The sequence below is a fragment of the Grampus griseus genome (assembly GCF_964374135.1).
Source record: "Grampus griseus genome assembly, chromosome: 1".
NCBI classification, from domain to species: Eukaryota; Metazoa; Chordata; class Mammalia; order Artiodactyla; family Delphinidae; genus Grampus; species Grampus griseus.
The window spans coordinates 56,908,140-57,052,318 of record NC_139017.1 but is presented as its reverse complement, the minus strand read 5'-3'; the positions used below and the strand labels follow the sequence as shown (position 1 = coordinate 57,052,318).

Here is a 144,179-nt window from a genome sequence, read left to right as displayed (position 1 = left end):
TCACTATTCTAAAAGTAAAGCCCTAAGAGTTAGGTGGGCTATAAGAGCAGATGGATAGAGTTATATGTATGGTTGTTTAATATACCCACATTTTTATATAATGGTGGATAAAGACTGGGAATGGGGAGCTAAATTATTAATCAAGCACTTATTATTATGCTATATCTATCCCATGAAGCCTCAGAAATAACTCTGATGTCCAATGTATTCTGTGAGATCTCAGTTCTATATAATCATGACAAGGGCCTCTCACGTACACACACACCAGCTGCCTAGCTCCTGAAATTTTACAGATTTCCAAAAGCAACGGGAGCCCAGGCCAGTAGACTATAAAAGGGACCTGTCATAGAGTCAAGAATGCCAACTATAATCCCACTTTTTGTTCCATTTCAAGAGAAAACAAACTATATTAGCAAGGACACCCAATCGATAAGCAGAAGCCCAGACAAATAATAAGACACTCCATGACTTGGAATGTTGCCAGCACAAGCCTGATGCTATGAACAATGGATGGAGTAACCCAGGGAAACCAATTGCATAATTGAGTTCACACAATACCTCACCTACTTTTATTCTCTTTTGCCCTCCGCAAAAAGCAGTACTCTGAACCCAAATTCATATGACTCCACAGGAAGATGTGAGGTAGAAGTGTGAAAAGTATCCTATTTTTTATTACTTAGAACTTGGGAGAAAGAAACAGACTTGAATATCCCAAATTTCCAACCAAAGACTCCAATATTTTGCATTTTTGCAGCACCTTTATACCAAAATCCTCAAACCACTTCTGCTTGTCTGATATTAGCATCTCAGGGAAGCAGCCAGGAGTTTGCTGAAGCATTTTAAAGAGCACTTAATAGTCAAAGCTGTTTTGAATTTTGAAAAATGAGGGAAAACACAAATAAAACTATTTTTCATTCTGGGTCAAACCCTCTATTGGCAATCTGAAATTTCTCTTAAAATTCAAGGTTTCCCAAAATCAATGCGGTATCCTAAATTGGATCCTAAAACAGAAAAAAGGACATTAGTGGATGAATTGGTGAAATCCAAAGAGTCCATAGTTCAATCATTAGTATAATACCAATGCTAATTTCTAAGTGCTAATTTCTAAATGTACCATGGTTACATTAGATGTGGACACTAGGGGAAACTGAGTGAAAGATATGTAAGATCCCTGTATTTTCTTTGTAACTTGCCTGTAGATCTAAAATTATTCCAGAGTTTATTCAAATATTTATTTTTAAATTAGCAAAAAAATAGTAAGTCAAGATTTCTTTGCCAAAGAACCTCTGGTGAGTGAAAGGGGTGGGGATTACTATTCTCTCTCCGCATTGAAAAATATACTAAAAGGACAAAAATCTCCAGTTTTTTACTAGAGATCAACCAAAAGATGGTGGCCAACTCCATTTCTGCTCAAGGTAACATGTTGGGAAGCTAAAGGGAACTGGGAGCTCCAGGATGTAGGCTCTCCAGTCTGTAAAACAGAGATAATGACCTCTCTCTCAAGTGTCTCAAATGGGGAATCAAGGGCGCAAAAGAGGTAGAGCACATGACCTGTGTCAGGAGCTAGGTGAGTGGCATTGTCCTTTGCTCCATCTCAGGACATCCCCACTGGCAGCTCCTGTCAGCCCTTCAGGGAAACCTTACAGGTGGTCCCTCTGGGTGGAAGGATGGCTCCTCTGTCTTGGCAGGAGGGCTCCCCATGTTCATGGCCTCAGAGGACCTGCTGGATGTCTTAGCTCCTGGACAGTGAGTTGTGGTCTCTCAGCCCCACCTCTAGAAGCAGCTTATACTCTGCTGGGCTCCTGTCAAACTCTCTGGGGGCAGCTCTGTCCTCACACCACTTTTTAAAGAACAGCCCACCCACCACTCTGTGGGGATAGGGAGACAGAAAAAACTACCACTTACTTAACTGATTTACTTTTCAGTAAGAGTGAGAAGGGAAAAAATGAGTCACGAGCCAAGGCCGGGGGCTCAGCACTTGCCCCACAGAGTGGCACTGTGCAGGCCACAAGGTGGGTCATTTCTAGAGCAATCTCTGCTCCCCTTGGCTTGGCCCAACTTTTAATATGTTGCACTGACTCACTGTCTTTTACTTCAAGGAAATTCTTAAATTAACTAGACCTTGACACTGTATGACAGTGTAGAGCCCATTCCTTCTTCCCGGCATTGTCCAGTCTTGTGGATAGAGAATATTTTGGTAAAAGTCCCAAGTTTTTTGTCCTATCTCCATAGGTTGTGAATTTTCTTGAGTAATCTCTATTCCAAATATTCTGCCTTATTGATCCTAGACACCACCCAAATGTCCCAGAAACTGAAAATGTTTTAATATTATTCTCTCCCTGACGGCCTCATCTACCTAAAGGTAGATGTTCTGCCAGCCCCTGGGCTTTCTTCAGAAGTGGTCAGGGTACCCATCAGGTGTGTGGGTGCCATCAAGGACGCTTCTCATGCTTTTGGCCACTTAGCATCTGAATCCTTCCTTTGTTTGGGGAGTCCCTCTCCCTGTGAAGCAGAGCTGGTCTCCCACTGTGGAGCTGTCAACGACAGATATTTGCTTACTGGCCTCCCTTGCAGCAGATGGGCTAGCCTTGAACTAGACTCTACCAATCAAATGAACCTAGTTCAGACTTTAAATTGGAAACTAGTTACACAGAAGAGCAGGAGTCACCCAGAATCCATTCTGGTGTGGGGATGGCTCCACCCAGCTTACTGACATAGCAGTGGTGGCAGATTCAGAGCAGTTTCCAGCACTTACTGTCAGTGTGGCAGGGGTACAAGCTGCAGTGTCTGTGCTTAGCAGGAGCTGCCCTGGGTCTTCACCAGACCAGTTCTCCAGCACAATTTGGATATTTCCCCTGGCCGAGTAGCCCCAGAGCCTGTCCTTTTGACCTTTCTGGAAATTCTACAAACCAGAGCCTACTTCATGGGTCAGCAACCTGTGTGGTCACACGGGGCCCCAGGCTCAGCATGATCCTGTGCTTAGTTAAATGGTCTGCTGCCCATCTTCCAATCCTTCAAAGTTTTCACCAAGAAGCCTCACATTTTCATTTTGCACTGGGCCCTGCAAATTAAGTAGCTGAGCCTGCTGTGAGCTAGCTAATATACTTTAGGTTAAGGGGTTCTTAACCTTTTGTGTGCCATGGAGCCCTTTGGAGGTCTGATGAAGCCTATGAAGTATATAAGGAACGTTTTGAAATGCACAAAATGAAACACGTAGGAAGCCAGTTATATTAAAATATAGTTAAATTTTTTAAACAAATATATGATAGCATAATATGTGTGATTTTTTTATTAGTACATTAAATAAATCTAGTGGCAGGTCTAGTAACTGCTGTTGCCCAGAAGTAGTATTCTGGAACGCCTGCAACAACTGAAATGTCACTTGAAAATACCTACGACTTTTTTTTTTAAAGATTTTTTAAAATATATTTTTATTTATTTAGTTAGTTTTGGCTGCATTGGGTCTTTGTTGCTGCGCATGGGCTTTCTCTAGTTGCAGCGAGAGGGGGCTACTCTTCGTTGCAGTGTACAGGCTTCTCATTGCGGTGGCTTCTCTTGTTGCGGACACGGGCTCTAGGTGCGGAGGCTTCAGTAGTTGTGGCACATGGGCTCAGCTGTTGTGGCTCATGGGCTTAGTTGCTCTGCAGCATGTGGGATCTTCCCGGTCCAGGGCTCGAACCCGTGTCCCCTGCACTGGCAGGCGGATTATTAACCACTGTGCCACCAGGGAAGGCCCCCTATTACTTACAAAGGTGATAAGGTCACAGGTATCTGATTTGTTGTCTATATTCATAACTTAAAGAAATGCTACATTCAGTGATTTTTTTAAAGTGATCCATCCAAGTCACAGTGTCTTTATTTTTTAATTAAAATTTAATTGTAAAACTTAATTAATTAGGGCTTCCCTGGTGGCGCAGTGGTTGAGAGTCCGCCTGCCGATGCAGAGGACACGGGTTCATGCCCCAGTCTGGGAAGATCCCACATGCCGCGGAGCGGCTGGGCCCGTGAGCCGTGGCCACTGAGCCAGCGCGTCCGGAGCCTGTGCTCCTCAGTGGGAGAGGCCGCAACAGTGAGAGGCCCGTGTACCGCAAAAAAAAAACCCACAAAAACTTAATTAAAATTTAATTTAAATAAATTCCTTTTCTGCTTCAACTAGCCAAAGCTGTTATTTTGTTGCTTACAAAGAGAAGCCTGTAGGATACAGGTACCTGATGTGACCCAGGCCCCAGGACGAATCCTGAGTATGCCAGGGCTCTCCACAGAAAACAAGCAAACACAACAGTCACAGTGGTCCGAGGTGAGTCAAAGGCGTATCCAACATAGCTCTGCCTCAGCTGTTAGGATCTCAGAAGAGAAAGTGTCAATGGTGACAGTCCAGGATGCTGTCTGTGAAACATGTGACAAGCCCTATGTGTGTGGTATAAACCAAGAGATCTAGATGTCTGAGCAAGTGGAGGTAGGTCCCTTCCAGCTGGGAAGGTCAGCTATTAGTAAGAGTTCTACCTTATGAGAAGGGAGATGAAACACATAACAGTATAATCATTGCGCCAATGTCCACAGCAAGTTAACAGAATGTTGAAGAATCTCCTTCCTCAATTTCCCAAATCCTAATCCAGAATTCTTTGTTCTAGCCGCATTACCTCTCAGGTATTTCAACATGAGTTTGTTTTTTTACAGATCTCAAAGGAAATATGATAAAAACATACCTCCTTGGGTACTATTCTCTTGTTCCCCTTCCACTCCTCCTTTTGGGACAGGGGACTCAAAAGCCCTTCGACACAAAGGGAATATCTATCCTTTGGACACACTTGAGAAACCTGTGTTTGTTCAGAAAGTGGAAAACAATCCATTTGCAGATATCTTGAATTTTCCAAAGTAGTTTTATATCCATTATTATACTTGAGCTCTGGGCATATATCATTACCCCTGTTTTATAGATGAGGAAACCAAGGGTCAGAGAGGTTGCGACTTGCTCAAGGTCACAGAGCAAGAAAGAAAACCCAGGTTTCTTTCTTCTTAGTCCAGTGCCCTTTCCTCTGCCCACAACTCTCCTACGAGCAGATCATAACAAAAGGGGAGGCCGTCTCTGAAAGGGAAGTGCAATCATGCAGATCGTCAAAAAACCAAGACACCCACACCCCAAATTCTGGGCAACAGGTGTCAGCTAGGAGAGGAGAGGCTCAAAAAAGAAAACAGATCACCAAATCCTCTGGCCCTGAACAGGCTTCAGTTTGAGTCCCCAACATGGGACAGAATTCCTTTGGCCAGTGCCCAGCACACAGAGTCCTTCCCATTCCTGCCTGGGACTTAGGCTCATAACAACAGCAACAGCAGGAAAAGGGCTTCATGAATATAAAAATAAACAAACTTTCTATTTTTAGCAGGGCTGCAGCTGTGAGAGCTTCTTTATTTGCTTTTTAGCTGCAGCATTCTGAGGGAGGAGAGGCAAGCCGGGAGGGGGTGGGAGACGAGGACAAGTAGGGACAGTCACACTGGGAGCCAAATTTTCCATTGCTGAACCTGATTACACACAGGTCACAGAAACCCACGTCCAGCCTGGAAGTCTGTGGAGTCTGCAGGTCTGGAAAAACTGGAGAGCGACAACCAGGAAGCCAGCCGGTGACTGGGCTCTCCTCTGGCCATATATAGAAATAAATCATCTTTTGCCTAAATGGTTTTTAGAGCTACTGAAAACCGTGTTGTAGTGACTCCACCCGAGGAGTGGAAGACAAGCTTGTGAGTAGAGACCTTTCAACTCTTAACTTAGGTTGTAGCGAGAACCTATGTGAATCTCGCAGAAACTCAGATCCAGCAACTTCCAGGCTTAAACCCGGCTGGGGTCCGGAATTCCCAATAAGCCTGCAGCATTTTTCTCCTGCCCAGCCCTCACTGATAGCACTCAATATCAAGATCTTGAGAAAGGACAACCCTAATGTTGGAGGTGGGGAGAAACAGGAGCTGTGGTTCCTCCTTTCTGTTTGCCTGAGACAGGATTGGACATTATGAGAAGGGAGTTCCAAGGCCACCACAGAGGAGGGACCTTTCCTTATACATGTCACAGTGGCTTTAGGAAACGTATGCACCTGATCTGATCTCAGAAGTACCTCTTTAGCCGTGCAAATACCTTTGGCTGTGCCATACCCTGACCCCATGGCATCTTTAATTACATTCTTTTCCCCTCTTGTGGCCCTTTTCACTCATGGTCGCAACTATATTTTCAGTCCTCCTGAGCAGACAGAATTGCAGACCCCAAAGCAGTACTGAGGAAGGAAAGAACCCAATGCTTTGGGTGCTTACAAGGAAATAAGTGCCCAAGCAAGGGTACCATGCTCTTCCATGCTGGGAGAGAGTCTCTACAACTTCCTGGATGTTGCCTTATGGCTGGCAGTCTTCATTCACTGGCAAATGTGTACCGAGCACTCCACTGTACCGTCGCTTGCAGTCCAGTGTGGGGAAGAAATAAACAGACGATGTCATCACTGTGGGGCAGGCTCTATGATGGGTAAGCACAGAGTCCTGTGGGAACACAGAGGACTGGCTTCTACCGCAGTCCTGGAGAGTCAAGATCTTTTCCGAGGAGATGGTGCCTCAGCTAGCACCCAGGCAGGTAGAGATTGGGTAGGGCAAGAGTTTCTCCTCGAACACTCCCTATGAAAGGGTAGTTCTCAAATAATAACATGGTAAGAGGACATAGCAAGGCTAAAATATATGAGAGCTTAACCCCAGCACCTCAGAAATAGTCCCTCCCAATAACATTTATCATTTTACTCAATAACACTACTAAGCAAACCAATTGCTGGCTAATTACAAGAAAAAAGACAGTATCATAATCTATTTGACTGTGAATTTTGACAGCTAACAATGTAAGCCCTGGAATCTTGAGGTTGGAAGGGATCAAATGGGCTACTGAATCCTCTCACCACATATAAAAATCCCTTCTACAGTATCCCTGCCAGATGGTCACCCAGGCTCTGCTCAAATTGCTCCAGTAATGGAGAGCTCTCCACGGATCAAGGCAACTAGTTATTAATAGTTAGTTTTAAAAGCAGGAGCTGGAGTGTGTAGTGGCCTCCTACCCAGCTGAAGTTCAGTCTCCCAGTCTTTCCACACTCCAATAAATCCTACAGAAGGCCACCAGATTAACTTTGAAAGTGGTCAGTCCATTGTTCAAAACCTGCAGTGACTCCACCTACTGACATACAAATTCTAACCTCCTTCTAAAAGACTAGAAGAGCCCATATCAAAATGTAACATTGGTTATATTTGGTCATGAGGTTTATGGATGATATTTTGTTTTTCTCCTTCATACTTTTGAGTTTTTCCCTAGTTTTCTGTGAAACAGAGAGAGAGAGAATAAGAAAGGTAATAAAATAATTAATGTTATTTACAAAAAAGTCCTACTGTGTTTATTCATTCATGTTGTACCCAATTTAGAAATCTTTCACTCTCTTTCCCAGTCTTTAAATTCTTCTGCACCTCCTAGATTCTGGCCAACCCACCTCTATGCTTCCTTCAGTGCTCCAGCCCTTACTGCCCTTAAACCCAAAGTATAAAATTGAGCACTTTATTATAAGCAGTTTTCTACTATCTGTTAATTATCTCATGAGATGTGGTAGGTTCCACATCAGACTGTAAATTCGTTAAGGACCATAGCATAGTGCCTACCTAGCGCGAGGCAGAGGCTATTATAGATTCTGCATGAATATTTGCTAGTGGATAGATGGATGGATGAAATTCCACTGGGTGTATTTATTAGCTCAGTTGGTTAGAGCACAGTTCAAATGATCAGAGCACAGCTCTAATAAGTTTTGTATGTCATCGGATCCTATGCTTCTCAAACTAGGGTGCCCACAACCCTGGAAGAATATGGCAAAGAAAGTCAAGTGTATATGAAGCCACAAGATATTAAATAATGCCTTCCTAAAGCAAAAATGTCCTCCTTTGGGGGAATACTCTGGTGGAAAAGTACGAGAAGCACTTTTGCAGCCCATCCCTTTCCAAGTGCAGGAATTCCATCCAAGGCTGACATCCAGATACTGCTTGAGTTCATCAGTTTAGGCTTTGCTTCTAGATACTTTCAGATGCCAATAGGTCTATACCCCACCAAGAGATGTTCCTGGAAGGTATCATTCATCCTGCATAAAACAATGCAGAGATCACTGGTCTAGGAGCCAGAACACCTTGGTTCCAGCCCAGTTATGCAACTACTGTGGGCTACCAGCCTCTTCAAGCCCCAGTCTCTCATCTACTCTGCCCTCCCAACAAACGTTGGGTTAAATTAAATAATACACTTGAAATGTCTTTGTAAACTGAAATTTATGTGCAAGCTTCAGGTATTATTATTGTTGCCCTTATCATCCCAGAATCAGTGAACTTGATTGTGTCCCATGGGCACAGAGGCTGCTTCCCAAACCTGTCCTGTTGACTAAGGTGGGTAGCAGTGGAGCTCTGAATTCAGAAAGTTGTAGGTGGAAACCTGACTCTAGTGTAAGCTTCACCAGACTAGAGTCTCATTCATTTTTATATATCTCATGTTTTGCATAATATTTAGAATATATATATTTTATATATATATATATATATATATATACACATATATGCTGAATGAATGAGTTTCTGTTTATTGGGATTTCTGCCTTCCATCATCTACCTGATCTTTGGCAAAATTAACAATTTTCCAAATCCCATTCTCCTTATCTCTTAGATAAGTATAATAGTATCTCATAGTGTTAAAAATGCATAAAATATTTTTATGCATTTATTTTTATGCATAAAAATGCATAAGCTGCCTGGCACATAGGAAGCAATAAGTCAACCGCAGTTAAAACAGAGGGAGAGGGTGAGTGTATTTCTGTAACTTGGTAAATGAAGGCTAAACTGTTATTTTATGGTTTGGTCAGCCCTTCCTTTTACCTGTTATGAAAGCGCCAGCCTAGGGAAAGGAAGGTTGCTTGCAGCAAGGATGATGTTCTGAGTCACTGAACTAGTTAAGGAAGCAAATTTCAAAGGCACAGTTACTTTGTGGGCCCTCAGGGCAAAAGGAATAAACAATTCCAGTCTTCACAAAAACTTCTTCCAGAATGAATATGCCTGGGCAGGGCAAGCTGGGGTTTTCCAGAGGTCTCTCTGACAAAGTGACAAGAAATGTTTTACCTAGGCCATGGCAATGCCATATGAAACCCACACGATGGGCTCACTCAATAAATTGATCAGTAAACCGAGACCAGGAGACAAGGGGAGCCAAAAAGAGAGGCGAAATGAGAGTTCTGTGGAGCCCTCCTCCCACCCTGAGACCCCTGCCAGAAAAATGGAATACTGAGGCCCTTTGTTTACATGTGCGCTAAGCCAGTGATGAACCCCAACAAAGAGCGCTCCGTCGTGCAGTGCTGCCAGTTCCAGAGACAGTGCTGGAAAAAGAGCTTTCGAGACACAGCCCCAGGAGGCTGGGAGGCAGAAACGCAAAATGAAAACTGAGCCCCTTCATGCCCCAGAGGTAGAAACAAAGGGCCTTCCGAGCTATCACCACCCCTCACCAGCCCCACTGCTGGAAGGGGTGCTCCATCTCTAGAACTTACAGAAGCGCTCAAGAAAGCATAAAGCACGTGGAGCAGAGGGGCACAGGTGTGTGGGGAGACATGGTGACTATCAGAGGAGACATTGAAGAGTTTCCTGAACTTCCCCCAATGTCAAGATTTGGAGCTACAGTTGTAAAAGTAATATTTCCCTGGCATCTTGGATGCAGCATTGAAGACATTTTGGATGCTGCATGGAAAAGAGCTCCCAAGAAAAGTATATTGTCACTGCTCTTTTTAGAGGAGCTTTCATAATTAGAGTAATTTATGTCAGAATTAGACAGTTTAGGGAACAGAGATTTAATTGCAAGAGATAAATATAATAACTGGTATGAAAACAGGCTCTCAAAATCTGTTTAGAAATCCAAAGCCAAAATGAAAAAGCAATGCATTTGAAAAGGGCTGTAAGGGGTGGGCAGGAGTGAGGGGTGGGTGGAGGCGGGGAGAGGAAATGCTTTCTCAGAATAGTTATAATTTAGCTGGAAAACTCACTGTTTTTTGGATAACCTGCTAAAACTGAACACGAATGAGACTAAAAATAAAAGATAGCATCTGCAGCAAATACTTGGCTAAGGTAAAAAGAACAAGGTTTTGCTACCTTCATGAGGCAAAGGCCATGGAGACTGTAGAATTAGGGATGCCCACTGGCTCAAAACCAGGCCAGGGCTCTTGTCCACAAAGACCCCATGTGCACGTGGTGAAAGGGCCCGTCGGGCCACCCTGACTCCCAACCACGTGGAGTCCATCTCAGCTTCCTGCAGCACTCCTTTACGGCTCTGCCATTCACCCGTCTGTCCAGACCCCTCTGGAATCCATTTATGTTGCCAGCTTGTGCCGCCTCCGGGAGATAAGCCATCCCATAAATTCACTACCTGCTGCGCAGTGTAGTATTTCCACTGACTTCTCCTGAACTTGCCTCCCTCGTGGTTCCGCAGTGCTGCTGCGTTTCAGGATCTGGTGCACAAGTCTGTGCTCATCTCATCCACACCATTTATAAGCTGACCATTTCCTCCTAACAGCCTGCATCTTGTCAACAGCTCTTCTCACTTCCAGTGGGTGCCTTAAGGATCCAGGCTGCTGTTCAGGTACTTTCTGAAGTACCCGTGTACACTTTTAGACCCTCGCCCAAGTGTTGCAGCCAAGAACATACCACCGGTTAAGGTGAGAGTAAGATAATATTCTCAATTTAATATTTTCCCTCCCTGAAGAATAGGCCCATTTGGGCGCAGCACTGTCCTGGTGCACACACATTATATTCGACATGGCTTCTGGACTCAGAGCATTTGCAAACTGATGGGACAGTGTCTTCAGGCAGCACAAGGCCAATAGTGAAAGTTAACCTGTCTGATACGGGGCACTTTCAAGAAAGAAAAGCTAGTGTGGCAGTCCTGGCCTTCATAGCAGGCTAAGGTTCTATGCTAAATACCCCCTTGATTTTCACAACCCTCTGAGAGGCAAGCAACACCTTTTGTCCCCAATATATTGATGTGAAACCAGAGCTCAGCAGGTGCTAGAGTTAGTAGGGGGAAGTCACTCAAATCTCCAGTCTCAGTTCACAAACATGCTTATTTCGGCTTCTTTTTTTTTCTTAATTAGATGTTAATGCTCTGTTTCACTCCATTTAGAGCCCACTAACCTCTTGACCACTCTCAAATATCTCTACTAAAAATATGAAAAATAATGAGGATTAAGCAAAATGTAACAGCGCCATGGTGGCCTGGGGCCATGCATGAGGTCATCAGACTTGGGATTATCACTGCCTAGAGAATAAAATAGTAGGTGGATGCTCTAACATGCTTTTTTGTAAGGGATGGGATGCGTCATCCGCCCCGAGTGAGAACATCCTGGCCAGTCGCCCACTCCTGTACTTCTACCATAATTGCATCTTCCTAGCAATGCCAGTTCCTCAACAGACTTGGCAGCCTTGGCAAACCAATGTGAGCGAATCCGCCATCTTGCCCACTGCCTTCTCTGCCACAGAAGCTGTTGGCCTTCCTCACTTACTGAGGCATCACAGAGACACCACCTCATGGAGAGGCCCGAGATTTTCTTCCCACCATCGACAGGCATGTCCATCAAGCCCTAAGCTCAAATCAACTGCCTCAGTTTCTCTTGTTTAATTTCTTCCCGTTCTCTCTGAAAAGCAACCCTAAAAATTGTCATGTAGGCCAGAGCCAATCTGTAATGTTGCTCTAGATTTCCAGGAAGGCATCTTCTGTAGCCCTTCCTCAATAGGCCTCATTCCAGGCCTGAACATGACCCTTGCTCCAATGTGGAATTCCTTAACAGAAGGTGACTTCCTCCTCTACTTGATGATATAGTAGTAAAAGGATGGATTGAGGGGTTGGAAACAGACTCAAATCTGGGTTCCACCATTTATGAGTTATGTGACTGGGAGGAAGTTACTTAGCTACTCTGAACCTCAGTCTCCTCATCTGTAAAACGAGGATGATACTACGTCTCATAGCTGTGTTGTGAAAGGCTGAATGATATGTTATGGGCAAAGCTCCTGGCACAGTGTCAAGTGTCCTTAGCATGAAAGGAAATCTCCACTCCCAAATCCTCAGGCCAGCATTCAAGGCCTCACTTTGCCCCCTGCCCCTACCCCATCCCTTGCTCAGGGCTCTGTTAGACTCTGGCTTTAAACTCCGAGAGTGTCAGAGGAACCAACTCTATGTAGGTAGACAGTTGTAAGCTCAAAATGTGGTTACAGATTGAGCGTCTCCCATCTTGGTTAGCACATCGACTAAGGGAAGCCCCTCATCTGGACACTTCTAAGCAATCTCCTCAGCCCAATCTTCCAATCTCTGCTGGCCCTACCTGACCACCTGTTAGCCCACCTGCTTCTGGGACCCACCTTTCCCCTCTTGTTCAAATCCAGACTAAGTTTTCTCCACCTGGGTTTCTGGGAAGAAGGTCTCATCTAATTTCCTTCCATTGGAGGAAAACTTCCTTTTCTCTCTTTCCTTAATCATCTTTGGCATTTCTGACTGGAGGGCTGGGTTTCTCTTTGGTCTTTCAACTCAGAGCCATTTGGTTTCTCCATCTCTAACAGAAACAGATCTCTTAGTCCTCAGTCGAAACAGTTGGCTGCACTAGTCATTTTAACACCCACACGCAGAGGCCAAAGGACACCAGCACTCAAGCACAGGAGCTGGTGGGCAAGACACGGCTCAGCACCTGGCACCTGGACACCTGGCAAAAATAGTCAAGAGGGCAGCATCTCAGGTCCACGTCATGGGAGGACCTCTGAAGAGGCCCCTAGACACTCCAGGGCCAGGTTCTGTCGTCAACCCACCCTCCCCCCACACACACAGTACCTGGGAGACACTGAGCTCCCTGCCATGGGTAATCAGAAGCTTTGTGTCTGGAGTCCTCCATCCCACACTGGTGCAGCTCTTTCATTTCCTAGCTTTCCAGGTGCTGGACTCCAGACCCACCAGCTCTGAATAAAAAGTGGATAGAGGGCAACTGAGGATGAGAGGGGAAGCACCTTTGAGAACTTTGTGAAGGCAGTTTTCCCCTCCATCTCTGCTTCTGACAGCTCCTGCTGGAGCACACCGTTTCTTATTGCCTTTGGTAAGCAGTGCAGAGACTTTTCCAAGGTGTTGCGTGCACCCCACCAAACACACCGTGCTGACCAGGGGAGCCCATCACGTCCTTTGTCCAGATAAGGCACTGGAGCCTTCACCCATTCTGCCCCATGGCCTCCCTCTCCAACACCTCCCACCCCCTTTCCAAGAAGGCTGCTTCATTAGGAAGGGCTGGGCTATTTTCACTTAAGCCCACTTTTCCCCGAATTAGGTCTCAGATCCCTGGGAACTTTGGTGCCTCCGTGAAAGCGACTGGGACTGGTTCCGCAGGCTCCTGAGCAGCTGTGTCCTGCAGGAGGCGTGTTCCGGGACCGACAGGGCACCGACACTTAAGGGCGGGGCAGGGAGGGGGTAACTGGCGGGAAGTCGGGGTGGGAGGGAGGGCGAGTCTGGGCCGTGTGCGCCCAAGTCCAAGGGCAGCCGTCCTCCGCGGGCCCCAGGGTGGCGAGTTTGGGCCGAGCCCAGGGAGCGGGAGAAGGAGCGAGTCTGATTCAGGAAGTCGAGCCTCTGACATCAGGGGCAGGACGGAGTTGGAGTGAAACCTCAAAAATGCGAGGCGTCGGCCAGCGGGAGGGCAGGGAACACAGAGGGCGCCTTTCTCAAAGCCGGAGGCAGGTACGCGCAGCGCAGGGCGGCCCCCGCTGACCCTCCACCTGGGCCTGGCCCGCGCGGGACCCGCAGGGGCTTCCAGCGAGACACCAGGACCTCGTCCCTGCGCCCGATCGCTGGTGCACGGGCAGCACCCGGTGGACCCCCGAGCGACCACGCCTGCAGGAATCCCTCCAGTGGACTCAAGGGTGAGTCTCAAGATTTTTTGTGGTTGTTGTGTGTGTGTGTTTTAAAACACTTTTTGAGCGGCCCTCCGTTTGCAAGGGGGCTTCCCACTCCCTCCTTTCTTCAGAAGATTGAGACTAGCCCCCTAGATAAGTGAAATTTAAGGATTGTTTCCAAACAGCCTCTTGCCCCTTCGCAACTTCACTTGCAGCGTCCCCCTGCTTTGCGAGGATTCCTGGCAGCCTTACTTCTGCTTCTGGGCTGAGTCCACATGGGTTCCTAGTGGGGTTTGGGGTGGAGTTCTCCGACTCCCGTTGACAACAGCTGCCGGCAGGAGCGGCTTGAAAGGGACAGAGGGACATTCAGTTTGCTAACAAAAAAAGTCAAGACCTGAGACCCTCCAAAAATCACCCCAGGCTCAGAGGTTTCTAAATTATCCTAGGTGAAGCCAAATTTTCAAGGGGTCTAAGAAACTGGCCACCGCGAAAATATGGCCTGGAGCCAGGGCTGGAATGGGAACCTGTCTGCTCTTCCCCGAGCCTCTGGGGGGATCTGCCTTGACACAGACCGCTTGCTAACTTCTTTACCTCTCTCAACAGTCCCACACCCAGTCCCTCACCCTGCCCATGAACGTAAAATGGAGGACACAATGAGTTTCCCTAGTATTTTAAAGAGTTTCACAGGAATACATTATAGTAGAGTTAAACTATGGACATTAGCTAGTGGGAACACCAGCCCTGCCTAACCGAAAGGGAAACTGAAGCAGACAGGCACTGCCCTAATTTCTTAGGGAACAGTGGCAGCCCACATGCTAGCTGCCTTGCAGGACTGCTCCACAGAATCTGCTGAATGAGGAAGGGTGGTACACTTGAGCATCTGAGAAGCACTTTCCTTCCAAAGCCGTTGCCTTTCATTCACTCAGCTGAAGGTCATAAGAACCTGCACCTAATCTGAAGGGACCCTCATTCTGAAGTCCTGTTGGATAACGGGAGAGCCTTGAGTTACAAGGAACAGGACTGGAAGACAGCACTGACGCTAGGTTGTTCCTAACCTCTGTACAAATGGTTTGCAAGTTCCGCCTAGAGAATTCAGCAAGGATGTCACCATCAACCTCCTGGTCTGATGTGTCTACCTTTCGCCTGTGCTGGGCTGGGGAGGCAGCTGTATTAAAAAAATCTGATCAAGTCCTTCACTTCATCTGAAATTCTGGCTCCCCATCCCCACCCCAGATACAATTTTAGGAAAGAAATGTATTGCAAAACAAATGTTTCTCCAGCCTTCAAACTTTGTTAATATTTAGCCTGTGGAATAAAGAAAGGATCTTTTCTGTCCTCTTCTCTGAAGACTAACCCCAAGAGAGTAATGAACACTCGACAAGCACAGTCACTGATTTCATCAAACAGGGACGTACCTCCATCCCATCCATTCATTCAACAGTTACTGCACCCACTGTGTGCCAGGCAGTATGCCGGGACCCTGGAGTCCAATTATCATGATACAGTTTCTGCATTTGAGGACATGAAATCTGGTAAATGAGACAGAGGAACAAACTACAGCTCAGAATAATACACATCATCATAGCAATAGCTATGGGACACCAAAACAATCCAAAGGAGGGAGTGAATAAATCCCCCAGGAATTATCTGCAGAAATGACGGAGGAGCAGGTTTTGAAAATGATTAGGCATTCCCAGGAAAAGGGTATTCCAGACAGAGGAAAGAGTATCTGCAAATTCAATGGCAGGTTGGGGGAATTGCAAGTAATGGGGATTACACTACTGTACAAAGAATGGTGAGCTCTTTCCTGTAGCAGTGGGAAGTCATTTTTTCAACAGGGAAACAGTATGGTCAGATTTGTGTTTGGAGAGAGAACTGATGGCCAGATGGAGGCGGACTTGGAGAGATGAGAACAGAGATAAGGAAGACCTCAACTAAGATCATGGCAGAGGGAACTGAGAAAAGGGCATGGACTTTAGTGGTGTTTAGGAAGTAGAGTCAAAGGTACCTGGTGACCAAGTGAACGTGGCAAAGGAGGAATGAGTGGAACAGAGGATTATAAGGTGTTGAGCTGGGGATGGGGAGATGCACCGTGATGCTTGTAATGGAAACCACATGAACTAGGGGAGGCGTGGACTTGGGAAGCAGATTTTTGAAGAAAACGATGAACGTGTTAGACACATTTAAGTTGGATGTACTCAGGGGATGTCCAGGTGGAGATATATGGGAGGCAGCGGGCACACAAGTCTGGAGCCCAAGGAGAGGCAGAGGCTGCTCCAACGTAACTATCTCAGATGCTGTACAGAAAAGCAGTGTCGAAGGAAGCTAAAGAGGCCTGATTACACTGTCAGTGAGACCATTTGACCCTGAAGAGTCTTGGATTTGTCAGTAATGGCCTACAGGTATTATTTTCATACCACACAGTGACTTCCAGATGACTCTCTCTAGACTCCCAAGGTTTTCCCCAGATGCCTTGCACGGTGATACCTAAAGTGTTGGCGAGAACCCTAAAATGGCACACAGGTGGTACAGATGCATTTAACCGAACAAGTAAATCCCCAAGAATCACTCCCCCGTGTGAGACATGAATACTTTAGTTGAATTGTAAAATCTGCAGAGACACCTCCGGAACTCATACCCCAAATCTAGTCATGGCACCTGTGTGGGAGAGTCCTACCTTCATTAAAAGAAGAAGGACAACTTTCTCAGACTAATTCTAAACCGCTATAGAGTGGTCCTTTAGGGCTGGCTGCCAATGCCCAGATCAGGATCTTATGTGTCCTGGTGTGGAAGAAAAAAAACCTTGAACTTGGAACTAGACAGACATGGGTTCAATTCTTGCCTTGACCACTTACTAGCTGCCCTTGAACAAGTCTTTGAATCTTTCAGCTTCATTTCCCTTATATTTAAAATGGAGATAATTATATCTCACCAGGGCAATAGTCAGAATCAGAATCAAATTGAAAAAGAAAGTACATTTAATGTGCTACATAAATTGTAAGGCTCTATAAAAATGTAAGGGGTTTTTACTAGTAGTACTAGTCTTTCCTCTTGAAGTTACCAAATCAGATGGACTGTGTAGGTACAGGATCTGGGCAGCGTCTTAGGCCCAGACTTGCAGCTTTTTAAATGCATGAAATATTTTAAGGCAGTAATTATAAAAGTCTCCTTCCATCAGAGCAATGACATGCATCTATTCTGGCCACTTCTCTTTTAACTCCTTACCTAATGTGGTCAGAGACCAAAGAAGCAAATGCTCTCCTAAAGCGTATGCAGGTTGCGTGGTGCACAAGGGCTCCTGGGAGCTCATGGGGCTGAAAGCAGTCAAGATTCCACTTGCTAAGCCACAGACCCACCCCCTTTGCAGCCAAGTCCACCCAGAGGGGACACTTTTTTCCTAATCCTCACCAATGTGCTAGTTGAACCAGTAGTGGCCCTGAATCTGAGCATCTTTTGATGGCTTAGATATCTCTGTGTCTTCTCCCAGCCAGAGAAGCCTGACATATTCCAACCCAGGGAAGCTCAAGTTTTACGCCAACATCCAAACTTTCAAGTAAACAGACTCCCTGTAGGGGCTGGTTGTTGAATGAAGAAAAGGAAATAACCACAGACACAGAGACTTCAGATGGAAAGATACTTTAGAGATGAGCCAGCCCCTCTCCCTCTCACTCCACAGATGAGCAACCCAAGGTTCAGGGAGGGAAGTGTGTGCCCGGGTCAACAGCTGGTTAATGGAGGGACCAGAATCCAAGTTCAGGAATAGCGAACACTCTCTGGACTGTCTATCACCTGGACCTTCTGTGCCTCACACACAGGGACACACGCAGGCGCTCAAGTGCTGGCAGAGAGGAAAAGCGAGAAGATTCCACTTGAAGGCTGAATCTTCCCTGAGTGGTCTCTGGGGATAACCCAGAGCAGACCTTCAGGAGATGTGGGCAGATCTCCCCCTTTAAAACAATCTCCATACCACTGCCATCCCTTCTGTTTCCTCGATGTCAATCCTTAAACTGTTCTCAAGAATTCCCAGAGATCCCTCAAGAAGGAAAACAGCATTGGGTGCCTTAATGAACTAAAGCCTGTTTAGGGTTTCATGCAACTTATCATGAAGACTGTTTCCAGACCAGTGGGTGGGTCAGCAGTACACATCAAATATGACATTCAACTGACCATTCTATAAGAAAGGCTCTAAGCGAATCATAGGAGCTCGTGAGACTTATCACAGGCACAGTAAGAGATAAAACCGTGACAGATAGACTTGCCCTCTCCAAGCAGCAAAAGGAAAATCTACAGCAAATTTTTGGATGGGCAATCCCCAGGGCCATCGACCAGCTCAGGTTTCTGACATTTCTCCCACATCAGCCCGGGCCATCTGAACAGAGCACCACCTGGGGACGTCGTGGCCCCTTAGTGGAGACCGGGCAAGGGTAGCCGAGTTCCAAAATGAACTTCACACAAACACAAGATTCCTTTCTTAGGGCAGCTCCCAAGGGGCTTATGGCAGTGTCCGAACCAAATCCTGGCCCTGGGAAGAGACCTCCTCCCACGTCTGTAAGCAAACTGCTCCATGGAATTTGTTGCTAAGAAATGAAGGAAAACCGAATCATAGCCGTGTTTCTTGGTCAAAATTGAAGATTGTGTTTGTAAGTCATTGCAGACTTGCCCTTGCTCTTAACTGTCTATAACTCCTTCCTGTTAGGTTGTTTTTCAGTAGACTTTTATTCTCCGCAGATACAATCCTAATTTCAAGCCGGACAGGCTTAAGGAAAGCCCATCAGCAATTTCTTTTCGTTTTCCAGGCAAGTCATAAGAGAAAACTGGCAGAAGAGAAGGGGGAAAAAAATGCAATAGCAATAAGGATAGTTGTATATTATAGTTCTTTTAGTCTTCAAATTGTCCTGAGAAGGAAAAGCTGGGGGTACACAGGTTTAGAGATGTGTATGGAGGCTGGGGGTTGGGGATGGAGAAAGAGGCAGGGGAAACTGGGACATTCAATTAGCTTTACTCTTAATGGGAACAGAATGGCACACGGTGCACATGCTGGGTCTTAACCTAAATGACGTGTGACTGCGGCCACCTTAAATAAGAGAAGAGAAAAGCTGCGTGCGAGTCCGGAGCCTGCTTTTCCCACCCCAACCTGAGGAAGATCCTGAGGCTGTGCCCTTTCTACGCTTATAATCTTAGGTTCCTATGCAGCTCCACCAATGGGACAAGGTGCCGGCTTTCAAAAGCCCTTCTGCTGTAAAAGTCCCACCGTAGCCTGACATTCCAGAGAGCCACTCAGGCACACGAGCCCGAAATCACCCAGGAACTAACGCTGGGGTCAAAGTGACCTTCCCAGTGATCAGGGACCGGGAGCAAACAAATGTCCATCCAACTTTTCTTACTCCCATGAATCTGTAGTGTGCACACTAGGCTCTCCGTAGCTATTTGCTGAATAGTGGTGCTAAGAATTTGAGGCACACAAAAATGACAGCCACTGCTGCCTCCCAGCCACCCACCGGGTTGCTTTACGAGCACATCACAGTGGTTTACTCAACATCATGCTGGGGAGAAGCAGCAAGGCTGGAAGAGAACACACCACTCTCAGGGCCAGCCCTGCAGACCTACCCCATCTGTCAAACTCCTTTCTTGTAAGTGACTGGTGGCTCCCACCTTCCCCTCCCTCACTCCGCCTTCCGTTCCTGACCTGAAACATCCCCCTGCTCCTGCCCAAGGCCCACAGTCGGCTGAATAGCAGTGGCCAGTGCAACCTGGCCATGGCCTAGATTAAAACCTCCAGACTCATTACGTGGGTGACCCACCCCATCCCATAATGAGACCTCCCCTGGGAGAGGGGAGCACATTGGCACAGCACACCACCCAGACATGACCTGCTTGCTCAGAGCTCTCCTGGTTTCCAAATTAGAAACTCAGACCCTGCCCTGTGGGATATTTGGCCCGAAGCCTTCTCTGGTTCAGGAAAACAGCAATGATGCGCCGGGTGCCTCAGGGCGCTTGCTGATTTCCAACTACTGTGTTCTTTGTAGTTTTGCACCAAGACATTATTGACCCCTCTGAGGAAAGAGCTGATTTTTACTGTGTTTTCAATGGATGGACGGCACAGGTTTCCACGGCTGGATGTGGAAAGAATATCTCATTTCCAGACAGAGATACTACATTTCCCCCTCCCTGTCTGGGACAAGAGGAAGGGATACAGTCACAGAGCCTGTGACACACAGGGAAGAAGGTCTGATGCTCCTGACTGACATTTTCCAGGAATAAGTCTTCAGTGGTTTAAAAAATATTATTCCTTCAATAAGGAATACTTCAACCACTGAGGTATGTGGTCATTTGACATTTGGTATTGGAGTGAATGAATAAATACACACTAAAAAGATAATCAGTGATGTTATACTTCTCAAACCATTAATAATGGAAACTACACCATTCTTTTCCATTTAACCATCAATCAGCTTTCAAGAAATTTTGTGTTATCTCCTCCCACTTTTTTTATTGAGGTGAAATTCACATTACATAAAATTAACCATTTTACTGTGAAAAATTCAGTGGCATCTAGTACATTCATGATGCTGTAGAACCACCACCTCTATCTACTTCCAAAATACTTTCATCGTTGCAAAATAAACCCCCACGCCCAGTAAGCAGTTACCTCCTATTGCTCCCTCTTCCCAGCCCGTGGCAACTACCAATCTGCATTTATGGATTTATCTATTCTGATATTTCTTATAAATGGAACCATACAATGTATGCCCTTTTGTGTCTGGCTTCTTTCATTTAGCATAATGTTTTCAAGGTTCATTCATGTTTTAGCATTTATTGGTGCTTTGTGCTTTTTCATGGCTGAATAATATTCCATCGTGTGTATGTACCACCATTTGTTTACCTATTCATCTGTTGACAGACACTTGGGTTGTTTCTACCTTTTGGCTATTGTGAATAGTGCTGCTGTGAACATGCAGGTACAAGGGTTTGTCTGAGTACCTATTTTCAATTGTTTTGGGTAGATACCCAGCAGTGGAATTGCTGGATCATAGGGTAACTCTATGTTTAACTTTTTGAGGAACGACCAAACTGTTTTCTCTTCTCCCACATTTTAATCAACATATTTATAAATTCACTTTCCTTTCTTGAGGATAAAGTGCATAGTAAGTGGCATGCTTTCCCACGCCTGGTCCCTTATTTCTTGCCTTTAATCTTATGCTTTAAGAAAAGATATTAAACCTGGCTTCTTGTGGTCCTAGAGAGGCAGAGTTATTTGGATGCTTGAGATAGATAATATTTGGGTAAACTATAAATCCTTCTTGGTGTAGCTGAGTAGTAAGCAACAGATAACACCAGCAACATTTATGGAGGACCTTATGTGTGCCGGGCACTGCATTAAGAAAGTCACATACTTCTCACTTAACCCTCATGACAGTTCAACTACGATACCTATTTTACAGAAGAGGAAAACTAAGGTTTCTACCAAGAGCAAAGTTCTCTTCCTCTGGCTCCGGAGTATTATCTGTAAGCCTCTCCTACAAAGAAATTCTGCAGCTGCCACCAATGATGAATCAGAAGCTGTTCAATATCTTGGGAGCTTACAGTCTACTTTGGTGGATGGATAAAGAGGCAATTATAATACAGTGTCATCAATGTTATGATAGGTGTCACAACAGGGAGGAAGTGCACTTAGCCCGGCTCTAGGTGACAGACTTAACAGAGGAGACAAAAATCTAAGTCAAAGTTGTTATTTCATTTATAAATAAATGAGCCTTTGTGCCCCTTGGTAAGGCTTGACCCTCCCCCATCCTCCCTTTGGCAACACCACCTCATCATTCCCAGAGCCCAGCGTCTGGCACACAGTAGCTGCTCATTAAACACAGGTTAATGTGCTTCTGCCGATGGAACTTCCAGCCCCTGTCACACTGTTACGGAACTCCAATGCCTGGAACTCAACTCATACGCTTTCTCAAAAAAGCTGTGGCCCAGGCACGAGGGGAAGGAAATTAGAAAAAGCCTAGAAGGGCTTCTGTTGTTCTCTCTACATCTGAACACGCTTGCGTACACGAGAAGACAGGAGAAGAGGGGGAAGAAGGGTGGGGAGACGGGGGGGACTGTGAAGACATCTCCCCACACCCAGGTGAGGAGTCTGCAGAGGTGCCTGGGATCCTGAAGCAGAACTGGAATGAACTGCTAAACCACTTTACCAAACTGTACGTTCTCCATTTCCTCTCAAGGTTGTGTTGTTACTTCAAGACTCCTAGCTCATGGCTATCCGGTATCTGGGGCAATTCACCTCACCAGCAGGGATAAGAATCAGTAGCCTCAGAGAAAGGTCTAGACTCTCCCCAGTTGCTAATCCTCACTCCTCTTTCTCAGGGGTCTTCAGTGAGACTGGTTCACGTTCAGCACCTCTCTACAAAAGGAGAACTGTAAAAACTCTTAGGAGCCCTGCTGGCCTTGCTTTAGAAGGCAGGAGCTGTCCCAGCGTGGCTCTGGCTGCATTTTATTCATACACATTTCTTAAATGTCTTTGTGTGTGCCAGACACTATACTGGAGGCCGTGGGGAATTTAAAAAACAAAGACAGGCACAGATCCCACCTGCAGGGGCCTACTGCCTATGCCTAGGAACCTGCCAGCCCTTAGCCGTAGTCCTGCCCCCTCATCCAGAGGTGGAAGAAACAGCCTCCCCCCTGGGATTAGAGTCTATCCTGGGATCTCTGCTTGCTGGTGCCACCCTCTCTTCACCCACCACCCAGGCTCTGTGTGGTGTGACTCTCAGCATCCCTGACACCTGCTTCATCCCTGCTCAGCCAGCTCCCCAGGCTCTGAGCAACTTACCTAAGCCATAAGCTGCTGCTTTGGGTTCCTACCCCAACTGTGAAAGCAAGGCCTTCTTGTTCTGCACAGGCCCCAGTCCTGGTCCCCATTCACCGCTGTAACCCTACCCTGTTAGAGCACCCGTGACCTGGTCCTGCAGAGGCCAATGCAAAGCTTGTGGAGATATGAGGGCTCAGTCTCCCAGGAATGAAAATGTGGGCACCCCGGCCTGCAGGAGGTAATATACAGCCTCACAAAGGCACTCTCAACTCTGGGTCTTTTCCATCCCATAACCATTCAGTCAGTTCACTAATCAAATGGACAAGCATTTATTGAGCATCTACTATGTGCCAACAATGAACTAGGCATGGGGGATTCCTAGAGGAAAAAACTCTCAAACAGTCTATAGTCAAGTGGGAAAGCAGACATGAACAGCATCTTACCATAAGAATACAATAGTAAGACAGCACAAGTATCCAACAGTATCTTTCACCCGTTGTCAAGGAGGTAATGTAGGAGAGAGGGACAGAAATGTTCAACCATGATGATCTCTATGTAACCCATGATTGCAGAAAAAGCCCCAGGCCACTAAATTTTCCTTTCTCTTACCCTATCTGGTGGGGGCAGTACAGTACACAGGTCAATCTCTGCTGCAGTTCTATAGGCCAGAGCATTCCTCACTGGCTCTGCCTGAGATAACCAAAGCGTCTTGCCATGCTACACACAGCAGTCGTCAATCACTGTGGTCCCTTCTGCATCCTTGAGCTCCCCACCGCTGGATCATAGCAGGGCTCACGAGCTCAACACCCACGAGGCCTGACAGATAAAGCTAACATTTATGGAACACTTACTCTGTGCCATGTGCTGCTTTAACGACATGATACAGATGATTTAACTCATCTGATTTCCATAACAATTCAATGACAGAATCTCTTCTGATTCTTCTTTTATATTTGAGGAAACTGAGGCACAGAGGGGTAAAGGGACTTTCCAAGGTCAGACAGCTAGTGAATGCGGGAGGGGCAACCTTTGACCCAAGCTGATCCGCCCGAAAGAGTAACACAGGCGGTGCGGGAATAAGGGCAGGACCAGCTGTGCTGGAAGCTGTGGTTCAAACAACCTCTCTTCACTGGTCACATCTAACTCAGGGGCTTCCAGCTTGCAACCTGTGGTCTAGGTTTGCCCTTCTTGCACAAAAATCTCATTTGATTTCTACCAACCTTGGGCTAAATGTTACCAGTATTATTACATGGGTAGGCTAAGTGTGTGTGTGTATGTATGTATGAGAGAGCGATCCCTTTGAACTTGTGCCAACTGGAACCGGCTTTGGTTACCTTTGTAGCCCCAGATTTGAATTCAGGATTATCACCAAATTTAAGAACATACAAAGGAATAAAGCATGTTTGGAGTTGAGAGGGAAGGAGGCAGAAAACTCACTATCCACTCAAATTTTCTTACACAATAATCTGCTTGGTTAAACATGGTTAAACATGAAAAACATCCCCTGAAGGTCCTTGGCCCAGCGTATCATCAGTTACGCCCTGCCCTGTCCCTGAACATTCAAGTCATAATAAGTAAGAAGGTAAGGAGGGAGAGAAGGTCTCCCAGTAGCAGCCCTTCTCCTCAGGCTACTGGAATGCCATGGATTAGAGCAGTTGGCTGGGAGAGGGCCAAGCAGGAGTGAGCTGCTTGTTGCCATGGTAACAATGGGAGATTCGAAGTCCCCAGATCTTGGCCCAGTACCTAGGCCACTTTGATTGGATTCCTTCTCTGAGCCAGCTGTGCTTCCTTGAGCAGTCTGGAATCTCTTCATTCTCATCCTCACTGCATTTGATTGTTCCATTCTCCCTGCAGGTGCCAAGTCAAATCACAGCCTCCTTGAAGCCTTGCCTAGATTCCTCCATGGAATTAACAGCTTCCTCTGTGCTGCTCCCATAACCATTTGTTGGCATAAGTGTCCCCTGGGACACTTAACTAGTCATGCTTCATAGTTCCCCTGTGCTCATCCATTTCCCAAACAAAAAATAAATTCCTTGACTTCACAGTCTACATCTTTAGTTCAGTGTGGAATCCCTTACCCAGGTAGTTGGCAGGTTTCTACATCTTGTTAGGCAGCATTAGCTGGGAGAGCCCTAGAAAAGAGAGAAGTTCCTTGCGCACATAGTAGGTTCTCAACTAATGTGCACTGAATTGAACTGTGCGCTGCTGTGCTGCAGAGAGGGGAGAGGGCGGTTCCTGGCCTCCTTGGACTCAATTGTGTCAACAACCCAGGTTCAGGGAAGGAAGAAAAAAGCCAGCAAAGAGTTCCTCCCTCTGGAAAATAAACAGGGAGAGCTTTTTGCAGTAATGACAGTGAGACAGTGAGATGCTGAATGCCACACACACGTTCTCTACTCAGTCGGCTTGGCATCTGAAAATTACCAGATGGAATGCTATCAATTCATGACACCAAAATATGTTAGGAACACAGCCAATTGGGGCTTTCCAAAAACGTGGCGATAACCTCACTTTCAAGTGAAATAATCATAATATTCAATATGGCACCCCGTGAGGCAAAGGTCCATATCCATTTGAGGCCAGTGATCTTTGGAAGTCAGGTCTCACTGCTGTCATCTCTGTTTCTTGGCACTGACAGCCTCACTGGAGATTCAAAGGTAGCTAGTCCCCAGAAGAGGCCTGCAGAGTGTGCTTGCAGTCTGGAATGCCCCAGAATATCTGGCATCTGAGCACACTCTGAGCCCAAGCTGAATGAATTCTCCAAACCCAGAATACTGAAATTCCAATTGGTAGATTTTTTCTTTTCCTGAGTATCTTCTATCTGGCCACAATGCTGGGTGAGAACCCAGAAACCAGGGTAGCAGAGTGGAATGAGCACTGCATATTTAGGGGTAGAACTGCCCCATCTTCCACGATCAGCTGTGAGACCTTGGGCAACTCATTTAATTTCAGTGAGCCTCAGTTTCCTCGTCTCTAAGTATGGTCATTCATTAATTCAGCAAATACTTTCCAAGAACAAAACAGGTCCCTGGATGCCCTACTGGGAATGGAAGAAAGATGATTAAATAAAATGAACCTAAAGTGGGTTGAGAGCTATGGTAATAGTATAGGGACAGTGATGGGGCACAGGACAGGGGCTCTAAACATAATGAGGTCTCAGAAAGTTTCCCAAGGGGGATGATATTTCAGCAGAGACTAAATGCATAGAGACCAGGAGTCGGATTGGGATGGGATTGGGAGAGAGTTGGGGGTTTCAGATAAAGAAGCTTCCCTGAGGCCCTAAAGCAGGAGGGACCACAAATCTCAGGGAGTCTGAGAAATGGAAGGCTTTGTAAACTGGAGAAGTGACTGGTTGCCATTGTTTGCTCCTCTCTTGCTGCTTTTTAGGAGTGAGTGGAGTAAGGAGAGTATCACTCTGGGAAATGGGAAAACTAGGACCCAGTCTGCCCTTGGCCACTGACCAGCTTTGCAATTTTAAACAAATTTTGAACACCCATTTCTGTTCTTTAGTTTATTCATCTGTGAAATAGGGCAAGAAATCCCTTCTCTCCTCACATTACAGTGGATTTGATGAAGAAATGTTTGCAGAAGCTGTTAAAAAATTAAAACGAGTTATTAAGTGCAGGGTCTTTGCTAGGACTTTCCCCAATCATAAATAAACGCAAGCCCATTTAGACTGCAGAAGTCATTGCATCAGGGTTTTTTTCCCCCTGCCTCCCTTCCCAAGGGATCAGGAGATAAATAGCAGGTTCCTTCTGATTGGTTTGGTCATATGTCATTTCAGTTCATAATCCGATTTTGTCTAAGGGAGAAAGTATGCTATTAATAAAAGGGTTTTTTTTTTTAATTGTAATATTTGTGATTACTGAGCCTGGCTAGTTAGGGCAGACTGCCCATGAGCCCAGGGTGGGGCTTAATCCTGCTCTGGCCAAGGCATACTTCGAATTACAAGAGGGATCAGGTAAGAGAATGTAGCCTCTGAAACATTGACGCTGCTACCTGTCTTCTGCTCACCAACTTTCAGGGCTTCCCTGGGGCCCATTACTGTACAGCAAAGCTATGTTGAGCCTTCCCAGCCCCCTGAAATCTCACCAGCCTTGCCGGTACCACCTAATTTCCCACTCTTCCTCAGGAGGTTTCTTCACTGCCTTCCCAGTCTCAAACTCTGTATGTGCTGGCCTCTGGACCTCTACTCTTGCTTTCCCATCCTACCCAGCTCAGCCCAGCTTCCCTTCTCCCACCCAAATGTCCAACCCTCCATGTGATAACACCCAGCACGGCGGGGGGGGGGGGGGGGGGGGGCGGGGGGGGCGGCACCCAACCTCCATCTCCTCCAGGCGGCCTCTCCCTTAAAACTTAAGCCAGGCTTCCCTGGTAGCGCAGTGGCTAAGAATCCGCCTGCCAAGCAGGGGACACAGGTTCGAGCCCTGGTCCAGGAAGATCCCACATGCCGCAGAGCAACCAAGCCTGTGTGCCACAACTACTGACCCTGTGCTCTAGAGCCCGCGAGCCACAACTACTGAGCCCACGAGCCACAACTACTGAAGTCCATGCGCCTAGAGCCCATGCTCCGCAACAAGAGAAGCCACTGCAATGAGAAGCCCGTGCACCGCAACGAAGAGTAGCCCCCGCTCGCCGCAACTAGAGAAAGCCCGTGCTCAGCAACGAAGACCCAACGCAGCCAAAAATAAATTAAAATAAATTAAAAAAACAAAAAGCTAAGCCAACACCGATCCCTCTCCTTTCTAACCGTGCATGATTTTGGCACTTCCTGATATTTACCTTAGCCTTTAATTGCTTGTATTATTTTTGAAAATTAAACTGTGAAGAGCATTATCAGTCTATAAAGAATCTCATGTATGTATTATTTGACTTTTACAACAACACTGGATGGTGAGTGGAGTCCGTGGGATTATTATCTTCCCATCTGAGATGGGGAACCTGAGGCTTGGAGATTCGGGGACCTGCACTGTCACCTGTCAGGACTTACTGTGTTCTAAGTTTCATTAAGAAACTCTCCTAGGATGGGAACCAGATCATAACCTTCTTTGTTTCCCTCAGCACCATGTTGATCACACAGCAGATAGTTATTAACTAACATTTCTTGAAGTGAAATCTATAAGCAACTACTGGAAAAATAATCGGAATGGCATATTTCATTGATGCACATCATTGCTATTAGTACTATTAGCCTCTTCGTGTATAAAGAACAGTATGCTTGCAGCATTATTTTTATTATAGTGACCCAGTAAACAACCTAAGGGAGGCTCTCACGTGTTCTATACAAATGTCCCCACCCCTGCCCCCGGGGGTCCATCAGAGGGCAGCCACTCATGCAGGCTCTGCCCCTCTGTTCACACCAAGCAGCATGGCCCCACTGCCTCCTGGCAAAGGATGGAATGTGCTCATCAGAACTTGCCTGGCAGGGTTGACATGCTGGGCTAGCCCTTGGAAATCTGGAGTCATTTGGGCACATGGAAGATGCAGGTTGCCCAGAACCGCTGCAGAGCCAGGTGCAAGAACCTCGAAGGTTGGGGTGGGGTAAGGGTGGGGTCCATCCATCCATTCTGGGTTGGAGGTAGGAAGACCTCCCAGCGTGGGAGCCAATTTTCTAAGCATTTCAGGCCACTGTGACTACCTGGCAGAACTGAGGAGTGTTGTTTGTTGCCATGTCCCTACATCCACCTGGTATAATACCCGTTATGACTCTCAGTTTCGTACAGTTCCTGACAGCCTAGGAGCACATTCCCAGGCACTGTTGCTTTGACACAAGGACCCTCCCTGCCAGGCAGGTACTCACTTCCAGTTGGTTGTTGACTTTGGAAAGTACCTGCATACAGTCAGACCTTCAGAACTGTACCAAAGGACTGAGAGGAAAGCCAAGCCCCTCCCAGCCCTGCCCCTGATGCCCTTCGGTAGAGGCAAGAATGCTATCTGTCATTTTCTTGTGTCTCTTCCCAGATTTCCCCCATTTTGGAGATGAAGAAGCTGAGGCCCAAAGCAACTGAATGACCTTCCCGAGGACGCATACTGAGTAAGTCACTGGTGAGAATTTGAACTGGCTTCTCACACCACTATGAACTTCCCCTGCACTCCAGGCTATATTTTAGCCAAGAATTCAGCTCATGAAAATCTACAAGTGTGTAAACAAATAAAACCAGATAAATGTCAAAGCCAGAACTGGAGGCCTGGAGCTCCATAGGCTGTCCACTGAGAAGCAGAGCTGCCTGCCCCTCTCAGGGCACTCCAAGCCCCTTCTCTGGCTGCTCCAAGCCAACTCCCATCTCCAGGACTCTCTCCTGCCTTCCACCGAGCAGGGGCAGGACCATACATCCTGACCGTTTTGCTCTATCAAAGTGTTCCCACCCAATGTCCTATTTCTTCAAGACCCTGATACTTTGAGGGTTGGTCTGATAACAATATGTGTGTGTGTGTGTGTGTGTGTGTGTGTGTGTGTGTGTGTGTGTGTACATATATACATATATATGTATGTACACACACACACACATTCTGGGATGCTAAGGAAAGATAAAACTTAAGGCTGGTACAGAGCCTGCAGGTGGTCCAGACCTGAGGCCACAGGTAGAGAGCTGGGAGACAAGATCAGAATTCCCTGGCCTTTCCCACCATCCCCCCACCTCCCAGTGGCCCCATGTGCTTTCCAGAGAGTCTTTCATAAAGCTTTGATGCCTCCAGGCAAGAATGGAGCAGGGGTGGTAGATGGGGAGGAGTGATGGGGTGGGGCTGAGGGAAGAGCGTGTGTGTGTGTGTGTGTGTGTGTGTGTGTGTGTGTGTGTGTGTGTGTGTGTGTGTGTGTGTGTGTGTGTGTGTGTGTGGGTGTGTGGGTGTGTGGGTGTGTACGCGTGCGTACACTTTGGTATCTATGGGGAATTCCCCTAGCCCACAGTCTCCAGCAGTTTCTTCCATCCATACTCCCAAATCACTCATGGGCAATACCTGCAGCCTCCTTTGGGAAGGTCATTTCAGGGGTGGAGAGGAAGATAAGATATTTGGGGGCAAAGGCAGGCAAGTTGAGGGCATCAGGGATGAGGTGAAGCCAGTGGCAGTTGCAGAATTTCTCTAGAACAGGGTCTTACAGGTAACAGTCTATTTGCACAGAAGCACCTAAAGCTGCATTTGATGAGACTGAGCAAGTATCATCTGTATCAAAGAAATAGGGTACTGGGGCTTCCCTGGTGGCGCAGTGGTTGAGAGTCCACCTGCTGATGCAGGGGACGCGGGTTCGTGCCCCGGTCCGGGAAGATCCCACATGCCGCGGAGTGGCTGGGCCCGTGAGCCATGGCCGCTGAGCCTGCGCGTCCGGAGCCTGTGCTCCGCGACGGGAGAGGCCACAGCAGTGAGAGGCCCGCGTACCGCAAAAAAAGAAATAGGGTACTGAGGCAAAAAGGGGGTGCTACTTGCCTGAGTGGGGGCTCGATAAATATTTTAGCACACTCATATATGTCCTCTGCATTCACCAACAGTTATTTATCAAAACTGTAAAAAAAAACATCTACATGCAACGTTAGGGATACAGATGTAAACGCATACACACAGAAAGTGGAGGTTCATTCTCCAGCAACATCAACTCTGTGCTACCCGCCCTCTGGATGGAGCCTGTGACCCGAAGTCTCATGAACCTGAAATATTCCACACTGTGCATTCCGCAGGGGTGAGTTATGATTGGAATGAGAATATTTTTGCTCACTCCATGATTTGGCCTTTATATTTTAAGCCTTAATATTGCAGTAAGGTAGCTTTCGGCGTTTAATTGCCCTGAGCCTTTGTTAACATTAAATGAAGGGAGGAAATGGAAAGGAAAATAAAACTGTATCTGTATTGCTTTTGAGTTGCATAATTGTATATTTTTGCCACCCCATTGGTTTTCAACTATTCCAGCCCATAAACCTCTCCCCTGCCACCACTGAGGAAAATAAGTCAGTCATTCGGTTATCACTGCAAAGTTTGCCAAATTCTCAGTTCTCTTCTCTAATATTAAAGCGAATGATACACCTTTAAATTGAGTCTATTTTTTAATTACCACCTGTGGGAGGCCCTGAATCACACAAGTGCTTGGTCATCTTCTTGCTTTTTTAAAAAACACACCTTCCTTCTAAGCAGATATGACATTGGAAGACTTAAACATCAATTATTGGAGTCAGCCACGAACTGTCCCCTTTATTTGGGGACCAGAGAAGGCACCATCCCTCCCCAACTGCTTCTAACTCGAAGATGACCTCAGAGCCTCAACTCACACTTTCCAAAAGTAAAACTTGCCTCAGTGCTTTACCACACCTATGAAAATTGGCTCCAAAATCTTTTACCAAATAGTTTCGAAGAGTGAAAATAAGAACAGTATAACCCAGGTATGTCGCTGTAACCATGACTACAGCTTTTATTAGCACTAATACCAGGATGTGGTCAGACTGGATATATACAGCCGGCAAACACAAGCCTGAGTGGTGTCAGAGTGTGTGCCTGCAAACTTTCCAAATTGAAAATGTAGCCCTTAATGACTATGATTCATAAAGGACCTGGGGCGGGTGGAGGTGGGGATGGTGGCAGTGGGTCAGAGGAGAAGGTTTAGGGCAGAGGGCTGCATCGGTAAGAGAAGTCAGCGTTCTAATTTTAGCTGTAATTCAGCTTTAACACGATCCTCTAATATGCCACTGCTTGCATTTAGATTGCAATTTTCTCTTCTTGATGTTTTCTCACAGGTCTTGTCTGTTCTTCACAACAATCTTGAGAGATAACTGAGATGGCTAATAGCCTCACTTCTCAAATGAGAAAAGGGCTCAGGAAGCTTAACTGATTTGCCCAAGGTCAGAGGCTTGGAGGACAACTGAACCGGGACTAGAACTGGGTCCTCTTAATATTCTTTCCACTGCACCCCTCTGCCAGCCTTTTGTATTCTGCTTGGGACATTATGATATGCATTAATTCCTCTTGCAAACATCCCTCATCCTTATTATTTATCTAATTAGCCAGAGACCAGGATCAATCCATTAAACCGGAGGTGACAACTGGAAAGTAAGGCTTGCCTTTTGTCTTTTGTCCTCATCTCTTTTTCAAGCCCCCTGCGTGGTTCTCCCCTTCATGGATGACAGCACAAAGAATAGGTAATGTCGTCCCTATTCTGGAGGGAGGGTGTGGTCCAGGGGCTACAGGCTTAATATGCCTCCAGGGACCAGGTAGGTGTCAGGACTGGGTGAAGCCGGCAGGGTGGGGACTGGGGTACAGGTTGGGGGAACATCGGTCCTTCTAAAGCTCCAGCAGATTATAGCTATGTGGGAGGTTAGTGTGACCAAATTTTAGGACTCGCTAAAGATTGAGAATTTTATATGAAATCAGAGAAGAAGAAAAAAAGGGAAAATAGAAGTGCCTATGGGTTGGATATAGCTCCTGGGCTGCCAGTGAGTACCCTAAGGAGTTTTATGCCTTTGGGTCCCCAGCACCCAGTGTCATACGTGACATATTGCCCTTCTCTTCTTGTATTTTTGGTCCTATTAAAATGTGAGCTCCTTGAGGTCACAGAAGGTGTTTTAGTCCATCAAGAGTATATCCATAGGGTGTGGCACACGTGGCAGGCTATCAAATGCTTGACAGATGAATGATTGGTGAATACCCCTCCGTCCTAGAAGAGAGAATTCCTCAGCGTCTGTCCAGAGAATGGCAGCTCTAGAGCATAGCAGTTACAGCAGGGTCTTTTGCACTTTAGTAGCTCTATGGCCTTGGGCAAATTACCTAGTCTCTGATAGGCTTGGTTTCCTCATCTGTATAATGGGGATTAAAAGACCCGCCTCCTGAATTGCTGAAGGAGGCAATGTCTGTAGAGCCTTGATTACACATGCAGAGTTGCGCACTTAGTAAGAACACAACAAATGGTGGCTTTTGGATTCAACAGATCATTCCCTGTTCCTGTGAAAGGTGATAAGATATTATGCCAAGCCTCTGTTTTTGAGGCTTTGGCCTCCTGAGGTATCTATGTCAAAAGAGGCCAGTCAAAGGAAAACAAGTGAGCATTCTAGCTGAAATGAAGAGAAGAAAGTTGATAGTGATGGACAGAACAAGGCATCCCTAAGAAACTAGATCCTGGAGGTCAGGAGGGCTGAAAGAGGGGCAGCAGCTGAGAATGAATGGAAATAAAATTAGCAAGAAAGCAGGGGGAAGGCAAATGAGTCTGCCCTGATTCCTAGGATTGGCTGACTCACTCCCACCAATTCACAGAAAAGTTGATCAGACTCTGCTTATGAATTCTGTAATGAATGGATGCTTTTGTCTTTCACACAATATGAGTAGTATAATAACAAATAGGGTGTTATATGGTTTTCAAGGCAATTTTAAGGCCCCCACTGTGTAAAGTGTACTTAGCCTACACACTTTACACACATTGTCTTTACACGCGTCATTCACTCACTCACGCACTCATTCATTCATTCATCCATTCAACAAATACTTATTGCCAGCCCACTTTCTGCCAGACACTGTTCTGGGGAGAAAGAATAAAATGATGTAGCACAGTGGAAAAAACACCTCGCCCTCAGAGAAGGGTGCTCATATCTCTGTTTACAGAAGAGAAAACTAAACTCAAGGTGCTTAAGTGGATGTTGCCCAGACTCCACGCCAGTGTTAGCGAAGGAGGCAAAATTCTTTTTTTTTTTTTTTTTGAGGGTTAACTTTGTTTTATTTTGTTTTCATCTTACTATATCATTTTTTAACATCTTTAATGGAGTATAATTGCTTTACAATGGTGTGTTAGTTTCTGCTTTATAACAAAGTGAATCAGCTATATGTATACATATATCCCCAAGGAGGCAAAACTCTTGGTTCATGTTTTCTGGTTTAGGAGAAAAATCAGGAAGTTATCATGATGATCTAGAGACATAAACATGAGGAAGTCTGTAACTTGCTAACAGGCTGGGGGTATTGCATTAGATCACATTTAGCACAGCTGGAATTTTCAGAGTATCGGAGAGACACGATTTTTAGTGTTTAATCCTAAGAGTGACTGAAAGCGACTAATTATTGTCAGAGTCTATGACATGGACCCTTTGGAGACAATGTAATTAGGGAAGAGAATGGAGAAGAGAGAGGGAAGAGGGCAGGAGAAAGAGTAAAGGAGAATAAAGTGCCTAGACATGTTAGGCCATCCATAACAGAAAGTCAAAGAAAGCCTGGATGAAAACCCTTTTAAACTCCTTTAATTGTTCTTAAATTATTCTCTAATTATTTTCCCCACATTCATCTTTGAGTAGAGAGAAGGTGTCGTTTTCCTCCTCTGTATTTCCTAGCATAGCTTAATTAATACTTGATTGATTGAAAGATTGACTCATTCGAACCTGGAGTGAAATGGAGCTTTTTAATTTTCTTTCTGCTGAACCTGAAATAGAGCATATAGTAATTAGGAAAGGATCCCTTGTTATCAGAAAGTCCCAGCCACAATGAGCTCTCTGTAACTGCGCAAAAGGAAGGTAGATGATTATTTAGGAGTTGATAAAGCACACTCCCCACTCCCTTCTGCTTTCAGTGATATGGGAGTTTCTTGATCATTATTTCCTCCTTAAATGAGTTACTTGGCTGGAAGATCCGTCTGGATGGTGGGCTAAATGGTGGATAATTGTCATCAAAGTCTGGCCACAGATGTGACTGATGGCCTCTTTTCTATGCCTTTCATTGCCCCTGCTCTCTCTCCAATGACTTCGGTTGACTAATTTACATTTTTTTTCAAGATCTCTTTTCTTTTAGGACCCTTGGGTTAACCAGCATGACTTCATTCATTCATTCAGGGACATTCCCGACTCTGAGTATCTACACAGAATAAGATAGGCAAGGGCCCAGTTCTCACTGAACTTATTTTCCAGAGCAGGAAGAGTCCATAAATGCATACACTACAGTGACAAGAGCATCACGTGTGACTCCGAAACTTTAGAGTGGGAAGAACTACCAAGGCCATAAGACAGGATGGTGTGCTAGAGGTTGATGGGGGCTAGGCTTCTTAGATGACTTGGTTAAGAAAGGCTTCGTGTTGAGGTAACATCTGTGGTTACAAGTGAGTGGAAATGCCTTTGTGTGGAACTCTGCATGTTAGGAAGCAGTCGGCCACGCCAAGATCTGAGAGAAAATGTACCAGAGGGACAAACAAGGTCCTGAGGGGTGGGCAGCTCTGAAGTAGGTGTGTCCAGGGCACAGAGAGTGAGAAGGGGTTACAGGATGAGATTAGAGATGGAGGCAGAGCCAGCTGATGGAAGCACTTGTCGGGTATTTTTATTCAATACTTTCCAGGCATTGGGAAGCTGGCGGGGTGGGGAGGGGGGGCTCGTGTGGGGAGAAGACGCTATAAAGAAGGAAGAGTAGAATCAGAGAGCCTGGTTAGGAAGCTGTGCAGTAATCCAGGTGAGGGGTGATGGTGACCTAGCCATGAAATGGACAGAAGTGGATAGATACGGGATATATTCTGGAGATAGAAAGGATGAGACCAGCTGAGGGGTGGGAGTGGTGTGAAGCAAGAGGGGTACATGAGTCTCCTGGGGCTACCGTGACAAAGTACCGCAGGCTGGGTGGCTTAAACAACAGGAATGTATTGCCTCACAGCTCTGGAGGCTAGAAATCTGAAATCAAGGTGTTGGCAGGGTTGGTTCCTTCTGAACCAACAGCTTTCCTTCTGAAAGCCGTGAAGGAAGGATCTGTTCCAGGCCGCTCTCCTTGGCTTGTCAACGGCCATCTTCTCTAAATGCCCCTTCATTGCCTTCCCTCTGTGCAAGTCTACCTCTATGTCCAGATTTCCCCTTTTCATAAGGAAACCAGCCATATTGGATTATGGACCCACTTTACTCCAGTATGACCTCATCTTACCTAATTACATCTGCAAAAATGCTGTGTCCAACTAAGGTCATGTTTTGAGATAGGGGTTAGGATTTTAACATATAAATATATCATATATATATATATGATATATATATATATATATGATTCTTTGTGCTTTTCTGTATTCTTTTAATTTTTCAAAGAAAACAAATAATTACAATGTAGTCAACAAGGGCTGTGACGGTAGGTTATTGGCTCCATGAGAGCTCAGAAGAGAAAGAAATGGATTCAGGGAGGTCTGCAGGCAGAGGACTGACAGTCACAGAAGACCTCCCAGAGGAGGCTGGAAGGACAAGGAGTTTCCCTGTGAACGGACCAAGGGAAGAGGTGAGAAGACATTCCAGGCAGGTGGAACAGCACGTGCCAAAGAATGGCAGTGTGAGACAGCAGGAGGCTCGGGAGAATTTGAAGAAATGTGGCAACAAGGGTGGTGGTGGGAGACGAGGCTAGGGTGAGAGCAGAGACCAACAGCTCACAAGCGATTTGTCCCCCTTGCTAAGGAGTTGCGATGATCATGCAAGTGACGAAGAGCCAAAGACAGGCTGGGCAGGGGGAGCATGACCCCATTTGGATTTTACAAGATGAACTGAAGGAAGGAAAACTAGAGAGCAGTCTGAGGGCTTGGACAAATGCGATAACAACGAGGGTGGAGAGGAGGGTGCCTGTGCTCCTCGGGGTCCTTTCTCTGCTTCTCCACCCTCTGCCCTCTATACTCATACCACCAGAGCTGCCTGGCTTGAACCCTGCTTCACCTCCGGCGCTCTCGGGCTCCAGCTCTCTCCTAGATTACGCCAAGCTCTTTCCCACTCTGGGCCTTCACCCTGCTGTTCCTGCCACCTGCGCACAACTGGACCCTTGTCATCCCTCCAACCTCAGGTCAAAGTCACCTCCTCAGAGGCCATGCGGACTGTTTGCTTTCTAGCACCAACAGCATATCTTGGCTTCTTTGTTTGTGCACCTGTTTACTATCTGCCTTCTCCCTGCAGGAAGTAAGTAGCTTTACCATATCTGCATCATTCCTGACTATATATGCAGTGCCTGGGAAGGAACTGACACATACTAGGAGCTCATTAAATGCATTGGCAGAAGGAAAGAAGGGAGAGAGGGAAGGAACAAAAAGACAGTTTGGTGTGGGGGAAGGATGGAGGCTCATGTCCCACTCTGCCCAGTGATATGAGATCCACGGGGGCTGGAAAGGCTGTATCCACACCCTCATACTGCTGCTTCTGAGTGATGCCTGTACATGTTTTAATTCTGAAAGGGTTGCTTTGAAAAAGAATGATGAGTGCAGTAAGAGTCTCCTTACTACAGGAAAACTATAGAGAAAGGAGAAAATAAATGCCTTTTAAAGGAGACCTGAAGAATCAGTCATGACTCCAGAACCATCCCAGATTCTGAAAAGGCAAACAAAATCATCATTAGCTAAGAAGTCGAGGGTGTTTCTTTGGCCAGCCTATTCCTTTGGGGTCAAATAATAAGGGCACACATCTATGGCCAGGCGTGGCTCCAAGAGGCTCTACGTCTACTGACTCATTTAGTCTTCACAACAGCCTACTATTATCAGCTCCATTTTACGAATGAGGAAAGTGAGCCCCTGGGTTAAGTAACCTGCCCAACGTGATAGACTTAGTGAGTAGCCGGATCAGGATTCGAACCCAGGATATTTGGTCCCGGAACCGGCACCCTGAAGCACTTAGCTAAACCCCTCTTGGGTCAAAGCTGCACCACAGAAGAGTTGTTAAATGTATCACATATTTGTTATAATCATTGCCAACGTTAGCTTTTTGTCACTTGTATGACGTAGGATGGGCTAATTGCTATAGCGAATAATCCTTAAATCTCAGTGGCTTCCCCCAACAAAGGTTTCTTTCTCATTCATTCCACTGTTCACTGTGGTCAGCGAGGTGCTCTGCTAGCAATCATTCAGGAACATCTTCCATCTCTGCTGTCCCAGGGGCCCTGGAGTCCTCCCCTGGGCCCTTTGCATCTGGCCAGCCAGTGAGCAAGCAGAGAGAGAATGTGGAGACCCTTGGGGGAGATTTCAGGAGCCAGGCCCATGTTCCTTTGGCCAGAACTCAGTCACACAGCTCCAGAGGTGTCAGGGGGCTGAGAGGCATACACTAGCCTGAGCCCAGGATGAGGACGTGGTGGGCATCTTGCCTAGTGCTGCCTCAGTAGTTACCTGTGCGGACTTCTGTAGGGGAAACCTGGCAGGAGGGGTGCTGGGAGTCAGAAGACATTGGTTCTGGCCCTGAATCCACCAGTTGTCAACTGTGTGACCTCCAGCAAGTCACAGCTTCTTTTGGTCCCAGATTCCTTATCAATAAAGTGAGGGAACCCAACCAGAGGACCCACCTCTGGATTCTTCCAATTCAGAATGTCTACATGACAAAGCATCATCTTATTATTTTTAATAACCATGGTACCTTAATCGTTTCTGTACTGATGACCTATTTGTGCTTTTGTTCAAAATTGCAACCATAATTACAACATTGATTCTGAGGGAAAATACTACCTATTTTCTTCTAATCCTCAATATCTAGTTCCACACCACGTACGCATACTCTGGGGGGAAAAAAAGAGGATCCAATTTTGTATTTGGACTAGTTACTTGAAGCAATTAATTAAATTGGGGGAAATACAGACATCCATTTCATCATGCCTTTTTAAGTTAGGTTTTAAGTTATAAGCATAACATTCCACTAGCAGATTATTTTCTGTAATCTGACAATTTTTGTACAAAACAGTACTTACATCTATTAGAGGGCATCTAAGCGTGCCAGGTTAGCAAGGTGAGAAACATCAAGAAAATATATATCCAGAGCAGCAGAGTTACTAACTGCTGACTGAGGTTCCACCCGCGCCCTAGCTGCCAGAGAGCCTTGGTTTCTGAAGTGTGTGATATTGTAACCACAGGGATTTTGCAAGGACTGCAGGGTAGTTTTGGGAGCTGGGACAAGGTTTGGGCAGGCAGAGTGGAGAGGCCTGGGGCTGAAAAAGAGGTTTTAAACCCTCAGGAGATGATGGCGAGAGTCAGGTAGAGCCTGTTGGATGGGATTCCTATTTTAGGAATATACCAGAGTTGGAGACACCAGAGAGGAGAGTAGGGCTAGAAGAAGAAGAGCAGAGCACAGCCCAGAGACAGTCCTCATGTCCCTCCGCCTGACAGTTCTCTCACCGCATCCGCTGGAGAACACCCAAGTCAGGCACTTATCCCACCCAACGCCACCACCCTCACCCTGGTCCCAGTGCCATTTTCCCTGAACAACTGCAGTCGTCTCCTCCCCCTCCTGCCCTTGCCAATCTGTTCTCTCTCACCCCAGTGACAGTGTTCTTTATGAAACACAGATCTATTCTGTCCCCTCCTTGCTTGAAATCCCATGGCCCTTACAGTACACACCAGCCATTGACATGGCTTAGCAGGCCCTGAAGGTGTAGGGCCACCTGCCTCGAGGGCTTCACGTCACCCCACTGTCACCCCTACTCACTGCTGCTGCGTCCAGCCACACTGTCCTTTCAGGTCCTTTGCAGGAGAAGCAACAGGTCCAATTGTTCATCTGAAAAAAACACAATGAACACATTATTTCCTGTGTTTCCAGACTTTGGGGTGGGGGGACAATTCATCATGTATTAACAATTGAACTCACTGCTTTAAATTTAGAGGCGCTTCATCTGAGAAGGTATTGGAGAGTTGAAAGAAAACACATCACACATATTACTTGAAAGTGCTTTAGATAAGTTTAGTCTATGTCCTCAAGAGTTTTCAGATGCCCTGACCACATGTGTGCTGCTTTTGTCATTCATATCTTAGTGAAGCCATCCCCACCCAGATCCTCCTGGCTTCCCTGATGGGTATCACTCACTTTCACAGCATCCCGGGCTTCTCCTTCATAGCAACTATATACTTACACACCGGTCTGCGGGGTTCTTTGATGAGTGTTTGCTTCCCACACCAGACTTTGCGCAAAAAAGGGACAAGGATTGAGCCTGCCTGCTCCTGGATACCCAGGACCCAACACAGTTCCCAGCGTGTACTAGGTGCCGCATAAGTAGTCCCTGAAGGAATGACTGAGCAGACTCTGTCCTGATTGTCATTTCCTTTTCACCTCTTAATCCCCTCCAGACCAGCTTGCTTACTCCTTCCCCTGCGCCACTCCCATGCCCTTTACACAGAGTTTGACCACAGGACGCTTGATCACACTGTGCTTCTGCTATTTTTTTTTTTTTTTTTTTTTGCGGTACGCGGGCCTCTCACTATTGTGGCCTCTCCCGTTGCGGAGCACAGGCTCCGGACGCGCAGGCTCAGCGGCCATGGCTCACGGGCCCAGCCGCTCTGCGGCACGTGGGATCTTCCCGGACCGGGGCACAAACCCGCGTCCCCTGCATCGGCAGGTGGACTCTCAACCACTGCACAACCAGGGAAGCCCTGCTTCTGCTATTTTTGTCTCTGCTCCTTACTAGACAGGGAGGAGCTCAGGATCTGAATGCACAGGCCCAGACACATAGTGGGTGTTCCGTGAATGTTTATTGCATTGAACTGTGACCTCCACGAGAGTAGCTCTGGCCCAGATGCCCTGACTACACAAGAGCAAGAAGTAACACCCAAGGAGGCTCCCTGCAGCAGGCCCTGGTGCTGCTGTGTATAAAAATAAACCTCTTTCCCACCTCTCCTCGCCCATGATCCATCCATCCTCTCACTCAGCACATGGCTTCTGAGCTTAAAGAAAAGGGTCATCAGCTCAACCTGCTCATTCAGCAGTTTTTGAACCTGATAATTGTCCAGAAACACTTGGGTTGTTTGTTATAAACATAAATTCCTGGGCATACCCCAGACCTACTGAATCAGGGTCTCCAGGAGTGTAAGTCGGGAACGCATCCTTTAATCCCTTGGTGACACACTTGGTGACTCCCTTCCCTGGCCAGAAGGCCATCCTGCCATCACCTGAGATCTTTGGGTGAGGAGATAAAGCAAGCACAGTGACGACCACAACACAAGAAGGGAAGGTCTTTGCCCCCAAGTTACAATTATGAGGTGGCCCCCCACACATACCCAGGAGTCTGCAGCTGCAGCAGAGGAATCTTCTAAGGCTCTGAGAGAAACCTGACCCTCCTGCTTCACCCCACCCCCTACCAGAAGGCCAAAGGTTTAAACCATTTGGAAATCACTCTGGAGAAGGTTTCAGGGATTTCAATTGGGCGCCATCATGATCCTTATCATTAACATTTCTAGAAAGCATTTGCTATCCAACAGACACGTTCTTCAGCTTTACAGGCATTATTTCACCTAACAGACAGAAATTGCAAGAGGCCGGTGCAAAGTAGAATGCCCTTCCGCCTTCCTGGGGAGCTCCAGAAGCAACAGCAGGCTGAGGGCCAGGCCTAGACACAACTCTGGAGCAGCTCTTGGTTCTCAGGGATGGATCAGACATCCCTGTGGCAGGAGCTATCCCAGTACACTTCCAGGGGTTCCAAAGCCTGGAGGGAAGCTGGGGCCTGCAGAGGGCGAGGTGCTCGCCCCAGGTCTCACTTTATGAGCTCAACAGTCCTCCAGACACCATCAGATGTTCCCCAAGCGACCCTTTTCCATTCCTGTTGCTGGATGCCAGAGTCTAGAATTACAGTCACAGAACTGCAGACCAGTTCTAAGCGGGGAGGTCACCTGTGAAGCCCTTTTCATTTGAATGGCGGCGGGGCGGGGGGGGGGGAGTGTCCATGGTTCTCTGGCCATGAAGACAGGGCTACAGGTGAGGGATGGGGAAGAAGAGCTCAAGGCTAGAATTAGTCCACTGTTACGGGGAGATCACTCGCTATTTTATAGATTATGTTTTATAGTATTTTACAGTTTACGAAATGCATTAAACATATTGAGCTCTTAATCTTCAAAACCTCATTACAAGGGAAGCTTATTAGCTTCATTTTGTAGCTGAAGTTTGGTAACTGGCCAAGGTCACAAGAGTTGACCCAGGGCTCAAACCCAGGTCTTCTGGCTCCAGGATCTGTGTTCTCCATCAACACCTCACATGCAGGCAGACAGCCGCTTGTGGGAAGAATGAATGGATGAAGGACTCTCTCCCAGCTAGATACTATGAAGGATATAGAGATGAATACTGCTCACTTGCAAGAAAACTGAAAGGACCTTTTCCCCTCTTCTCCCTCCTCATAACCACCCCCACAACCACAATCAAGGTTGGTTAGCACCTACTGTTGGTTTTACAAGAATAGATGAATTGTTTTTCAAACAGTGTGGGTGATGCTTGAGAGCCAACCAAAGGATGGGGTCTCCCGAGAGCATTTCTAAGGCCCAAAGTGTAGCTCGTTTTGCAAAAACGTTCATAGAAGCTCTAACTTTTAATTCATACCACCAAGGAGATATTTGATTGTTTCCTGGAAATGCTAATAATGAAAAGCTCATAAATACTAATGAAACACTGTAGATGAGCAGCGCTCAGCAAGAAACGTGGGGGGCCTAGAAGAGAATTCTTAGATTAAAAAATATAAACAATACCTTTTAATTGAACTTTCCCCAGACAGGGTTCCCAACTACTAATGAATACTCTCTTTGGATATGGAGAGTAGACGCAGTTAAGTACCTTCAGGAATCCAGAGGGGAATCATTGACTTAGCTTTAGCTTGAAAAGAAATCTGTTTACTCACAGGCTATTTTAGGTGCCATGGGATGGATGAGTTTGAGACAAAGGTTGGGATGGGTGGGAGGGCCTGGAACATTGAACTAAAGAAATAATTCAAAGGCATGCTTTTATTTCATCCAACTAAGCATCCTAAGTTGGAATTTGCTTCTTCTATTTGCCTTCTGGCATGATCCCTCAATGATAATAAGATCCCTGGAATGTACGAGGCTCCATGATACCAGAAACCTTATCATTGTCGTTCATTCCTGAATCCTCAATACCTAACACAGTGTGTGGCACATAGTAGGTGCTCAATAAATGTTTGCCAAATGGATGAAACATCTCTTAAAACACCTACCAGAAGTTTTCAGATTCTGTCATCTTTTCCTGAAGGGCAGCTCTGATCACAACATCCTCCTGTTATAAAACCCCCCAAATAAACACACCCTATGAAGGCGCCCTCTACCTTGACCACAGCCTATAGTCCTTCCCTCTCCCACCCTGAGCTCCAGGCTCACCAGAAGGCCCCTCGTTCTCCTGCTGATGTTCTAGAATTTTCACTGCCTGGAATCTTTGAACATCCTTTTCACACGTTTTTCTGTCAAGATCCTACTCATCTCTTAAGATGCTCTATTCTCAAGTGGCTCTACTTTTATGAAACTGCCCTAATATTCTCCAAGGGCTTGATGCCCTTCTTCTCCCTCCCTGGCTGAACCCAAGAGTGGGCTCTGATTCACATATGCTCCCCACAGAGACCAGCACGACCCCTGGCACAGCAAAGTTTGTCAGCAAGTGTTGTCTGCTGCTGTCTAATTGAATCACAGAAATGCAGTGCAAGGAACATCTGGTCCCCGAAAGTGTACGTGTAGGGTCAGGTTAGAGAAAAGCACCTAACAACAGAGCAGAAAAATCCCTCTGGATGGGCCAAAGAATACTGGGCCACGCAAGGCTGAGGTCAAAGCAAAGGTTATAGCAAAGGGAGAAGGAGAACCCAGAGGAGAGGCAGGTGGTGTGAGAAGGAACAAGCAGCGAAGTGGCCCCGCTGAGGGGCTATGGGGAGACCAAGGGTGGTTTTCCCCTATAAAAAGCCTGTATGTTTGCTGGTGTGTGGCAGGTCCATGGCGCGACATGTGCCCAGACACTCAGAGGGGCTCAGGCAAAGCCTCCAGCAAGGAGATAACCTCTCAGGATGCTCTTCTTTGTTGCATGTTGAATTTAAGTCCAGGTGCCATATGCTTTCTATAAACCTCCCCTTGGGCGGGACTGGATTTTTACTGTATGTATCTTCATGCATTTGTGAGGTGTCTGACAATGCAAAATAAATCTCTTTGTTAGTCTTCTTCTGCAACAGACAGGCATAAATGTTTCAGTCAACCTGAGGGATAGCAAAGGATTGTAAGATTCTATAAATTCTGGGCTACTTGCCAAAAATGGGTTAATTCCACACGAAAGAATAGGAGGCCCAGAGCAACACCTGTGAACGGCTCACCTCTCGGGGATCAGGGGCCAAACCTCCCAGAATCCATAAGCCCAGGTGTGCCACTCCCTCCCTGTGTGACCTGTGCCTCCGTCTCTTCAGCTGTAGGGTGGGGGGAATAACTGTACCTCTTTCATAAGGTTGTGATGAAGGCTAAATGAGTCGATAGGTGCAAAGTGCCTAGAACAGTGCCTGGCATATAATAAGGGCTAGCTTACAGCATGATGTCAGGCTCCATGGGCCAAATGGCACAGGTACCAATTTATACAATTGCATAAACTGTATAAACAATGTTATGAGGGGATAGGTCCACATGCCTGCAGACCAGGACGGAGATCCTGGGTGTGCCTGGATGGATACATGGGCACTGGGTACATAGGACACTTACAGAGTGTGTTATCCAAGGAATTAGACCCCCAAGGACAACCGCTGGGACATCACGTGTAACACACCACCCAGGTGTGTAACACACACATTTATGCTCCAGTGCAGGAGAACCCAATAAAGCCCAGACTTCCAAATGATTCTGGACCCAGGTCCCCCAGTGCTTCCCTCCATGCACAATGCACCATCCCATTGCTCACTTAAAAGATAATTTACATGAAGGTGATTTAGAAAAGTAGCAAATAAAATACAAATATAAAGTCATCATCCTTAGTTTTTTCTGCTCGCCCAGCAGCCTTAGGAGAGTGCTGGACCCATTGTTCAGAGGTCTGGGTGTTCATCACAGCTCTGTGTGTCCTCAAACATGCCACCTCAACACTATGGGCCTCAGATTCTGCATCTTTAAGTGAGAGAGCTGGTCAGGATGATTTATAAGGTCTACAGCCCAGGCAATGTCTTTTTTATTTTCCTGAGCAATGTCTTATGCCAAGAGGTCTCTTCAATTTCTTTGAATTATCCTTGTCCTCCAAGTCTTGTTTACACCCGAGAACCTGTGGATTCCAGAACTGAAGGCGCCTCTAAGACCTTATACTTGAGGGCTGAGGCCTGAGATATAGGTAGAGAGTTGGAGAAGGTGCCACAGGAAGAGGGGCCACTCTGGACAAGCAACCAGAACAGTCCCGGCTGTAAGCTGAGCTCAGAACAGGAATAGAGAGACATCCAGGGACCTCATCGCTGTTTCCAAGTACCATCACTGATCAGCCTGCAAAACTCTTTCCACTGCAAAGAAAGGGAATAGGCAGGGAAGGAGACTTGGGAATCTTTGGCTGGGAGACAGAAAGCAGAGACAAGGGTAATGAGGGAGAGGAAGGTAGAAACAGAGAGAACTGGTTTCCCACACAAAGCACGATGAGGCACAGGAGTGGGGTATAAGGAGGGGGGAGACATGGAGCAGGGAAGAGAGCATGAAGGGACAGCAAGGAAGGCAGGAGTGAGGCAGGATGAGGACTGATGACCTCCTAGCCTGGGGAGGTCCAAGTCCCCTATGACAGCCAGCAAGACTTGGACATTCTATCTTGTGCTTAAGCTTTAATTAGTGTTGAAAATGGCAAGTTCATAGAAGGTCAGATATGGAGCTGTCCTGTGGGGAGTATGTATTCAACACCTATCAGGTGAGCTGCAGTGGAGAACTGCTCCTGTAGAGGGTCCAGGGACCCTTAACCAGAACACTGTGAATACACACATTGATTTATTTATCTGACAATTGCAGAGCACTTACTATGTGCCAGGTCTGATATGCTATTAATTTTTATATCCTAAGCCCCATACAGTTGTACATAGCAAGAATTAGTTAATACTTAATACATGCATGTGTTTATCTTGTTTATAGAGTCTCAATACAATTTCAGTGAACTCCGGAAACCTTTGATTTCCTCCCATTTCCTAAGCCTAAAATCGATGATGTTATTAAAAATCACAGACCATCCCCACTGCGTATCTCTTAAATTATCTGTTTTTCTCTCTTTAGGTGCTATCCGTGGCATGCCCAAACCCAAAGCTGGTAGAGGAATAAGTTACAAGTGGGCAATTCTGCAACCTGTCACACCCAGGCCTTGCTGGTGAGCTGAGAGGCTCCTCTGGTCCCATCTAGCCAAGCACCATGGAGAAAATCAGCGCCTTCTTTAGCGCCATCTGGGACACCATCTCGGCCAAACACCAAGAGGGCCTCTTCAACAGCATCTGTCTAGGCATCCTCCTGGGGCTGCCCCTACTGGTGCTTATCACCCTCCTCTTCATCTGTTGCCATTGCTGCTGGAGCCGGGCAGGCAAAAGTGGCCAACAGCCAGAGCGAAACAAGGGGAAGAAGAAGAAGAAAAAGAAGAAGAAGGCTGAAGAAGACCTCTGGATCTCCGCTCAGCCCAAGCTTCTCCAGATGGACAAGAGGCCATCACTGCCCGTCTAGTTAGACAGGAGGCAGAAGTGTCCTCCCCTGGGGGCTCAGCTGCCTTCCAACCACACACAGGGTAGGGAGGAGAAATCCCTGAAGTGATGCACTCACATCCACAGAGGAGCTACTCAACCAAGGAGCAAACCTCAGACTGAGTATCCCCATGGAGGACATTCCCGGGGAACACGCGGACAAGTCTTAGGTGCTGTCTCAGCATCTGTGTGTCCAATAGCAATGCTCTTTACTACAGACTCAGGCATGCCTTCCACCCACCTCTGGCACATTCCATATGCAAAAGCACAAGGAACATTTATCCATACATCTTGACAAATCTCCCAAATGCACACATGCACACCACACACACACACACACACACACACACACACACACACACACACACACACACACACACACACACACACACACACACGCATATATTCAGGCAACAGGTACCTGGACAAGTATATACTGTTCATCAAATGGTCACTGAATGTCTACTTTGTACAAGGCACTAAACAAGGCAGTACATTATCTGCTCTTAGAAAAACATCTCATAGGAAAGCCTGGCAGACCCGGGCACACATGCACAATTACATAACCAGACAAGAGGCCTACGCACTGTCAGTGCCGTACACCACTCAGGTTAGAGATGTCTGCTCTTCTGTTCCCATCCCTACATAGCCTTTTACTGGGGATCTTCATATTAGGACATTCCAGCAACCTGGTACAGCCCCTGTTCCTGTATATTGATACAGACACACCAAGTTCCTGTGCTTCTGACCTCTCACCTGGGAGGAAAAGTTTAAAGTGTGATGGATCAAAATTCATCGAAAGCTATTTTCTTGCACATCCTGACAAGGTCCTCAACACCACTGATGGCTGTTTAATGTAGTCCAAGACCTCTCTTTGAGATGCTACCCTCAGAACCACTCAGCAAGGCTCCCTTCTCCAAGCAAGGACAAACGGCTCCTGGTAGCAACCGCTAGGAGGCCATGGAGACCGGGTGTACGCCATCCACTTCAGTGGACTACCGTTGTATACCTGTGCCATGTATGTTTCACAGATGGGAAGGGGATGCTACCCCTGAGCTAGGGATCCCCTATGAAACCAAAGGTTTTCAGCAGGGAAGGGATTAGGACAATCACAGGTACAGTCTCACAGAAGGCACACTGGAAACAATTTCATAAGGTTGTCATGGATGCATGGTATGTTGCAGATGGGATGCAGAAGTTACAGAGTTTAAATGAAAGTAGGACGAAGCTATACAGAGGTTGATCAATATTTATTTTGAAGCTCAGGCAAGTGCCTTCCACACAGTCGGTACTCACAACTGTCTGTGGATGCTGTCGGATACGGGATGATGTTAAGGGTAAACTTGTAACCCCTCCCCGATTCCCCCAAGTGACCTTCCCTTCTAAGTGAGCCCACTAATTGCTGCAACACATGGAAGCTGGGTATTGAATTCCGCAGGAGGAGGGTGCATGCAGCACCAAGGGTCGGGTTGACAAGTCTGCCCTGAGAGCCATGAGGACATGTAAGCTAGGTCCGCAGTGAGTTGAGGAGAGTGTCTTCCCACCGGGCTGAGGTTGGGGGGGCCGAATTAATCCACTCATAGGGTGAACTGGTTGGTATTTTGATTGTATTGTGACCATATCACAAAGATGGATAATTTCCAACTTGGGAGCAGGCTGGGCTCTAAAAGTTCATTTGCAAATCTGCTGGGTAGCTCTCTTGAAATATTTTCCCACGGAAGCTCTTCTAAATGGTGGTGAAATTGCAATTTAATTAACAGTGTAGCTCAACTATGATATTTATAGAAGCAAAAGCTAAATTCTGAAAGACTGTGTTCATGGAAAAATGTATTCTATTTGTTCCCTTGGGCTAGCTGGTACTCAACTGCCCTCCAGGTAAAGTCCAGGTCTAGTCCTATGGAGGGGAGGTGTCTGGTAGCAACCGCTGCACCAAGGTCTTCTGACAGATGACCCTGTGAAGCATAATTCAGGCCTGCTTGTATTTTAAAAACAGTCATGTTCACCCTCTCACCCTAAGTGGCCTTAAATACCCTGGGCACTCAGGCTCCTTATGCATAAACCTCTTTGACCAGAGAAAGGAGCACCCTCTGATGCTCTGTCCCCTTGTCATGTGGAGACTTGTCATAGAGCATCTGGCTGTCCCTCTCACATCCCAGGATGACTTGTCTTCTCCCCACACAACATGCACGTGACTCCCCACATACCCCACTGCCCAGCAGGGTGAGTTGCTCTTTCAGTCTCCAACTCTCAGCCCCCCTAAAACGGATGACTTGGGGGAGACGTGGAGGCTGATGGCCGAGACTGGTGTCAGATATAATCTAGGAGAGAGGATCTCCAGGATCAGGGACCGCACAAGTGCCATGGTTGCCTTGACAACCGGCTGCTAGTTTGAATTGAATAGTAAGAGAGCAGTCGGTCGACATTGCCATGACAAGGCCTCTGTCTCCAGGGGCAGTGCCCCACTGTCTCCTCACAGAATGGACCTGCTCTACGTCCAGGTATGAAACACCCAGAAACACACTTCTCAGTTGCTTCTGTACCCAGGTTTGGAGACCCAAACCCTGAAAGAGGCTTATCTTTTTCCCACCCAACCTCCCCGAAAACCTTCACTGGAGTACCGAGAATAGTCCCGGAGTGTGATACGCCCGCAAATTTTTGTTGAATTCGTGGGCGCGTGAAAGGAGCTCAAAGCAATAATTGGAGCCCACTACCATTTCTTCCCACTTCATTCTCATCTTTCTCTCCCCTGTTTTCTTCTCTTATTCCCCTCCTCTCTAGGCACCACCCCAGCTCCATTCCTCTACCCCTCTACATCTTTACTCCTTCTTCCCAGCCTCTGTCCCAGAACTGCCACTGGCAGCCAGGGGTGCCTCAGGACTGGAGCCTGCTTGGCCCATCTTGGGGAGGTTAAGCTAACGGAGGGCAAAAAGGATGGTAAAGAATAGGCTTCCTAAACCAGCCCAGGCTGGGGGAGGAGCCCCCAGGCCCAGGACTTCTGAATGGTCAGAAGAGGTCTTTCTCCCACTGCTTAATGGATTCACTTTGGGTTTCTTGGGGGGAGGGGAAGATGCAGAAAAAAGGGCAGTTACCTCTTCAGGAAGAATACAAATGGTCCAAGTTGTATAGTATTTGTCAGTATTTTTTTTTTCTGGAAAATTCAAACACACCAAGAGAAGAACTTATTTAAATAAAATACTTTGAAAATGAAAAGCTGTGCCTGGCCTCCTTACTTATGGAATCAGATAGTTATTTTCTTGACATCGGAGATTACCGTCTCCCAGACATCACTCAGAATGATGGATGCAATGACTTCCTCTGGGACACCAAACGCCCAGCCATCCCCAGGCACTGCCTTCCCCGGCAGAGTCAGAGGTCCAAGGACCAGGGATGAACTTTCGCACTGCTACCTGCAGAGCAGACACCTCGAAGACTAGGCAGCCTCAGAGGTGCCAGGTGCAGAAAAACACACTGATGTTCCTTGGCAACACTTAGAGAACGTTCCCATCAATGAGGTCAATCAATGTCCTCTTAAAGGAAAAAGGGGAAAATAGCAAAGACTAAGTAAAAACAGACTTCTGAGTTAAACATGGTGCTGGAAAGGAGAGAGACCAAATGCTTCTATAGTAGCTGCAAGGGAGACAGACAGATAAATAGAGGAGAGTAGGTGGACGATATAGAAATAGAGACAGACAGACACACACGTGTACGAGTGTATAAATGTATCTTTTTCAGGTCGGCCATCGCTTTGCATTGGTTAAGAAATGTAATGAGTTAGATGCTCCTGATTCCTCCCTTGATGATGCTAAGCTGTCATTAAAGCAGAAACTATCTAGAGCAGTGCGGTCCAATAGAATTAGGAATGATGGAAATCTTCCTACCCTGTCCAATATGGTACCATTAGCCATATATGGCTATTTAAATTAATTAAAATTAAATAAAGTTAAAGGTCCAGTAGCTGAGTTACACCAGCCACATTTCACTTGCTCAACAACCACACACGGTTGGCGGCTAGCATCCTGGAGAACATGGGCCGAGAAGCTTGTGGGGGGAGGGGTCAAACACGCTGGCAAAGCACCATGTTTACTGCACTTCAAGCACCTAGGCAGCCCCGAGCCTCATCTCTCCCGAGGCAGGCTGATTATTCCTGTTGCTGTACTTGATCCCTGGGCTCCCTTCCCCATCACCACACATCCCATGAGCAACTGAGGACAGAGACCCTTCACTCAGCTCTCTGATCCTTCCTCCAGGACTTCTAAAACTTTCCACCCTGGAGGAAGGAACGTTGCCCAGACAGCACCTGGGGGAGAGGCAGCTGCTGCACACCTGAGCGGATGCCAGAGCTCAGTGCCATCAGCTCCACCTGCCCAGGCTCAGCCCTGACCCTGGGGGTGTGAATGTAAATTTGGACAATGCTATGAGCATTCTCAACTCACCAGAACCCTCTGCATTGACCTCTTGCCCTTTGCCCTTAGTATTATTCCCAGATTCAAAGTCACAGGATTACAAGATTGAAGAGTCCCTTTAACACAGCTTGCAGTCTCTGCCATAGGTTCAAAGGGACGTTTTCAAATACCTGTGATACTTCATTCAGGAACAGCCATGCATGCAGGTATCTATCTAACTCCCTCTTGAGGCTATTTATTCCATTAACATTTTTTTTATAAATTTATTTATTTATTTTTGGCTGCGTTGGGTCTTCACTGCTGCGCGTGGGCTTTCTCTAGTTGCAGAGAGTGGGGGCTTCTCTTCGTTGTGGTGCGTGGCTTCTCACTGCGGTGGATTCTCTTGTTGCAGAGCACGGGCTCTAGGCACACGGGCTTCAGTAGTTGTGGCTCATGGGCTCAGTAGTTGGGCTCGTGGGCTCAGCTGTTGTGGCTCGTGGGCTCTAGAGCACAGGCTCAGTAGTTGTGGCACACGGGCTTAGTTGCTCTGCTGCATGTGGGATCTTCCCGGACCAGGGATCGAACCCATGTCCCCTGCATTGGCAGGCAGATTCTTAACCACTGTGCCACCAGGAAAGTCCCCCCTTTAACATTTTTGATTCTAGTATGTGCCAAGCACATCAGGTGGCAGCAATATAAAGTCATCTGGAGGGGCTCACAGCCTGGCCGTGGGAACAGACAAGCAAAGAGACCATTATAGTACGGTATGGTCACTGCTTACAAAGAGGGAAGTTTCAAAGCTGGAGTCAGGGCAGGCTGTGGGGAGACGGGGGGCGTCACTCAGAAGCTGTCCCCCAGAAGAGAGCTGCAGAGGAGGCAACTGGGAAAGGAGGGCACCGTTTTCATCTGCATACAACCTGAAAGTGCAGCCTGGTGAGGACCACTGTAAGTGTGGGAAGCTAGGACTGGAGCTGTCCAGACTCTGAGGCTAACTCCAACTCCCACTGTTGTGTAATTTAGGCCCAGGACTTAATCTCTGTGTAGAATTAATGACAGCACCTATCTCACAGGGATGAGAGGATTAAATGAGATAATGCATACAAGCATTCAGCACAGGGCCTGGCTTACTATAAGTGCTCAGTAAATGCTCATTATTATTAAGGACAGAAGGAAGATCATGAGAGAGTTGTGTCCTCGAAGTCAAAGGAGAAGAAACTTTCAAGAAGAAAGCCAGAGTCTGTAGAGTCAGATGGTACAGACAGGCCAAATGAGATAGGGACTGAAAATAATGTACATCTTCTATTCCCACTGATGTAATACGTTCCTTAATTTCACCACACACTGCACTGTCCACAGTATTATTAATACTCTTTGAATTAAGGGCTCCCAATTTACAGTATGTGACAGGTGAACTTCTTAAGGAGCTATCCCGCCTCACCTCAAGCCACCCTAGGGTGACAGTGCCTCCTGGTGGCCAGATCAGGAGAGTCTGAGTCAACATCTTTTTCACCTTAAAACAGTGTTTGCCTTAGAACATCAATCCAGCTACGGCACAGGTCCTCAAACTCGATGTGCTGAAGACTCACTGGGTTTTACGTGATAGTCACAAACCTGTCAGGGTCAACGATGCCACGCTCATTTGCTAGATAAGGGATTTTCATAACCCTAAGTCTTAGTTGCTGTTAAAACATATTTCTGGTGAAGTATTCCAGATTTTACATCGCTGCCTAGGAACGCTTCCCTAAGTACACAAGTTTTCCCATCACAACAAGATCAAACTGTATGGCAACCATGTTCCTGTGTTCCCAGCACTCTAGCCCATTCTCACCCACATTAGAATCAGCCATTATGAGGCCAGAATTCTAACTGTCTTATTCAGCACTGTATCTCCAGTTCCTAGCGTGGAGCCTGGTGCATACTATATGCTAAATAAATGCATTGATTAGGGGGAAAAAAGAAAGAGAATCACTGGGTGTTTCTTACAAGTGCAGAGACCCAGTCCCTCTCTGCCCTTCTGCTGGATTTATTACATCTTGGACGAGACGAGACAAGCTGCTCTTCTAACAAGAACTCTAGGTAAATGACAGTGGTCTCTGAACCATACCTTGACAAATATTGGTATTATCTAGATAGTCAGAAACCAAAAGCATTCTATCGTCAAATAAGTTTGTAAAGCACCGCATACCATGACTTTCCCACTCCTCCTTGGAATGTGCAATGCAGGTATCACACTAAAGGTTCTAATGGGTACTGGAATAAGGAAATGGTGTAACTCCACTGAACTCAGCTTTCCCAAGCTTATTTGACCACGTAAACTCTTCTTTTAGCACCTCTGGAGGAGCAAGGGTTCCAAGGAACACCGTCTGGGAAATGCTGCCGTGGAGGGTCTGTGTACCCCCATGCTTCATCTGTTCATCTTTTACTGCTAACACCTCAATTCATCTCATCCCCAAGGAAACCCCTTTCGAAATGTAGAGATTTTCCTTTACCTTTACAAACCTTTCTTTCTCACTCTGCGCTTTCTCTTTCTTCTGTGAGCCATAATAATCCTATTGGTGGTTATTCATAGCAAATATACCTTAGAGGTAGCTAGGGATACACCTCTATCAAGGAAAAGCTCTGAGTGAAGTTATGGAGACTAAAGGTGCAAGGCCTCTGTCTTACCATTCCAGAGTGCTTCAACCTCATAGTTATGGGCACTTTCAATACCTCATTTGACTCTTGCAGCAACTGACGCAGTGAGTCAATCAGGGACTAACATCATCCCCATTTTATAAAGGAAGAAAGTGAGGCACAGAAAGGTAAGCAACTCACGCAAACCTGGAAACCTGAAGACCAAAGTCTTCAGACTCCTGTCCTAGTGCCCCTTGTGCACACAGGGCATCATGATCCAGGCCATTCTGCTGGTCTGGCCTCCTCAGAGACTGTTAACTTGCAGAAACACCTCCTTTGGGTCAGAAACTTAAAGAATCCCGTAACGGGCTCTGCCCACAAGCCTTCAGACACCCAACTGTCTCCTTCAGATGTTCCACCGTGTAGCATGAGCCCTGACAGTTCTGTTTTTTCTTTTTTGTAATCCAAGGGCCTGATTTAAGCTTTGATTGCAGAGGCATCCATTTCAAAGAGGCACCCACTTCAAAGACCACTATGCAGGATAAACACACTGCCAGCCACACAGCTGGACAAGGACCCAGGCCACCTCCCACACTGCGGCTCCTTTGTTCTAGAGATTCCGGTTGATTTCAATAACCAACCATTTGGGCCTCTTGATTTTTTTCTTCTTTTCCTGCACTTGAAATTCCCACTCCTATGTTTTAAATTCACCAGTGAAGAGCGAGCCCTCGAAATCCTAGGCCCCCACTGCAGACTCCAATCAAAGGAGAACCCTAGGCGTGCTCTCTCTCAAGCTCATTTTCTCTCTCTCTCCCTCCCACACACAACCTCACAATGTGGCCTCCTGTGTGCCGTGTAATTTCCAGGTCTTGCAAGTAATAAACCTTTATGTTTCAAAGGTTCCTGACGGCTATTGCTGAAGGGTATCTTACAATTATAATAAGAACTCAAGGGCCAGTCCAACCAAAACATTGGGTATTGATAGGCTGAGACCAGCCCAGAACACAGAGACAGCTTTATCTGCTTCCTATCCTTCTCTAATCAAACCTAATTTTCTTCACCTGACAAAATAAAGAACTGGTTTCACTCCACCGCTCTTTTACTTACATTGCAATACTACAATACCTTTGTTTTCTATTTCTGTCATTATAAGTGCACTGCAATTTATCTGCATTATAGAATGAACAGGCTTTTCTGGGCCAGCCTGAGAACCTAACTTCTTTATATACCATTGGCGGCGGAACTCAACCCATTTCCCCCGTAGCAACATCCAACCAACAGAAGGACTTTGGAAGTGGATTCACTTGCACTTTAGGAACTGCCTAAAACCCCTTCCAGGGGTGCCCCCCCATCCCCTTGCCGGACCACCAGCCCAGTGGGCCAGGTCGGGGGACAGAGTACCCGTCTCACGAGGCAGTCTCTTCCAAGTGTTTCCCAGTTACCTGTTTTGTGCAGCAGCACTGCCTGCGCAACCACCAAGCACTGGCTGGACGCTGAGTCGTACCCCAGAGGCTGACTCTCCAGGTCATTCTACCCAGGAAGGAAGGAACGTGAAGACCCCCAGAACTTCCCTTTCTGGAGGAGAGGAAAGTGGCGCTGAGGCTAGAGGCTCCCGGTAGGACCACACTGCCATCTGCTGGCCCGGCCGCGTACAGCGCGCCCCGCTGTGCGGGGAGGCTGCCCTCGAACGTTATTGATTGATCCGCGCTTTTCATTGACAGAAAACACTTTCCCCGATCCTCTCCACCGCCCTGGGGAAAGGCTTAAGGGAACGACTTGGAAATTCTTTTAGCGGAAGACTTCCTCCAGTAAATGACTACGTTTCGCCGAGAGCATTTCATTATTTATAATTGTTTTTCCACTGCCATGCTGTACCCGCATTGACACTGCACTCTGTCCACGGCCTGTCTCTCTTCACACACCATACCTGGTCCTTTTCTTTCATGTCATCCCTTTGATCACAGTTCCTTGGGTCATTGTTTTTTCTTTCTCCCTTCAGCATTTCCTAGCTTTAAGGATCCTTGAATCCTGAGAATTCCAAGTTAAAAAGTAGAATTCCTGGGCTTCCCTGGTGGTGCAGTGGTTGAGAGTCCACCTGCCAATGCAGGGGACACGGGTTCGTGCCCCGGTCCGGGAAGATCCCACATGTCGTGGAGTGGCTGGGCCTGTGAACCATGGCCGCTGAGCCTGCACGTCCAGAGCCTGTGCTCCGCAACGGGAGAGGCCACAACAGTGAGAGGCCCGCGTACAGCAAAAAAAAAAAAAAGGTAGAATTCCTTTTTTTTTTTTTTTTTTTTGGCCGCAGGGCTTGTGTGGGCGGGATCGACCAGGGATTGAACCCAAGCCCTCAGCAGTGAAAGTGCAGAGGCCTAAACATGGGACCACCAGGGAACTCCCAAAAGTAGAACTCTTGACATCATGTGACAAACATAAAAGTTGGGACCCTCTTCCCAGAGGAAGCTACTGTCAAGAACAACCAGCCCTAAACTCTGCACTAAAGGATCCCTCCCCTCCCTTTACCACCCACCCCCCTCAAATCCTGTTAATCCTTCCTCTGAAATATTATTTAATCTATGCTCTTCTTCCCTTTCCCACAATTTCTGCCACAGGCCAAGGAAGTCAGTACCTATTGCCTATTGCAATAACCCTTAACTTGTCTGTGAATCTCCACTCTTTCCCTAAAACAGCCCTCCACGCCTCCCCCTATTCTCTATGCTGTCACCAGACTGATGTTTCCAAAATACAAGCCTCACTACAAGTGTCACTCCAAGGTTTAAACACCCCTGAGTGTTCTCCACTGCCCCCCTTTTTCATCTCAGCCATGGTTCTCAGCCCCAGTTGCATGTTAGAAGCCCCTGGAGCCTTAAAAAACTCAGAGGCAGGGCTTCCCTGGTGGTGCAGTGGTCGAGAGTCCGCCTGCCGATGCAGGGGACACGGGTTCGTGCCCCGGTCCGGGAAGGTCCCACATGCCGCGGAGCGGCTGGGCCCGTGAGCCATGGCTGAGCCTGCGCGTCCGGAGCCTGTGTTCCGCAACGGGAGAGGCCACGGCAGTGAGAGGCCCGCGTACCGCAAAAAAAAAAACAAAAAAAACTCAGAGGCACAGGACTCAGCTGAGACCCACTGAAGCAATGTCTCTGGAGGTGAAGTAGGATCAGGCTGGTAACAGCTCCAGCTGATTGTGCTAAACAGTGCAACCTGAGACCACAGTGCTTACATGGCCGAGACCAGTCCCTGCCCATCTCTCCAGCAAGGCTCCCCACCAGCCCCTCCTCACCCCACCTAGAAACCGTCTTCCTCCCTCAAACACACCACACGCCACCCTTTTTCATCCTTGCCATCAAGTGTCCTCCTCCCAAGGTGCCCTGCCTCCCCCAGGCCTCTCGTTTCTCCCCTGGCAACTCAGAGTCCCCCTTCTGGACGCAATGCTGACGCCACGCCCACAATGCTTTCTAGGGCACCCCGCTCTGTTCACAGCATTCTCCCCGTCGCAGTGCCCGCCGTCGTGGTCTGTCCCCGTGGCCATCCCCACCACACTGCGAGCAGGGGCTGTGTTCTGCTCATCGAGGCTTTGCTAGTATCTTGCATGCAACAGGCCATGGCTCGGAGACTTTATCCACTGCTTGTGACACTTGTGTCCTCGCTTTTACCCTAGTGCCTGGCTGGGCCATCTGTCCCTTCTATGACAGCTTTTGTTTTCTTTGGTTTGTCCTGACCGGTAGGAATTGTCCCTTAAGCTTCAAAACCCTGATGGCTCATAACCTGGCTCTAAGAAATGTGTCTGACCCTTGAAAAAGCAGGTCTATCCAGAAATCTATTCTGGGGCCTATACTCAGCTACCAGAGCAGGAGTTGCCAGAGCTGGTCATGTTAAAATGAGGTTAGGCACAGAGATTTAGGTCTGGAAGGTTCTCCTCAGTCAGACAAACATCCTTTGAAAATGAACTTCCCACCTCCCACACTTTCTTCTTTGCCCCAGTGGAATCCTTGAAGGGTCAACAGAGGTTTTCTCTGTCCTGTCCCTTCAGGGCAGCAAGGACCCTACAGGCAAAAGAATGCAAGAAACAGCTCCAGTTTCCCACAAGCCCTCTTCTTGGCCAGCGGTGGGAAATCACCAGGGTTGGTGAACACAGATGGGGCTGTGCTGCTGCCACCATCACAGACGCCTCCTGAGCAAACAGGCCATCAGAGGGTTCCCCCTGCGCCGCCAGAGCTACTCAGAGAGCGGTCACCCATCCAACAGCAGCCCTGGTCCAGAGCTGCTGAGTCAGAAGGGCTGCGGCCCAGCAATCCTGCCCCACCAGGCACATGTGACAAGTGCAGTTAAATTTGGGAAGCACCACCCACGATGCACCCGACCCCACCCCCGCTCTGAATCATTCCAGGGTTTGATCCACTTTGCAAAGGAGGCTTTTCTTTTCTAAAAAGGCTGCACCCACTGGGATGAGCACAGGGCTACGGAGCCACCTATGTGAGAACTTCGTGTGCAAACAGGAGACCAGAGGCCTCGGAACTGAGAAGCTGTGCAAAGGGAGCTTTGAAACGGACAAGGAAATTAGCTCAGCCTCCAGCCCTGAGGAAGCTGGATCAAACTAAAGACATCTGGCCAGTCTCTGCCAATATCTACTCCTCAGAGAGGCCCGTGGAGTCCCCCACTTCTGCCACCAATCTTCCCCTCCGTCTCTTAATCCTACTATAATTTTCTTCCATGGCACTCATCCCTTCTGGGAATTGTACGTGTATCTGTTTTTTATTGTCAGTCTCCACAAGTAGAATCTAAGAACAAGGGCAGGAATCTTGTGTTTGGTTCACTTCTATAGCAGCAGGGCACAGAGTAGAACCCAGCACAGAATAGGGCTTCATCAGTATTTGTTGAATGAATGAGTTAATGAGTGGATGAATGACAGCACACATAATCCAGTAGCGCAAGGACCATGTCTGGCTTACTTACCTCTGTGAGCTCACCGCTGGCTCCCCAGTGCCCAGAACACTGCCTGATAAGCAGGCAGACACTTAAATTCTCCTTGAATAGATGAGAGAGGTGCAAGCACGTTTTTAAACCACTAGCCCCAACGCTGACACTGTACTTCATCCAGACCACACTTTATCAGACTGAGAAGTTACCAGGGCATTGCTCAGTGCGTGTGTATAGGGAGCCGAGGGGATGCTGAAAATTTTAAAGGTTGACAAACACTGTTTCGGAAGTATGGCTTGGCATTCGGACAGAGGTTAAAACCTGGAGAACCCGAGGCAATAAACGACTCCAGCACCCTCGAGGAGGACCGCAGCTTTTAGGGCACTTGTCTTCCTCCCCACTCACCCACTTCCTGGTTCCAAATACCATTATTGGCCATCACACCAGTCAGAGGCCATGGCCAACCAAACTCCATTATAATGCACAGATGGTACCTTTGCTTGCACTTAGGTTAAATTTAGAATTCAAGTGTACTTATGTGGGGAAAACAACACAAGGCAAATGTTTTTTAATCAAGTGGTTTATTTTTTTTTCTCGAATAGGAAATTAAGTTTCTTCAATGGTCACTGACTTTGCCACAGAAAAACCTTCCAAAGTGATAGGAAAATAAGCCAGAAGGATCTGACCTTGCCAAGTGTCCACTCAAACAATAAGCCTTTGGTGCTGAGCACTTTCAGGAAACCCAGGGGTCCGACAGGGCGGGGTGGGGTAGGGGGAGGGCAGGGGCAGGAGGGAGAGAGGAGGGAGGCTGAGGACTTGACAGTACGAAAGGGGGTCACAGAAAAGGGTCTTTGGGAGGAACCAATTACCAAGAGAGTCAAATTATTTAAAATTGAAATAAGTGAGAATTTATTCACAACATACGCAGATCTACAAGAGTGATAATGCAGGTGGCTGGAAAGGGGGCACTTAAAAGTAACAGTGACATGGAAGCTGGGGTTTCCAGCACGCAGGATACTGGTCAGAACACAGCAAAATTCAAGTCCCTCTTGGTCCCTTTTGGTTCCCTTTATTCTTCCTCATAACATCAGCAATTATTTTTAAAAGGGGAAGATTTATGTCTTTTTCCTCAAAAAAGATTTTACCAATTTTCCAGTGGTAATGGAAGGTAAGTTTCAGGCTACCTCAGCCCCTTGTCGTCAAACCCCCCTTTGGTGTTTCTTTTTAGACAGAAGATTTGTATTAGCAGAGCCCTGAATATATATATACCAATTGCCAGAGATTTCCAATTGAAGAAGTACTAGGTGGTTCTTTATCCCCCACCCCTTTTTTTTTGCCCTAATCCCGTATGTTTGTTACTGAAGATAGAGCAGACAACCTTGCAGTTCCAGTGCTGTCTCGCCCATACACATTGTGCAGCTATTTTTGTGTTGATTTTCAGGCCCACAATACAGATGGGCAAAATGCAGGTGACAAGCAAGTGAGCTGTATGGTTGGAAGCTTGGTGACATGCTTTGTCCTGCAGGTTATCGAGCCATCTCAGAAGCCAAGGGCTATGAGCACCCCTCAGACTTCCATTAGCCAGTCATTAGTACCCACCCCACCCCATGCTTACACAGGCCCCAACCCCGGGCTGGTCTCCTCTTGTGCAATAAGTGCATGAATGGGCCGTCAGAATGTTCTCGAATTTTCTCCCAGTGTTTGCTTCTTTCTGCCCAGGACATGCTCCCCGCTGTAGCCATGAGGGCGGATCTTCAACTCCACAAAAGGAATGGAGAATTCATGTCCTTTCCATGGCTCCCAGTTCACCCCCTACATTAAATAAATAAGTAAATAAAATAAATAAATAAATAAAACAAATAAATAGGGCTTCCCTGGTGGCGCAGTGGTTGGGAGTCCACCTGCCGATGCAAGGGACGTGGGTTCGTGCCCCGGTCCGGGTGGATCCCCGCGAGCCATGACCGCTGAGCCTGCGCGTCCGGAGCGTGTGCTCCGCAACGGGAGAGGGCCACAACAGTGAGAAGCCTGCGTACCGCAAAAAATAAATAAATAAATAAATAAGCCAGCATCAAAAAGAGGCACCTGGGAGAGGGTGGGGTGGATTATGGTACCAAAGAATGTTTCTTTGCCAGGGAAACTACTCCCTCTCTGCTTAGAGGAGAGACTAGGGTATTTAAAGGCAGTGAGACAGGAATCTAGAAGCGTGCTCCCTCTGCTGGGCAGCTGAGGTTAGACAGGCTGACAATTTGGAAGTCCCCTGTGGTTGGAGGATGGGGGGTGTGAGCCCAGGAGGCGAGTGAGGCCAGAGCAGCAGCAAAGGTAACGCGGGGTCAACCTGGCCAGCAATGATCGAATTATCTTTGCCTCACTTTTCCTTTACAAAAAATTAAAGGCAACAGTAAACATATTAATTGGCCAATTGTGGAAAATCATTTTCAATTTAGACTGTTTAGATATTAGCTCTGGGGTAATAAATAGTCTGCTGAAAACTAAATCTCATTTTACGACTTTTGATGGGTGAGCACAATAATATTTAATTCACTTAATAACCTTGCAATCTGGCCAATAAAGAACCCAAGTGACCAATTTTATGTATTTTAATTTGTGAGGTAAATAATAAACAAGAAGCTAAATGCCTTGCAGACTGTGAAAAGCACATTAACCAGATGAATGTCTTTTATTAGCAAATATGGGGATGGTTTAGGGCATGCTGGCTGCTCATTTCAAATATTTGATCTCTGGTCACAGGCTTCCCTGAGTCAGCCCACATGCTGCCACCATGATTCATGGGCACACCCTCCATGGCTCCCCTGGGGACAAATTTCTTCTTCCCTTTGAAAAATCACATAAGGATTGGGAGTCCCTGCTGCCTGGTTAGGACCAAAGGAATCAAAATGTACCTGGACTTCAGATGTACTAATATTTACAGTCATATTGGTACACTATGTATGAGTTCTGGGGAGAGGTGGCTTCCTGAAGGCTAGGATCAAGATCTAGGATGGGAAATGAGAAACCCAGGAAGGGGAGAGTTCATGGAGGGGATGGATTCATCATGGGTAGGAACAAAGATGCAATTTTTAAGAAGCTGTGAGGGAGCAGGCAGGAGATGCCTGGAAGCTGGCGAGGAATCACTACGATGTTCAGGGGGCAAGAGGATTCAAGAAATCACTGATTGGAAAGTTGCAGAGCAAGGGAGCGGGGGAGGAGCCCTCGCCAACTCCTGGCCCTGTGTGCACACTCCTGAACTGGAGAAACCAGTTTAGCACAACGCTCTGGGCAGACTTTGGGTGGCTCTGGATGAAATGGATCCAAGGGTGGGTCTGACATAAGACAGAAAACTTTGTTTTCCCCGTGATCAAAGGACTGAGAAAAATAGCTCTGGTTTAACTGGATGAACAACTAGAAAGAATTCTGAAGTGTCTGTTACGGATAAAATGTTTGTGCCCTTCCCCTGCCAAATTGCATATGTTGAAGCCCCGACCCCACAACATGACGGTATTCGGAGATGGCGCCTTTGGGAGGTAATTAGGGTTAGATGACGTCATGAGGGTAGGTCAACCATGGTGGGATCAGTGCCCTTACAAGAAGAGAAGGACAGGCCAGAGCTCTCTCTCTCTCTCTCCACACTATGTGAGGATGCTGTGAAAAGGTGGCCATCCACAAGCCAGAAAGAGCTCTCATCAGGAACTGAATCTGCTGGGAACTGGATCTTGGACTTCCCAGCCTCCAGAGCCATGAGAAATAAATGCCTGCTGTCTAAGCCATGCCGGCTATATTATTTTTTTACAGCAGCTTGAGCTGACCAAGACAGTGTCCATGTGTGAACTCGTAAAGTGAGACGGTGTGGGACTCATATCATCTCTATTAAGCGGTGGGCAGCCTGAGTACCTCCCTGCACTGAGTAAGGGTGCAGCATTGGTGGGAATGTAGAGTGGGGAGGGGTTGCAGCAGATGGGCAGGGAGGGCCTTGACCTCAAGGCCATGGAACCTGAAGAAGAAGTCTTACTGCCCTGACTGCTGGGCATCAGAAGGAGAGGGTCAGACAAACCAGTCTGGAGGGTGTCACTCTAGGAACACAATATGGGAAAAGCCTGGGACAAAAAAGATGTTCAGCTGTCACCTACCTCACTATGCTTGGTCTCCCCGTATCTGCCATTAGGGTTGGCCAAGTGGCAGTTCTTGTACCACCAGCCGCCATGATGCGTCAGGGCACAGTTGCTGAGGGCGATATCATTGTCTCTGTCAAAGGTTGTAAACTTCCATCCATTGTGGTAAGTAAGAGCGTCCCCTGCAGGAGAGAAGACATGAGAGGGGAGAGCCCAAGTTCACCCCTGAGGGCGTGATCAAACTCTGGCCTGAAAGAGGACTGGGGGCAGGAAAACCTCCAAGCATGAAAACGCTAGGGATCCAGTCAGTTAGGCCACAAGGAGCCACTTTTTTCTCAAAATCGCCAAGATGAGAACACGATACGGATGAATAGATTCTCTTTCCGGGCTTGTCACCCAAACTTCAGGCCTGTTTCTCCAATAGCTTTAAAAGCATTTTCACTTAGAGGCTTCACAGTAAAATATCCAAACACCCAAAACCAAACTCCTCGACGCTCCCCATAGTACCGACCACCCTCACACAACTAACTCCCTTTCTGTGCTCCTGTCTCTGCTTGAGCATCCTCCCAGTCACCCAGACTGGGTCCCCCCGAGCCACATCTGACAATCCTGTGTACCCCATTATCAAGCCCTTCCTTCTGCAGATCACTCCTATACACCCCTGCACCCACGGCTGCCACCCTGGGCTGTTCTCATCTCTCTCCAGGCCTGTGTTAACACAACAGCTTTCCTAGCTCTTCCGAAGCTTAAGCGTCCATTTTCATCATCTCAGGCCTACTTCCTCCCACACGGAGTGAATTCCTCCTCCTGGCTTTTCAGGCCTGTAACTTGGCTGTACCCTTTGCACAATCTCACAGCCCACTATCTGCACAGGCGCCCTCCAAGTGTGAAGTGGACGCATCCATCTTCCATGCCTCTGCTCGCCTGTTTCTCTCTGCCCTTCATCATTCCAAAGCCTCACCATTCCTCAAAGCCCAGCTCAACCCCACTCCTGAGGAAGATTCTCCTTATTAATCCTCCCACACACACACCTGAACTTCTAGAGCCCTTCTGGGCACATAGGTACAATTAAGTGCTTCGTTAATCCTATCTAGAAATCTGCCTTAATTATTTTACTTGTATTCTACTATTTCCCCATCACATTTGTCATCCTTTTATAAGTTTACTTTTTAATTCAGCTCATAAAATGCAATAAGGGCTCATATCAATCCCAAGCTTAATCAAGTTCTGCTCCTACAATAACAATACTTCCATTTAATCTGATCTCTGAGTTACCCATCACCTTCACATATACATTCTCATTTGATGCCCACAACAAGCCTGAGGGGTGGGTCAGGCAGCTCTTAATCCCATAAGAAAACAAACTCACAGAGGTTAGACTCTAGGAATTTGTCACAGTCCCACAGTCCACAAGCAGCAGAGCCAGGACTCAAATCTCCGACCTGAGATTCCAAGCCCAGAGTTCCTTCTGAGACACCGTTCCACAGGAAGCTTCCTTATTTCAACAGCAGGCTTTGATTATGCCTAACAAGGACGGGCTGTCTCTGACCATCTACAGCAATGGTTCTCAAAGTGGACCCTGAACGGGCAGCAGCTGCAGCACCTGGAACTTTTTAGAAATGCATGGTCCCAGGTCCACCCCAGACACACAAAACCAGAAACTCCACGGTCATACCCTGCAGTCTGTGCTTTAACAAGCCCTTCAGATGACAGCAAGCCCTTCTGATGCCAGCTAAAGATTGAGAACTTTTGTCCTGCAACCTCATTCATTCATTCAGAAAAATATATATATATATATATATGTATATATTTAAATAATACACACACACACACACTGCTATGCAAGAATGGCAGTCACACTGCTGAAGCCGAATGAGTGGTGGGCAGACACCACGAAATCTCTCAGAATGTGGGTTCATCAGCTAATGTACAACAGCCCGAATTGGGGGAGTATAAGAGGAGGGATTTTACTGGGGGGGGATCAGTGTGTAATGTACAGAAGTTCCAATTTTATGACAGTCAAAGACTGCTTCAATAATTCTGTTTAATCTCCTGCAGGGAGTGGGGCCTCACTTGTCAGTGAGGACAATTCACCTTCACAGAACAATAGTCTATCCCCCCGGGACCCATGGCAGGTGGCCGACCAACCCTCAGACACACAGAGCAGGAGACCCCAGCGGGAAGGACACGTTTTGTCTTACCTGCTGTGCCTCTGTATTTCCCAACTGTCAGCCTGTACCGCTCCTTGCTGGAGGCTACTCGGAAGGAGTCATATATGGCATAGGCAGATTCGTTGGCAGTCTGCAAGTCCACTCTCACCTCATAGTGGGTGGGCGTGCCTGTGGTGAGGTTGTGTAGCTTGTCAAGTCCTAAGAATCAGGAATGGAATTCCGGTAACCAATCAACCGGTGTGTGAGCACCCACCAGTGGCATCGGAGACTTTCACCCCGCAAAGCTGCCTTAGCCTTCACCTCCTCTGCTAATGGGGGCCTTCCCTACACCATCTCTTCTGGGGGGCTTATTGTCTCATCCCATTATGTCTTTGGCACAGTCATGCTTCTGAGTGTGGAAACCACATCCTCTGGGACGGAGCGGAGGGGTTAATTGTGGGATGAATCTGCCCCCACTGACTCCTTCTCTCTCAAGCAGAAGCTGTTCTATTTATCATCCTTGGTCTCAAGCGGGAGAGGAGATCACCTACTGACTCTAAGGTCACCGAAGGGACTTTTGTGCCAAGCAAACCACAAACATCATCTTCTCTATCAGACGCTGAGTATCCAGATTATGATTTTTTAACTCTTCATTTCCCAATTGATGCTTTTGGCTATTTCATTCTCTATGAACGTCTGCTCCAGAATAGAGCAGACGTAAAAGGGAAAAAACAATGCCATAACGACTGGCATTACTAGCAGAATGTCAGGGACTCGTATGACCTCCCAGTGAGAGCCCAGAGTCCCGATCAATCAACTATTTTTCTCCTCTTGTGGTTTCTGAAAAGTTCAGGCTGCAGGCAGGTTGTGCGGGCCTTAGATGCAGCATAAAGCCCACCCACCTGTGACAGTCCCACCCTCTCACACGCCCAGAGCACATGAGAACCTTCCCAGTGACACGGCCACACCAACGCCCTGGTCGGCAGGTTCCTCAGAGAGTCCCTGTCGCTCAGAGCTCTTCCTGAACGTGGTGAGCTTCCACAAGCTGCCTGACCAGCTTTTCAGAGGGAAGTCTCCCATTTGCACCTCAGCCTTTATGCATGCTCAAAGGTCATACCAAGCCAGAACTCCCTCATGGGGTCCCCAAAGCCTTCCACGTAGGTCCGCCAGCGCTTGAAGAAATCCAGCTGCCCAGTGTTCCGCCTCTGGAAGACCTGAAGAGGGAGATGGATGTTTCCCTCTGACATACCTGAACAGACGTGGCTGAGTGACAGAGGGCAGCACAGTGGAGTGGGGCTGCCCTGAGGATGGGCAGAGGGGACGGAAGGGAAAACTGACAGACGTGGCGATGGACTGGAAGTGGAGCTGAGAGAAAGGAGGATGTCAAGACTGCCTCTCATGGTTTGGGCTTGCAGCGCTGAGGGCAATTCACTCAGCTGATCGCTGGGAAAGGGGCTGTGAGAGAGGACAGTTTCCGCGAGTGCCGCAGAGCTCATCTGGGGACCTGGTAAGTGTGAGTGACTTCTGAGGTATCCTGGTGAACAAAGATGCCACAGGAACCACTGAATGTAAGGGCTAGAGTTCTCAGGAGAGAGCCAGGCTGGACTTAGAAGGTGTACCTGTGTATCTGAGACAGTGCTGGGTGCTCAGCAAGTCCCCTTTCACTCTCCTCACCCCCTGAACACAGGGAGACTTTCTTTTTCAGCCTTTCTTGCAGCTAAGCTGGAACCATATGACTTGTTCCAACCACAGGACTGTGAACAGGAGCATAGCTTATGGGCTGGGGGTCTCCACACTCTCTCTTCCATTGCCCTGGGCCACAGTGCCACGGTGAAGGCCACATGATGACAGGGCGGGGCCACAAGCTGCGATCAGCCTGAATTCCTGAGTCACCACTGAGAAGTGACTTTGCACATGCGAGCAAAAACCTTTTATGGGTTAAATCATTGAAATTTGGGGTTGGTTTGCTACTGCAGCATAGCCCATTCTATCCTAACTAACATGGAAAGCCACCAGGAGGTAGAGAGGAAGATGAAGCCACTGGAAGGATGAGACCACCTGGGAAGAAAACAGGAACTGAAAAGAGAAAGTGGCCTAGAAGGAAGTCTTGCAGTCCCCGAGATATAAGAGCCACACACAGCAGGAGAAGTTCATTAAGGCGAAAGGGGAGCAACTAGCGACGTGAAGGACAACTGGGAAAATGCGGAATCAGAAAGGCCACTGGAGAAAGGTGCGCCCAAGAGTATCAAGTGCTGGTGAGAAGTCAGGGAGCATGAGGTCCAAACTGTCCACAGAATCTGGTGACACGGAATCGCCAGTGACTTGAGCAAAGGCTGTGCTAGTGAGCGACAAGAGCAGAAGGCAAACCGGACGGGGCTGAAAAGTGAGTGAGAAGGGACAACGTGGAAACGGAGGTGGGACTGTTTCATGAGAGTACAGGCTGCTTTCTTTTCAAAACTTCCTCTGTCTGAGGAAGGGAGGCAGTTCCAGTCAGAGTACCTTGGATTCTTTTCTATGAAGTAAACCTAAAAAGTACCTAAAAGCTAAACACACCTACGTATGCTAATTCCTCCTGGCCTTGAGGGCCACGCTAGACACCATCCTAGCTGACTTCACAAATGAGTCTGGAACTCCCCAAGGCTGGAGTGGCATCTTCCTCTCCGCCTCCTTTCCTTCGTGTTCATTCAAAAGCAGACGCCCAACACAAAATCCAATCCCCCCGCCTTTCCACCATGCTTCACACCACGTGCCTTGAAGTCGAGCACTTTATCTTGAATCTGATGAGGTAAACCTCCTGATACTTGAGCATTCTTGACACTTTTCTCTGGGAAGAGATGGGGAAGAGGAGAGAGCAGCTTGCCCACAACAATGCCGAGAGCTCCGAGTGGGAGCTCACCGCCAGCTCCCTGTCTGCTGGCCCAGGAGGCACTGAACAAAGACAGCAATGGGTGGGAGTCCTGGCAGGGGGTTGGCGAGTCCATCATTTCTATTCCTGAGCCTCAGTCAGCTTGTTGTCCAACAGGTTAGAAGCGGGAAGGAAGTGTCTACCTCAGAGGTGCTGGGAGGACTCGTGAGACAGGACACGTGAAAAGGATACAGAGCCTCTGAGCAGGACTTAGGGATCATCATGGCGAACAATGAACCACTGCACTAACACTGCTGTTCCCTTTCCCATCTTTTCTCGTGTCCGTCTTTTAGAGACGTCCCCTTCCTTTACTGGCTTCCTTCGTTTCTTTTTTCATTTATTCACTTGTGTAACAATCACTTGTTGAGCATTTGTTAAGGGCTGATTCCAGGGCAAGAATATACAATGCCATTTTACAGATGTGAAAGTTCAGAAAAGCAAACAGCCAGAGTTACACAACTAACTATTCAGTGGCTGATGCAAAGATAAAACACTGCTTCCTCATATTTCCATGAGAAAGTCTGAAAAAACCAGCTCTACTGACCCTGTTGTTCAAAAAGCATGTCGTAAGATTCTGAGGCTGTTAATTTCCTAGCACCTGGGACGACTCCTGTATCACCGACAGTGGCATCCTAGGGCAGAGGTGGGCATCAATGTTTGGTTCCACACACCTTGCATCAAATTCCGTTCCCGCTGATATAATTAGTTATACTGTAAGGTCAGGCTCAAATTTGATCCTGTCCTCCTGGCATTTGGTCTCTATCTCTAATCAGTGAACACAGTGCCCAAGCATTTTTTAATTTGTTTTTTTCTTTGTTTGTGTTACTAATGCTTCAGCTTGGCTAGGGAAACTCCAAAAAATGGTTCTGCTGCTCTTGGCATCACTGTTTACACCCAGCTCTATACTTACTAGCGGTGTCCTTGGGCAAGTTAGTTAACCTTGGCAAGCCTCGCTTCTCTAAACTATTAGAGCAAGATGTTAATAGCCCATTTGCCATTCTCTTAAATCAAGGCTTCAGCAAGGTCACCAATCATGATAAATCATAAAGTATAGAGGCCAGAGTCTGGCACATACATACAGATATAATAAGTGATTGTTAGATCTCAATAAATGTTAGCTTGCATTTTATGATATCAGATTCCAAATGAACGGACCCACGGGGATCATTTGGACATCTTGATCAGTCAGCCTTAACTGACTCAATCAGAATCTAGTCTATTCCCTTCTATGAGGTGAAAATACCTTATAATGAACTACCTGGGGTAACAAAAGCCCCTTAGCAAGTAAGTCTCAAAGGAGAAAAAAATCCCTTTCTGCCTGGTTCTACACAACAGAGCTTCACTGCACCCTAGAACTTACTCACAGTCCTGAATGCCTAAACCAAGAGGAAAAAATGAAAATCTCATTTAAATGCCTGTGGAAAGAGCCTCTCGTGTAGTCCTTAGGACTTACAAGATGGAAAACAAAGACGGAAATATTTGAGACACTTAAGTGTTCCCTGAGGGTCTTCATTCCAGCCTCCCACCCATAGCCTCAGTTAACTCACGGCAGAGTCCTGGCCTGTTAATCAAATTGGGTTTCTGCTGCCTGGGATGGAGAAGAATCCCCTTAAAGGGATTTGAGAAGTTCAATTTAGAAGAGCAATGTATTCATAAGATGATCATCTTTCAATGACAGCAGACTCCTGAACCCCCCAAAACATGGAAACCGTCAGTAAAAGATTTGGTAGAGAAGTTTTCAGGACTCCGTATATTTTCTGGAGTGTGGTAGCTTTGAGGAGAACCCTATAGAATTTCAGTTCATGTATTATCTTCAGGAGTCTGGGTGAGAAAACAAGACTTGGGAGGGGGTGGGGGACTGGCATTGTTTAGAACCCAGAGTGATTCTGTTATTTCTGGAACTGACATCTGTGTTCCAGTAAAGGTCACTTGCATGGGCAAGATGTAGAAGGCAAGATCCTTGAGGTCAGGGACTTCTGTCTGTTGGGTTCACTGCTGGTTCTTGAGTATGTAAAACAGTACTTGACACATAGTAGGCACTCAATAAATATTTGTGGAAAAATCCTGGGTACTCCCAGGCAGACAGACTAGCAGGTCTCTTTCGAAAGGTTGCCTTAGACACACATCTCCTGCCCTGTGCGAGGCTGGCTTTCAGAAAGGTCACATTGGACAGAACAAACATCCTGCCAATGGACATCTATGGGCACAAACGCAGGGAACCGGCTTCAAGCCTGAAGGGACAGAATGCTTAGAGCTACAATGGTGCTGATGAGAAGCAGCAGGTACAGCCCTGTGAGTCTGGTCAGGTGGAAGGCCTCCCATGTTACATTCTGTTCCATTCTTTTTTATAAATCAATCAGGAATTTCCCCCATCCAATCCCATTACTGCCTTTCAGCCATCAGATGCAGCTGTGTGGATCATAAGTTTTCTTCTTTGCTGCTTATTAGATGCTATCATTTTATCGGTGGCTGTTCAAGTGTCTTTGGTCTTGCAGGCCCCTGAGCGAATGTGTAAATGAACATAGTTGGAGCTCTCTGAGCTCGTGCTTTCTCCTCCCCACAGTGAGTGGTGGAAGCACAGTGGGTAGGACTGCAGGCTGGTTTGGAGCAGTGAGGGCCTCTCTCTGTTCGGGTACAGGAAGAAGGGGGTGGGGGAGATGGAAAGATCAGATTGAAACTCTCAAAAGCAGCTCATCATATAATTGGATCATGCAGATGCAGTCAAAGAAGGTACCATGTGGTTTACTGGCCCACAGAGAGCAAAACCTCCACACGGAAGAGGGACGGTCAGAACATTGCCAAGTCTCCTTCTCTCAGGTTTTAGCCTTTCGTATCAAAGTTTCAAAGGCCTTGCTTCTGTACTGTGGAGCCAGGATACAGAACTTGGACAAAGGCTCCAATTCAGAGGACTGAGCCCACAAAGAGGCCATGTGTTTCCATCTTGGATGGCCTGAGATGACCCATTGGGAAGACCAATGACCCAGGAGACTGGAGTCCTAAAATCTGGTCCCAACTTTGTTATTAACTCGTGTGACTTAGCCAAGGCACTTCTCCTCTTGGGCTTCAATTTACCTATAAAATATGAACAATAATCTCTCTCACTTACTCTATAGCTTATGTGTGAGGGTCATGTTTATGCGAGTGCTTTGCACAGAGTAAAATGTAGGTTAACACACATGTAAAGGGCATTAGTAGACAGTGATAAACCCACAAGCCTTCCCAATCATCAGCCTTAGTTTACAAAGCCTGCTCTATCCCAGGAGTGAAGTACTTCGGGCTCTATTCTTCCAGTCGGGTGGGATCTCTTTAAAAACGGCAGCAAGACACCAGAGCTCCTCCCTCCCGTGTATGAAGAAGAAATAGAGCTTCCTGGCCTGAGAAACAAGACACTGCCCAGGGCTCCGTGTGACTCACGATCCAGCCGCCTCCATCCGTGTCCATGTCACAGTATACCTGCAGGGGCCGACTGGCATCCCCGTGCAGGTAGATGGTGTAGAGACCACTGGCGACGTTGCTATTCTGCTGAACTTGACTGCAGTCCGAAGGGTGTGGAAAACGGGCACCAACTGGGAGCCAAGCAGAGGGACAGTGTTGTTAGGAGAAGGGCGAGGGAGGAGGGGAGCGGGGCTTGTCCCCTATTTTAACATTATTATATTTAGAAATTATTTTGGAACCTCCTACTAATTTGCTTCTTCCAACTCTTCACTCACATCTTTTTTTTCTCACTCATTCTGCTCTCATGAAACCCTCCAAATGTATTAGAAATAAGGTCAAGTTCACATCATTTCCTCCTCCTCCGACCCAACTCCCCTCTCACCAAATAACACTATTTCACTCCCCTCCTTCATCTCTCTACCATGGGATGGATTTCTTTTTAACTCATGACCTCACTTCCATTTCCCCCTGTCTAGATAAATCCAGAATCCGGTAGCCACTTGCTCTTCCTTGGACACCTCTTCTGGCCTCTCCAATGCTTGTCCTCCACTGCATTCTTATGCAGAGTGCACGAGCTCACGTTACCTGTGGAAAGGGTGGTGGATGCGCTCCTGCTCCGGCGATCACCCTTAAAGGCAACCAAGGAGACAGGGAGGGTGACACCCTGCTCAAGGCCTTGCAACTCAAACCTCTGGTCCCCTCTTCCAAGCTGCACCTCCTACCAAACAAAGGAGACAGTAGACATTCATTTATCACCCCCAGCACCCTAGGTGTCAAGAGCATTCCCTGGTGCTAATGACAGAAGCTACCTGGGAGGGTAGAGTTTTGTCTCTTTGAGGGCTCATTGGCAACCCAGAATCCAAGTAGGTTCTAGCTGCTTCTCTGAAGGGCTGTGCCGTGGAGATTCAGCACTTCTGGGAGCTCTAGCTGGAAACCAGCACCTGGCACTGCCACTGGGAGAGCACCCACTAGGTGTTCTGGCGACCTCTGCCCCCCAAATACATGCTGGGGCATCAACCTCAGCCACCACTGGAAGCAACAGGCTGGCAACACCAGGCTGAGAAGTTAATGGGGAAGGTGAAGCAGGCTATGGTTATCGGTGAGGCAGGGAGATAGTTGGTTTTTCAATAACCTTTCTTCTGAAACTGTCTTACTTGCTCTATAAACATAGGGTGAACTTTCCCGGCAGGACTGTCATAAGCATTAACTGAGATAATGAATAAATCAAGGGGCCCTTCCTTTTCTCCTTCCTCCCTTCTTTTTTCCTTGTGAAGGAGAGAGAATAATAACTTCCCACTTGGACAAGTTACGAAAATGTGCTGGCCTTCAGATTCCAGACGGGAGGTATAATTCTTGAAGTAAGGGTTAATCAATTCATTCAATAAATATTTATCGAACACCAACCAAGTGCTAAGTTCCAAGCACTTTAGATACAAGGATAGTCAAAACAGACAAAAATTCCCTGTCCTCATGGTGTTAACATTTATTGGGGAAGACAGACATTAAACCAAATAACATGGAGCAGATTGTGTGGCCAGCAGATATGTGACGGTCAGCTAGGAAGGAGGAGGCACAAAGGTTAGTCCTATAAAATGAGACCACACGGGACTTCCCTGGTGGCGCAGTGGTTAAGAATCCGCCTGCCAACGCGGGTTTGAGCTCTGGTCCACGAAGATCCCACATGCCGCGGGAGCAACTAAGCCCATGAGCCACAACTACTGAGCCTGCGCTCTAGAGCCCGCGAGCCTCAACTACTGAAGACCGCGCACCAAGAGCCCGTGCTCTACAACAAGAGAAGACACCGCAATGAGAAGCCCGTGCACTGCAACAAAGAGTAGCCCCCGCTCGCCACAACTAGAGAAAGCCCGAGCGCAGCAACAAAGACCCAACGCAGCCAAAAATAAACAAATAAATAAATTTATTTTTTAAGAAATGAGACCACACGTAAATTGTTCACAGATGACCAAGTTTAGCATTGTCCCTTGCACATAGGTGGTGATCAATAAGGATCAATGCGTTCATCAGCAGGTTGCCATGGGGCCACCTATCAAGCTGGCTGGCCCAAGTGAGTTGCTTCATAGGGAGGCTGGGCAGGGGCAGAAGAGAAAAGACAAGGAGCATCCAGTACCTTGACAGTGCCATCTGGGAATTGGTAGGTCAGAATATAGCCATCGATCTGAGCAGAGGGGGGTGTCCAGGTCAATACCCCACCAGACTGTGTTACAGCAGACGGATGAAGGTTTTGGGGAGGGTCAATGTCTGTATATAAAACACCAAGTAATTATTATTACTAAGGTAATGAGAAAAGGTAATTTTTGAGGTGTTGGCTTATGTTTTCTCCCTATATATTCTCCCATTTTTCTTCCTCCCATCAGGCAGGTAGCAGGCTCCATTCTTTCTTGCCACAAGGCCTTTAGGATCCGTGTTTCTAAAAGTATAAACCCACTGAGGACAAGAGGATTAAGGAACAGGGAGTTGGGTGAGTCCCAGAGGGAGTGAACCTGGGTTCCCACCTCCCCAGCAGATCTCCAGAGAGCAGTGGGTATGAGCAATCTCAATCAGCAGACAGATTCCCTGAGATCGCCGGGCTCCCAAAGTGGCAAGGAAGGATGAGGGAAGGCAGATCTGGAAGGTCCCTGCACACAGAGGCACTCAGCAAACAGCTACCCAGAAGGATGACCGAAATACTGGATGGGACTCCCTGGCCTTGGAAAACCACCCAAGACCTTACATACAGCCCTGGGGAAGGAGCCTGACACTAAGTTTCCTGAGATTTCCAACTAACCAGCAGAATGGGAGCTTATGATGGAAATTAAGTTGGTATAGAAATATAAAGTTTGGGGAATTCCCTGGCAGTTCAGTGGTTAGAACTCCATGCTTCCACAGAAGGGGTCCCAGGTTTGATCCCTGGTCAGGGAACTAAGATCCCACAAGCCCCATGGTGGCATAGCCAAAAATAAAAAAATAAAATAAATAAATAAAGTTCTATGCCTTATATAACTAAGTATGCAGTCTAAGATGCATACCCTGTACAGAATGCGGAAGCGGGGAAGGTGCTTGTATGAAGGAGGAGAGAAAGGAGAAAAGGGTAGTAGAGATGTAGGAAAACCAGAGGTTTCTTCTGGCTCCTATGCACTTTCCCACTCAAACACCAGAGGGAAAGTGTGGGTGTGTGTGCACTGTAGACCAGGAAAACTAAATCTCAGCAAAAATTCTAGTCAACGCCACAATAATTGGTCAGATTCTTTTAACCAAACAAGATATGAATGGAAATTTCCATTTTGAAAAATCATTATCATAGGAGGTGATTTTAATTTAGAAGTTTCCAAAAAAGATGTCTCCAAGCTATTTTCTACCCAGTAGCATTTCAGCTGAGAACTGGATTGCAGTAGTTTAATAGAAATCAGGCAGCTATCGCTTTGAATTAGGATATTTTGACAAATTTTGAGCTTCTGTAACATCAGCTTAGTGTGACTTTCTAAAACATAATATCTGGTATGGATTTTCTTCCATCCATCACACGGAAAAACTGAATTTCCTGCTTTCAAAATCAAAGCAAAACCTTAACTATTTAAATATCTCAAGTTGGCTTCTGCCACCTCTTTGACTGCCCACCCATCCCTGGGTTATGAACTTCAGATGTCGTCTTAGTTATTTCCACATTTCTGCAAAGTAGAAAGAGGAAATATTTTTGTCTTTAAAAATGGGGAAAGTGAAGCAAAGAGAAGATGAAGAAGGAAGAGTGGAAGGAAGGAATAAAGGAAAGAAGAAGAGACAGGAAGACAGAGAGAGAGGGGAAGGAGGAATGGAGGGAAGGGGAGGGGAGAAGGAAGGAGGAAGGTGCTGGTTGCCTTGGGAGAGAGGCACTGGATGTCAGCACTGGGATGTGGGCAAGAGTTTTTCTTTCTACATATCTTTGTTTAGTTTGAAAAATTTTACTGTCAGCATGTATTACTTTTTTGATTAAAAACTTCTGTTCATTGCAACTAACAAAAATAATAAAGGAATCAAGGCACCTCTAATGCCAGTGGCCACGCATGGCGTACTCGGCCACACAGGGGACGGCCCAGGCCTTGCCCAGACTGTCTAAAGAGGCCCACGGATGTCAGGGTGGGCTCAGTGATCCCGTCAGGTCCCTCTGAGGCCTGATCGTGGTGATGCTCGGCGACACCAGGGGCCTCATCACGCACAGAAAAGACAAGCAGTCCAGGCCCCATTGGTCGCCTACTGTAGTAAGGGGATGAAGATGCTCCACCACTGCCCCCAGTCTGGAGATGGAAGCAGAAGAGGCTCCTTGCCTCCCTCCTCCCTAAACGGAGGCCCAGCCAGGTTCTCATAGCCAGGGCAGAGAGTCTGGGAGCTGGGCTGGGTGAGGCAGGGTAGGAAGGGAGGCTACCTTTTGCACATCCATCTTGAAGAGTTACACAGTCTTACTTTCACAGCACTTCCTCTACGCTCTTTCATCTTCATCTGAACTGTCCTGTCAACATACATTACCTTAAAAAGGTGAAAAGGGAAGCACTTTGAAGAATGCCCACAGGTGAAAAACTGTGTTCCCTGCTCCCCTCCCCAGCCGATGTGGAGGAAGACTGTTTCCTGATAGGAGTGAAGAGTTTGATGCCCCTCCCGTCGTCCCTGACAGTACCTGTCGGGGCCGTGGTGTTGGCCTTCCTGCTCTCCCGGTCCCCCTTCTGGGCCCACACGTGCACCGTGTACTCCACGCCCGGCCTCAGGCCCGTCAGGACGGCGCTGCTCTGCTCCTTCCCCACCGGGACCTCCCCGGAGTCTCCTTCAGCAGAGGTGTAGCTCACCAGGTACCTGTCAATCACGGCGTGCACCGGGTCCCAGGAGATGGTGGCCGTGTTCTCTGTCACCTGGTCGGTCACCAGGTTTTTGGGGCTGTCAATGTCTGAAAGGAAAAATGCTGATCAGTATGCACTATTTATAGGCCCCAGAGTGCAGAAGCTCACAGCCATTTTTCTTGGGGTGACACCCTTTCATGTTTTGTGGTTTTTCCATCTTGCATGCTCTAACTGCATCATGGACATATGTCTTCTCTCCCCAGGAAGACTTTGACTCCTCAAAGAGAAGGCACAGTAGACCAAAGTCTAAGCATCTATACTCTTACCTCTACCAAGAGTTTAGCAAAACAAATTTCTTTTTTCGTTTAATAAGCATATGTCAAAACACCCACTAGATGTAAGGCATGGGACCAGGCAGGGTGCAGGGTCCAGTTCAAGAAGACATGGTCTCTACTCACAAGCAGCTAATATTGATAATTTTGTTTCTAGCATCATGTCAACGAAGACCTCCCATTTCCTACAAGAAGATTCTACTAGCCAGGTGCAAAGGTAAGCTCCCAGAGGAAGAGGGCTGTATTCTACTCCCTCGGGGTTCCCACTGCCTAGTAAGGAAAAGGGCCCATGGAAAATGCTCAATATGTGTTGTTAAACAAATCAGCAAAATTAAAATCGAGTTTTAATATCCTTTAGCATATATAGATTCACTTGTAATGATGGTTTGCTGGCTAAATCATGGTACAGAAATATGATCGTACATCTCTTTCACAATAAAATGAGAATATAACCTAGAAATTATACCTGAAAAAAACGCAATATTGTAAATCAACTATACTTCGATTAAGAAAAAGAGCATAACATAGAAATTACTCTTATCCTCCAAACTAGAATTATCATATGATTCATTTACAGTAAAGTAAACCACATACAACTACTCACTCTGGTGGATGTAAAGTCTACTTTTTTGAAGTTGAATTTTGAACATATTATGATTAATATTAATGACATTTCAATTCATTCCCTGTTTCCAATCACAAACTCAATAGGAGACCCTCAATACTGAACAAAAGATTCACACATTCAGAGGAACAGTGGCTGGACATACCGTGCAGTCATGGCAGACTTGTAGCTTGGAGACTGCCAGGTGGACCTGACTTGTAAAGTTAAAGGGAAATAAGAGATGGCTTGTAGTCTATGATGAAGGAACACCATCATGCTCTTCAATAAATCATCAACTCTGCCAGTGTGAGTTCAGGAAAACAAAACATGACCAGCCGTAGGCCTAACAGGACAGGGCTTATGTTCCCGAAGAAAGATGCTCCATTACCTGTCGGGGTCGTGGTGTCGGCCTTCCTGCTCTCCCGGTCCCCCTTCTGGGCCCACACGTGCACCGTGTACTCTACACCCGGCCTCAGGCCCGTCAGGACGGCGCTGCTCTGTTCCTTCCCCACCGGGACCTCCCCGGAGTCTCCTTCAGCAGAGGTGTAGCGCACCAGGTACCTGTCGATGATGGCCTGCACCGGGTCCCAGGAGACGGTGGCCGTGTTCTCTGTCACCTGGTCGGTCACCAGGTTTTGGGGGCTGTCAATGTCTGAAAGGAAAAGTGCACTATTAATAAGCACCAAGGAGTGAGACGATGCTTCTTGGGTGAGGTAGCCTCCGTTCTAACGGTTTTCCCATCTCCTTTGTGGATTTTCAGTTGCTTCATGGACGTAGATCTCACCACAGCTGGACTCTTGGATCCTCAAGGAGGCAGCACAGGACAGCAGAATGAGCACTAGGTCAGAGTCACAGGAGCTACAATCCAGTCCCAGCCCGAGAGGCAGAGTGGAGGAGCAGGTGGAGCCTTGGGCTGGAGCCAGGGAACTAGGCCCAGCTCTGCCATCAGCCAGCGGTGGCCCTGGACAACTCTGCTGCCTCTGGCTGGGTCTCCACTCCTCATTTGTAAAATGTGGGTCTTGCCAAACAGATTTTAAGGTACCATAATATTCCATGAATATTCCGCAAATCTGACTCCATGAATCATCAGCTAACTTTGTGAACTGTAGAAATCATTCACTTCTCTGTATCTGAGGTTTCTCAACTGTAAAATGGGCATATTGATTCTTGCTCTACCCATCCCAACAAAGTCCTCTGAGTACCAACTAAATGAGGAATATAATTCTCATTCCTTGCTGGTAGGAATGTAAAATAGTGCCACCGCTCTGGAAACAATTTGGCAGCTCCTCAAAAAGTTAAACATAGAATTACCATATGGCCGAGGATTCCACTCCAAAGTACATAGCCAGAAGAATTGAAAACATATGGCCATACAAAAATTTGTACACAAAAACTTGTAGCGTCATTATTTATAATAGCCAAAAAGTGGAAACAACCCAAATGCTCATAAACTGACAAATGGATAAACAAAATGTATTATAACCATATAATGGAATATTATTCAGCAATAAAGTGAAATATTGACACAAGCTACAACATGGATGAACCTTGAAAATATTATGCTTAGTGAATGAAGCCAGTCACAAAAGGCCACATATTATATGAATCTATTTATATGAAATGTCCAGAATAAGGAAATCTCTAGAGATAGAAAGTAGTAGTTTCCTAAGGCTGGGGGAAGTAGGGATGGGACAGACTGCTAATGGTATGGGGTTAGCTTCTGGGGTGATGAAAATATTCTGAATTAGATAGTGGTGATGGTTGCACTACTCTGCACATACTAAAAACGACTGAATTACACACTTTAAAAGGGTAGATTTCATAGTATGTAAATTATAACTCAATAAGTCTGTTCTTAAAAAATGAGGAAACAGAGATGAAAGAACTTTACAAAGTATGAACCGTTACTGTATAAAAATGCAAGCTTAGGATCCTCAGAACAGAGCACACAGTACTCAAAGAGGATTTATCCATTAAGACAGCAATAACACCTCCCTGTTCCAAACAGATTACAGCAAAAGCCATTTTCCTAAAGTACTTAGCTCACAGATCCTAACATGTGGTTTCTTTTTATTTCTTCCCTTTCAAGAAGAAATATTTAATGATTGATCACAAAGGAAATATGCAATTGGAGGAACGGTCGGTGGATAAAACCAATCACCATTTACCTTCACAAGATCAAAGTGCGAGGCCAAGTATGAGCTCTTCATTATGATATAATGTGTAAAAACAGAGTGAGGGTTGGTGTGTGGTTTGACAGGAGTCTACCATCCTGCTCTTCCATAAATCATCAATTCTGCCAGTTTTAGAACAGAAAAACAAAACTTGACCTGCCATAGACAGTATGACAGGGCTTACATTTTCAAAGAACAATGTTCCATTACCTGTTGGAGCCTTGGTGTCGGCCTTCCTGCTCTCCCGGTCCCCCTTCTGGGCCCACACGTGCACCATGTACTCCACGCCCGGCCTCAGGCCCGTCAGGACGGCGCTGCTCTGCTCCTTCCCCACCGGAACCTCCCCGGAGTCTCCTTCAGCAGAGGTGTAGCGCACCAGGTACCTGTCGATGATGGCCTGCACCGGGTCCCAGGAGACGGTGGCCGTGTTCTCTGTCACCTGGTCGGTCACCAGGTTTTGGGGGCTGTCGATTTCTTTGTAAAAAGGAAAGGCTGAATTTTAGAGCCAAGCAGGGACATCCCACCTCCTCCTCATCATTCACGTTATCTTTATTAACAATACAATTCCATTGAAAACATTTTCCAGGGAAACAAGCCACTGGATATTAAAACAGGAAGGAATTAGATCTTCTCCAAATGTATCAACATGGAAATTTTCTGTCCTTCTAGTTCCCACGTGATAAAAATCTCCTGAGCAACAAGATAAGCCACCCAAATGGAGACTGAAACAACCTCTTTTGTTATCTCCATGGTATCTAGCTATTTTGTTTCACAGAATTTGAGAGCTGAGAAGTTACATCTTTCAAGCTCTTCTCTTGTATAAAAGGGGAGGAGAAGGGAGACCCAGTGAAATGAAAAGACTCCGAGATCCAACTGTTTTCTTGTGTTAAAACCTAGACGAGTTTCCTCTGAATTTTGAGCCCTCCCACCTTCTCAAGGCCTTTGTTCCCTTTCACCTACCCTCTTACCTGCAGCATCAATCTCTCCTCCTCTACCATTATTCCCAGACAAACAAGCTCTAGATCTCTCATCCCCCTGCTCAACTGACAAGCTTCTCAGGAGAACCGTCTGCATATCTCAGTTTCACTCCTCTCCTCCCATTCACTCCTCAGCTCAGTGAAGCTTGGCATTTTCTACAGCACAGCACTACAACTGCTAGCCTAGGTCACCAACAACTCCATGTTGCCAAATCCTATGGACACTTGCCATCCTCGCGTTGCTCGACCTTTGAGCAGCATTTGTCAGAGCTGAGCCACTCCCTCTGCCTTGAAACACTCTCGGCTCTTGACTTTCATGACTACACACTCCCCTGGGTTTCTCCTAACCCCTAACTCCTCCTCTTCAGTCTCCTTCATCAGCAGCCTGAAAATGTCGGGGTGCCCAAGGTTTCCTCTCTTCCTCTCTCCCTACAGGTGATCTCACCCATGTCCACAGCTTTCAATCCCAGCCAGATGCTCACAGCTCCCCAGTATGTATTAACTCTGAGTCCTTGACTTGTATCTACAACAGCATATCCACCACATTGCCTAGCATGTATTAGACACTCAATAAATATTTGTTGAATCAATAAATAAGTCACTCAATTAACCAAGGAATCTCATGAGTATCTCAAGCTCAAATATCTAAACGTCTTAACGTTCCTCCTCAAACCTATTTATCGCTCAGAAAATGATGCCCCAATCATCCATGTTACTCAAGTCAGAAACACAGGTCATACTTGGTCCCTCACTTTCTTCCTGTCCCACACCTCATCCATCAACAAATACTGTCATTTATGCCTCCCAAATATGTGCCCAGATATCTCCTTTTCTCATCCCTACTGCCATCACACTTGTCCAAGTCATCACCACCTCTCCCCCGACTTTACTAAACTTCCCCCTTCTACCCTTATCATCTCTTCCATTTATTCTCCTCTGGCGTGAATAACTGTTTAACAATGAATATCGCATCATGCCACTCTTCTTCTAATAAGTGTAGCACGCTCCCTCTTTGAAGCACCGTGTGGTCTTGTATGATCTGACCCTTCTTCCTTCCCCCATCGTCTCATGCCACTCTCTCTCCCATCCTCAATGCTCCAGCAACACCAGCCTCCTTTCAGTTCTTCAGCCATCTCATGCTGTTCCAGCTCAGGACCATCACACATATTCTTCCCAAAATGGCTAGTTTTCCCCAATACACATTCTCCCCTTCCTCTGCAAGCACACTGCCCAACAGATCTCTCTGCAACGATGGGAATAGTCCATAATCTGCACTGCCCAATACAGTAGCAATTAGTCACATGTGGCTACTGACTATTGGAAATGTGGCTAGTATCACTGAGGGAATAATTTTTAAATTTCTGTTAATTAATTAAAATTTAGAGCTTCCCTGGTGGCACAGTGGTTGAGAGTCCACCTGCCGATGCAGGGGACACGGGTTCGTGCCCCAGTCCGGGAAGATCCCACATGCCGCGGAGCGGCTGGCCCCGTGGCCCATGACCGCTGAGCCTGCGCGTCTGGAGCCTGTGCTCCGCAATGGGAGAGGCCACAACAGTGAGAGGCCCACATACCGCAAAAAAAAAAAAAAAAAAAAATTAAAGAGCCACATGTAGCTAGTGGCCACTGTTTTGGGTGGGATAGTAGAACAGAATTGTAAGCTGGGCACACAGCCCTCCAGCTAAAGACTTCATTTCCCAGCCCCCCTTGTACTGAGGTCTGGCACTGTGTCTTGGATCTGGCCGGTGGAATGTGAGAAGTGATGTGTGCAGTGCAGTCATGCTCTTCCCTTTCCATTACCCTTTCCACTGGCTGGAGTGAGGATAGGTGATGACCATGTAGATGCAGGCAACTCCCTGGGAATGGCTGAGCAACAATACGGAAGGAGCATAGGTCTCCTGTACCATGGAACTACCCTATCAGCCTTGGTCCCTTACACTCTGACCATTCCACAAGAGAGAAGTAAACTTCTTTCTTATTTAAGCCACGGTTATTTGGGTGTTTCTGTCAATGTGTATCTTAACTATTGCTCCCCCATTCCATCCTTGCCCTGTTATTCTCTACACCTACACCATGTTTATCTTGTTCATAGAACTTATTATAATTTATACTTATAAATGTGTTTGCTTGTTGATTGTCTTTCCCACTGGACTTCAAGAGAGTAGGAAACGTATTTATTTTGTTCACTGCTGTAGCCGAGGCCTGGCACTTATAAATATTCATTAAAATTTAGCTACATGGGGCTTCCCTGGTGGCACAGTGGTTGAGAGTCCGCCTGCTGATGCAGGGCACACGGGTTCGTGCCCCGGTCCGGGAAGATCCCACATGCCGTGGAGCGCCTGGGCCCGTGAGCCATGGCCGCTGAGCCTGCGCATCCGGAGCCTGTGCTCCGCGACGGGAGAGGCCACAACAGTGAGAGGCCCGTGTACCGCAAAAAAAATGATAATAATAATTTAGCTACATGTTGAAATGAACACAGAGCTCCAGCTGCCAAGGGTAACACTTGTTCCTTTAAACTAAGCACCATATATTAAGTAAAAAATAAAACAACTTGCCACAAAAAAGTACTTTAACCCAGTGTTTTTAAGAATTTTATATTGGCTTTACCTAATTCCCTATGATTTCCTATAACTGATTAAAAACACAGGCTTTGGAAAACACTTTAAAGACATTCATGGAACTGCTCAGTACTGAGCCCATAACTGTGCTTTGTTCTTTCTTTAGGTGAACAGAGTTTTTTTTACAGCAAACTCTCCTAAAATAGTCTACAGTCCTTGAGGTCATGGGCCACAAAAGCAGCAGTGCCATAATTCAACAGTAGGAGATCAGCCCACAGTAAACACCCTACTTTGCTTTTCTCTTCTCTCCTGTTACCTGTCAGGGCCGTGGTGTCGGCCTTCCTGCTCTTCCGGTCCCCCTTCTGGGCCCACACGTGCACCGTGTACTCCACGCCCGGCCTCAGGCCCGTCAGGACAGCGCTGCTCTGCTCCTTCCCCACCAGGACCTCCCCGGAGTCTCCTTCAGCAGAGGTGTAGCGCACCAGGTACCTGTCAATCACAGCCTGCACTGGGTCCCAGGAGACGGTGGCCGTGTTCTCTGTCACCTGGTCGGTCACCAGGTTTTTGGGGCTGTCAATGTCTGAAAGGAAAATGAGGATCAATAAACACTATTACTAGAGTGAGACCTTGTGGCCATGCTGTTTGGGCTGGGGTAGCTTCCTCTTCTTAGAATCTTCCTATCTCACATGTCAGTTTTCAGTTGTTTCGTGGGTGTAGATCTCTTTCTACATCTGGACTTGTGGGTTTTCAAGGCGGCAGAACAGGACAGCAGAATGAACAGTAGGACCAGAGTCAGAAGAGCTGTGGCCCTGGACAACTCTGCTGCCTCTGGCTGGGCTTCAGTTTCTTGATCTGTAAATCTGGACTTCAGGTTGGATGGACTCCAAGATTCCTTCGAGAACTAATGTTCCATGCATGCATCTCATTTCAAACATTACTAACTTGTTTTGTGAACTTGGGCAAGGCACTTCACTTCTCCACATTCGTAACATTGAGCTGTTAATAGTTATTGTACATATCTCTCTGAGTAGTTCTGAAAACCAAGACAAAAAATGTCATGTAGAAAGGGGCCTTGAGGGCTTCCCTGGTGGTGCAGTGGTTAAGAATCCGCCTGCCAATGCAGGGAACACGGGTTCGAGCCCTGGTCCGGGAAGATCCCACATGCCGTGGAGCAAGTAAGCCTGGGCACCACAACTACTGAGCCCGCATGCCACAACTACTGAAGCCTGTGTGCCTAGAGCCCGTGCTCTGCTACAAGAGAAGCCACCGCAATGAGAAGCCTGTGCACCGCAACGAAGAGTAGCCCCCACTCGCTGCAACTAGAGAAAGCCCGTGCACAGCAATGAAGGCCCAATGCAGCCAAAGATAAATAAATAAACAAATAAATAAGAAGAAAGGGGCCTTGAAAATATTAAAGTATCACAGTGCTTATAGGAAAAAAAGGCAGGCAGAAATAATATTAGTGTGTACCCTGTAGAGATGGGTATTATGTGAGTTAATAACATGCCCCTTATGACAGCTCCTGGCACAGAGTGGATGCCCAATGACCATATGCTATTTTAGATGATATCAGTTTGTTGATATTTTATGAATGTACAGGATTATGTTCCTCCATACTACACACAGGGAAGGTGTTAGAATATGTATTCACCAAGAAAATAATAGCGTTTCTTTGTTCCACATACAGGCATACCTCATTTTACTGTGCTTCTCTTTATTATGCATCAAAGACATTGCACTTTTTACAAATTGAGAGTTTGTGGCAACCCTGTATCCAGCAAGTCTACTGGCACCATTCTGCATGTGCCAATAGCATTTGCTCACTTTGTGTCTCTGTGTCACATTTTGGTAATTCCCATAATATTTCAAACTTTTTCATTATTATTTTATTTGTTATGGTAATCTGTGATCAGTGATCTTTGATGTTACTACAATTTACTGAAGGCTTACATGATGATTAATATTTTTTAGCAATAAAATATTTTTAAACTAAGCTTTTTTAGACATAACACTATGGCACACTTAATAGATACAGTGCAATGTAAACGCAACTTTTATATGTACTGGGAAACAAAAAATTCATGTGACTTTTTGTACTGTGATGTTCACTTTATTGTGTTCGTCTGGAAGCGAACTCACGACATCTCTGAGGTATGCCTATAGTTCACTGCAAAAGCCATTACCCTAAGGTCCTATCACATATATGCAACAGTATGTTCAAGTGGGACTATTCTTATCTTGGTTTAGGCTGTGACCCCCAAGAAAATTGGTATTTACTTTCCAACCTGAGGGCCCACAGCCAAGGCAGGACCAACAGTTTTGTGACCTTTGATTGACCAACCAACTCCAGACTACGAAAGAGCCTGGAGAGTACAAACAGGTGGGACTTAAAAGAGTGGATTTCTTTGGAGAGAGTTATACCGTGAGTCCCATGGGTGAGAGCCAAGCCTCGAATAAGCAGTTGCAATGGGATCCCTTACAGAGCTGCTTATATATACTCCAGAGCAAAAGTTCTCAACCAGGGGTGATCAGCAATGTCTGAAGATATTTTTGGTTCTCTCAGTTCAGTGTGGAATGGGGAGGCTCATGGCATCAAATGGGTAGAGGTCAGGGATGCAGCTAAACATCCTACAATGCACAAGACAGACCCCTGCAACAAAGAATTATCAACAGTGCCAAGGTTGAGAAACCCTGCCCAAAGCTTGGGGAACACCGTGGGCTGGTGTCTGACATGTGCCTAAAATATCTGAGAGGTGAGAAAACAGCTGGTTGTGCTGCTGCAGAGCAACAAGAGGCTGCAGCATTGCAACAGACCCATACATCTGGCTGCATGGACAAAGGATGCGTGTGTGTTCCCCATGGACCAGATGTGGGCTGAAGAAAGGAAAGCCCACCTGGGACTGTTTTAGAAGCTGTCCAAGAGGATCACCCAGAGGGGTGAGGTGGGCTCACCTCACGCCTCACCAGAGAAGGGCACTGGAGGGCACCCCCAGATGTATGGGCAGAGGGGAGTAGGAGACCAGTAGGAGACATGCATGTATCTACAGAATCACTACAGTGAAAGAGGACAGATGAGGTGTCTCTGAAGAACACAAGGAAGTGTTCCATGAAGGAAAAGTTAGTTTTAACCCTTGTTAGGCCCCATGACAGACCCAAGCCAGCTGTGACTATTACTGTCAAGCAAGATCCCTCATCTCTCCTCCTCCCGACACCCCTTACCTCCCACATACCAAACATAAATGGGTCAGGAACTCGAGTTAGCACTCTGGAAGGACAGTGCTTAAAGAATAGACTGGAAATACAAGAGAAGCCGAGCACGCCCCCTTCAACGGCAGGCAGTTAGCCCACAAATGGCCCAAGCTGATGGAGAGGAGCAGGTTTAAAGTTACATAAAGTATGTACAAGTACATGGATGTAGACGTCTTAATTACTAAAATGATACATATTGGATGCTAAAAGTGACTAGACATTTGCTTAGTTTGAGCTAATAAAACGTTATAATTTCTGCATAAAACGCTCATCCAAAGAGCAGAAACAAAAATAAGCACCACAGAAAGGCTTTATTTATTTATTTAACATCTTTATTGGAGTACAATTGCTTTACAATGGTGTGTTAGTTTCTGCTGTGTAACAAATTGAATCAGCCATCCATATACATATATCCCCATATCTCCTCCCTCTTGCATCTCCCTCCCACCCTCCCTTTCCCATCCCTCTAGGTGGACACAAAGCACCGAGCTGATCTCCCTGTGCTATGCGGCTGCTTCCCACTAGCTATCTATTTTACATTTGGTAGTGTATATATGTCAATGCTACTCTCTCACTTCGTCCCAGTTTACCCTTCCTTCTCCCCGTGTCCTCAAGTCCATTCTCTACATCTGCGCCTTTATTCCTGTCCTGGCCCAAGGTTCTTCAGAACCTTTTTTTTTTTTTTTGTAGATTCCATATATATGTGTTAGCATATGGTATTTGTTTTTCTCTTTCTGACTTACTTCATTCTGTATGACAGTCTCTAGGTCCATCCACCTCACTACAAATAACTCAATTTCATTTCTTTTTATGGTTGAGTAATATTCCATTGTATATATGTGCCACATCTTCTTTATCCATTCATCTGTCAATGGACACTTAGGTTGCTTCCATGTCTTGGCTATTGTAAATAGAGCTGCAATGAACACTATGGTACATGATTCTTTTTGAATCATGGTTTTCTCAGGGTATATGCCTAGTAGTGGGATTGCTAGGTCATATGGTAGTTCTATTTTTAGTTTTTTAAGGAATCTCTATACTGTTCTCCATAGTGGCTGTATCAATTTACGTTCCCACAAACTGTGCAAGAAGGTTCCCTTTTCTCCACACCCTCACCAGCATTTATTGTTTGTAGATTTTTGATGATGGCCATTCTGACCAGTGTGAGATGATACCTCATTGTACTGTTAATTTGCATTTCTCTAATGATTAGTGATGTTCAGCATCTTTTCATCTGTTTATTGGCAATCTGTATATCTTCTCTGGAGAAATGTCTGTTTAGGTCTTCTGCCCACTTTTGGATTGGGTTGTTTGTTTTTTTGATTTGAGCTGCATGAGCTGCTTGTATATTTTAGATATTAATCCTTTGTCCATTGCTTCGTTTGCAAATATTTTCTTCCATTCTGAGGGTTGCCTTTTCGTCTTATGGTGTCCTTTGCTGTGCAAAAGCTTTTAAGTTTCATTTGGTCCCATTTGTTTTTGTTTTTATTTCCATTTCTCTAGGAGGTGGGTCAAAAAGGATCTTGCTGTGATTTATGTCATAGAGTGTTCTGCCTATGTTTTCCTCTAGAGTTTTACAGTGTCTGGACTTACATTTAGGTCTTTAATCCATTTTGAGGGTTTTTTTGTGTATGGTGTTGGGGAATGTTCTAATTTCATTCCTTTCCATGTACCTGTCCAGTTTGCCCAGCACCACTTATTGAAGAGACTGTCTTTTCTCCATTGTATATTCTTGCCTCCTTTATCAAAGATAAGGTGACCATATGTGCATGGGTTTTTCTCTGGGCTTTCTATCCTGTTCCATTGATATATATTTCTGTTTTTGTGCCAGTACCATACTGTCTTGATTACTGTAGCTTTGTAGTATACTCTGAAGTCAGGGAGCCTGATTCCTCCAGCTCCGTTTTTCTTTCTCAAGATTGCTTTGGCTATTCAGGGTCTTTAGTATTTCCATATATATTTTGAAATTTTTTGTTCTAGTTCTGTGAAAAATGTCATTGGTAGTTTGATAGGGATTGCACTGAATCTGTAGACTGCTTTGGGTAGTATAATCATTTTCACATTGTTTATTCTTCCAATCCAAGAACATAGTATATCTCTCCATCTGTCTGTACCATCTTTAATTTCTTTCATCAGTGTCTTACAGTTTCCTGCATACAGCTCTTTTGTCTCCTTAGGTAGGTTTATTCCTAGGTATTTTATTCTTTTATTGCAATGGTAAATGGGAGTGTTTCCTTAATTTCTCTTTCAGATTTTTCACCATTGAAAAATGATGAATGTGTATAGGACTGCAAGAGATTTCTGTGCATTAATTTTGTATCCTGCTACTTTACCAAACTCATTGATTAGCTCCAGTAGTTTTCTGGTAGCCTCTTTAGGATTCTTTATGTATAGTATCATGTCATCTTCAAACACTGACAGCTTTACTTCTTCTTTTCTGATTTGGATTCCATTTATTTCTTTTTCTTCTATGATTGCTGTGGCTAAAACTTCCAAAACTATGTTGAATACTAGTGGTGAGAGTGCACAACCTTGTCTTGTTCATGATCTTAGAGGAAATGGTTTCAGTTTTTCACCATTGAAATGATGTTGGCTGTGGGTTTGTCATACTTGGCCTTTATTATGTTGAGGTAAGTTCCCTCTATGCCTACTTTCTGGAGGGTTTTTATCATAAATGGGTGTTGAATTTTGTCGAAAGCTTTTTCCACATCTATTGAGATGATCATATGGTTTTTCTCCTTCAATTTGCTAATACGGTTTATCACGTTGATTGATTTGCATATATTGAAGAAACCTTGCATTCCTGGGATAAACCCCACTTGATCATGGTGTATGATCCTTTTAATGTGCTGTTGGATTCTGTTGCTAGTATTCTATTGAGGATTTTTGCATCTATGTTCATCAGTGACATTGGCCTGTAGTTTTCTTTCTTTGTGACATCTTTGTCTGGTTTTGGTATCAGGGTGGTGGTGGCCTCATAGAATGAGTTTGGGAGTGTTTCTCCCTCTGCTATATCTTGGAAAAGTTTGAGAAGGATAAGTGTTAGCTCTTCTCTAAATATTTGATAGAATTTACCTGTGAAGCCATCGGGTCCTGGGTTTTTGTTTGTTGGAAGATTTTTAATCACAGTCTCAATTTCAGTGCTTGTGATTGGTCTGTTTATATTTTCTATTTCTTCCTGGTTCAGTCTTGGAAGGTTGTGCTTTTCTAAGAATTTGTCCATTTCTTCCAGGTTGTCCATTTTAGCAAGCCTTAGGTGCTTGTAATAAGCTCTCATGATCCTTTGTATTTCTGCAGTGTCAGTTGTTACTTCTCCTTTTTCATTTCTAATTTTATTGATTTGAGTCTTCTCCCTTTTTGTCTTGACAAGTCTGGCTAATGATTTATCAATTTTGTTTATCTTCTCAAAGAACCAGCTTTTAGTTTTATTGATCTTTGCTATTGTTTCCTTCATTTCTTTTTTTTTCCAATCTGATCTTTATGATTTCTTTCCTTCTACTAACTTTGGGGTTTTTTCTTCTTCTTTTTCTAATTGCTTTAGGTGTAAGGTTAGATTGCTTATTTGAGATGTTTCTTTTTTCTTGAGGTAGGACTGTATTGCTACAAACTTCCCTCTTAGAACTGCTTTTGCTGCATCCTATAGGTTTTGGGTCATCGTGTTTTCATTGTCATTTGTTTCTAGGTATTTTTTGATTTCCTCTTTGATTTCTTCAGTGATCACTTGGTTATTAAGTAGTGTATTGTGTAGCCTCCATGTGTTTGTATTTTTTACAGATTTTTTCCTGTAATTGATATCTAGTCTCATAGTGTTGTGGTCGGAAAAGATACTTGATACGATTTCAATTTTCTTAAATTTACCAAGGCTTGATTTGTGACCCAAGATATGATCTATCCTGGAGAATGTTCCATGAGTACTTGAGAAGAAAGTGTATTCTGTTGTTTTTGGATGGAATGTCCTGTAAATATCAATTAAGTCCATCTTGTTTAATGTATCATTTAAAGCTTGTGTTTCCTTATTTATTTTCATTTTGGATGATCTGTTTATTGGTGAAAGTGGGATGTTAAAGTCCCCTACTGATTGTGTTACTGTCGATTTCCCCTTTTATGGCTGTTAGCATTTGCCTTATGTATTGAGGTGCTCCTATGTTGGGTGCATAAATATTTACAATTGTTATATCATCTTCTTGGATTGATCCCTTGATCATTATGTAGTGTCCTTCTTTGTCTCTTGGAATAGTCTTTATTTTAAAGTCTATTTTGTCTGATATGAGAATTGCTACTCCAGCTTTCTCTTGATTTCCATTTGCATGGAATATCTTTTTCCATCCCCTCACTTTCAGTCTGTATGTGTCCCTAGGTCTGAAGTGGGTCTCTTGTAGACAGCATATATACGGATCTTGTTTTTGTATCCATTCAGCCCAACTGTGTCTTTTGGTTGTTGCATTTAATCCATTTACATTTAAGGTAGTTATCGATATGTATGTTCCTATTACCATTTTCTTAATTGTTTTGGGTTTGTTATTGTAGATCTTTCATAGAAAGGTTTTAAACCAGTGAGGAGTGAAGCAAATTTGGTTTTGGATCAACCATCCCTCAGCATGATAGTTACTTGTGCTTTCTTCATATTTATTCTTTATGAAGGGGAAGCCTTTAGGCATTAAAAACAAAGCAGGTGCACAGGCAGAGAACAAATGACAATGAGCAATAATGTCAATGTTTAAAGAGCAAGCTTTGGTCTTTAACCAAATAGAACAAGCTATGCATTCTAAGAGAAGCCATTCTATTTAAGAAAGGGGTACACAATTTACTATGCAAGGATACCAGCCTAATCATCCTTGAGCCTCCCTTTCAGCCAAGGTCAGAGAAGGAAAACCAACCTAGATGGACATCAGCTTAGCAGTGACACAGGGATGATGCATGTTCCATTACCTGTCAGGGCCTTGGTGTCGGCCTCCCTGCTCTCCTGGTCCCCCTTCTGGGCCCACACGTGTACTGTGTACTCCACGCCCGGCCTCAGGCCAGTCAGGACGGTGCTGCTCTTCTCCTTCCCCACCGGAACCTCCCCGGAGTCTCCGTCAGCAGATGTGTAGCGCACCAGGTACCTGTCAATCACAGCCTGCACTGGGTCCCAGGAGATGGTGGCCGTGTTCTCTGTCACCCCATCGGTCACCAGGTTTTGCGGGCTGTCAATTTCTTTAAGAGAGATGAAGGAGTGTATCATTTGCCAACTCTGTAATTCGTGAAAGGCCAGCACACAAACAACCAAAATGATGACCTCAACAAATTTCAGAGTCTGTTATATGCCAATGGCTTGGATAACTTTAGGGTTTAATTAAGCAAGTGGTCTGAAATTTCCAAGAATGAGCTATTTGCATTCAGACGAAGCCAATATTCAGTCTCAACTGTATAAATTTTTTCCACAAGTTGCCTTTGGATAAAAAGAATTCATTTTCATATACAAATTTCTCCTTTACCCTGGGTTTACAGAATATACTCCTTTCGTTCCTGGCTCCTTGTACCTGAAAGCAATTATATTTCAATAAATCTGTGCATCCGCTCTAATATTTTCCTTTGGAAGAAAAATAGCCCAGAAGTAGGACCTGTCAGTTCTTTCCATATAAAACATTATGTCTGAGGCCAGAGAAATGGGAGACTTTTAAAGTGAAGGTATTTGAGGTCTAGGCTGATAAAAATAATCCTACTTGTAGGGATTTTCTGTCTGGGTTTCTAGGCAGTTAAACTGGGTTGAAACGTGGGCTACACTATTTCCTGGTTGCTAACTTTTGACAAACTATATAGCTTAAGTCTTGGTCTCCTCATCTCTACAAAGAAGGAACTATCAGTACCTACTTCTGGGTTATGGTGAATAGTACATGAGACATTGCACAGTAAGTGCTGAAATATGAGCTCTTTTTTATTACTAATGTCACTTGAGGTATGAAACATCACTTTCTCCTCAAAAATATAAACTCTTAAAAAGTCAAAAAAACAAGGAATTGGGTGCAATGATTAGCATGCCCTTATGATCATGTTTCAAAAACCACCTCCTTGAAAAACTGAGCTTTCTGTGATAGCAGCTGCATTTCAAACCTGTGCACCATCACTTGCCAGCTCGGCCAGGCCAGGTCAGTGGGATACACAGCCAAGGGAGGCCTTGCTAGAAGGAGCACAGGACACCTGACATGAAAGACACACAGACAGCTGACATGAAAGGACAAACAATTTACCCGGGGATTCTATGCTGGCTTCAACGCCCCAGCCTCATCTTTCCCTACTGCACACCCTCACAGACCTACCCACCATAAACACCACTAAAGATGACATTGTTAACATAAGTGTATATTAAGACATGACAGAAAACCAACCTGTCATATTCCCACACCTTTAGGTCTCTGCATATGCTGCTCCCACTGCTAACAGCCACACATCCTTCTAGATTCCGTTCAGGGGTCACCTATTCCTATAGGCTGCCATGACCCCTCTAAACCCCACTTTTTTTCAGGTTCCCATATTCCAGGGTTATTTGTTTGCTCTGGAACATAACTCACTGCACTTTGTCTTTTTCACTTGTCTCCTCTACCCACCGGATTGTGAATGCCATATGAGCACAAACTGTGCTTTTACCTTTGTACCCCCAGAGCCTAGCTCTGTGCCTGACACCCCCAGCAATACCACACCCCAGTGGCTCCCCGTGATCTGGGGTGCTTTCCTTGCACCATGCCCACCTGAGAAAGGGGAAGCCTCTTCTCCATTCCAACTTCCACTGTCTTAAAAAGGTTGACCCACATGCTCTTTCTTTTCATAGCACTCAAAATCCTAGTGAATGGAGGGCCGTGTGTAATATAAACCAGGAGCTGGTAATCTAGAGCTCATGGGCCAAATCTGACCCACTGCCTATTTTTATAAATCAAATTTTATTGGAACACAGTCATGCTAGTTCATTTCCATACTGTCTATGGATGTTTTCTCATTTCAATGGCAGAGTTGAGCAGTTGCAACAGAGACTTTTTGGTCCCCGAAGCTGAAAATATTTACTATCTGGCCTCTTACAGAAGGTTTCCTGACCTCGACTTTAAACAAACTAGGTCTCACCATCCTTACTGTCAACTTCTCCTTCCCCTGGAGGAGACAAGGCCCATCTGGCCCCAGGAGGCTATGCAACACAAAGTGCTTCAAGGTCAAATGCAGATTAACATTTCTGTGCACTGAATGTTTGTGTCCCCCCACAAAAGTTTATATGTTGAAGCCCTAACCTCCAATTTGATGGTATTTGGAGGTGGAACCTTTGGGAGGTGATTAGGTTTAGAAGAGGTCATGAGGATGGGGGCCCCCATGATGGGATTAGTGCCTTCCTAAGAAGAAGAGGAGACCAGAACTTCCTCTCTCCACCATGTAAGAAAGAAGGTGGCCATCTGTAAGCCAAGAAGAGAGCTCTCACCAATAAATGAACCAACTGGCACCCAGATCATGGGACTTTCCAGGCTCCAGAACTGCTGGAAATAAATTTCTGTTATTTAAACCACCCAGTCTATGGTATTTTGCTATAGCAGCCCGAACAGACTAAGACACATTTTAAGAAATAAGCATGACTATCATTTATGTAGCACTCTCTATGTCAGGCACTTACATGAATTAACTCATGTAACCCTCACACTAACCCAGTGATGTAGACATTCATATGCCCCATTTTACAGACAAGAATCTGAGGAACAGAGGCAAAGCAACTTGCCCCAAATCACTCAGCTAGTAAATGGTAGAGCTGAGATTAAAACTTGGACAGTCAAGCTTCTGAAACCATATTCCTAACCAATTATCAGCTTGTCTGAGAGTCTCTACACTAAGTGTCCACAAAAAAGGCCAATCAATAAGTGAATTGTTTTCTATGATTCCTGTCAAGTGTTTGGAACTTCAAGTGGACTCCAGGATTAGGCTTCTCTGAACTCAGGGACAGTGCCAGAGGAGGTTTTAAGCAGAAGGAATATCTGGGATACACCCCCATGCAGCCTCAGGACACCCGCAGGCCCCAGCTGAGCAGAACAACTGGATGGAGTAAGGGAGCCCTCACACTTTCTGAAAGCTTCAAGTCAGAATTGGTACATTTGGTAAATGTTGACTCAGGAGGCAAACCATTTCCATGGTCTGAAAGAGAGCTCCAGATTACATGCAACATGCCTGTACAGTCACTGCAAACTGAGATGAGCATTCAAATTCACTGTCAGCCCAATGTTTTGAGTTTTAATGTCCAAAAAATGAAAATTAGAAAGTGTTCCTCTACTCCAAGGGAGTTGCATATGGAATTCCAACCCAAATAAGTATGACCTTCTGTATCAAATAAAAAGGATGGTCTCTTTTGCTTGAGGTTAAAAAGGAAAAAATTCATAATTATGAAATTTGAAATTGCCTTTGCAACCCCCCACCCACACACCTGCAAACGAAAAAGTTGATGCTAGGTGGGCATCAGCCTCCTGATTCAAAAATCAATCTTCTCCTTGCCATGAGGAAACCTGTTTCTTTAGAGATGGGAGACAGTAAGAATGAGTGAAGACTCCCATCCTTCTGTTACCTGTGAGGGCCTTGGTGTCGGCCTTCTTGCTCTCCTGGTTGCCCCTCTCAGCCCACACGTAGACTTTGTACACCTCTCCTGGCTTCAGGCCCGTCAGGACGGTGCTGCTCTGCTCCCTGTACACAGCTGTGTCCTTCATCTCCCCGTCAGTGGAGATGTAGCGCACCACATACTTATCAATGACAGCCCGGACTGGGTTCCAGGAGACCATCGCTGTGTCTTCTGTCACTCGATCAGTGACCAAATTGGTTGGACTATCAATCTCTTCATAAAAATATATGAGAAAGAAAAAGTAGAGAAGGCATCTGGCTGGTCAAGATCACAAATGTTTCAAGATTGAGTGCATCTGGGTGACCTGGTTCCATAGTCTATGCAATGCAAGAGGCCCTCTCCATCATCTGTGACAGGTAGACAACTGGCCTCTGCTTGAACCCTAAGCTGAGAAAGGTCTTACTGATGGACTTCCATTTTATAATCAATGAGCACATTAGAGAAAACTCCTCCAAGTGTGGCCACTTAAAGTATTACTCCTTTGAGTATGTCTACCCTTGGTGGGCATATAGAATACACCTAATTCCTCTTCCTGGAGACCATCCAGCAAGTGTTCAAGAATAATTCTCATTCTCCTTCCTAATTCTCCTTTAATCAAACAGCTTCACCTCGCTAATTTATGCACTTATAAGTTAAAAAGTATTATATTATATTAATTATATTATATTATATTATAAACTAATATTATCAACTTCCAACTTATAAAAACAATTATATTATATCATATCATACTATATTATGTTATAAATTTATATTATTAACTTCCCAACTTCCAACTTAGAGTTTCTAGACCTGGCACTTATATCTAAACATGCTCTTGTCTTTTCCTTTTCGAGAAAAATTCCCAAAACTTAGCTCATTCATTCAACAATTCACTGAGCATCCATCCCATGCCATGGCCATGTAATGGCACTCAGGAATCACCAATTAACAAAATAGTCAGAAATCCCTGCTCATGCAGACTTTATATTCTAGAAGCACCAACCCAGAACAAAATGCCCTCCATGTCCCAGACACTTTACCCCCCAATAACATAGCCTCATCCCACAGTCTCAGAAAAATCCCTAAGTTTTTCATACTTGTCCCGGTTACCCCAGGGGCTCTCAACCTTTGCCAACATTGGACACCTACTAAGTACCACCACCAGAGGGTCTACTTCAGCATGTCTGAAATACGCCCTGACATCTCTATTTTAAAAACAAGTATGCAAAACTCTACAGGTTATTCTGATGTACCTCAGATGTTGAGAACCTTCACATTAAGCTACATCTCCCCCATTTTTTGCATATAATACATGCCCTGGATCCACCAATTATCCTTGTTATATTTTACCTTATGGATTCCATTTATAATTTAGTCTTTCATCCAACATGGCCACTTTCCTTTCCAGCTTCTTATCATTTGCAAACCATCTGAGTGCATCCATCAAGGTCACTAATAAAGATGCTTGCCCTGAGAACCCTACTTACAAATAGATCGGGATCCTTTTGGTTAGACACACAAAAAAGTCTCTTATTCTCAGAAACCTAAGCATTTTTCTTCTTCCCCATCTTGTTGTAGTTCTCTTGGCCAAGAGTTTTCCAGCAGAGATGTTACAACTTTACATAGCTACATTCTTTAACAACAGCTACAATGCACCTTTCTTAAGCACAGTGGCCATGTTTTATTTGTGTGCAAGGAAATGAAATACATTCCATCACCAGAGACAGTGCATATTTTATTTAACAAATCAACTGCCATTTACTGACCACATATTAAGTGCCAGGTGCTTTTCATACATTACTTAAGCAGACTTCATGGCAACAACATAAGGCATTTATCAGATTCTCCATGTACTAATTGGGGAAATTAATAATGGTTACCATTTTTAGATCACTAATTATATGCAAGACTCAGAGAGATTAGATAATTTGCCCAAGGTCACACAGATAGTAAATGGTAGTCCCTGACTCATTCTTTCTTTAAACAATCACTGAGTGCCTACTTGGAGCTGGGGACTCAGCAGTGTTATGAGTTGTGTCCTCCGCCCTTTGCAGAGGTATATCTAAGTGCTAAACCGAAGTCCATCAACATGTGACCTCATTTAGAAATAGGGTCTTTCTAGAGATAATCAAGTTAAAATGAGGTCATTAGGGTGGGCCTGATCCAATATGACTGCTGTGCTTATAAAAGGGGGAAATTTGGACACAGAGACAGACACATACAAGGAAAGACAAGATGAAGACACGCAGGAAGAAGACAGCCGTGTGATTGCAGCGCTTCGTCTACAAGTCAAAGAATGCAAGGATTGCCAACGAACACCAGAGGCTGGAAGAGACAAAGAAGGAACACCTTGAGCTGTCGGAGAGAGCGTGGCCCTGCTGACACCTTGATTTCAGACTTCTAGCCTCTATAACCGTGAGACACTCAATTTCTGTTTTAAGCCACCCAGTTTTTGGTACTTGGTTATAGCAGCCCTAGGAAACTAATATAAGCAATGAAGAGAATAAAGACTCTCTACCAGGGAGCTTACGTTCTCCTGGAAGAGCCAGACAATAAACAAGTGGGGATAGTATTGGGAAGCCCAATAGGGCAAGGCAAAGGAATTAGAAAGTGAGGAACAAAAGATATTTGTGATTTTAGAAGGAAGGTCAGTGAGAAGGTAACAGCTGAGCAAAGACTGAAATGAAATGAGGCATTGGGCCACATGCAATCTGGGCAACCTCATTCCCGGCAGAGGGAGCAGCAAGTTCAAAGACCCTGCTCCACGTATTTGGGGAACAGCAGGAGGCCAGTGCATCCGGACAGAGTAAGTGAGGAGGTCAAGTGGCTGGAGGTGAGGCCAATGAGGTGAAGAGGCAAATAGATGCCTTTGAAAGTCATTGTAACAACTTGGCTTTTGCACTGAATGAGATGAGAAGCTTCTGGGGGGTTTTCACAGGAGAATGACATGATCTGACTTGCTTTATAAAAGGACCCCTCTGGCTGCTGCAGAGAGTACAGACTATTGCAGGTCAAGAGTGGAGGTCACCTAGGAAGCTGCTACAACAGTTTATGTATGAGATGACAGGAACGTGGACAGCTGTGGCAGATGAAAGCGGGTTGGGGAGATTTCAAAGACAGAGCTGCCAGAATCTGCTCATGAATTTGATGTGGGCTGTAATGACTTGTTGGTTTGGGTCTTTAGCAATTTGCAGAAAGGAGTGACCATTTACAGAGATGGGGAGGTCTGAGGGAGGGCAGGGTTTTCAGTAGAAGCTAGGGAGAGGAATGGGACCAAGGGTTTACTTTTGGACATATTAACTGGTAGAGCCAAGATGTGAACCCAGTCTATCTACCAAAGATTACACATTTCCACCTTATACCACCATAGGCTAAGCGGCACTACCATCGGCCTCTTCTCATGGAACTACGACTACTACTAAGAATGATAATACCAAACTACAAATAAAATAGATAAAGTATGACCTGAAAATTTCTTGCAACCTGAAACCCAGAAGCACTAGTGGACTGGAACTTGGAGTGGCAACTAGAAAGAGGAAATGGTCCCAGACTGTTGCCTCTGGGAGACAGGGTCTGGGCATACCTCATACCCATTTGGTAGAGTGGGCCTCTTGGGATGAAAGGGCAGTGCCGTCAGAACACAGACACTAACAGGGCCATGTCCTGGGCCTCTGGGGGCTCGAGTAGGCTCTAAGAGGATGCTCAGGAAAAAGTGTACACAGCAGGGGAGAGGACTCCCACCTCATCCCATTGCCCCTTTCTGTGCATAGCATGATTCTGCACATGACAGGGAGGCAATGAAGAGAGCCTCCAATGGTGATATGTCAATAGGGGGAAATTGGTACCATATCGGGAGTGGGGACATTTGGACTGGAAAAGTGAAGATGGGGAACACCCAGAGAGTCCTGCCTCTTGAAGTCCCTGGCCCTCATCCTCTCCCACATCTGTACAACCCACAGCCCCAGAAGTGCCTCCCACCACCACTCCCTGCCCCAGATCAGTGCGTGCCACCACGGCTGCCAGGACCCTCAGCACAGGTCCATGGCTTTGAAGGGTCAGGGCTGCCTGTGTGTGCAGCCCTCTCGAGATCCATCACATCCAGCTGGGTGGATGGAGGAAATATTATGTTATTATTATGAGGTTTGATAGAGTAACGTATGAAAAGCTCCTGGCACATAGTATGTGGTCAATCAATGGCAGCTGGTTTTTTAGACACATTAGAGTTTTGTAGGTTATTTGCAAAAAGTAAGCTTATGTAACACAGCTTTTCTTAGAGATTAAAAGCACATAGGAATGAACGTGAGATGAGGGGCTACCTCTGGGGATTACACAATTTAGCTCTGTGGCAGCCACTATAACACTCTAACATCTAGGAAAGCAGAGATCAGAAAGATGAGAGAATGACCCTCAAAGAAGAAACTAAATGTTGTCTTTCCATCACTCTCTATGGATTGAGGCCAGTCCATCCCACTTGGCCGAACAGGGATAAGCTGCCACCAGTGATTATGGGAACCAATTCAGGAGAGTATAGATTTCTGACACAAGGCCTGATTTCTGACACACAGCCCTGAAGCTCCTTCCCCCGCCAACTGTCCCAGAATCCCCAGGAATGGAGGAGAACCAGGAAAAGACATCTTGGCTATGAAGAGTGAGAAGGTAGGAAGGAAAAATAGAATCACACCATGTCAGGGTTACAGAGACCAAGCCCAGAGAGGAGATGGGACTTCTCCAAACCCAGAAAGCCAGTGAGAGGCTGGGCCAGCCTGGAACTCAGGACTCCCTGCCCCTTTTCTCTCAACTCCCTAACAACAACAACAACTTAAGTCAGTAGGAGGCTCTTCAAAGAGCTGCTCTTTTTTGGATAAATTTCAGGATGGGAATCAGACGCCAAGATACAGATGTAGAAGGAAAGCCTCAGTGATATTGTGACCCCGCACAATACGCCACATCATTGGAAGAAGCCAGCTTAGCAGGACCAAAACCCCCCTCTCTGCCGAGAAGGAATGTGAGGATCATAAATAGTCTTTGCCGTGGAACAAAGCCTTCTGGTAGCTGCAGCAGCTGGCCAAATCCTACAGGAGTCCCAGCAGCAGCCTCAACTGGGAGACAGGCCCTGCCACCCCAGCCCCAACTTCCTCCTCAGGCTGCAACTTCCCACCTGCTGGACACCAGCTGCCCTGGTGGGACCTTTCTCAGGGCCACTGAGGTTAGGGAGATTTAAAACAAGATTTAAGAGGCTTGATAGGTAGGATTCACTTTTGAGTGCATGTATTGGAATAAAGGTAAGCCCCGTGTCAGAGATTTAATTTACAAAACTGAGGATACAGAAAAGGCTAATTAAGAGCTCTAGACACATCAGGAAAGATTATTCCACTCTATAACAAGATTCATCACAGGATTGGGTAGGGCACGGCTGTCCTCAGTCTATGCTGGCAAACCCAACAGCACGGGTCCACACTCCAACCCATGGCCACAGGCATTAGGGAGAGCCTTCTCCATTCACAATGGCCACTTGTGAGTCACCCACGTGGCGTAGTGGAAAATGGAACAACCAAGGTCTGAAATCCATGAGGATATTATGGGTTTGGAGGCAGAGATGGGGGACAGGGCCTATGCTACTGGTTTGAAGGTGAGTTCACGGAAGAGGTGCCTCTGGACTATAGTAGCTATGCTTTCTCAGGTCTCCTCTACTGCTTTTCATTGTGGCAATAAAATTATTCAAAAGGCACCATTTGTAGAGAATGTACGCAAAGAGATCAACCCACCTTCCTGCTATCCCCTAGCTTTGCTTCTGGAAAGCGAACCTAAATTCAAATGCCATTCACTAGTTCACTCTGAATCTCCTAAACTTTGTAGGCTTCAATTTTCTCACCTGTGAAACGGGAATAATAATGCTTACAATGCTTTTAGAAGGACCGAATATAATGTTTATGAAGCCCCACGGTACCTAGAACACACAAATGCTAGAGATCCTCATCGTTTTTCAGCTATTGGGTGTATGTGTGGGGAGGCTGTGAGAGACAGGAGTTCTGAGGGTTGACAGGAGCTCATCTTGAAACATGAAGGCGTTTGAGAAGGAAAGTTTTGGGGGCTGGGCCATTTCAAAATGAAGCATTGTGTTTGGGAAGCAATAAAAAGCGAAAAGGATAATAAGAGTTGCCAAAACTTCTATTTCATAACATAGTCTAAGGGGAAAAGTTCTGAGAAAATTGTTAAGCGAATATGCTAAGCTCTACGCTCTGCTGTGCATGGGAGCGTGGGAAATTATAACAAAGCAAGCGGTCCTTTGTTTTAGACTTACCATGGAAAGGCATGACTTACAGACATGATTAAAAAATCATAATCATAAAAAAAATAAGAGAAGGGACTTGAAATGCATTTAGTCCACCCTTTCATTTTACAGATGGAGAAATGAAGAAAAAAGGGATAGCATCACCTCTTAGTTAGGGGCCTGCCTCTCTTGTCATTTGATGTGAAGTGGCTGTGACAGTCTGATGGAGGAGTTCAGGGACATTTCTCCCTGGAGACACTGGCCTGGCCGGTGCTTGCTTCTCCGGAAACTGATCTGTTTCTAAAGCCTTGCCTTTCTAGAAGTGCCTTTCAGCGCGCTTTGAGTATGTTAACAGGGTGAGCATTTCCAATCAACCCTTTCACTTTCATGGTATTAGTTCCACTGAGTGACTCGTTAAATGGAAAATACCTGAACTGTGCCATTTCCTCCCTGCACATGCTTATGCCATTCTTATATGCCAGTGTTTTTCCATCTCATGGAATGCAAAACACCTGGAGAAAAGAGAGATTTTTTTTTCCCCCTTACATTAATTGTCTAGCCAGGTTTGAGAGTGCTTCCTGACCTTAGAAAATATTGTGTCTTTTATTTTCATGTTGGTAAGACACATAACACAAATTTATTTGCAATCCAATAAAATATCCCATCCTGCTTTTAGAATAGTATTGACAATAAAAAAACATTTCTTGAATGCTCAACTTCTAGTTGGGATAATATGCTTGAAAGGTTAACTAGCAATTCAAGGCCATATGTAATTAAATGCTCTAGAAATTCAAAGGCAAAGATGGCTGCCATTTAAAATTGTCCGAGAAGGCCTCAGTGGAGCAGCTAACACTGGAGATGACCCAGAAGGATGAGCGCTATTACTGCTGTGAGCCCCTGAAGGGCAGGGACCAGAGCTCATCATCTTTGGAAGTAACTAAAGGGCTTGTGTCTCTAGGACCCAATGGTACTCTGCAATTAATGTCTGTTGAACTGAATTAATTGATAGCTAGAGATAACAGTGGAGAATTTCCTAGGCAGAGGTAACAACACGACCAAACCCACGAGGTAGAGATAAGCCTTCTGTGTTAGGGAGCCCCAAGAACAGTCCAGCTGCAGGAAGGCTTCCTGTTGGGAAGTTTTGAGAACAATGGCCCAGGTTGGAGGGGCCCACAGAGGCCAAGATAAAGGAAGTCTATGTTATCCAAAGACAATGAGGACTCACAGAATTTTTTTTTTTTTTCAGTTAGGGAGTAAACAGTATGAAAATTAACCAGAAATAATGGACAGAGAAGTAAAAGTAGGTGGCATTTTAGTTTGGGGTCCACCAAAGTGGACATCCTGGGTTCAAATCCCAGCCCTATCATTTCCTGGCTGGGCGACCTTGAGCTTAATTTCTCCAAGCCTCAGTTGTCTTATATGTGACTTGGAAATAATAATAGGACCTACCACACAGGATTATGATGAAAACTAAATGAGATAATTTATGAGAAGTGCTTAGTGGTATAATGCCTTGTGCATGGTAGGCTCTCAATTAATTCACAGCTGAAGAGAAAGGCACTAGAAGCAAGGAAGGACTTGCCATTTTCTAATTCACCAACGTGTTTCACTAGTTCACCATTCATGCAGGCTGCACAGTCTATACTGTATGGTTGAAAATTAAAGTATCTTTTATAATTGCCCAACTCTATAACTCTTTCACACTCCAGATATGCAACCTATTTGGCAGCTGAAATAGTGAACTCAATTCTTGCACCATCTCACCCTTATTCTCACCACCCTAACCAGCTACTGCCAGGACTGAACTGAAAAGAACTACGAAACTTTTCAAGGAAGTCTCAAAATTCAAAGATCCCTTCTTTGTCGGCTCCAAGGATTAGCCTCTAGCGGGTGGCTGTAGGCTCTAGATCACCACCTCCCGACTCGACTTGGCAGGAGCACAGGGTGACCGCAGGAGGCTCACAATTCAATACAGGCTCAAGCACTGCCTAAAAACTAAAACTTACGTAGGATATCTTGCATATGTAACTACAAGGATTTCAAATTCTTTTCTGATTAATAAATTACAAACTGACTGTCACATGTTACTGATTTATAGCAACGTTTGTCATTGTATATTTTCTAAATCTGCAGATGCTAAATCTATTGCTACTCCCATGTGAAAGTCTTCAATATCTTTTGACATTTTAAAGCAAACTCCCTGAGTGTGTTTGTCATGAAAACACCACAGGAATGACAAGAAAAAATTTATAAATCACCTGTCTTAAGTAATGTGGAGCTGTGTGCCTAGGTCCAAGATAATAAATGCCTTAAAAAAAAAAAAAACCCAGTGCTTGAAGCTATTAAAATAAGCAGAAAGGTGCTGGAAATGGCCTTTCCCCTTGACTCCAGGATCCTGGAAGAGATTTTCCACGGCAAAACATATTTGAAATAGAAGAAGTTTGCTTCCCCTCTCCTGCCCCCCAAAAGATGTCAGTACACAAAGAGACAGGCTGTCTCTACACACAGATCCCAGAGTTTTTATCCAAAGAGGAGTCAGCCAAGAAAATATCAGAATACAAACATGAGATGCATTCATAGTGCCTCCCCGTTGTTCTTACCTGTCCTGCCATTCAGGAGAATCGGCTTGCCCTCGAGGTCTCCCCTCATGGGGACGACTGTGATCTTATATTCTGTCCCGGGCTGCAGACCTAGAAACAAGCAGCCAGTGCTGGGTGTGAGTACAGGCTCCAGACCCTCAAGCCCCAGCACTGCTCTTCCCCAGGATTTCTCCTGTGAGGGTGTGGAGAGGGCTAAGCTTCTCTCCTCAAGACTATAATCTACCTAAGGCAGCTAAAGAGCTGCAGGACCAGTGGAATACGAGGCATCACTGCGGAGCTTATCCATCATGAAGCGCGGGCCAGAGCGGATGAGATGAAGTTAATGGAGTTCCAGCTCCTTTCTTGGACCACTGAGACCTTATTTCCCAATTGTATTTACAGCCCAAATGTTTTTCTGCTCCCAACAATCCTTTTCCCTCAAAAGTTTCTTTCCTCCCCATTGTAATAATTAGCTTAATTTTTCCCTCTTTATTTTCTTTGCTTTAATTTGCCCTTTCTTTTTCTTTTTTCTTTATCTTTGTTTGTTGTTTCTCTGTAGCGGCAACTTGAATGACTGTTTCTCATGACACAAATATTCAGACTCTGGTGGTGAACTGCGGGCAAACAGCAGCATGTATGAGGCACACACGCGATTTGCCACCGCACAAAACATTGAGAACGGCAAGATGACCTCTCAAGACAGAATGCAGGGAGTAGATGGCAGGACAAGGCCCCAGAGGAGGACTCACCGTGGAGCTAAAAAGCCTCAGGGCCCCTTCCAAGGCCATGTGCTGAATTGGGTATTCGTGCTTGTGTATTACTTTTCTTAAAGAGGACACTGAAAATTGTACAAACTTCAGGTGTCACAAAACATTACCCAGCCCTACGTGGCCCCGTTCTGTTTGCAGCCGTCTGATTTCCAGCTCTCCCAGAGTTAGCTCTGTCACCTGGGATAGGAGCACCCTACACCAGGCCCGCCTAGCTCAGCTCCTTCCACATATGGCACTGAACGAACCAACCTCAGTCAACCAATGTCTCTCTCTCTCTCTCTCTCTCTCTCTCTCTCTCTCTCTCTCACACACACACACACACACACACACACACCAGTTCTTCCAAAAGGAATGTCTGTGTCCCATCAAAGCCACCCCGAGACACAGACAGGGGCTTCCAGAGGGTTAGCTGACTTGGGAGAAGATTTCGGATGTGTAATCTGTTACCCAGGTGCTCCAAGCTTCCAGAGGCAGTGCTGGAATGCTGGAGCAGAGACCTCGGGCCCCCAGAGTGGGCTCACCTCTGGGAGTTCCCGGGTCAGGGTTCAGGTGATTCCCAAGGCCCCAGGACCCTCTGTGCACACCTGAGTGCTACAGATGCTGGTCCCCTCTGCACGCACTGTCCCCGCTTCAGCATCCACTAGCAAACATCTCACATCCCCAGTGTTGGCTCTTACCTGTGATGTCATACCGGCTCTTGGGGTCACTACTCTTGGGCACGGTGACCTCGGCCACCTCTTGCCCTGTCAGGGGGCCATACTGCAGCTTGTAGTAGTCCACCTTGGTCGGGGGGTTCTCCCACTCCACATGGAGGGAGTTCTCAGTCTCATCCGTCACCCAGGCAGTGCCAAGCACAGCAAGATCTAGGGCAGGGGTCAGGGAGGGCAAGAGAAAGCAGTGAACATCAGGGGCCTGCAGGTCTGTAACAAGACACTGGCTCCCAGGTCAGCTCCCTTTCTTGACACACTGAAAGCAGGCTTCAGCCCCAGGACACAGTCCTTAGGAGGTGTCCTAGAACTACCAAAGTAGCAAATAATGGTTGTTTTTCACATTGTGCATGGAGGATAGACTGTCCTTCGGGAAGCCTCTCCCCCATCCCACCCCATCAGATGCCATGCAGTCCGCCCTGTCCACGCCGCTGTGGCCAAGCCCTGAACCTCGCCTCCTAGGCCAACCAGCCAACCCACTCGGCCAGGGTTCACACAGCTCTGAACTAAACACTCACCCTTTAGCTGCAGAGGCCCTGCCCACAGAGACTCAACCTCAGGATGAGAAGCTCAGGGCCCCTCCAGGTAGAGTTTGGGAACTGTATTTCCAATTTTCTGGAGTATAACACTGGTAATACAACCAGCTCTTTCCTCAGTCTCCCAAATCACAGCTCCTTCCCCTTCTCTCAAATTCTCCTACAAGGATTAAACACAGGCAAAGCTACGAAGCAGGAGAATTTTAAGTTGGTCCTTCTGAGTATCCTTCCTGCACCTTCTACCAAATTTTAGCACCTCCACCAGGTACCTGGTGTCCTCAGCTGCCCCACCGGTACATCCCATGAAGGAAGAGAGTTACTGTGCACATTTATTCACAGTGAAGTATTTTTTTTAAGGGAGTGCAGTGTTTTATTTGATTTGATTTGTACTTTGGCCACGCTGAGCCAAACCCAGGGATCCAACCCAGGCCTCTGCAATCCCAACCACTAGACCACCAGGGAACTCCCATAGTAAAGTAGTCATGGCTAAATGTTCACCCCTCCACTCAGAAAAAGATGAAAATATAATGCTTATTACAAAGGAATGGATCGCTGATGTGGCTCTGTGGGAAGAACCGTTGGGTGGTGTTGAAGAGGGGTCTGGGGTCTCTGGGAACACTTTGAGTTCCAATGTCCATATCCCAGGCCGATGTCACCTGGCCTGAAGTTTGTAACAGGAAAGACAAGCCCCCAGACTTTCAGCCTTGCCCCTTCCTCACCTCCAGTGCCTTGGTTCTGAAGGTGTTCCCACCAGACTGACTGATCCCTTGTCAAGGACGTAGGACAGAGAATTTGTGCACCAGTCAAGGGGTGAACTCTACGCTCTCAAGGTCCCATGGCTCTGAATGTTTCTGATTCCCTCTGTTATGGATAAAGAAGCTCAAGGAGCGTTTCCCCTGAAGCACTCCTGCCCAAGCTCTGCCTTCTACCTGCCCGCCTCCAGGTTCTTCCCTCAAAGATGGGAATTCCTTGAGGGAACAGGTCAAGAGGCGAGTAATGAAAGTGACTCAAGGATTACAGAAGGGGCCCTACATGGCTCACAAGTGAAAAAGCAGGATCTTAATGAAAAGGTTCAAGATGATTATGGGGATAAGTGTCTCTCCGGCTGAGGCTCCCCGGAGGAGCAAACCAGAATGGGTTTCACTTGAATCCGATTAGAAAGACGACTTCACAGTCACAGGATTTTACAAGTCCCTAGAGCAAGAAGCCTAGAGGGGTTGCTAAGACTTTCACAACAGGTGTCTCGGCTCTTCATTGAGAGGCTGTGAGCACCGTCCTGTCTAAATGCAGATGCAGCCACAGACAAAAATGGGGTGGCGCAGTGGTTGAGAGTCCGCCTGCCGATGCGGGGGACACGGGTTACTGCCCCGGTCCGGGAGGATCCCACATGCCGCGGAGCGGCTGGGCCCGTGAGCCGTGGCTGCCGAGCCTGAGCGTCCGGAGCCTGTGCTCTGCAGTGGGAGAGGCCACAACAGTGAAAGGCCCACGTACCGCCAAAAAAAAAGGGGAAAGAGAAAAGGAGCCCGACAGCTGGGAGCTGGCCTGGCTCTCACAGGTGGGCCTTGGTGCTCTCCTGTTGAACATAAACAATTCCACAGGACATCAACAGCAGACAAGGTGCTCTGTGGCCATGCCAAATTAAGACCAAACGAGACGATTCCAAGATCACATCTGCACCCAGGCAAAACATGAACGAAACATTGTCCAACTCACAAAAGTGACTAAACATCCTCCCTCCTGACGGGTATGAGTGACTGTTCCTTTTTTACCAATGACAGCTTTAGCCTCCATCTAGTCTGCCCTCTTTCCACATAAGATTCACTAAGATACCAATCAAAGGATTACCCCCAGTTCCTGACAGCATGCAACCCAAAGCAAATCCCTGCTTCCTTAACTCTTCCCCCAAATCACCTAATACAAGCCCAACTTCTACACCAGTCCCCTCTTACACTGTCTTACTGAGGCACCCACGGTCCCCCATGGTGTGTGTGCTCCGATGCTACAACCATCAATAAACCCAACTTGTTCAACTACAGGGGTGCCCTGAGGGGTCTTTGCCTGGAGGGCGTTGACAAAGGCAATCACAAATTGCCCTCCCAAGCATGCCAAGTCCTTCCTGGCTCTTTCCAACACTGAGCTATCCCTACGCTATTCTACCCTTACCACCAAAAAGGACAGGCAGTCTGATGATTCTCCAAAGACACTGCATGTCAAAGGCCCATCCACCTGGATGTCCCTGGATTTTCCTCAAGAGTTTAGGGCAAGATGGAGGCAGCTCATTTTTATTAGCATCTAGGACAGTGCCTGGCACATAGTAAATGTTCAATAAAGTATGCTGAGAAAAGGAATGAATCCGAATCACTCAAACAACCAGGTTTCTCCAAACCCTTGAAGATCTAGGCTGCCTCAAGTACTTCCATGAGAAAATAAGAATTTCTAAAGAATAAGCAATGATGCTTGTCCTTCCAAGCATTTTGATAGCCTTTAGTGGTGCCCTGGAGACTCCATCCCTCCAGATCCATCCTCCTTCCTGCTCTGTATCCCAGATTATGACGTCTATGAAATGCATTAGCCTGGTTCCCTGGACCTCTGGTTTCTGGTCATGTTCAGCCATTGAGAGTCACCAGAAGAGGGCAACTGATCTCCTCACTCTCTCCTGGTCTGGACACAGTAGACTGCCTGCATCCCTCTACCATCAGGAAGCCCTCTCCTAAAGTCCTTTCTGGGTCTCAGTACCAACTTCCATCCCCTGCCCCTTCAGACTGGGGTGGATCCCCACTGATGCTAGTCCTAGAGTGTTTCATCCTCTAAACCCTACTTATACCTCTATAAATAACCTCTTCATTAAACTTCCTTCAGCTACCCTGTTTGTACCCTCTCTTTTCTGCTGGGATGAATCTAATTGATACAGGTGACTTCAGCAGACCCCCATCCATACCAGCTTGATCTTGCTGAATGGTCACAGTGGCTCAGTGAGGGCCTGCGGATGCAGGTGTACTCCAAGGCTGCTTGTATGTGGGTGCAGGGCAATCAGACCTCACTAATCTCAGGGATAGAGAAGATGCTGTGAGCCCCAAACCAGCAGGCTCCATCACTGGCTTGGAGGACCCAATAATCATGGAGGAAAGAGAGAGGAACAAGAATGGATACTTTTCTTCAGAACCTAGGATTGCAACAGCTATGTTTTCCAAACCCCAAATCAGGGCAATAGCCTGGGGTAGTACAAGGGTACTTGTGGGGACAATGGAAGAAAATGCTTAAAACAGAGCCTCTACTGGGAAACCTGGGGCATCTGGCTGCTTCCTCACCTGTGGTGGCAAGTAGATGCTGTGGGCTGCTGGAAATCTCTTTCTTCACGTTGCGCAGGGTGACTATGTACTTGGTTCCAGGCAGCAAGCCAAGGATCTCATAGCTGTGCTGCTCCTTGGGCACTTGGATCTGCTTGACAGAGAGCTCCTTCCCCAGGGGGTAGTAGCTGAGGAGGTAGTGGTCCACCTGGCTGGAGGGCTCCCAGCTCACCAGCAGGGAATCCTCTGTGCTTTTGAGCAGCTGCAGACCCTGGGGGGCGACCACTGCACACAGAACAGGAACAAGCATGCAGACGGTGAGGAAAGAAGGGTGGGAATCCAGAGCCAATATGTATTCATTGAGCACCTACTTTATACTTAACACTATGACAGTGGGTGTGGAGGATACAGAGCCTGTGTAAGGCACCAGTGTGGACCCCCAAAAGTTATTATCTGGTTAGGAGTTAATATTGACCCCCCTATGTTGCCAGAGCTGCTCCAAGTCTTTGTTCAAAACCCTCCAGCCTCCACGTTTAGCAGGAGTTAACATAAATCTTTAAATTAAATGGTCCAGGGATGAGAAAGGAAGCTACCAACAAACAAACAAAAAAGATGGAAGCAGCTGGGACCAAGATGGTGAATCTGACCTCTGACAGACCCTGAGTTTCACTCTATGCTCATTTTACTACATTAGCATATTAAATGACACACCTGCCAGCAGCCATGACTGGGACTTTAAGGACCAAAAAAGGATGAAAAGAGAGTGGCTCCCCACTCCCTCGAAAAAGCACTGCTCCTTCTCAGGTAGACTAAAGCATATGCTTCCCCGCCATTAGCCTCACTCCTACTCCCTTTGTCTTTACTCATTAGGATTAAATCTCTCTTGCCAGGTGTGGGAGAAGTTGATCTGTGAACTTAGTTACCATTTCTCCATTCTTTGGCCACTGAGTAAAGCTTGTGTTTTGTGGATTTCAGCTCAAGTTTTGTTACTGGCTGCTAGAGCCAGAACCCTCCCCTAACCAGGCAGAGAGCCTCAGCAGGGCTAGGGCCCGAGCAGGGGCCATAAGACTTCATTCAGTAACACCTGGGGCCATAAGACTTCATTCAGTAACACCTAACACAGGCACACACCATCAGGTAAGACTATGGTCCTCAAACCAGCAGTATCAGCATGGAACTTGTTAGAAATGCAAGTTCTCAGGCTGTCCCTCAGACCTGCTGAACCAGAACCTGCGGGAGGGGTCCAGGAATCTGTGTTTTAACAGGCCCTCCAGGGGATTCTGATGTAGGCGAAAGGTGGGGGGGGGGTGCCCTTCTTAGGACAAAATGTAATTAATGGTTAAACGGTGCCGTGGGGACCGCCGGGGCAAGTTAAGAAGAGAGGCGGGCCAAGGCGTATCTCTGCTCTCACCCTGGGCGCAGTCGAGGCCTGTGAAGCCCTCCTCGCAGTAGCACTCGCCCGCGTCGCAGAAGCCTTGGCCGCTGCAGTCGCCGGGGCAGCGCCGCTCGCTGCAGTCCTCAGACGTGAAGTCCTCGTGGCACTGACAAACGCCGCGCACGCACACGCCGTGCCCGCTGCAGTTCTCCGCGCAGGCGGGGTAGGCGCAGTCGGCCCCCACGTAGGGCTGCTCGCACAGGCAGCGGCTGTCCACGCAGCGCCCGTGGCCGCTGCATGCGCCGGGGCAGGCGGGCCGCTCGCAGGCGACGCCCTCCCAGCCCTGCTCGCAGTGGCAGCTGCAGGTGTCCGGGGAGAAGGTCCCGTGGCCGCTGCAGTGGTGACTCAGACCTGCCCGAGAGAGGAAAACAGTCAGCTGGGACTTGAGGGCTTGTGAGCGGGGAATCTCCTTCCCTGGGGCCCCTAAGAGCAGGCTGGTGATTTCAGGGTCCTGCGCAGCTCTTTCTGTGGAGAAGGGTAGGGCCTATGGGGAACACAGGGAGTCTGCCTTTTCCAACCTAGGCCAGAGGAGGACCTGCGCGATCTATTGATATATTTTATGTCTGAATAGCCACAGGGACCACATTTGCCTTTCCCTTTTCATCCCGAGCGCTCCTTTGACTTCTCTTGGTTCCTTCCCCTGTGAATGGGGCTAATTGTTTAGTACTTTTCTATGAAGCCGCCTTAAATGCTCCAACCTGGATGTCAGCGGGCCAGCTTACACTAAGGGACAGGGCTCCGGGGCCAGGCAGGAGAGCTCCAGGCTGGGTGAGAGCTTGGTTGGAGGGGGCTGGACCTAGCAAGGCTGGGTCCTTGGGAAATGATCCCAAAGTGAAGCCTGGAAAAGTGGATCTGCAGAAGCTATCAAATAGCCCAATCTCATTATGGGGGTGGCAGACGGGAGAAGGATTAACCAGTCTCCCCTCTCTAACCCCAGACAGCAAGAGGCAATTGGAGGGCGGGCCAGTCAGCCCTGTCTCTTCACCAGCCCCAGCTCCTGTCTCAGAACACCCTCTTTCCTTCCTAAAAACTTTAGACATCGAGGTCCCTCAGGGGCAGTTCCATGCTGTTTTATTCATGACAGCATCCTCCGTGCCTAGTTCTGTGTCTGGCTTATGAGAGGCGCTCTTAACGGTAGCGATTTCTTCAGGCATTAAAATATATGCCAAAGTATCACTGGTTATAGTATCATCTGGATCAGCCTGGCCGTTTATGCTGAAAAAAAGATGTGGTGATGGGGGGACTCACTATTTGTAAAATCAAATTGTAGTACTAGGGGCTTCCCTGGTGGCGCAGTGGTTGAGAGTCCGCCTGCCGATGCAGGGGACACGGGTTCGTGCCCCGGTCCGGGAGGATCCCACATGCTGCGGAGCTGCTGGGCCCGTGAGCCATGGCCGCTGAGCCTGCGCATCCAGAGCCTGTGCTCCGCAACGGGAGAGGCCACAACAGTGAGAGGCCCGCGTACCGCAAAAAAAAAAAAAAAAAAATTGTAGTGCTTTGTTACTGATAAAAGAGTTCACGATTTTCTGCCTAATGGCCGGGAATCTTCTGTACATCATCCGTAGTTCTCAGAACTAGACTAGCTGATAGAATTCTCCTCAATGGACAGTTGCGGAAACTTAAGGAATTTGCCCAAAGTCACACAGCTAAAGAATGGCAGAACTGGGATTTGTACCCAATCCTGTCTAGCTCCAAGGCCATTGAGCTTTCCTCTCTAACCCGTTGCTTTCCCTTACAATAGAGACTGGATCCCCAGGTAAAACTGCACCCAAAAGCGTTCTCATCCAGAAGCACTGACCCAAGAGTCCAGACTCACTTTAAGGGTTGCTGGTCCCTCCCTGCTCAGGCTTGAAGGTAACCCCTGGAAGCTAAGCGCCAATGGTGGCACCCCCTAGAGAAAACCCAGAGTGAGAGGCAGGGTGGTCATGAGGCTGGCGGAACACATGAAGGTGCTCATTCAGTGTTTGTTGAATGGATACCAGGTGGTGAGCTCACCAGCAGCTCCTGGGCAGCAGCGCTGGACACTACACCGCTCCTTCACCTCCGCCATCTCTTCCTCCAGCTTCTTCACCCGAGCCAGGAGGTCCTGGATGCTGCCTGCTAACTCGCAGTCCTTCTGGGGCGTCTGCAGGCGGATGTTGTGCCTGAAGATGATGTTCTGTTCCTCAGCCTCCCCTGGAGCCAGGAGTGAGGCTCCATCATCACGGAGGGGCTGGGGGTCAGCCTCCACCTGGACCAGGGCGGACTTGGGCACATCAATCTTGTAGGTGTGGCTGACGGTGACCTGTTGCTCCTTCTCGCTGCAGCCAGAAGACTCGAGAGCGGACGGGGCTGAGGCCACCAAGAGCACAGAGCCAAACAGGAGCCCCAGGGGGAAGCAGAACATCCCCTGGAGACCCATCCTTGGAGCGACGGGGAGCAGATGCTCCAGGAGGCCTGCATCCAGAAAAACATTCAAAAGCAAGCCATGGAGATTAGCTGATGGAAATTGCCCTTTTTAACGGATTCTAAGAGTCCACAGGAAGCTGAGAAACCAGAAGAGAGATTGCCTCCTGTATGGAGGACCTGAACTGGATTATTTTTTGTTCCTTCTTCACACATTGCTCATTCTTGCCTCCTGTCTTTGCTGACACTGTTCCTACTCCCTCGAGGCCCTCCTTTTCATTTCTAATTCTGTATTTCACCTGCACTTCAGTAATAACAAGAACAACGTCTTGTAGTCAGGGCATACTGTGTACCAGGCTTTGCTCGCCCTAATCCCTGATCTATACATTGACCCTAATACCACCCCCACACTAACAACACCAACAATCATAGCTACACATAGAGCACAAGCTGTGCGCCAGGCACTATTCTAATGTTCTACATTTATAAGTTCATTCAATCGTCACAACAACCCTTCATGGAATATACTGTTACCCCCATTTTAGAGATAGGGAAACTGAGGCACAGTTACCTCAAATGACTTGCCCGCAGGCACACGGCCGAGAGTGGCAGAATTTGATCCCAGGAATTCTGGCTCCAGAGTCTGTTCTGGTCACGATAACATCATACTGCCTCACACAGATGAGGAGGCAAAGGCTCGAGGGATAGAGCATGTTGACCTGGGTACCACAGTAGGAAAGGGCAGAGCCTGTACTCAGTCCCCGGGCCAGTGTCCTGCTCACCACCTCTGCCCACAAGCCAACAAAAGAAGAGAATTTCTAATAAAAATACCTTCTGCACGAGGTCTTCTCTCACACCCCCTGCCTCACCCTGGCTGGAAACTAGCTCTCCTTCTGCTAAGCATTCAGAAAAATGTATTGGTCCCTCTGTGCATCTCTTGGCGGTTATTCTTGTGTTGTAATCACTCTTGTATGCAGCTCGTGTCCATGTGAGGCTGTAAGCCTCATAAGGATAGGACCCAAGGCCAATTCCTCTTGGGGACCTCCCAAGGCAGGAGCACAGAGGCCCATGTGCTGAGGGGTTCAGTCAGCCTCCACTCCTCCAGCGCTCAGGTGGTTGGTAAGTCAGACCACCCGGACCGGAGCTGGCTGTTAGGTTCTGCCACCTGTACCGCCAGCAGGAGGTGAGGGCCTCCTGCACCATCAGTGTGTGAGAGGACCCCTCTCCCCTGGCGCCCCCGACCCCCCTCAGTATAGTGCCCCATACTAACAAGCCGAGTCAGGGCAGACCACAGGGACTGGGTTTGTGCCTGCCACTGACTTACAGGCACTCAGTCACCAGGACATCTCTCAGTCAGGCTGTCATCCAGAAACCAATCTGCAGAGCTGCCTCTTGACAATGGACTTCTGTGACCAACTCGAGACTTGTAAGCATTTGGACCAGAGATTGAAGAAGTCAGGAAGCCTAGTCCTTTCCTGGTGTCCCATGCAAGCCCGGGCTCTCCTTCCCCATTGTGCAAGGCAACTGCGACGTACTGAAAGGGCGAATTGGACAGGTCCTAGGTGTCTAGCCTTGCGAAGACTACCTTATCCTAAGCTTTAGTCTCCTCGGCCCTAAAGTGGGAATGACAGTGCCTGCTTGACTGTGTTGTATGTGGAAAGCACTTAGCGCCATGCCAAGCACATAGTAAGGGCCCAATAAATGTTTTGAGGTTTGTTTGGTTTTTAATCAACTACTGAGTATGACTTCCTTTTCTCTGTTATCTTTTTTTTTATTGGGAAGGGTGATATCAATATTGAAAAGAACATACAACATAAATTGTATAGTTTTCATGGATTGTTATAAAGGCAACAGCCATGGAACCACCACCCAAGTTAAGAACTAGAATAATGTGGACCTGAAAGGTATCATACTTAGTGAAATAAGTCAGACAGAGCAAAACAAATACTGTATGGTTTCACTTATATGTGAAATCTAAAAAACAAAACAAATGAATAAATATAACAAAACAGAAACAGACTCACAGATACAGAGAACAAACTAGTGGTTACCAGAGGGTGTGGGGTTAGGGGAGGGACAAAAGAGGTGAAGTGGATTAAGAGGTACACACTACTAGGTATAAAATAAATAAGTTACTAGGATATAACGTACAGCAGAGGGAATATAGTCAATATTTTATAACTTTGTATGGCTTGTAACTTATGAAAATATCAAATTACTACATTGTACACCTGAAACTAATATAATGTAGTAAGTCAACTACACTTCAGTTAAAAATTTTTTAAAAAGAACTAGAATATTGCTAGCTCCTAGAAGTCCCCCATGTGCCCTCATGTGATGCTGCCTCTTCTCCAAATACATAGCTGAAGTCAGCAAAGCACCATCAAAAGAATTGACCTGGGCAGATAACTTCGGAAAAGGAAGACAACTTCCTAGTCATGAAACCAAATTCTAATACTGTGTAAAATCTTTAATTCTTAATGGTCATCATTTATTCAGTATCAGAAAGTGGAGGAAATAGAGGCTGAAGGACCCTGGCAGAATTGTTATGTAAAAAAATGATAATAACATTACAATAATATTAAATGTTATTTGTCAGGTTGCCGCTACGTGCTAGGCACTGGCTACGTGCCGTAATCCTCATACTTAATCCTCATGTAAGATTGGTGCTACTCTCCTTACCCTGGGTGAAGAACCAGGTGTTGAAAGTAAACTCACTTACCAGGAGTTGCTCAACTAGTAAGTAGCAGAGTCAGGATTCTAATTTAAGTGCATTTGATTGCAAGCCTGTGCTTGTTCTGCATCGATATGACTGACATTCTGATACAAAGAGCAAATGAGTTCAGTGTATACCGTTTCTATGCAATCCCTTCCTTTGGAAAAATGTCCTGTATGTTGTACCCAAAGGTCATATCACCACTGCGAACTCAACAGAATGACTCCAAAGGAAAGTTCTTCTTCATGTTACCCCTTTGCCCCACGCTCCTTCTTGGCTCTTTCTATTATCTGAAGCATGTATTATTGATAATAGTAATAGCTCACCTGTTCTGAGCACCTACTACATCCCAGAACCTGGATGCAACACCTTGCAGAGGTAATGGAATGGTCAGTGAGACATTTCTTGTTGTCAGGTGATTTGGACAGTGGGTAATAAGTGTCCACACAGTTTAAAGAAAGCTGCTCTACCGAAGGTTTTTCTGGGGCTGGGAGGTTGAGGTACACAGGAGGTGGAGGGTAAGAGACCAGTGCCTGCCCCGTGCCTGGAGGAATTCAGAGATGGGATTTTGCCTGAAACAGGCTGCATAGCAGACAATGGAGGGAGGCCACAGAGGGAGGGGCTTGCACCCCAGAATGTGGGGAGACAAGGATACCTAAGTCCTGCCATAGGTCAAGTCCGTGTCACAGAAACAGTGCCGCTGGGGCCAGAGTTACGGTGCAGCCCCACAGCTCACCCCAGTGGGCAAACTACCAGAGGAGGTGACAGAACGTAGAATGCGGACTGTCTGAATAAAAGAGGGGGCAGGTGGAGCCAGCATTGGGAGCAGCTGCCATAACAAGGGCTTCTGACAACCGGAGGGAACTGCACCAGCCCCCACTAAATAAAGACACCTTTTCCCTTCTCTTCTGACATCCATCCCTGCCTCGGTCAGCAACGTGCCGGTTGGACTGGGGGGATGCAGGAAAGAAAGCACCGGGCCAACCGCGGTCCCCTGCCCTCCCGCTCATCTGTGGATTCCAGCATCGGCCTAAACTGGGTGAAAAGAAAAGACACGGTCTGGATAGGACACTGAGGCTCTGATATGGGGAATGGACCTGGCTTTCACAAAAGCGCTCTCTTCCAACCCCCAAAATGACCAGAAAAGCCCTGGAATCTGCTTGAGACTTTTGTCAGAGGATGGGGGAGGTGAAGAACACCAGTAGAGTGATTGGAAGGCAGGTATAGGATAAAAATTATGATATTTCACCGTTGCTATCTTCAAAAGTTCAGCCCAACGATAAATCAGTCACACACACTCATTCTCTGCTTACTCCCTGGGATGGAAACTGAGGCTCAGAGGCAACAAGCAATGTGCCCCAGATTATGCAATGATAGTGCAAGATCGCAGATTGGAACCCAGACACATGGTGTCCACTAACTGAGCTGTTAACACCTGAGCGCTCTGCCTCACCAATAACCACACCGATGGATCTGAAAAGCACCTACTCTGGATGGGCTGCACGCGAGTTTGCACTGTCAAAACTCTCCTTCCGGGCTTCCCTGGTGGTGCAGTGGTTGAGAATCTGCCTACTAATGCAGGGGACAGGGGTTCGAGCCCTGGTCTGGGAAGATCCCACATGTCGCAGAGCAAGTGAGCCCATGCGCCACAACTACTGAGCCTGCGCATCTGGAGCCTGTGCTCTGCAACAAGAGAGCCGCGATGAGGCCCGCGCACCGCGATGAAGAGTTGCCCCCGCTTGCCACAACTAGAGAAAGCCCTTGCACAGAAACGAAGACCCAACACTGCAAAAATAAATTAATTAATAAACTCCTACCCCCAACATCTTAAAAAAAAAAAACAAAACTCTCCTTCCCAGGCAAAAATAGAGCTGAAAAGGTAGGCTTCAGACCTCTCTGTCCACTGTTGGCATCCAACCCCCCAACCCCAGCCTGCGGCTCGCTATTCTCCAAGATATAAATGGAGTGCAGATGGTTTTCAGCAGTTCTGAACGAATGCAAAAAAGCCATGGACTCTTGCCACAAGCCGCAGCAGGGCTGCGCATAGCCGTCTCACAGTGTTTGTGTTTGAAGCCTGGAATAGGAGTTACCCCAGAAGCCCTTGTAGGAACGTTCGCTGTCACCCGTCCTTCTGAGTTATAGCAAGACATTCTCGTTAATTACAGCCTCTCGGATGCCACACATTGAGCTCAGATTTTCCTGGGCAGGGTGATTGCTCGAAAGAAGATGAGAGCAGGGAAGTCCTCAGCCTAGCGCTTCTGTCAAGGTTAATGAGCAGCAAGAGAAGCCTTCTGGCTCCCTCCCTTCGACACGTGGCAGGAAAATCAGCATAAGGAAGGGATGACTTCCCCGCCTCTTCTGTGCACAGCGACCACAGACCGAGCTCTACAAGGATGGGGAGGGGTGGTGAGGGCAGCTAATGTCACTCAGACAAATGCGGGACAATAAGTTTCTGAATGGGGATGATTATTCTGTTGAGGAATAGTTTCCCACCGAAAGAGAGGTAACTGCTAAAGGAATGTACCGAAGGGCGTTTGCATGCTGGGAATGTGCACGCAGGAAACAAGACGTCCGCAAGAATCAGTCTCATTGACTGAACATGTCTTTAATTCTGACTGCAGGACGGGTGGTAGGTGATGTGGGAAATGGGAGCCGGGGCACATTAAGACTCAGGACGAATGCTGCCTGCTGTTGCTATTTCGAGAAAGGCTCTTTGAGCTGTGTCTTGGTGACGATGAACTGGAAGCACCATGAAAAGGGTGGACGGTCCTCCTGGTTCAGCCCTGGAGGCACACTGATGTCACTGGCCTCTACATCTATGCCCTATTCATTCTCTCTCGGCAGCCACATCTACCCCTGTGGCTTTAACTTCCAGCCAAATACTGACAGCTCCCAAATCTGTGTGTGAGTTCCTAGCCCAGACATCCCTATAAGCTCAGGGATGACAGTGGCCATGACTGTGTTGATTCCCTCCATATTCACAGCCTCACAGCACAGTCCTGGCCAAAGTAATATTTTGTGTAAGTAATAATAGCCACTGGGTTTTCTGCATGTGTCTCTATTAGGTGACAGGTACTGTGCTGGACAGTTTATAGACATTATTCTCATTTAATCCTCAAAATCCTGGGAGTCAATTGATGTCATTCTTTGTTACACGTGCTCAGAGAGGTTAAGTTGCCTAAGGACACACAGCTAATAAGCAGCAAAGCTGGAACCAGCACCAGGTCAGCCCATTCTGCATATCTGTGTTCTTTATCTCTTTGCTATATGTACTGCCTCAAATGAAAAAAATCCAATGAGAAGGTTACTACATGTGAAAAAGAGACGAAATGTCCTCCTTCCTGGATATTTAAGAGAGGGGTTCTCCTGGAAATAAAGGAAACCCAAGGCGTACTGAGCGCTCAGTTAAACATTAGTTGCTCAGTAACTAAATCCTATGCCTGTACTTTTCTCTGCGCAGTACCAAGGATGATTCCCTGGAAAGATAAATTAGTGTTTGTCCCATAGAGAGGTTAAATTCTAGTCACGTCTCATGAGAGGCTGGAAAATTCCCTTCCTAGGAAACACAAAGCAGACGAAGACTTCTGTCTGTAGGGTCAGTTACCAACCAAGCCTTTGGCCAGAGGAGAAGGATGGACTCTGATCCCAGATGGTCCTCTCCAATCTTAGAGCTGATGATCTTCGTGTCACCTCATTTTCTCCAAAGAAGGGCAGGAATAAAATATACTACTTACACCAAAGAGAGTGGCAGCCAATTCCTTAGCCACCGTTACAGATCTTTCTACTTAAATTTGGGGTTTTCTCGGGTTCTCTTATGACTTCATCTTGCCCTTACAGTTAACCACAAGCAAATAAGAGTGCTACTTTGGGTTTTAGAAAAACTGTATTATCTTGGGTTTCTAGTGGAATCACTTAAAAAGAAGATATTCTATCCCCAAATGACAGGGTGGACATCATTGAACTATGAAGGAAAAGTGAGGGAGGTGGGTAGCTAGGGATACATTGATGTCACAAAAGTCCCCTGGAAAATTTACTCCTTCCCCAAACTCCCTTGGGCGTATTCTACCAGTGATCTACAGCCTGGACATTGAGTGAATCTAGGGTCTTTTGACCCAAATACTCAGTCTAGGAGAGCAAGTTCTCGTGCAACTGAGGACTTGCCCTGGCTCAACTCATCCTGGACTGGAGACCTTAGGTAACGGGTTTCACCTCTGTGTCTCTTTCTCCTTCAGTTTGCAAGCACATATGATGCACAAGGCCATACTGTTTCTGTTGGGTCCAACTCCAGACAGACCAATTATATACAACACTTTTATTTCTAATCTCTGCAACATTGAACTCTCTACACAGGCATTCCCTATAGCAGCAGTCCCCAAAATTTTTGGCACCAGGGACCAGTTTCGTGGAAGACAGTTTTCCCACGGACAGGGAGGGTGGCGGGGGGAGGAGGGTTCAGGCAGTAATGCGAGCAATGAGGGCGATGGCTAAACCGGTCCACGGCCTGGGGGCTGGCGACCCCTACCCTATAGGACACGAGGCAGCTGGGTGTGGGTGAGAATGAAAAATTGATTTCATGTGATAAGACTTAATATGGTCATATTGCAGGCATCATTTCTCCCCCCGCCCCACCCTGGCCACTCTTGTAGTTCAGTGGAATATACCCAATGAATGCCCAAGAAATCTTTGTAGAGACCTCACACTGCCATGCAATACCCCTTCTCCCAAAAGAACTCTTTCCATCAAGTCTGCCATATGCCATAGGCTTGAAAAGATAAAGGGTGGCATTTGCTGACTCAGCCTCAGCACTCAATCACGTTTTCACGGGTGGCCACAGGCTTGTGTGATTGTTTTGTTCCATCAACTGAATCTTGATCCACCTTGCAAAGGCTCAAATAGGTGATGAGAATGGTGGCTACCATTTTCTACAAGGAGGAGATAAAATGGACACAAGGGCAAGAATTCAGGGACCTCAAATCCCATCAAACCAAATACCCAGTATCCAAAATGACTAAGTATTACCTTATATACAATTAGCCTTATTCCCCGTGGTCCTTAGGGCATCTGATGACAAACTCTACTTCAACGGATTGATAATGAAGAGAGGCACCTGATGAAAACGTTGCAATTCCTTTCTTTAGTTTAGTGTGTGGTTTTCCACATATTGAAATAACTTCAAAGTTCCAGCCTTCTATCAAAGAGGAGAGGCTTTTCCTTGTTAATTTCCGAGGACTTGCACTGCTCCACCCACTCTCCCTGGGCCTCTCTGAAGCCAACAGCACATATTCAGATGGTGGCTGGTTAGCAGTGAGTCTACTGCGGTGAAACACGGCAAAGCCCCTGCCCATCCAGGGATCAGGTCTGAGATCTTAGCATCATCAGCTCACAGATTGGCAGCTCCAGATGCTGCTGCAGAACCTAAACCATGATCTCATGTCTGTATCCAGACCCTGTAGGAACAAAGGCTCTGGAATGAGCACTGGGTGGACAAGAGTTTCCACTGAGTCTGGGCACAATTTCCTCAGGCAACTTCTCAGGAACAGACCTCAGTCTACCCTTCATTTCAAACCACAGAACAGGGCTAGAATGGAAACAGAAGCCACAAGATGGTTTGAAGTCATGCTGTCCTATTTTCCCTCTTCTAGGAGTCAGTTGCAGCCCACATACTTGGGGACATAGCAGGATTCAGAATTGCATAAAAGAATGTCAGGTGGTTTATTTTCCCTCCTCCCTGGGAAAATGATACTGATGTTGGCACTCTTTATTCCTTCCTGAGTCCCTTCTCCCAACACCTTAACTCTGAGTCTCCAACAAATGCCCAAAGGCCAAAAATCACTGATTTTTTCCCATGAAGATCCTGTGTTCTGCCAGCTACCAATCTATAGTCCTGGCTGATCAGGTGTCACCTGATACTTTGGCTTCTCCAAGAACCAATGGACTTTGGGCACTGTGGTTAACCTATGTCCAGATGTGGGCAGTTTCCCGTTTTTATATTAGGACTTGTTCTTTTTTTAATGCTTATATAAGCAACTCAGTTCTGTGCTTTTAAGTGATTGTTCTGACTCATTCTTTCTCTCTCCTTCCCCCAGCTCTCTCTCAAACATAAAAATAAATAAATAGATAAATAAATAAAAAGACCTCCAAAAATTAGCCCACCATATCATTTCTTGAAATGTTTCAAAATGTTTTCTTTACGACATTGTGAGGGTAATAGCATGAGAATGTTGAGAAGTTGTCCTCTTAAAAATAAGAATCAAAACTGATGAAACTTAACATTTGAATAAACTTTGAAGCTCTTCAAGTACATTCACAAACATCATCTTAATTGGTATATACAAAATCCAGAAAAAGAAAAAGTTATAATAGTTTCCTGATCACAACCGAAATAGAAGTGTCATTTTAGGATTAAAAAAGTGAGCTATAACAGATAAATTACAAAAAGAGAGATCTTTGACATTGAAAAGAAGCGAACAACAACAACAAAAAAATAGAGATGAGAATACGCTAGACTTAAAAGAAACATTTAACATAAAAATCTATTACTCCAGGTAGAAATTTCCCTACAACACAGACTGCATCTGGCCAAGTAAGAAGAATATTGTACTTGGCCCAGTCGCGGAACCAAGTATACTACTATCTAAGGACACGTTACTCAGGTCCTGGGGAATATTTCGTAATTGGGTTTTCACTCCTTATGGAGGTGATAGGAGACCAGTTACACTGCCTGGATATTCAGGCTCAGGAACTGAGGCACATGAATTTCATCCCACCTGGCCACCATCCTCCCTCGCACAGGTAAAACCTTCAGAGATTGGTGCTCTTACCTCGGAGGCTGCTGGGCACCACTTCCAACAATTCCGCCACCCGGGAGCCAGGCCCCTGGGGCTGCAGACCTTGGTGCTTGTCTGTCCCTCGTTCTCTCCTCTCCTCAGCTTCCCTCTCTGGGTTTAAATCCCATCCAGATGAGGGGAGGAGCCAACAAGGACTCTGGGGTCTTCCTTTCTCTTCCAGGCAAAAATTCTATTAAGAGATAAAGAGCAACTCTTTCTTCCTCTAACTAGGAAAGGAAAAAAAAATACACATTTCCCCCTTCATTATTACTTCAATTACACAGCAGCTAAAAATACAGGAGGCTGTTTCCATTTAAGTAGGTCCAGAATAAGGTTATTGAAAGAGTTTGCATGTCTCCTGGCCAAGAGCTTGGTTTGCAAGTGCGTTCATAAAGTCTCTTTCTCTCTTTTTCTGTTTCAGCCACTCTGGGATTTATTGTCTACCATTTTTAAAATAGGAAGAGACCTTCATCACAGAAAGAAATGATCAGAGACCCTCAGAGACAGAAGCTCCTGTGATTACCCCACCTCCTCCCTCCATCAGCTCACAGCTGGGAGTGGCGGGGCTCTGAGGACACCTGAGAGCAATAGCAGACCCAGGGAGTCCATTCCAGAGCCCATTCTGGCCCCTACCCCTTCCCAGAGGCCTCCCACACACCACCCACAGAAGACCCCCATCACCAGGAAAGCATAGAGGTACCCTTTCACAGCACCCTTCCCCTTTTGCCATCAGATGGCCAGGCCTTTACACTTTCTACAAACCAGAGCTATTCCAATAGGTCACAGCCCTACCCTCCACCCCTCTCCTGCCCTGCCTGAGGCAGATTCTGGAGCGCAGATCTACAACGTGATGGAAGGAGCCCACGTGTTCTCCATTCACCTCCATAGAAATCAAACGTTGTCGGAGGGAGAGAAGGAGAAGGAAGAGGACAGGAGAGATGGGGGATCAAGGAGTTGCCCCCAGAAGTGTGAGGGTGTGTCCAGAACTAGATTGCTTGTGTCTGAAGCTTGTGTCTGCTACTTGCAAATGACCTTTGACTTAGCGCCTTCCTGCCTCCTTTTACGTCTCTCTAAAAGAGGAATAATATGGTTATGGTGAGGATTAAATGAGTTGATACGTGTAAAGAATTTTGACTAGTCCCAGGGACACAATGATGGTTCAATAAACGTTAGTTTTGGGGTGGGGGAGGGATAAATTAAGAATTTGGGATTAACAGATACATACTACTATATATAAAATAAATAACAAGGACCTACTGTACAGCACAGGGAACTTTATTCAATATCTTGTAATAGGGACTTTCCTGGTGGTCCGTTGTTTAAGAATCTGCCGCTCCAATGCAGGGGGTGCAGGTTCAATCCCTGGTTGGGGAACTAAGATCCTGTGTGCCACGCGGTGTGACCAAAAAACAAAAACAAAACAAAACCCAATATCTTGTAATAACCTATAATGGAAAAGAACCTGAAAAGGACTTTTTCCCCCCCACTGGCCTGAAAGGAAGAAAAAAAATCAAAAGAGAGGAGTGGGGTCCTTCATCAGGTCAGCATTGCACAAAGAGAAGGAAACAGCCATAAGATGTAAGACACAGTGCAATAGAGTTCAGAGGAAGCAAGAATCCAGAGCTAGATGTGACCCCAGGCCATAAGCCCCTTCGCCCTGTCCAAGACAGAATTCACAGAGATTGGTGATGGGAACAGGGGCAGAGGGTGCTTTGGATTTGCCACAGGTTGTTAGGGGGACGCTGGAGCTGATCTTAGTTAACTCTCTAAGAAGGGTGACTTCAGCTGGAACCTGAGTTACAGGATTTCTTCTCAGTAGTCTTCATATCGAGACCCGTAGTGCTGGTTGGCTTTTCCATGTGTTTATGCAGAGGCTCCGTAACTTCAATATGAGCTCCTGGAGAATAAGGACTTAGTTTTCCTCTTTTCCCCTCACTATCTATGGTATTGCAAAGTACATAATATGTTCCCTTAAATTCCATCATTTATGCCTCAAGATGCCTAAGGACAAAGCAAATTCCCCAAACATATCAGGCCTAATCCGCGGTGGAAGGCATTGGTTTGTCTGCCTATTGAAGAGCCTTGCCCTTCCTCTTTCCCAAGAGAACCCCAATTTTATTTAGATATCCACTCACCTCTTCCTGATCTTGGGCTTCAGGGGAGTCTGGGCTCCAGGAGGTGACTTCTGACTGACCTAAACCAACCAGTAATCCCATGGTCTTTGCCTCTGACTGATTCAGACAGGAACATACAATGCATTTGGGATCAGCAAGTTGTGGGGAGAGGCTGCTGGCGGGGCTTCAAGGAAAGGTCTTCACTCAAAAAATAAATAAAGGACCCAAAGAGGAGACAGACATCGTTACATCTTTATATAATGCCTGAAACTGTGTCAGATACCTTGCAACCAAATGTAAGGGGTCCTAGCCAAAGACAAAGAAAATGTATCAAGTGTGGCCAAGCAGAAAGATGGAAGGAATCTGGGTTTTTTATGACACTATTGAGCTACTGAATTCACTGCCCCTCAAGTTTTTCTACTTCAGAACTTTCTTGAGTTAGGATTTTGTTTCTTAGAATTGAAAGCACTCTAAGGGATTCCACATTGCTCAGTTAATTTCTTGGTAGCAAAGAGATTTATTGACATCCTGTTGAGAAAGGAGAAATCATTACAGCCAGGAAGAAATCATTACATCCAGGGACAGGCCATAACTTGGAGTCTGGGAAGTCAGTTTCCAAAGATTTCTGTTCTTCTAGCTACACTGTATTGCCTTCAGTTTGAGAGTCCATGGTGGATTTTAAATGGCCATAGATTCTTTGCAGCTTCTCCCTGCAAGAGGTTGGGTCTACTTCCCCACCACTTGAACCTGGCCTACCTTTGTGATTTCCTTTGCCCTAGAGAATGTGACACTAAGTGACACTATGGACCTGAGCTTGGGCCTTAAGTGGCCTTGCAGCTTCTGCTCTCACCCTCTTGGAATACAAGTGCCTTCTGAGGATGAAGGAGCACGAGGACAAAGAGGCCTCACTGTCCTAGCTGAGGCCGCAGACACATGAATGAGCCCAGCCAATACTATGTGGGCCATCCCAGTTCAGTCTACCCCCAACTGCCAACCCACAGAATGATGAGCAAAGAAGTAATTATTTTAAGTCTCTGTGTTTTGGACAGGTTTGCTATGCAACAATGGAAAAATGTTACAGAGCCTCTACCCAAACTAAGGGAATAGTTTAACTCGAAACTAATTTCACCCCTTTATTTCATCCAAATAAGTGTAACCCATTCCAGAACACCAAAGTTGCTGGATCAAATGGTGGTTCAACCAACATGTTATTATATCAGCTTCTTTTATTTGAGAAAAATGTTGGAAAAAGCATGCCAACTGCCATCATATCCAATTTTATTTGTCCTAAGAAATCACCCCAAATCCAGACCAGTGTGCTGGCTCTGAGGGAGTTTGAATCAATTGTGTCTAGTTTGGAGACCTGGAGCATGTTTCAGCTGGTTTGGGTCTGGTTTGAGCTGGTTGGAAGATATGTCTTAGTATCTTTCATTAGGATTCTGCTGAATCTAGAGGAACTGAAACCAAACCTAAACAGACTTGCACTGTCAAGATCTTGTCTCAGCTCACTTACTCCTCTCTCCGCTATAAATTATATCTATTTTGTACCCATACGGACACTTTCCCTTCGTGGTAGTTTCTGAATTCAAACTGCTAATAGCGTTTACAGGGATGTGGCATCTTTAGCTTTAAATGCACAAGTGTTTGCGAAATAAACAGAATATGGCATTCGACAAACAGGAAGGTTTATTACTCCCTTCAAGGCAATGGAAGACCCTGATTCTTCTTCCATCAATATTTTCTTCTCTGGTTCAATTTTTTTTGACATCTATCTCAGTAGAAGTCAATATGTTCTTATTAATCTCTTTTGGCTATAACAGTTTCTATGAGCCAATGACCTGAAGTGGATGGGGTCAGAGGGCTAGATTTGCAGCTAGGGTCCTGGAACCGTGTAGGGGATGGAAGTTTGGTCTGTAAGAGGCTCTTCATGTATCACTTGCCCATAGATCACTCTTTTGTAGATATCATTGCTATTTTCATTATAAAAGTAACATTATTATAGACCACCTAGAACATGGAGAAAAATGTAAAGAAGAAAATTAACGTTTCCTAAAGTTCCCACAACCCGAGATAACCACTGGTTTGTTTTCTAAAAATGTATACCTATATGAAGAGATGTATATATCTGTGCACACGTGTAAATAAAGATTAACAATTAAGATTACATTATATATTTTTTCTGCTCTTTGCTCTTAACTTTATATAGTAAATTTTTTTCTCCATTTTCTTATATGTATTTTCAAGGACTTGCTTTTTAATGTTGCATAGTATTCCAGTACATGCATCTAATACATCGGGGAAAGGACTGATTACAACGGGAAATGAAGGCATTTGGGGGAGTAATGGAAATGGTCTCTATCTTGATTGTGGTGGTTATCATAGGACTGTATACATTTGTCAAAATTCACTAAACTGTATACTTTAAAAGGGTAAATTTTAATGTATATAAGTTATATCTCAATAAACTCAAGGGGGAAAAAAGAATTAGCTAAAGAACCATCTCAAACTATGAACCAGTGCTGCCCAGATCTTGGTCTACTTTTAAATTTCTGTCTTGGCAACACGTGGGAATCACTTGGGAGTTTTTAATGAAATAAGATGCCAGGGCTTTGGGGAAGGAAACCAGAGACTCTGATTTGATTGGCCATGGGTGGGGCCAAGGCATTATGTTTTCTGAAAGCTCCCTTGGTGATTTCCAAAATATGCAGCCAGGGTTGAGATCCACTGGTCTGTACAATAATTCTTTGGACCAAAGAGGCAGAAGGAGATAAAATGGAATGTGTAAATTTCAGAATCATAAAAGAATTTTGTAAATTTTGCAAACTAAACATTTATTAGCCCACTGATTTTTTTTGTCCAATTCTACCCGCCCCCCCCCACCAAGGCCTGAGACAGTCCTATAAATATTTTTGTTGTAATATAACTCAAATACTATAGAATTCATTCTTTTAAAGTGTAAAGTTCAGTGGTTCTTAGTATATTAGTGAGGTTGTGTAGCCATCACTATTATTTATTTTGAGAACATTTTCTTCAACCTAAAAACAAACCCCATATCCATTAATAGTCACTTCTCATTTCCCCCTCCTCCAGCCCGTGACAAACCCTAATATGCTTGCAGTCTCTACGAATTTATCTATTCTAGATATTTCAAATAGATGGAATCATACAGTATATGATCTTTTGTGAGTGGTTTCTTTCACTTAATATAGTGTTTTTAAAATTCATCCATTCTATAGCACGTATCAGTAGTTCATTCCTTTTCCTGGCCAAATGATATTCCATCATATAGATATATCACATTTTGTTTATCCATTCATCCATTGATGGAAATTTAGGTTGTTTCCACTTTTTGCCTATAATGAATGTTACTGCTATGAACATTTGTGCACAAGTTTTTGTGTGGATGTTATGTTTTCATTTCTCTTCATATTTACCTAGGAATGAAATTGATTGCTAGGCCATATGGTAACTTTATTGTGTTTAGCTTTTTGAGAAACTGTCAAATGGTTTCCAAAGTGGCTACACCGTTTTACATTCTCACTGGCCATGTAAAGGAGTTCCAGTTTCTCCATGCCCTCTCCAACACTTGTTATTGTCTGTCTTTTTTATTATAGTCATCCTAGTGTGTGTGAAGTAATATCTTGAGGTTTTGATTTGCACTTCATCAATGTTTAATAATGTTGAGCTTCTTTTTATGTGTTTATTGGCCATTTGTATATCTTCTTTGGAGAAATGTCTATTCAAATCCTTTGTCCACTTTTTAATTGAATTATTCATATTTTTATTGTTGAGTTATAAGAGTTCATTATATATTCTGGACAAGAGAGTCAATAAATATATGATTTGTAAATATTTTCTCCCATTCTTTGGATTGTCTTTTCACCTTCTTGATAGTGTACTTTGAAGTACAAAAATTTTTAATTTTAAAAAATAAAATTTTTTTTATTTTGTTGCTTATGCTTTAGGTGTCATATATAAGAAACCATTGACTAACCTAAGGTCATGAGATTTACAAGTTTTCTTCTAAGTTTTTTATGGTTTAGGCTCTATCATCTAGGTCAGTGATCCATTTTGAGTTAATTTTGGTATATAGTGTAAGGTAAGGGTTCGACTCTACTCTTTTGCACGTGGATATCCAGTTGTCTCAGCACCATTTGTTAAAAAGACTATACTTTCCCCAATTAAATTGTCCTGGCACCCATCTTGAAAATCACAGTCATGTATTTTTTTGAGTATTTACCTCTTCTCACCTGGAAGAAATGTTTACTTATTCTATCAGTTGATTAGGAACTCTCAGTCCAATTGGCCATGTCCACACATCAGTGGGTCCAGTGTCTAATAGTTGTGACTCTTAAGTGCCAGGTTCCCACTAGGTCCTTAACAAATACTTTTTGATAAACTTATCTTGAGATTAATCAATTAAGTAAACATAGAATAATTTGTTTCTTTTCAAGTTGATTGACCTGATTCAAGTGGCTTTCTCCAATCAGTCAAAAGGACCAAACTGGCCTGTACAAGTCAACAGTCTTAGGATAAGAACAGTAAAAGAATCCTTGGGATGACAGTTGCCTATCAAACAGGACTACAATATTGTCTGTGTTTACCTCTCTCTCTGGTTAAATCCTGATTTATTCTAAGCTAATCATAGTAATTTCAGTCTCTGTGAAATTGTTTGATTTAGGAAAGAATATTTGACCCACTTCTGTCAAATGGGGTTTCTGAAAACATATTCGTGTATCAGAAGAATTGGTCCTTCTCCTTCCAGAGGCTGTTGCCACACTTGCCTGGGATATGGCAGCCATCTTATAACCATGACGGGAGCTAAACAGGACAATGTATGACAGAACAGAACTATGAGAGGAATCTGGGTCCTTAATGACATTCTCGAACCCCTGAATTAACCCATTTTGGTGATTTCCTACCTTGGGACTTCTCATTATCTGAGATAATATATTTCTTCATTATTTTAAGCCAATTGGGTCAGAGTGCTTTGTTACTTGTACTCAAATCGTTCTAACCAACCCAGACCTCCTGACTCTTCACAGAAAATGCCTTCAAACTGCAAAACTTTAAGGGGACTGTAAAACTGAGCACAGTGACCCAGGGACTTGACATTCTCCAAGGGAAGTTTCCAAACTTAGCCTCAGAGGAGCTTCCCTGAGATCTGCAAGGAGACCTGCCCTCTAGTCTGGTGATGATGGCAAAAGTATTGTACCTAGGTTGAACTTCATCCCAGCACTGCGTCCCTGGCTTCCTCAGGACAGCTCATCTCTACGGCTTTTCTAAAAAAGGAATAGTTATGGTATTAATGTGTTTAATATATTCTTATGCTCTAAAAATGTTTGGCTATGAAGGAAGTGCTTTTACGTTCCAAGTGGAACAATGCAATCTCAACATCTTTGGCATGAGAGGGAGCCAGGAGAAGCCATACATATGGAGTCTCCTCCCTGATAATAGTCATTCCGCCTACGGCTGAGACCTCCAGCCAGGGCTACTCACCACCATGGTAGGAAGGAAATTTCAGTTGTATGTTGAAGCCAGCATGTATGGGATTTTGAGAGGTTCCTAACTCTTCCCAGTTCCACACTCAGTGACATCACATTGGTAGCTTAAAAATCAGTGAGAGTATTTATAACATGGAAATCAGCAAGGAGCTTTCTCTTTCTGGAGAACCAGGTGCTCAACGTTACCAGCACACCACTGGAAATTCCTCTCTCGGTCATTCTGGGGATTAGAGGTTCCTTTATACCACCAAGATATCATAACGTCTCTTAAACTTCGTGGCTGTAAATCAAAGAAAATATAGACCCCACTGTCCTTCCCTAAAGATGACTGACTACTGATATACGATAGGAAAATTCAATCAATTTCTTTACAAACTGAGTCATAACTTCCTATCTCAAATTTTCCTTCTAAGGCCAGGCTGTTCAGGCTTTTGTTTTATGGTTTTTGTTTTTATTTATTTATTTTTTTTTTTGCGGTACGCGGGCCTCTCACTGTTGTGGCCTCTCCCGTTGCGGAGCACAGGCTCCGGACACGCAGGCTCAGCGGCCATGGCTCACGGGCCCAGCCTCTCCGCAGCATGTGGGATCTTCCCGGACCAGGGCACGAACCCGTGTCCCCTGCATCGGCAGGTGGACTCTCAACCACTGCGCCACCAGGGAAGCCCTGTTTTTATTTTTAATGCAACTTTGATTCTGCCTAATGGCCTAACTGCCAGCATTTTCATTTAAGGTTTTTTTTTTTTTTAATTGTTGTATTCTCAGAGTGTAGGATTACAGCAAGGCTGCTGTGCAGTAACTGTTCCATTGCAAGCAAGGGCAAAGCCACAACTAATGATAAGGTTTACTGTGGAACTGCTGAGGTCACCCAATTGAGGCCAACTGTGGTCTCTGGGAGATGAGTCTACGGGTGACTCCCTGGTGACTGAGGGTACCTCTGTAGACTGCCATCCCTCTGGCCCACTCTCCTCCCATCTCCTTCCATCTCTATTATCCCAAATCCATTCCCAACCAGGCCTTACAGGCTCCTCTTTCTCCCACTCCTTCTTCCCAATTCCAAGTTTGGGAAAGTGGGCAAAATTCATTGTCAACACAACATCATTCCCACTGGAGTCTAAAGCTGAAGACAGAATTTTTTTTTTGAATTGTGGAATATTTTAGATATACAAAAAGGTATAGAGAAGAGTATTATAAACAGTCTTGTATTTCTACCCAGCTTAGGAAATAAAACATTATGAACACTGTTAAAGTCCCTGCATGTGCCTCTCTGATCATATTCCCCTCCCTCCAAGAGAGAAACACTTTCCTGAAATTGGGACTATTATTCCAGTGCATGTCTATATACTTTTACTGTATACATCTATACATAAGCCTAAAAGCAGTATACAGAACTGGTTTGTATGTTTTTAAGCTTTATGTTAATGATATTATAAATATTGTGTGTCTCTTCCTGAAATTTGCTTTATATCTATTAATATTATGTTTTTATCCATGTTTGTATTACGCTTATTTTCTTTTTTCTTTTCTTTTTTTTTTTTCCCCACACCGCACAGCTTGTGGGATCTCAGTTCCCCAACCAGGAATTGAACCTGGGCGACAGCAGTGAAAGCACCAAATCCTAACCACCAGACCACCAGGGAGCTCTCTGTATTCGTTTTCTATTGCTGTGTAACAAACTACCCCACATGCAGTGGCTTAAAACAACACACACTTATTATCTCATAGTTTCTGTGGATCAGGAGTCCAAATGTGGCTTAGCTGGGTCCTCTGCTCGGGGTCTCATGAGGTTGCCATCAAGGTGTTAGCTGGACTGTATTCTCATCTGGAGGCCTGACTAGGGAAGAATCTGCTTCCAAGTTCATTCAGGTTGTTGGCAGAATTCATTTCCTTGAGTTTGTGTGGCTGAGAGCCCTGGATCCTGGGGTACACCCACTTCCCTGCCATGTGGCCTGCTCCCTAGGCAGATCACATCATAGTAGCTTGCTTCTCTGCAAGGCCAGCAGAATCCTTCACTCTAGTCTGCTAAAATGGAGTCATATAATGTACAAGACTTATTTCATCAATTTTGTCATATTCTATTAATTAGAATCAAGGTACAGGTTCTTCCTGCATTCTAGGGGAGGGGATTGCACAAAGGTGTGGACACAAGTGTATGGGAATTATTGAGATCTGTCTGCCTAGGATCTACCTGACACAGTGTTGATACCTGTTACTCTGGTCCATTTATTTCTGTTGTTATGTACATTGTATGCATTGTACAAATATACCACAAAAATCTACCCATTTTGCTGTTAATGATTATGCTAGGATGATTCCAGTTACTTACAATTATAAATAATGTTGTGCTTAATAATTTTTATAGGTCTCTTCTATACATGGGAAAAAGTTTCTAGACCCTGAAGTATGCACATCTTCAACTTTACTAGATATGGCTAAGTTAGTCTCCAGAGTAGTTATACCTATTTCCATTCTACCCAGCAGTGTATGACTCTCCTACCCTTGAAACTGACAGAATTACTTTAATTTTTTTATAGTATGGGCAATCTGGCATGTGTGAAGTAGTATCTGCTGGTTCTAATTTTTACTTCCCTAATTAATACTGAGGTTGAGTATATTTTCATATTTTTGTTTGTTTCTCCTTCTGGGAACTGTCCTGGATTTTGTATATTTTTCTTATTGATTTGTATATGTATCCTGGTTCTTAATTCTTTGTCTGCCTTATTGCACTACTGATATTTTCTTCTTATCTGTGCTTCTCTTTTTTACTTTTTTTCTGGTATTTTTATGTGCAGAAGTTTTTCATTTTAATTTGGTAAAATGTATCAGACTTTCCCTTTATGATCTGTTCTTTTTATGACTTATTTAAGAAATATTTTCCTATCCTGAGGTCAAAAAGGTAGTCACCTATATTTTGCTATAAAGGTTTTAAAGTTTTTCTTAACACATTTAGGTTTATAGTATACCTGGAATTTATTATTTTTTTCCTAGGGTAAAAGAAAGCATCCAATTTTATTCTATTTTTCTATGCAGATACCTAGTTGTTTTAGCATCATTTATTGAATAGGCCATGTTAGCCCCTCTAATATGCTATATCATCTCTCAGTTATCAAGTCTTCATATACGTGTGGGTTTGCTTCCCGATTGTCTATTCTGTTCCCTTGATCTATTTGTTTATTCCTATACCAATATACTCTGCCTTAATTATTACAATTTTATGTTAGGGTGAGAGCTAATACGTTTTAATACCCAATCAGGCCTTCCCTACCATCCCATTCTTCTCTCCAAAAATAATTTTAGTCTACATGTGACCTTGGCTCTTTCATATAAACTTAGATCCAGAAGGTCAAGTTCCATGAAAAGCCTTGCTGGGACTTCACTGGGCTAGTCTTCAATTTGTAGATTGATTTAGGCAATGTTATAGGCTGAATATTATCCCCCCAAAATTTATATGTTGAGGTGCTTACACCCAGTACCTCAAATGTGACTGTATTTGGAGATAGAATTTTTAAGGAGGTAAAGTTAAATCAGGTCATGGGGTGGGCCCTAATCTGGTATGACTGGTGGCCTTATAGGAAGAGGAGATTATGGCACAGACATGCATGACCGTAGGAAGACACTGAGAAAAGATGACCATCTACAAGCCAAGGAGAGAGGCCTCAGCACACCCCAACCCTGTTGACAGCATGACCTCTATAGCCTCCAGAACTATGAAAATATTAATTTTCTGTTGTTTAAGCCACCCAGTCTGTGGCATTGTTATAGTAGCCCGAGCAAACTAACACAGAGAACTTTGACAGAGTCACACACAACACTGAGTTTTCCTACCTACAAATGTAGACTATCTCCCCATTTATCCAGATCTTCTGTTAAGAAAGTTTTACAATTTTCTCCATAGGGATCTTATAGATCTTTTGTTAGATTTACTCTAAGGTACCTTATATTTTTGTTTTTATTCTCTTTTAATTCCAACAATTGTTCCATAAATTTTCACAAGTTTCTATGTAAGGACTAATATCTTCTAAATAATGACCATTTAATTTCCTTCTTTCCTATCCTTACAATTTTTGACATAATTGAATAGAAGCCCTGAAAGCTGGTGTCCTTGTTTTGATCTTGATCTTCAAGGTGATGCTTCTGCAGTTGCAAGGATATACTGTACATTTTTCTGAAGGAGTTTTGCCACCTGACATCCTGCAGCACAAGCTCAGTAAATCCCTCTCCTGCCCCCTCTTTCTCTGGCCCCTTCTCACTCCTCTTCCTTCTTCTTCTTATTTTTTTGGGGGGATACACGGGCCTCTCACTGTTGTGGCCTCTCCCGTTGCGGAGCACAGGTTCCGGACGCGCAGGCTCAGCGGCCATGGCTCACGGGCCCAGCCGCTCCGCGGCATGTGGGATCTTCCCGGACTGGTGCACGAACCCGTGTCCCCTGAATCGGCAGGCGGACTCTCAACCACTTCGCCACCAGGGAAGCCCTCCTCTTCCTTCAATACAACCTATCTGTTCTGAGCCCCATGTCTTAAAAATAAAGTGAAGTCATGTGGTGATTCATACCGAGATGCTGATGGCTAATTATCAATCAGATGGCACATTCACATTTTAAGACAAAAGTCTAGGCCCAGGGAATAAATGTGACTGTTGGGGTCTGAGTGTTAACATCTTCTCAGATCCCAACAGTAATGGGAACCATCTACAGCCCCCTTTACAGTTTCCTTTTAAAAATATCACTTCTGGGCTTCCCTGGTGGCGCAGTGGTTGAGAGTCTGCCTGCCGATTCAGGGGACACGGCTTCGTGCCCCCGTCCGGGAAGATCCCACATGCCACGGAGCAGCTGGGCCCGTGAGCCATGGCCGCTGAGCCTGCGCGTCCGGAGCCTGTGCTCCGCAACGGGAGAGGCCACAACAGTGAGAGGCCCGCGTACTGCAAAAACAAAAAACAAAAAACAAACAAACCACTTCCCGGACTACCCCGGTGGTCCAGTGGGTAAGACTCCATGCTCCCAATACAGGGGGCCTGGGTTTGATCCCTGGTCGGGGAACTAGATCCCACATGCACCCTGCAACTAAACACGTTGCAACGAAGATCCCGTGTGCCACAACTAAGACCAGGTGCAGCCTAAATAAATAAATAAATAAATAAATAAATAAATAAATAAATACCACTTTTCTCTGGGCATCCAGATCAGACTAGCTCATATGGAACCGGGAGAAATTCCAAAAGATGGGGACTTGATGTGTCCCCTTATTTATTTTTTTTATCATTCCAATAAAACATCTTTTTATTTTATTTTTTATAGCATTTCTTACATATTCTTTTATTTTTTAAACATCTTTATTGGAGTATAATTGCTTTACAATGGTGTTTTAGTTTCTGCTTTATAACAAAGTGAATCAGTTGTATATATACATATGTGTCCCCTTATTTTAATCAAGCTACCCAGGTTCACACCCCACTTACTTAAGTGGCCTTGAGTAAGGTGCTTCCTCTCTCCTGCCTCCGTTGCCTGACCTGTCAGATGGGGATCATAGTAGCACATACTCATGAGTGGGGTTAAATGAATCACTGATGTAACTTATTGGGAACAGGGCCTGGCACATAGTAAGCACACAATAAACATTAGCTAAGCCCATGGGATGGCCACCTTTGCACTACCATTCAGTTACTTAATGGGTTTTTACTTTTTTCTTTTTCTTTTTCCTTAAAAATCTCAGAATATGGTATTTAAGTGTTACCCTATCCCCTGTATTCCACCCTGTGGCCTGGCACAGAATACCGCTCTAGTTCATTTGTAAAAGTTCATCCACCCCTGCCTGGTAACAATCGCATTACTACTCTCCTTGCCTTTCTTCTAGTATTTAGGGTTGAATGCCACTGGCTTTCAGGCCAGCTTTCCAAAAGGAATGAAATGCTGAGCAAGAAGCAAGCAATGCTGAAAAGACCAAGCCGAATCTGACCATGGAGATGCTAACATGCTGGGGGAACCCCAGGCATGGCCTGGTTTGCAGCCTCATCTCCTAGAAAGTCTAATGCTGTGCTGGGGGTTCAGTAGGCCTGGTAAGCTTGATGACATTCACGCCAAGGTCACAGGGAGAGGGAGTGGGAATAGTGAGCAACGGGCCTCATTTGTTTTCAGTAATACCCATTGATAAAAGAAAATTTCACATATTGAGATATAGGGAAGTCATTCTGGCTTACACATGAGTTAACCTGAATTTTATGCTAAATAAAACAGCCTGTTTGTGGCCTATCAAACATACATTGTACATCTGCTTTAATTATTAAAGAAAAGGGCACATTGACTAGAAGTAAAGAATGTCCATGATAAAAATAAAGATTAAATGCCCCTCTTCCTGGGACGCCAATGCTGGTACTTCTTTGATGATAAGGCTCCCTTCCCAGATGCCAAGGCCATACTGTCCATGCTGTATGTGTATGTGCTGGCATGGTTTTTGAAACCTTGAAGAAATGTATCTCTGACTTGTTTAGTATTCTTTACTCTGACAAGACATAAAACTGCTGAAAACCCTGCTTTTCTGGAGCAGCTTCTCAGAGAGAAGCTGGCTTCTGGGCTAGTCCTCAGTTTGGCTCAAATAAAACTCTTTTCTATTCTTACTATTGACTGTTTATCGGTTATTTTCATCGACACCATCAAGCAATGAGATGGCTAGATGGTAATTTCAGGAAGGGCAGACAGCTGCTGCTCTAGCACCATGCCTGGTACATACAGGCACTTAACAACTAGACACGAGTTTGTTTTCATTTTCCCCTGCATCCAGCCCCCATTAGGCCTAATGCAGTCCCTAGACACACAATAGATAGTTAAAAAATATTGGTGGGTACCTCGAGCAATTATTGTGCTGCAAAATTGGTGTTAGCCTCAGTGAGCTGAGTCACTGACAGGTATTCACCTGTCTTAAGTACTTTTCTGTCATGTTTGGTAAGGATACACATCCTCAATATGTTACTGTAGGGGAGAAAGTTAAATCACTAAACAAATGCAGCTGTGTCCACTAAGTAAGTTGTTTTGCCTGCAGTGATGAAGTATCAGGTTTACTGTCATTCACAGCAGCAGCAAGTATGTGTGAGGAAATAAGCCAGGTTAAGAGGGTACAAAGAGGCACCAGACACCAGCCCACAGGAGAGCTCAGCAAGGCTTTGATAAACAGAAGCCCTAAAACAGAAGGCAAGAGGAAGGGACAAAAGAGCAAAGGCCATCTCTCATGTTTGCCTCTACCCTTTAGAAAATCAAGAGCTTCCAGGACTGCGAGAAATCACCACTGATGATCCCAGCTGCCTCCAGCATCAAGGTAGGAAATTTTCAGGGGACCACCCAGCCACACAGGTGCTTCCACAGCCAGAGGAGCAATAAAAACATTTCTGCCTCTCTTTCTCACTCGAAATCTCAGGCGAATGCTTCTCATTTGTGGAATCCAGCTGGGAACATGGGCAGTAAAGGATTCTGGGGAGTGTGGTTCTCAGGCTTCCAACGCCTGAGATAAGGGCGGAGTATAGAAGGGATGGAAAGATGTTGAGTTGTCAACAGACAATTCAGCATGAAAGGCTTCTAAGGTAAACTTAGAAAAACAACACTAGAAGGCAGTTAACCTGTGCTAAGGACCTGAGAAGCAACACAATCTGTGCTTAAAGACAAGCATTGTCATTAAGACAAACTACTATGTATAAAATAAATAAGCTACAAAGATTATTGTACAGCACAGGGAATTTAGCCAATACTTTATAATAACTATAAATGGAGTTTAAGCTATAAAAATTGTGAATCACTATGCTATACACCTGAAACTAATATAATATTCCAATATAGTAATGAGGTAAACCAACTATAACTCAATAGAAAATAATAAATTTTTGAAAAAAGATTAGGATTGGCATGAGAGTTGGAGCCTTTGAAGAAGGCTTTGGATACAGTCAAACCCCACGGCAAGACTTCATCAAATAGGTAATGAAAAAGAGGAAGAGCACATGGAAGTGAGCAGGCATACATTTATTGACTCATGCATTTAGTCATCCATTCAGTGAATGTTTATTGCCAAGCATTGGGCTAGGCACTTGGGCTTCTAGACAGTGAGGAGCCACTGACTGTTTCTAAGAAAGGAAATAATATGATGAGATTTTTAGTGTAAAGAGATCATTATGAAAATGCATTTCCTTTCAGCTGTGTCTATGCACATATGCATTTTCATAATGCATTATGAAAATGCATATATGCGTAGACACAGCTGAAAGGAAATTCACTTCAGTGTAATCAGTGCTTGTCTTTGGATGGTGAGATTGTGAATAAATATTATTTTCTTTTCTAAATCTTTCAGTATTTTACAAATATCCCACAATAAATGTGTACAACTTTTTATCAGAAAAAAAGTTTTAGGAAAGAAGATAGAAAGATCAAACTGGTAACAATGTGAAAGAAATTCATCACACATTTGTCATTTGATGCTTTTCTGTAGGGATACCCTTCCTTTGCTTTCACTTTCTTCCTCTTCCTTGTTGTCTCGTAGTCATTGCTCCATTTTCAGTTGAAACTGTCCTTCACTGAAAAGACTTGCCTGCCCCCTAAGGCTAGGTTAGTTGTCCATGTTTGACACTCACAGCCCCTGGGAGTGTCTCCCACCACTTGCTATACTTACAGGTATGGGCTTGATGCCCATCTTTCTCATCAGAATGTAAGCCCCATAGGGAAGGCATCATACTGACCTTGTTCACAGCTGTTTCCCAAGTACATTTGTCATTCCATAAATATCGTTTCAATGATCTATAAAAGATCATTTCTACCTCTATAAAAGATGTAAGACTGGAGACAGGCAGATTAGTAAGAAGGTGATTATGATAGCCTGTACAAACTAAACTAAAGAAAGGGCAGAGCAATGAAGGGGAGGAACCAGCCTGTGGAGTTGTTATGGTATCAAATCTGCAGAACCTAGTGACTTCTTCCTGGATTCATTCAACAAGAAGCAACGGTTTGGGGAATATTTGGTCGGTAGAACTTATTAAGACTTGCTGATGGGTTAAACGTGAGAATGATGGAAAAAGAACTACCAAGAAGGCCTCAGGAGTTTTGGTCTTGAGCAGCTGGATATATCACGATACAATTTCCTGAGATGTAAAAGGTATTTGTGGGGGTAGGAATCAAGAGTTGCAATTTTGGATGAAAAGTAAGGATGGGGGAGAAATATAGGGGAAGTTGCCAATTTGGGCTAGGGAGTTATTCTCTCAGGCAGGAAATACAGAAGGTGAACCAAGCTTGAGGAAAAATATGAATTCAGTTTTGGATATGTTAAGTTTGAGGTGTTCACTGAGACATCCAAGATATCCACCGAGATTATCGGGGTCTAGAATTCATGAGAGATTTCTGGACAGAGACAGATATGCAGACTTAGTGGTGGTAGTTGAACCCATTGGGTGAATGAGAACATGTACAAAATGAGAAGGGCGGAAAGATACCAACGTTAAACCCTTGAGAAACTGATATTTATGGAAGAAGAGATGCCCTAAAAGGAGATTGAGAGGGATTCAGAGGAGTGAGAATATCAGATTACATGAAACAAGGAGTGCCCTTTTGATCAAAACAAGAGTTCAAATAAGGGAGTAGTACATTGGAGTGGTAATAGAAGCCAGATTTTGGAGGTCCTTGAATGCAAGGCAAAGAAGTTGACTCTTTATCCAGAGCCTTCGTGATTAGTGCTGGTGACCGTGTATATGTTCTGGCTGTACCTGACTGAGCCTCCCGGCCCGGCAGGGAAATTGAGAAACATCGGTAGGTGAAGGGTCCAAAATCTTGATCCACATGGTCAAAACTTGGAGACAGGAAGTAGAGAGTGGCCCGTTAAAAATATATTTCTTAAACAACATGTCATCTAACCCAAGTCACCACTGACTTGAGTAAGCTGAAGAGTACAACCCAGACTTTCAAAGGCCATCATTGTTTTTGGTTGGTTCTTATAGCCAGACCCTCAGCAAAGACAAAGCAAAAACATTCCCCAGGAATCCTCCCAGTCTAGCCAACTCCAAAACCAACCACAGTGCATCCAATAGCCTCCGTGATAGCTTCTTTGGCACCACATGAGCCATGTGTTAGTTTATGTTCCAGAAGGAGCCATCAGACAAGTGCAGAAAAAATGTCTGTCCTCCTTTCCATTACAGTGTTCCAGAAGAAGAAGAAGATGGCCTGAGACAAGGGAAGACAGGCACCAGGACTCTTCTAAACCCTGGCAGCTGTACCTTCTACCATACCACTGTGGTTTGGGGAGAGATTTGAAGCTAAGTTTCAAAAACAATTACAAATTAAGGGTCTGGCTAAACATAACCACAGAGGGAGAGGAAGATGAGCTGGATCTTTGCAGAAGGCATCAGGGTGTATATGGTGAATCTGTGAACCTGAATGTCCAGGAAGGCGCCTCAGCAGATGTCTTGGTGGGCAGCGCATATTAGGGAGCATGCATGTCACAGAAGGATACGTCTCTCCATGTAGATTGGGAAAATGAACAGCAATTCAGACCAATGGAAAGAGTACCAATGATGGTTAGCAACTGGCAGCATGTTTGTGAATGTCTGCACGAGACGCACTTGGCATAAACACGCTGCAGACACACATTGTGTGGTTGCTTTCAGAAAGCCCTAAGGTTCCAGCCACTGACAGAAGCCAGGAGCTGCAGAGTCTTGACTGGGAGATGAGCTGGACAGGTCTGCTGCCCTCGGGGAAATGGGCTGGCCCTGAGAACTCTGTGCTCAAGAGCCTGGTTGGGGAGAATAGGGAAGAAAGAGCAAGGTAAGCCCATCTGAATAGGAGGCTCTTTGTTCCAAGCTTTTGGCCAACTCTCTCCCCAGTCCCCAGTTGCACTTCTAGGGGAAGGTGAGTGAACAGGCAGAGAAGTCTTTTAGGGAGAGAGGCCACCTCTGAGGGATGCAAAAGACAGAGCCTGAGTAGCTGATGTTCTGAAGCACAAGAAGCCTGTGGTTGATCCCTTTAAGTGTCCTCAAGATGCGCCTTGTTGAGGCAAAAGAAATAAAAGCAAAAATAAACAAATGGAGCCAAATCAAACTTAAAAACTTTTGCACAGCAAAAGAAACCATCAACAAAACAAAATTGGGAGAAAATATTTGCAAATGATGCAATTGACAAGGGGTTATTATCCAAAATATACACACAGCTCATACAACTCCATTGCAGAAAAACAAACAACCCAATCAAAAAATGGGCAGAAGATCTAAATAGACATTTCTCCAAAGAAGACATACAGAGAGCCAACAGGCACATAAAAAGATGCTCAACATCACTAATTATTAGAGAAATGCAAATCAAAATCGCAATGAGATATCGACTCACTCCAGTCAGAATGACTATCATCAAAAAGTCTACAAACAATAAATTCTGGAGAGGGTGCGGAGAAAAGGGAACCCTCCAACACTGTTGGTGAGAATGTAAATTGGTGTAGCCACCATGGAAAACAGTATGGAGGTTCCTTGAAAAACTAAAAATAGAGGTATCTTATGACCCAGCAATCCCACTCCTGGGTATATATCCAGAAAAAAGTGAAAACTCTAATTCAAAAAAATACATGCACCCCAATGTTCATAGCAATATTATTTACAATAGCCAAGACATGGAAAAAACCCAAGTGCCCATCAACAGATGATTGGCTTAAAAAGATGTAGTATGTATATGGAATATTATAGCATCTAATAGTGGAATACTACTCAGTCATAAAAAAGAATGAAATATTGCCATTTGCAGCAACATGGATGAACCTAGAGAATATGATACTTAGTGAAGTTAAGTCAGACAAAGACAAATACTATATGATATCACTTATATATGGAATCTAAAAACAATATAAACGAATAGAGAATGGATGTGTGGACACAGGGCAGGGGGAGAGGGGCGGGATGAATTGGGAGATTGGAATTGACATATATACACTACTATGTGTAAAGCAGATAGCTAGTGGGAATCTGCTGTACAGTGCAGGGAACTCAGCTCGGTGCTCTGTGGTGACCTAGAGGTGTGGGATGGGGTGGGGGGGTCCAAGAGGAGGGGATATATGTACACTCATAGCTGATTCACTTCACAGCAGAAACTAACACAACACTGTAAAGCAACTATACCCCAGTTAAAAAACAAACAACAACAAAAAAACAGAACTAGACTCCAGACATAGGAAATAGACTATGGTTACCAAAAGGGAACGGGAGAGGGGGAGGGATAAATTAGGAATATGGGATTAACAGATACAAACTACCATACATAAAATGGACAAGCAGCAAGGATTTACTGTATTGCCCAGGAAACTATTCAGTATCTTGCAATAACCTACAATGGAATATAATCTGAAAAAATCTACAGTTGAATCACTTTGCTGTACACCTGAAACTAACACAATATTGGAAATCAACCATACTTCAATCTTTTTAAAAAAAGTTGAGAAGATGTGCCTTATTGGAGAAGACAGGCCCCTCTTGACTCTTGACTCTGTGGTGAGGCCCAATATGTTTAGTGAAATCAAGGAGGCAAAACAGCGAGAGGGAAAGTCACAGCTAAAGAGGGACCAAGAAGGGGTCAAGGATAATAATTAGGCCTAAAAGTGATGTCTAAGGCTAAGGGTACGATATCAAAGCCGGGATGAAACAGGAAGCTATGCACCAAAGAGACAACCTCTGCTAGTTCCACCCAGTCCTGTCCTGTCCAGCAAACACGCAGGGCACCAGGCATCCTTCTGGGAGCTGCAAATCCAAAAGACAAGGTTCCCGCACTCACAGAGCTCACAGTATTCTAGACAAGCAGGCTCCTCAAAGTCTGTTAACACAGTGAATGCTGCAGGTCCAGGGTGCTAGGAACCAACAGAGGAGCAGCCCAAACCCTGTCTGGGGTCCCCAGAAAAAAGCCTCCTGGAGAAGACAGGCATAGGAGTTTTGAAGGTAGAAATAACATTGTGTGCACACGTGCGTGTGTGTGTGTGTGTGTGTGTGTGTGCGCCCACGTGCACAGGTGTAAAATCTATATTCCCCAAGGTCCTGTAGAGCATTTTGCATATGACAGATAATAATAAAGCTCGTTGAGTGAACACAAGGATTAGTTATTTTTTCTATTTGTATCTTTCTAACTGTTCCTCTGCTTCTTCTTCTTTTCCTTTGCTGGGAATGACCAGGGAGTTTCATTTGGAGGTAAGGTCCAATTATCTGGATGTCAACAAGATATAGAAATCGCCGTTTTGTGACATGAGGCAATATTGGAGGAGAGGATACAGTGGCCTACAGTGAGAAGGGGAATCATCATCATCATAATCATCATAGAGCATTTATTGAACACAAACATCCAGGTGCTGTTTTAAGGGCTTTTAATATGAAATGTGCTAAATCAATAACACAAAGAGGTGGTACTATCACAGGTGAGGACTTCAGTCGCTGTACCGACAGCTCATGTAACTTGGGCAAGGTCCCAGAGCGAGTAGATGGTGGAGCCAACACCATCTGCCTCCAAACCTGCACCTTCTAACGCATCCCACCCTCAGGACTGAAGACGAAGGGCAAAGCATCTTGAGCTTGCCGCCAGTGTATGGGCCAGAGACCGCTGGTTATTTTTAAACTTTTTAAAGTTACATAATATCCATCAGTTCATTTTCCCTATTTCCTTCTGTTTCCCTGTAGAATTGAGCAGATCCTAAATTCAAGGAACTTTATAGATGATCACTTTTGCCTCAGCTTTTATTCCAGTGGTAAGAAACATAAGTCGTAAAAAAACGAGATACTATTAGAATCACAGAGCACATTACTGTCTCCATCAGATAATAGCAGCAAGCCAAGCTTTCTGGCAATAGGAGCTCAGGAGGGCCTGGGGATTGGGATAAAGGACCACAAGGGCAAGACTGGCTTTACTGGCCTCAGGTCAGTGTCCATGCTTTGGTGTCATCATCCAAAAAAATAGAGCTAATGCTTTTCGGGCACTACAAGATGAACAAATTCATGTCTGTATCTGAGAAGTCTGAGTCTTCTCAGAGGAAACAATTATCACCAAGATCAATTAATCCAAATATGACCAACAAGGACTAGTTGGTGCCAATCCTCTTTGATTCTTCCCCCATATTAAAATCAACATTAATCAAAACCCAACCTATTGCTATAGAGGGGTAAAGGATAACTAAATGAAGCAAAGGGAAGAAAGAGAATCCTGCAAGAGGCTTCTGTGGTAACCACGGCTGTCCCACACAGGCAATCATATTCTACAGTGAAGTGGCCACGTGTGCGGGCCTGTTCTTCCATCTTCATTACATCAACTTTTCCTACTGGGCAGCCACTCCCCTTCAGGACAGCAAATGCTCCTTCTCTTCCAGAAGCAGACCCTTGTGGTTACTGGAAGCATGAGGCTGAGGTTTTGTACCGAATCCCAGATCAAATCAGAGTGGGAGACACTCGGCCTGAGTCAGACCTCAAATGCATGAGAGGACAAGTCTAGTCTCTGCTGATTAATATAATCTGTAAGGATATACCGAATATAACCTGAACTCTATTCATTCAAATATTTATTGAATGCATGATATGTACTAGGGACTGTTCTAGGAGATGGGGATATAGAATTGAACAAAATAGACTCATCATCATCGTTGCCCTCTGAAGTTTACATTTGTAGAAAGAAAGACAGATTAGCTCTCCCTGTAGTAGAAGTGAATCAATATTAGTGCAATACTGTCCTGTGGTTCTATGACAGAAGTAAATGAATGAGTGGCAGTTTATGTTCTTCATGTGTCTTTTAGGGAATGTATACTACATTTCTCAGTGCTGTATAGGATACTAAGGACCCTACAGCCTGAATCCTATGGAGATGTAGCAATTTAGGTAATTACCATTGTACTTTTTTTCTCTCTTCTCGTTCCTAAGCAGAGAAATCGAGGATGCTTCCTCACCATGAATTGCACCCAAGAAAGAAAAAGACAAAACCCCAAGTGGAACCCTGAAAGCAGATGTCCAGCAAGTCAAACTCAATCCAGTAATTTAATTACTTGATGAAAAGGTATTTACTGAGGACTGAATGCCCATTATGTGCTGCGCACTGTGAGAAATCCAAGAAAGTGTTATGACATGAATCCTACCCTCAGAGAGACTAGACATAAAACAATTAGTGAATAACACCAAAGATTATATTAGCTATCTATGATGGCAAAGAGCAGAGAATGAAAAACATATCT

General features: G+C 45.7%; 2 protein-coding genes across 2 annotated transcripts; one reads left to right on the top strand and one right to left on the bottom strand.

Annotated features, from left to right (window-relative positions):
- Window positions 1-45,718: 45,718 nt before the first annotated feature.
- KIAA0040 lies at window positions 45,719-46,386 on the top strand. The gene has a single exon (XM_082671281.1). The coding sequence runs from the start codon at window positions 45,750-45,752 to the stop codon at window positions 46,050-46,052; it is 303 nt and encodes a 100-aa protein (XP_082527407.1). The 5' UTR covers window positions 45,719-45,749; the 3' UTR covers window positions 46,053-46,386.
- Window positions 46,387-59,557: 13,171 nt separating this feature from the next.
- TNN (tenascin N) lies at window positions 59,558-111,846 on the bottom strand (the record flags this gene model as incomplete). Its single annotated transcript, XM_082657082.1, has 18 exons — window positions 59,558-59,787; window positions 62,100-62,263; window positions 64,283-64,450; window positions 65,349-65,445; window positions 70,551-70,702; window positions 71,157-71,289; window positions 72,700-72,830; window positions 75,217-75,480; window positions 76,698-76,961; window positions 78,694-78,957; window positions 82,332-82,595; window positions 90,194-90,457; window positions 93,828-94,091; window positions 102,732-102,821; window positions 104,158-104,343; window positions 108,032-108,295; window positions 109,422-109,796; window positions 111,441-111,846. The coding sequence occupies 18 exons, from the start codon at window positions 111,844-111,846 to the stop codon at window positions 59,647-59,649; spliced, it is 3,891 nt and encodes a 1,296-aa protein (XP_082513208.1). The 3' UTR covers window positions 59,558-59,646.
- Between the last annotated feature and the right edge of the window lie 32,333 nt (window positions 111,847-144,179).

Bases quoted from the DNA above. Each gene is read 5' to 3' on its own strand.
- KIAA0040 (XM_082671281.1), top strand. From the start codon at position 45,750: ATGGAGAAAATCAGCGCCTTCTTTAGCGCCATCTGGGACACCATCTCG.